The 141,259-nt window shown below is 39.3% G+C and overlaps 1 protein-coding gene and 1 pseudogene across 3 annotated transcripts; both read right to left on the bottom strand.

Annotated features, from left to right (window-relative positions):
- Window positions 1–10,560: 10,560 nt before the first annotated feature.
- Window positions 10,561–21,027, bottom strand: LOC132118935 (uncharacterized; annotated as a pseudogene).
- Window positions 21,028–34,359: 13,332 nt separating this feature from the next.
- On the bottom strand, window positions 34,360–115,850 carry LOC132119593 (contactin-associated protein-like 5). 3 transcript variants are annotated; one of them, XM_059529689.1, is made up of 24 exons: window positions 115,588–115,847; window positions 89,471–89,581; window positions 85,819–86,012; window positions 68,137–68,284; window positions 67,472–67,675; window positions 67,096–67,280; window positions 65,077–65,220; window positions 53,554–53,824; window positions 52,654–52,803; window positions 51,848–52,016; window positions 51,156–51,262; window positions 49,765–49,884; window positions 47,470–47,670; window positions 46,438–46,594; window positions 45,531–45,658; window positions 45,188–45,358; window positions 44,083–44,301; window positions 43,229–43,465; window positions 42,128–42,361; window positions 40,392–40,525; window positions 40,020–40,107; window positions 36,057–36,269; window positions 35,855–35,929; window positions 34,360–35,531 (listed from the first exon to the last, which is right to left on the bottom strand). In XM_059529689.1, the coding sequence occupies exons 1-24, from the start codon at window positions 115,664–115,666 to the stop codon at window positions 35,335–35,337; spliced, it is 3,936 nt and encodes a 1,311-aa protein (XP_059385672.1). In that variant the 5' UTR covers window positions 115,667–115,847; the 3' UTR covers window positions 34,360–35,334. The 3 variants fall into 3 exon arrangements, 2 of the variants coding, with proteins under 2 accessions (XP_059385672.1, XP_059385673.1); XM_059529690.1 differs by lacking the exon at window positions 115,588–115,847 and adding an exon at window positions 86,106–86,235 and having other exon boundaries at window positions 89,471–89,584; XR_009426172.1 differs by lacking the exons at window positions 34,360–35,531; window positions 35,855–35,929; window positions 36,057–36,269 and having other exon boundaries at window positions 40,392–40,521; window positions 115,588–115,850.
- Window positions 115,851–141,259: the final 25,409 nt, after the last annotated feature.

The following is a 141,259-nucleotide window of genomic DNA, read 5'->3' as shown; positions in this document are numbered from 1 at the left end:
GTTTGATGTGGAACAGTTTATGTGGAGTTGTATTATGAGAGAGATGGACTGAGCGAGTGTGATTACCTGCATCTGATACAGCATTCATTCTTCAGCTCAATCTCATATTCACAATAAAACATTAGTTTGAATTTCGCTGAGGAAAGCAATGTCTTTGTTGTACTATCCTTTCATCTGTTGAGGGTGATTTTTTGATTATAGCGCTGCTCAGTGCATTTGTTTCCTGTGTCTTACAAGCTGTAATTTAAAGTATTATTAAGTTATTAAAATAACTTCCATTTCGGTCTCTTTCAATATAAAAGTATTTACTGTTGATTAACTCATAAAAACAGTCTCTTATCGCCATCTAACGGCGGAACAATTTAACTAAAATCACCATCACGAACACGCACGTTTCCCCAGTAATAAATACTATTATTAAATACTACTATTATTTATATAGAATATTATTTCTTTAATAATATTTGATAAACAACAACAACAGCCATCATAAAAGTTACTAGGCAATTCAATTACGAAGTCAGCGCTCTGAAATACATCATTAAAATGACATAAAATATAACGTGATGAGATTCTGCCCTCAGCCAAAACTATTTGCTCCGGAACAAATAATAGATTAATAAGACCAAAGATTGCCAGTTGGATTTATCCAAAACAATATCATGTTTAACCACTATAGAGACATCGGAGCTAGCAGTGAATTCCAGAAGATCTGGCCAAGGTGAGGCTGCTCTCTGTGGGTTCATGAGTGCTGAACAGCCGCTGACGCCCTGAAGCCCACAGCTCCGAAAATGTTGAAGCAAATTTTTAAATAGACGTCATCTTTATTTCAAACTGCATATTTGAAGTCTAAACAAATACATTTTGGCCAAACAACTATCTTAAAACTACATTCAGTGACACAAAAACAGTATTCATTTTAAAATGTAATTTAATTAGGGGTGCCGCCATGACACTCACTGTGAGGAATTCTGCAAGCAGAGTAATACAAAGAGTGAAACCATTAGAGTTCTGATTAGTGATGGCAGCTTTTAAAACACTGCTTCATGAAGCTTCAAAACCTTTGCGAAACAATTGTTTAAAAAAAGTGAATCATTTTTCAAAGCAAATGGTTCAATTTATTCAAAGCTTCGAAATGGTTAGTTTCTCCCATGACTAGTTCTGATATTGCTTGCATTATCACACTCTTATCATCCAATCAGATTCAAGGACCAGAAAGAACTCTTGTATTAACGCAATATCACATTCGTAGCCATGAGATGTGTATCGCACACTGTCATTATATATGGCACTCCGCCTGCAGTGCTGACAGCCATATCTCACGGTTACTTACCGTATGTGATAAATATGACATTTCCCTCTCTTAACATTAATGGAGAGAATAACAACTTTGATATCAGCCATGTTCAGATCGAATTAGTGGGCTACCATAATTTTTATATATACAATTTGAAAGTAAATCCATATTGTTTTTAAATAAATAATAGACAATTTGATATAATTAATGAAAATAAAGTTTAATTAAAATATGAAAATAAATAAGTAAATAATACAAGGACATCAGTACAGTATTCCCTATTGCTATAATGAGTAGAAATATATATATATATATATATATATATTTCTACTACTATGTTTATTAAAAGGCTGCTTGGTGAAGAGAAACAGTACTGTGTCATAACGTAATAAGGATGTAACCACATATGTACATATATATATATATATATATATATATATATATATATATATATATATATATATATATATATATATATATATATATATCAGGAAAAAATATTTTTCATATAATATTTAGACATATTCATAATATTAGGTTTTTATTCCTTCAGTTTGGAATGTGTGGTTACATCCTTATTACGTTATGACACAGTACTGTTTCTCTTCACCAAGCAGCCTTTTAATAAACATCTTTAATTTTTATCCAGACGCACTGGGCCAAATAGACTTTACTCTCCCTGTTCATTGATTATGTTGTGCCTTTATGAAAGCACCATAAAAAATTTTTTAACTACATTTTTGAAATATAGAATGTGATACAGCTAGCTGGAGGCCAGAAGTGTATAGTGTCTGTTAATTAAGGATTTACATCAAACCAGATATTTGTTGTGGAGCCCGCAGTGCATTTAGTCTGTTGATTGCAATGTGTAAAAATCATGCTGTGCCCAGAGGCCAATTCTAGTGCAAATAAAGTATAAGGAAAGAAAATATAGAGCCTGTGTCCATAACAGTAGCCGTCTTAAATTATTCATGCTGAGTGGGAATAGTCGAACTTGTTAGACTTTGTTATTCAACGATAGGATCCATTGATTGACTAGCGTAGACACTCGGTACTCCTGCACGTTTTAGATCAATTTGTGTTTTTATGAGAAAGAAAGAAGGCTGAAAAGAGAGACAGACTGATAGAAACAGTGAGGTTCAGGACTGCAGGGAGTTATGGCAAAGGACTGAAAATCTATCATGGTGACAGTATACATGGAAAACGTCAATATGTGTCACACACAGAAAACCTTCCGGGTGGATAAAGGAAAGCGACAAGTGCAGAGCCGGGGATCTAAGTGCGGAAACGCAGGTGCAGCCATGCTTATCAGGTTTCTGGTTGTCCAAACATAGCCTAGTTAATTGTTGTGATTAATATTATTGATCCGGTGAGGGAAATTATGGTAGCCAACTCGTTCGACCTAAACGCGGCTGATAATCAAAGTTGCTTTTCTCTTCACTACAGTTTAGAGAGCGAAACTGAGTTCTGGCATAAATGGCTTCTCTTCAACATATGCTCCGGCATATGTGACTGAGAAGTGTTCTAGACATCTTCTACTTGTCAAATCGTCTACTTATTGTCCTCTTAACTAGCAGATTGAGAGGAGTACCATCATGGCAGGTGGTCTGAGCTGCTGGTTTCTGGTTTACTTACTTTCTCAAGTGGAGATTTTCAAATGCACCCAGACATTTTCATCGGAAGCAATTGCTGTAAAGAGGAAACAGGATTTCAGAACTGTATAATTGACATAATTATCTAAGTCGATTCTTTGTGCCAACACTATTTCTAGACATTGCTTCTTTTCTATGTCCCATTAGGCCAGATCTCTCTCTCCCCAAGATGAAGCCAACTGAATCTAAATGGGACACATGTTTTATTCAGGAGACAAGTGATATCATGGCTTGTGCCTCAGGGAAAAATGTGTGCCTGAGTGTTTTTGTTTGGTTTGGTGTTTGATTGGAAGTCACTAAAGTGAAATGACTTTACCTAGTGCTGGGCGATATATCTAACGATATGATCATGCACATCTAGTCAGTAAATCTGGTGCCGCTAAATCTGGTACGCAATATCGCGTTCATTATCGAAGGCGATTCATCTGGGATAATGAACACAATATTGTGTAGCTTGTCAGTGATCTACGGCTCTGTCTATTAAATGCCACTCCAATTATAAGCAGGTGATGGTGATTTAGCGGTAATCACGGAACCAGATTTACTGACTAGATGCGTATGATCATATCGTTAGATATATCGCCCAGCCCTATAACTTTACCTAGTGATTTTTTTTGGGAGCTCATTTTCTTAAGATTTAGGAACACAGTGGAAAGGAAATGCTTTCAAGGATATCTTAGTTAAGAATGGCATTAGATCCACAGCATGCCATGAACCTGTGACATGGGTAAATTAGTTGTTGTGAGTCTGAGATGCCAATGTTTAATTGCATCATTCATCAGTGTGACAGCAAGTTTTACTCAGTTTTGGGCAAATTTCTTTTGAGGAATTCCTGTAGTAGCATAATGCTAAAATATCCGTTTTGTGGACACAAATGAGATTATATTGCCTAAATATATTCTTATTTTTCTTCCCAATTTTTAACAGGCAGTTCCTACTCAAGACCCTCCAGTTGTTTTGTCATTTAAAAACACCACATTGAGATCTCATGGAAATTAAATTTCTGAGCATGGAAGTCCACATGAATGTCTTAGTTGATTCTAGCAATTCTAGTGAATCTTAACACTGGATTAATGTCTTTTTATACTCCCAATATTTTGAAACATTTCACAGTTGTTAGGCTTTTGCGAGAAGGTCAGCAAAATTTGATCATTTGGTAAAGTCCTTTACAAGTTTCTAGTTGATTTGTTTAAATTTTACATTATGCATTTGAAAATAAAAACAACTCTTTGAATGAGGTGTGTCCAAACTTTTGGTCTGTACTGTATATATATATATATATATATATATATATATATATATATATATATATATATATATATATATATATATATATATATATATATATATATATATATATATATATATATATATATATATATAAATTAATAATGTTATTCTGCAATAAGTAAATATGCTAATGCTCCTTTGTGATAAATAAACAAACAAATTAATTCATTAATTAAAAAAGACATGCTCCTCCACAATAAATACACACATAAAGTGAAATACTCCTCTCCATTTCCTTAAAAAAAAATTTTTTTTTTTCTTTTGTTTTCACAAGACAAACACAACAGATTTTTGTGGCAACATTTACACAGATGGAGTTACAGTATTTAAATGGTTTGTCTGCTTGTTGCATGCTGTATTTGTCCAATTAATCTTACGGATATTGTTAATTTACAATGCAAATAGGAATGTTAACTTGTGTGGAATGAAATCATGAAATCTCAAAATCTGACCACCTCGGATTAATAACCACCTGGCTAAAATACTGTATGAACAACTAGCTTTAATGGTTCTATTTCAGGGAATGTACTGAAACAAAAAGAAAAAAAGAAGCATCCACCAAATCCCTCAAATGTACATGTGACAAGTTAAACCAGAGTTATCAATTTCACATGTGAATGGTTTGCTTAGAACGATCTGACAGCACTGCTCCACCTAAAACATCCTATAACTTTGCTCCATTTAGAATTGGATAACTTCCCTGCACAATTACCTTGTCAAAAATGCCTATAAGGTAAAGTCTTCATTGCATCCAGGCCTTCTGAGGCACATAAAGGGACGACAGTGCACCAAATTCACAACCCTCCCCAAGGGGTCACACTGACAGTATCCCATTTCTCTTGCTGTACTCTCTGTCTACAAATCCTAGTAAGCTAAAAGCAGATAACTCGTTTCAGACAGAGCACAGTGTGAGAGCTCACCTGGCTTTGTGAGCCATCACACTGAATCCCACCTCAAATAAAAGAGGCATGGGAAAGTAACTTTATGCAGGAATTTTTGACATTGCAATGCTGTTAACAGAGCTTAACCTTTTCTGGGTTTAATTTGCTCAGGTGCCTGTTTAAATGTCATCGCTGGCCTCCTGATTGAAGACTCCCTGCCTTGCTGTATTTAGATGAAGTTATTAAACATCTCTAGTCTGCCATTTACATAATGTCTTGGTATATTAGCGGGTGTTAGGTTAGAGCTGTGAAGTGAAAAATGAAGATGAGCATATACAGACCTTTGCTTTTTTTTAACAAAGCTGTTGGATTCCATTTAAACACATTTACAGAAAATATCTTAATAATTTTTTTTTTAAGCCAATGCGTATACATGCACAACAACTTTTTCTATAGACTATTTCATATGGAGTCTCATTATGCAAAAGACAGGATGCACACATGAATAGCCCAACTGACATGCATGAAACCTAATTCACATGCAAAAAAAAAAATATATATATATTTATATATATATATATATATATATATATATATATATATATATACAGGACACTCTTTAGTCAATCAGATTTAGTCAATCAGTCTGTCAACCGACTGCTCATAACCTGCTGAGGACATCTGAAGCATGTGCACTGTGTGTGGCTACCTGGATGTTATGTCATCAGCATGAGACCAAAGTTCAAGTTCCTGTTTAGCAGAGGTATGTAAAGTTGATCATTTGTTTTCAGTTAACTGGCATAGTAAAGGTGTATTGTTTAATTTTTACATATTTACTTAAAACTTGAAAGTAAAATCAGTCATTTAGACACACTCCCTAACGTGACCAGTGTAAGCCAGCAGCTGCTATGGATACAGATAGTGCTGTCAAAAATGCAGCTGTTGTGTGTTAGCCACAATGTACCAAATATTGGCCAAAATGAAGAAGGATTTATGCTCATTTACCAGTTTTTGTGCAGCAACGCAAGGTACAGCGCTCTTCCGACAGTTACAGTGCTCGCAATTAGTAGCTTTATATAACGATGAATAAACCTCACGAGAACCCAGTGTTTATGAATAACGGAATGTTTGTACTTATCATTTGTGCAACAGGATAAATAGATATAGGTATAGTTCAATTAAAGATGAAAAGTCAAAACATCTTTGCTTCTCACGTGTCTTGCCATTGTAGCCCCACACGACATGCAGGAAAAAATTGTAGGCTAAATTGTGTGCACGATTTACTAATTCGTTCCCTCACTGTACTAAAACGTGCACACGATAACTATTGTGTTCCCTCGATTTACTATTGCGTTCACTCAAATCAAGGGAATGCAATAGTAATCGTGTGCACGTTTTAGTACAATGAGGGAACAAATTAGTAAATCGTGCGCACAATTTATTTATTTTTTCTTGCATGTCATGTGCAGGGGCTCCATACCATTTACGTTCAACTGCTGAGAGAAATTCATACAGGTTTAGAACAACTTGAGGGCGAGTAAATTATGACAAAATAATTTTTTTTTTAACTGAACTAGCCCTTTAAACATGTTCTTCACATACACAATATGTCTCAAGAATAATTTCTAACAGATACTGGTATGTCCTTTTTTGTGAAAACATTACATAAAATTGCATAATCTTCATTTTTGGATGAACTATTCCTTTAATGAGCTCATGCAGTTTCGGGATTCTGTCCTCTGCTGACATTTTCAAGCAATCTGATTAAGGTTGACCTGTGTTATGTTAACCTTTAGCATATTGCATTGTATGTTTGAGTGTCTGAACTGAATTTGGCCTTCCTGATGAGATGGGGAGAAAGAGCGAGAGAAACAACAGGGAAAGGCATGCCATTGATTTGCCATCCAACTCTGCTGCCGTAATCACCTGATTGTTCCAGACAAATATACAGGTGAATCGACAAGAATATCAAATTAGATCTCTCTCTCCCCTCTGGCCCGCTCCCAACAGAACACATTTCCCTCAGCCAAACACTGTGTAACCAGGGGTGGCGGTTCAAACCCTAGCCCAGTCAGGTACGTGTGCCACGAAAAATTATCCAAACTTAATTTCTCTATAATAATTTGTTATTATTCTTTTAAATCATAGGGTACTATAAATACTGTTTATTACCAATTATAAGAATTACAAAGAGTTTGCGAGTAAAACTTCGTAACGCCATTGGATCCTCAAGTTCTCAGCAAAACCTCTTAAGCCGGGCTCATGCTACAGGATTTTTGGCTGGGTTTTGCCGTCGCGGACAGATTTCCACAGTCTGCTACAAAATGCCTGGATCGTGACCAAATCGGTGCTTGTTGTGGTCGCTGAACCTCGTTAAGTATGAGCAGGTCAGCAGCTTGATTCGAACCTGTCTCGAGCTATCACACACTACAATATTTTCGAACCCGTTTGATATTATCGCCATGTGCACAGCAAATTTGAAAGTGTTAAATTAACACTCACAGTGTGAAAATTAACACTTTTTCGGGGTTTATATAGGTCCACACTAAATAGAGTTAAACTTACACTTCACATAGTGTTACTTTTTTAACACTTGCATAGAGTAAAAACAAAACTGTAAGCGTTTACCATTAACACCATTAGTGTTTTCCCTCCCCTACATTTACACCAAGTTAGTGTTGAAACTACACATTAACACTTTAAATAGTGTTGTTTTTTTACACTTCCACGGAGTAAAAACAACACTGTACGTGTTAACACCATTAGGGTTTTCCCCTCACCCTCATTTACACCAAGTTAGTGTTGAAACTACACTAGCTGTGTCAATATCTTACACTTATTTCCACACTAATGTGGTGTTCACACAAACCCTGATTAAGGTAATTAATTGTAATCTGTATCAGACTAAAAACACCTGTGTGCAGTCACGAAAAATAAGTCCACTGTATCAGTTTGAAATTTTATTTTTAACATCACAGATGTAACCATTACACCAACACAAAAGCAGGTACAATAAATTCACCATCATCTGACCCATATAAACATTGCAAATCAAAAGGCCTGTAGAACTTCAAGCTGCTGACTTCTACAAGTTCATCCAACTCACAGTATCTCTGTACTTTAAACACATGATGATGTTCTGAAAAATGTTCTGTGAAAAGTTTGTTGACAATAAAATACACAGTGCTGTCAATGTAAAGTATCTTTCGAATCTGACTGAAAACAGGAATTTCATCCTCAATTTCATTGCATACAATGAGGTCTTGTCTATATTCGGTCCCATCTATTTTGACCCAGTTCATGGAATGCATGTTTGTCTGTATGGGATTCTGTAGCATTCCTCCCAACATTTCACCATTGTCAACATCATTCCAACAGAATGTTTTCATTGGTCCACACTCAACTTGACTCAATGGTGTTGTTTCCCAAAGATAGCCTATTGACATCTGATGACTCTTTGCCAAAGATTTCGTGATGTTTTTGAAATTCTTTAGTGTATTCTTAAAAACTTTATGCTTGGCCTCGAACCTCATGCTCCACATGTGCACTAATGGTACAATTTTGCGAATACAAGATGGATAATGGACCATAAAATGGTGTTTGGGGAGCAAATTTTTGTGTGGATACAACTCTTTAAATAACTCATGGTGTTCAATTATTAAATACTTAAGGTGGACAGTCATACCTTTAGAAATACAAGGGGAAAACACCAGGTTTAGAATGTGAAGCAAGAGCAGGAGCAAATGCCAATTTTTATCACCCAAGGGTACAATATCACCAAACAGTAACGGAATGTTTTTGATGAGACAGAGTGCCTGGATGGAGTTGAGCCCTATGCTATTTCCACTGTGCTCTAGATTAACCTTTTGTAGGCCGTTTTTTTTCTCTCCAAATATCCATAATCAAACGAATATATTCTGGAGAGCAATTCACTCCGTGTAACAAATTTTTCTGAAAGATACTCAAACAGTAGTTTCATTTCAAATTGCACAACTCCTTCCAGGAGGTCATGCATCACATCTAGAGAGTAGTTGTGGCACACGTGAAGATACTGCAGACCATTGAGTGTTGAGTTTCTTTTGAGGCCATGTGTTGACTTGAGTTGAGGGTCAGATTCCAACTCACTGCAATGTTGTTCATAAATTGTACAATCACGCAAAATAACTCTACAATCATCCTCGTTGTAAACTAACTGGACATCAGCTTTTTCAGTCAAACATAGACAACAAAAGTAATGTCAACTAAACGATTCTGTGAACCCAAGGATTGAGTGCATCCCCAAGTTGTCTCCAGTTACTTGACATATTGTGCCATAAACTCTACTCGTTGATATAGGCAGTTCTATACCATGTGACTCTAGAATCTTTATGTCACGAATCAGTGGTTCCAAGATGGGGTCAAATCCATATTTCTTCACATCTTGTGCATGAAATAGAGCAGTCAAATGAATATTCATCAGTCTTGAATTCAGTTTTGGAGGTAGATTTCGAAGCACAAAATAAAGAGCACCAACCTTGTGTACCCCACGTTTAGAGCCAAGAGGGTTTGCGGTTTCAAATTCATCGTAGTACATCTGAATTTGTAAAGCATTTGGATGTTTTGAGAATAATGGATGACTCTGGTAGTAACTTCCATCACAAAAGTCCTCAACATGTGATTTCTGCCTTCCTGCAAATTCTGTCAGCAGTGTACATACATCTACATTTCGACACATAAATTTTAATGTTTCCAAAATTGGGACATACACATATGTTTCTTTAACTGGGACCTGATCATAACATCCAGTTTTTTTTATTTCTCCTAATGTCATATCTCATGCCAAGCACAATTTCAACAGGCTCCACGACACCCCATTTGTCAATGAAATAATTAGTTCTTTTAGTTTCGGTGTTAAACATGGAAAAGGGACTCTCAAAATGAACCAAACTATCTTCGACAGCTGATCTGATGGAGTTATTAAGAGGAATGACAGAAATCACATCTTGACGAGTTTGGTTATGCAGTTCGGTGGTGAGATCCTCAAAGTCTGAAACAACTGATGATACCAAGCTATTGGCTACTCCACTGCACTGTAATTTGGCCACAATTGAGGCACATATATCTGCCGTCTCTCTCCTGGAAAAGGTAACATTTTTCTCAATGAGCGCAACTTGGGGATCACTTTCTCCGGCAAACAAAGAACCTGACTGATTATTAACATTTTGAAATGACAGTTCACCAGATGGCAAATCAAAAGCTGAACTGGCATCAACAACATGAAAACTGTTCAAATGCTTTCGAAAACCAGAATATGAGCAAAACTGCCGACTACAGCCACTCTCTGCACATAACAACCTAAACTTTAACGAAGGATAGAAACTGTGTGTGACTCTTAGATGAGCTATCAAAGAGTGGCTGTTTGCATGCAGACTTTTACAGAGGAAACACTTCAACATTTAAACTAATTTAAAAGCTTTGCACGCAGTTCCCTTACTCTTGGAGAGTCACTTGAAAGACCAACATCTATGTTGTAAACTGTAGTCTGCAGGAAGGTAAAGAAGTTGACCAGGGATTCCTCGTAGGACAGGTTGAAGACATAGTGAACTTTAAAAAGTTCATCAAAGGCACTCAAGGAGCTGGATCCAGCGCAAGGGATGAGGCGCTTGTCCACAACGACGTAGAAGTGGTCGATCCTGCCCTTAATCCTTCCTGATCCCAGTAGGAATGGCTGGTGGCCCTCCCTCCCACTGAGATGGCCTTCAATACTGGTGCAGGACTGAAAAGAGCATAGACAAAAATTAGAAAAAAAATCTTTTTTTTTTTTACAATGTGAAATGATAAATGCATTATTAAAAAAAAAAAAAAAAACTATATAAAACACCTTAACCCAATACGTGCCAAACAAAACTAGTTTATATCATGCTTTGTGTATTATATTAAAAGGAAAATGTTATTAAAAGGAATTCAACAAAAAATAAATAAAATAAATAAATAAATAAATAAATAAAATCAAATAACGTGCTGATACACCCCCAGCCAAACCAAACTATGCGACTGACTTACTTCATTAGAACACAAACAAAGAGTTGTACATGGACATCTGAGAGCTGTAGGTCAATATAATGCAAGTGAACATGTGCAATCAGTTAAAAGGAACATTTTAGACATTTTGCCAGTGATTTTCAATCACTGTCCTGTGGACCCTTTGCTCTGCAAGTTGTATGTCTCCCCGATTCAGAACTTCACCTCATTATGTAACAGCTCCATGTAATAAACTAAAGGGTTAGTTCACCCAAAAATGAAAAACCTGTAATTTACAGAAAAGGTTGTTAACCACTGGTTATTCCAAACCTTTATACATCTTTGTACTACTGAACACAAGATATTTTGAAGTATTTAAACAGGACGCTTTGGGCAGCCATTAACCATCATAGTATTTTTTTCCCTACTATGCAAGTCAATTGCTCTCCAAAGCAGCCAGGAACAACCTGAGGGTGAGTAAAAGACCGAATTTTCTGTGTCAGGTCAGAGAGACAGAATGTGCAGAGGGTTGAGTCCCAAAGACCATGATTGAAAGCCATTGCATTTTAGGGTTTATAACCAAAATCATAATCAAATATTCACAATTCTGCAACAATATTTTTACCTTATGGAAATGCACAAGTCTGTCAACAGCCTCTGTTGGACTGATCTTAGTCTTCTTCCTCCCTGGAGCAGGAGGCAGGAGATGCAACAGCAGCAGGACAGATGACATGTCACTGTCCCAATCTGAATGAGTAGATGTTTATGGTGGGCAATTTAGGATAAAAGAAAAACAAACATTTAGTGCTCACAATAACAAGAATCCAGAGTAAATATGAAATTGACATCTTCACAAATTATGCCAACCATTTTCAGAACCTTGTCCACATGCTGCATTGAGAAGACACCGAATTTCTGCTGTTGATGTAAGAGACTGGGCTTCATTGATGATCTTTTGCTTGAATGCTGTCTCCCACCGCTCAAGAAACTTGTTGGAAGTTTCAGCATTGAAGAGCAGAGCAAAGTCCTGATAAATCTAAAGACAAAACATGTTACAAGATTTCTAAGAAATTACTTTAGTCTTTTACCACCAAAAATCGATAGTGTGCACATGTAAAGACTAAAACATCATGAATGTCCAAATGAGTCAAACATAGAAATTAAAGTATTTACTTGAATTCTTTCAAAATCTTTCACTGGCATGTACTGTACGAGCGAGAGTGATAAATTATGAACGAATGAGTCCAAGTAGCAATAATGTCAAAGAGTAACCTTAGCAACACTTAAAAAAGCAGACATATCTAAAACACTTAAAACAATCTTTGAAAAGGAGAATAAATGTTTTATTTACCAATCCTTTTACATCCAAATATCTTGGAAAGACATCAAGGACATCAGCTGATCTTTCAGGATTATGTACCAGTTCTTGTCTATGCTTGAAAGTTCCCTTCATCTTTTGCAAAACTTCGGCTTCATCAGCTGTATGGACAAGGAAAGAAATTGCCTCTCTGCATGCATCTCCTTCAAGTTGTTGCACATCATCGATCCTCCTTCGTCGACTTGGTCCTCCACTTTCAGTCATTTCCAAGTGAACACGTTTTGGGTTCTTCCTCGACAAAGTTTTAAGGCGCCAGGAGATGAACCCGGTTCCCTTTTCCGGATCGTAGAAATGCTCCTGTCAGAAAGCCAATAGAACACCAATAGAACACAAAATGTAAAATTTGAATATTACATTAGTCATAACATTTAAAAGATAAACTGCTATTACATGCCACAAAAAGGAGCATAAAACGTCATGTCCAACTAGATTGTGTTACAAATACATCAATACAAAAGATTCTTACATTGCCCTTTGTTGAAAATGGGTCTCTCAGGCTAGGAAAGAGAGAAATAATTCCCAAGGCATAGGTTTCCCTCTGTTTGCGGGTGGGGATCCTCCTTCAGTGTAAAAATATATATATATATATATATATAGATATAATGTTAAACTTAACCTTGTTTTCTACACCAAATGACACAGCTGTGTGTATTTCTTGCATCTGTGCATTGTAGTTTTACCCGTGAATTTCTGTCATGTGACTGACAACAATATTAACAAGCTGACGTCCGGTGCTGTGCTTTTAAGTTTTAGTTTTCTGGTATTCTTCAAGCACTTCCTCACCACCAGATTTTTTTTTCCAGTGCATCTTGGACAATCTGATTAAACATACCACAATACAGGTGAACACTTGGAAGACTACTAAAGGGTGAAAGTATTATTATATCGATAAGTTAACCATAAGGAAAAACATGCATACATACCCCTTTTGCCTTTTCAGAGTCTTTGTTAAAACTGTTGCTGGCCATTGTGGCTTGAATATGCACTGCTCTCTCTGTCTCTTCATGGTCAGTTGAAGAGAGTGAAAGAGTATCCGTGCATGTGCTGGGGGTTGACGATCTTGTGGGTGAAAACTCTTGAAAGAGAAAGGCAAAACAATTTTCATGTTTTTTCTAAAGACATTAAACCAAACAGGGCTTTGTCTAAATGTTCTTTACTTTTGCAGCAATAGTTTTGTATCAGAAATCCAATCAAAGGGTTACTTCAGCAAAATAACATTTGTCATTAATTACTCGGCCTCATGTCATTCCAAACCAGTTAGAACTTCATTTATCTTAAAGATATTTTTGATGAAACCACTGTGGTCACATGGACTATGTTAATGATATCTTTACTAACTTTATGGGCCTTGACAGTTGCAATTATGTTGCAGTCTATGAAGTAGAGCTTAGATCGGGCCCAACAAATCAAGCCCGACCCTACCCGAGCCCGAGCACGTTGTGTCCGAGCCCGGCCGACCCGACACGTTCACTGTAATTATGAGCCCGAGCCCGATTTAAACCTGACCATTTTTTAATATGTGGGCCGTTATAACCAGGGGCGGCGCCAGTGTTTTTTTTTTTTTACCGCAGGTGCTGCTGTGCTAGATCATTTATGCTACGGGGAAGCTGCACAGTTATATATATATATAGTTTTATATATATATGCGTGCCGCATTTAATGCACGAGTCAAAGCCAACACATATGTTGTCACATCCCACGACTAGTTTAAAATGTTTCCATACCTTGCTCAAAGTTAATTCTCCTGTTTTAATTTTATTCTTTACTTCTTCAAGCTCCATGTTGCACTTATTCTACTGAATAGTACAGCACGCACAGCAGGTGTGATGCGTCACGCATGCGAGACTGCGAGTGGACGAGACGCTGCGCATGACATGTGATGTGCTTTATCAAGGGCCTGACCCGACCCGGCCCGAGGACGGTGGCGGGAAATGTCGGCCCGGCCCGGCCCGGCCCGAGCTCGGACTCGGGCAGAGAATCTAAGCTCTACTATGGAGGGATCAGAAAGCTCAGTTAAGATTAAATGGAAGGAATGAGGGTGAGTAATTTACATTTTTGGGGTGAACTAACCCTTTAAAACAAAAATAGTAACAATAACTAGGGATACACACTTGTCAGTTCTCATTCGGTTATATCTAGCTGCATTTAACACCGTTAACCACCTGATCCTTTTTTCCACCTTTTCATGATTGGATATTAACCCAAACAAATGTGATAATATTCAAAAAACTGCTAAAGACTCCTGCAGCATCTGCTAAAGGTAAATGTGTTTATCTGACCCAAATGCATTTTATCCCCAGGATAATTACACTGGAGTACTAGAAAGACTATATAAAGTGTTACATACTTACCTTCACACAAACCAGCAGAAATATTTTCTTCCAGACATATTACTGTTAGGCATAAATGTGGACTGCCTTCAATCAATTCATGGAAGATGTCCTCTTCCACAGCTGTGTCTGTATCAAAGACCTCAAGAGCTGCAGTTCCTCTTCAGGAACTCGAGCTGCGTCGAAGCGCTTTGGGGAACGCGTTCAGCGTACGCGACTCTGAATATCGTGTGTAATCAGTCCAATGGAAGGGCGTGACGTCACCGACGTGGTGACGTAAGCGACCAGGAAGCTATAAAAGCACGTGCCACGCAGCTGGCGTCAGCTTCGCGTCTTTCAGCAAGCGCTCTGTGTGTGAATGTCATTTGTCCGTCTTGTGAGTCTTATTTACTGTTGTCTGTCCAGTTAAAAGAGCTCCTAGACATGCCAAAAAGCAAGGCGAAAGTTAAGCACTCAGATGGCGAATCCAAATCGCGTTATAGGCTGTGTGTGCCTCCCTGCCCGAGATATATAACGGGTGGGGATACACACAACCTGTGCGTGGTTTGCCTGGGTTCGAAGCACGCTGAGTCGGCTCTCGAGGGGGCCGACTGCCCGCACTGTGAGCGAATGTCGGTGCGACTGCTTCTTTCCCGGAGGGCCCTCTTCGAGGAGGGGGCCTTCGCCAGCGTTCCCCGCGGTGCTGGTCCCGCTTCTGCCGAGGCAGAACGGCGGCTGCACTCGTGGGGTTCGCAAGTCGATCTGGTAGAGGGAATGGAGACGGGCCAGTCCCTATCTCCTTCCACTTCTGCCAGATCCGGCACCCAATCCCTAGAGTCGGAAGCACGCACAGCGGTTCCTTCCACTCAGGGTGAGGGATCGACGCTCCGCCTCTCTTCCTCCGAGGAGGTCGATGTGGAGTCGCTCGATAGGGATTCGCCACCCCACTCGCTACAGTACGAGGTGGTTACTCGCGCGGTGGCCAAATTAAGTATCGATTGGCCCGCCAAAAAGTCTACCGAACCGCAGAGAAGCAAGCCGGATGAACGCTTCCTGCCCGCGAGTCAGCCACCTCCCAGCCGGGGCCTTCCATTCTTTCCCGACCTGCATGATGAGATCGCCAGGTCGTGGAAACGTCCATTCTCGGCCCGCCTCTACATCCCCTCGTCTGATTACTACGGAAATGTAGTGGGGATGGGAGAGCACGGTTATAGAGCGATGCCCCGGGTGGAACAGATTTAAGGGCGGTTATCAAAGCTAAGAAGTCCTCGGCCAAGAAACCCTGACGCCAATGGCCCGGGGTTTCAGAGGGCAGCCTCCGCTGGGGTAGAACGGTATACACCTCAGTCCACGGTGCCCGTCCCACCTCAGTGCCCTCTAGGGGTCGTTCTGCCAACCCTGCCAGTGCTCCAGGGCGCAGCGGCCCCGGGCGAGCATCGTTCTCAGTATCCTCCGCCCGTGCGCGTAGCGGGGCTGGGACGCTCGCCGCCCCTGCGGGGGTCTCTTACACCAGAGGTCAGTCTCGAGAGACTGATTCCCTTAGTAGATTATTTAGCAGCGTGGAAACTACTGCCATATGTATCTCGTTGGGTCCTGCATATAGTAGAAAAAGGCTACCGCATTCAGTTCGGCTCCGTGCCGCCTATATTCAACGGGGTCGTTCACACGATAGTGGGCCCCGGGCAGGGTCTGGTTATGGAACAGGAAGTGAAAACCCTATTAGAGAAGGGGGCCATCGAGGTGGTCCCTCCTCAGGACAGGGAGTCCGGATTTTACAGCCGGTATTTCATAGTTCCAAAGAAGGATGGGGGGCTATAGACTTGAGGGTCTTAAATCGTTCAGTTATGAGACTGAAGTTCAGAATGCTCACAATAAAGCATGTTGTAGCTCAGATCAGGTCCGAGGACTGGTTTGTCACGATAGATCTCAAAGACGCATATTTTCATATCTCCATCCTTCCTCAACACAGGAAGTTTCTGAGGTTCGCTTTCGGGGGCGAAGCCTACCAATATCGAGTACTTCCCTTTGGCCTCGCACTCTCACCCCGCACGTTCACAAAGTGTGTAGATGCGGCTCTGGCCCCCCTGCGCACGCAGGGCATCTGCATTCTCAATTATATCGACGATTGGTTGATTTTAGCTCAGTCAGAGCAGATTGCGGTTCGACATCGAGATGTCGTTCTCGCACATATGGGGGAGCTGGGTTTGAGACTGAACGCCAAGAAGAGTGTACTTTCTCCGGCTCAGAGAACCACCTATCTAGGCGTAGTATGGGATTCGACCGCGATGCAGGCACGATTGTCCCCTGCTCGTATCGAGTCGATCCTCATCTCAGTCAAGAGAGTCAGAGAAGGCCAGTCACTCACTGTCAAACAATTTCAGAGATTGTTGGGTCTGATGGCAGCTGCGTCCAACGTGATACCTCTTGGCCTGCTGTACATGAGACCCCTACAGTGGTGGCTCAAGACCAAGGGATTTTCCCCGAGGGGCAATCCGCTTCGCACTATCAAGGTCACGCGGCGCTGCCTCCGTGCCTTAGACATGTGGAAGAAACCTTGGTTCTTGAATCAGGGCCCGGTGCTGGGAGCTCCTTGTCGCCGTGTGACACTAGCGACGGACGCGTCCCTCACCGGCTGGGGTGCGGTCATGAGTGGCCACCCTGCCCGTGGTCTGTGGAGCGATCGCCATCTAATGTGGCATATCAATTGTCTAGAAATGCTAGCAGTTTATCGTGCACTGAAGCACTTCCTCCCAGACCTGAGAGGTCACCATGTGTTGGTGCGCACCGACAACACATCAGTGGTCTCTTACATCAACCACCAGGGCGGTCTGCGTTCGCGCCCTTTGTACAAGCTGGCGCACCAGATCCTGGTGTGGTCCCAGAACAAACTCCTCTCATTAAGAGCAGTATATATTCCTGGGAAGTTAAATATGGGAGCAGACATACTGTCGAGGCAGGGGCCGAGGCCCGGGGAATGGAGACTTCACCCACGGGTGGTAGATCAGATATGGAGAGTGTTTGGCAGGGCTCAAGTAGACCTTTTTGCGACTCAGGAGACGTCACAATGTCCCCTCTGGTTCTCTCTAGTTCATCCAGCTCCTCTGGGACTGGACGCTATGGTACAGACCTGGCCGAGGCTTCGTCTGTACGCTTTTCCCCCTATCGCTCTGCTTCCGGGAGTTCTGGCGAGAGTACGCCGGGACGGGGTCCGTCTGTTATTAGTAGCCCCGTTCTGGCCGGGCCGAGTATGGTTCTCAGATCTAGTCTCGCTCCTCGACGGCTCTCCGTGGGAGATACCGATCAGGACAGACCTACTCTCACAGGCGCAGGGCTCGATAATTCACCCTCGCCCGGAGTTGTGGAAGCTGTGGGTGTTGCCCCTGAGGGGGCACAACTGGTAGCAGCTGGTCTCTCAACTGAGGTTGTGGAGACCCTACTCCAATCCAGAGCTCCCTCTACGAGGAAACTGTACGCCCTGAAGTGGAAGCTTTTCACTTCATGGTGCAGAGACCGCCAGCTAGACCCAGCAAACTGCCCAGTTGGTACAGTTCTGGAGTTTCTACAGGCTAGGCTCTCTGCAGGGTTGACCCACTCTACTCTGAAGGTCTACGTGGCGGCCATTGCGGCCTACCACACCCTTCTCGACGGTCAGTCTCTGGGAAGACACCCCCTAGTTACACGTTTCCTCTGCGGTGCACTGAGGCTGAGACCTCCAGTACGGTCCCGTATTCCCCCGTGGGACTTGGTTGTGGTGTTAGAGGCTATGTGCAAACCCCCGTTTGAACCTATTCAAGATATCTCAGACAGACATCTCACACTTAAAACCTCTTTTCTGTTGGCTATTACCTCTCTGCGGAGAGTAGGAGATCTTCAGGCCCTCTCGGTGGCCCCTTCTTATCTTGAGTTTGCACCAGGCATGACTAAAGCGTTCATATACCCTCGAGCGGGATATGTTCCCAAGGTTCCCTCTGTTACACCACGACCTGTAGTGCTGCAGGCCTTCTGTCCTCCTCCCTTTCGGGAGCCCGACCAGGCGAAGCTAAACTGTATGTGTCCGGTTCGAGCACTGGACGCATACGTCCACAGAGCTGCCCTGTGGAGAAAAACTGACCAATTGCTTGTGTGCTACGGTCCCCCCAAGAGGGGTTCTCCTGCTTCTAAGCAGACTATTAGTCGTTGGATAGTCGAGGCTATCAACGTCACCTATGAGTCCTCTGGTCGTCCCCCGCTGTCGGGAGCCAAGGCTCACTCTACTCGGGGTATGGCGGCCTCTAAGGCCTTCTTAGCAGGTGTATCCATGCTGGACATCTGCAACGCTGCGGGGTGGTCCACGCCCTCTACATTTGTTAGGTTCTATGGCCTAGATATGCCAGTCACTCCAGGCGCTTCTGTCCTCCTGTCCTGAGCTGTGCTCTTCGGATACACACCAGGCAGGGGTTTGGTAGTCTGGCGGCGTTAGGACTCGTTCCCCAAAGCGCTTAGACGCAGCTCGAGTTCCTGAAGAGGAACGTCTCTAGGTTACGTATGTAACCCTAGTTCCTCGAGGGAACGAGACGCTGCGTCTCGGAGCCATACCCCCGGCACCCCTGCCGGCGCTTGCTGGTACTCGAAGCTGACGCCAGCTGCGTGGCACGTGCTTTTATAGCTTCCTGGTCGCTTACGTCACCACGTCGGTGACGTCACGCCCTTCCATTGGACTGATTACACACGATATTCAGAGTCGCGTATGCTGAACGCGTTCCCCAAAGCGCTTCGACGCAGCGTCTCGTTCCCTCGAGGAACTAGGGTTACATACGTAACCTAGAGACGTTCTTTCTAAAGCAAATTTGCTCTTAACTGAAAGGTAATTTTAACAATAGCATTAAAAATAAAAAGTATTTATTTATTATATATATATATATATATATATATATATACAGACTCACACACTAACTTTATAATTTCTCATTAGTTAACAGCATTTAATAAACTTAATGTTAATCTCAACATTTCCTAATCCATTACGAATATCAAAAGTTTTATCTGTTAACATGAATGCACCATTAACTAAAATGAACAGTTCTACTTATTAAACCTAAATTTAGTAATTGTTAGTTTGCACATTAATTATTGTTAACAAATGAGACCTATTGTGGTGTTAACATACACAAGCCCTGTGGGATTATACCTCAAGCATAGTTCTACGACTAAGTACATTTCTAAGTAGTAGCAAAAGATTCTTAGCTTACCTTCAGTGAGAAAGTCTTGGAACGTACTATCGCTGTTCAGTTTTACAAATTTCTTCACACCTTGATATTGAACTTTAACCAACATGACGAAAAACTGTTGGTAAAGAAAAATGCAAATGACTATTAATAAGAAAATCCAGCGAGCCGCTGTTGTAAGAGGATCCATCGGTCACCCCACAACAGTTTACGTTACATTAAAGTGAAATTGCAGCAAGTTGATTCGTATCTGCTATTGCAGATTAAGCGTCAATCACGTGTCTCAAATGAGCGAATTAGTTCACAATCAATCATACGCTGGCAGAAAATGCAAGTTCAGGAAAACGCTTCTAGCTTGATTATCTGATAATTTATATCCGCTTCCTTTTACTTTGAAGATGAGAGTAACAGCGATATACTGTAAATTCCTCGGACTATCCGAGGCTGTCCGTTCAAGGTCGTAAAAAAAAAAAAGAAAAAAAGCGCGCGTTACTGATTGCTGCTCACTTCAACAGTCAGACATTATTTGTCGAACAATGCACAGTTATACTAAAATATTGGAGACAAAAATGCATTAAAATGTCTTATTTTGGCAACACAAATAACGTGAACCCAAAGAAGGGGAATATGGATGCTGCGCTATTTGCGTTAATGAATAGATAACAGTAACCGTTAAGTTACACAAACCACAGAAATTAACTATCTACCCCAGATTCTAAAATATAAGAAAACGTACGTTTAAAATTGCTCACTTGCACAAACAATGCCATTCTTACCTCAATTTGCTAGCTAAAAAGTGGTACAACTAAATCGCCTTGAGATCCTGTCAGTGGTCTGTCGCGTTATGTTATCTGAAAATAAATTATGTTAGCACTCTGGCAATGTTGAGAAACGTACTCAAATTATTTTGAACGGTGAGAAACGTAAACAAAACATGATGAAAATTGGTCAATTTAAGAGGTTATTAAATATTATACCTGTTTGAACACTGTACTCTCCTCGTGGTCGTCCGCCATTAATCAAAAAGGAAATGATCTCCAAGGACCGGAAATTGAATCAACTCATCACCAGTGTCAATTATGTCAACTTGCTGTTATTACACTGACTCCGACCACTGATTAACACTGCAAGTGTTAATGCCATTCAGATCAACACCAGAATCAACACTTTTTAACTCTGATAAATTAACCCCATAAAAACAACACTAAACAACACTGGATATTTTGCTGTGTGATCAAATCAACTAACTAGAAATAAATAAAACAAATATTTTGTGTATGTAACACCATGTTTCATTGTGCTGTTTAATTACCTCCAACTCTTTTTGCAGTAGGCTACTACTGTGTGGCTTCCTTCAGTCTGTTCACCGCAGGGCCTGGTACGACCACACCAACTGCACCCCACTAAGGACGGCCCTGGTTTTGTAGTGTTTGCACCTTGTAAGTGTTGTGTTGTGTAGCATGCATGCAGCTATGATGATGACAGATGAGAACAAATCTTGTTGTATAGTGTGAGCAACACATTGATTCATTTAGTCTTTCAATCGTGTAGTGTGACCCCGGCTTTAACTTCACCCTGTCTCTGTCCATTCAGACTGACACGCTGCGCACAGCCTGGAGGAGCCAGATCTCCACTTTTTCGCAATGCAAGGATAAATAAATATCTGATGTTTGAATAGTAAAGCATTTTCTTTACTCAAACACTATGGTACAACCTTCATAATCACGGGAAGGAGGAGGCGGGAACCGGCGGACATTCAAATCAAAGTCTTATAATAAAATAAACACAAAACAGCGCAACAGCCCCTCGCAGACGACTGCAGCGCACAAACAAAAACCAAAACACAAAATAAAGCCCAGGCCTGTTCCTCTCTCGTCCTTCACTGTCGTTGCTCTTCTTTTGTATCCTCCCAATCTCCTCTATGGGACTTAAGACCGGTGAGTGGAGCAGGTGTCGCTCATTTCCAAATCACTCCAACGGCTTTGCTCCGTTCCCACTGCTCTCAGCCCCGCCCCACTCGTCACAAACTACATTTAAGAGCTACATTTAGCCAGTGGGTAAAGCAAGTAACACTTTACTGTGTTTTTGAAAAGAAAACTCCCATAAATCTCCTCTTGTAAGGTTGTTGACAAGACTAAAAATTCATAATAAGGACATTTGCAAATATCCTCATTCGAAAGTCTGAAAACTAATCACATTATAGTTTCACTAGCTCTGAACAAATCCCCATTTTGCCCCTGGGCTGTCACATATTTCCCTGCTAATTAGCTGAATAAGTTAATAGATGTGCTTCTTTTTACTAAAGCAAATGTCTCTTCAAAAGTATTTGAACTCTTGGCCAAAATAAAAACTACTTCTGAATTCCTTTTTTTCTCTTTAACATGTCCACACACTTTAGTGCACTTCAAATGACTGCTTCTTGTTATTGATCATTTAAAGACTTTTATAGGGTGATTTACTTGGTTGGTAGTAATATAATTAGAAGACCCTTGAATCTATATGTGGGTTTCCTTGGCATTTGGGTCTTTGCTTCATTATGTGAACTCAGCTATCTATCCAGGGATTTGGCATTAATATGATAATGTAATTGCTTTTTTTTTTCTTACCAAAGTCACTTTGGTGAATGTTTATATAAACATGAAATGTAAATACAAATTCTGTTTGCTCTTTTTAAAGGTTAAGCATGTTTTGCTATGATTCTTCTCATAATTTACTCATTACCTGATGTGGAAGTTGTATAATGGCTATGAATTTGGGCTGATCATGCAAACGTTTGATGTCCTTTCCACAAATCGGCATGACCTATGAACTGGAGAATAAATGAAGTACTATTCTTGCTCCATAGCCATTGCTACAGGTTGCTTTAGAAAGACTTTTACTGAAATTAGCGTATGTTCATTTGTGTGAAAAGCATCTGCTAGAGCAATAGCTTAATACTCTACAGAGCGTGTGTTTTAATGGAAAAGGTTGAGGGTTATTTGAAAATGCTGAATGAGGGTTTAATGGTATCATGAGAGGATACAGGCTGATTATGTGGTGTGCCATTTCAGTTATGAGTGTGGTTAGTTTTTCTCCATGCTACACATGTAAACACAAGCACATCGAATAAAAAATAATAATTTGAACTGAATTGATAGTAAATGACTGGATGTTCCTTAAATAGCTCTTGATATTATTATCACCTGTTTCTATAGCAAATTTAAAGATACAATCACATGTGAAAAGGAATATTACCCTCATTAAAAAAGTAAAGTGGTTCACCACAAATTAAAATTCTATAATTATTTTCTTGTCGTTTGACAAGCATGACGTTCTGTCATCCTAGGAACACATATTTTCAAGAATATTATAACTAAATATTATAACTAAGTTATAATAACTATTAAGCTCCAGAATAACAAATAAACAAACAAACAAATAAACCCTATTTTTTGTCTTGGTACAGCAGAATTAAATGGCTTCAAAGTAACCTGATGTTAACCTAATAAAAATACCTAATATAAAATAAACTATGTTTTGTCTTAATACAGTAGAATTGAACAGATTCAAATTCCTGATTACAGTAACTAAAATCACTGCTGGTAATGGTGTTAAGAAGTCCTGTACAAGAAGTCTGACATAAACATAAAACAGCCTGGCAAAACTATGTTGCTGGTCATTTAAAAATATCAGTGCTGCAGTTTCAGGTTCAAAGTACACCTTAATGGAGTTTCCATTTCCTGTAATACTTTAATTGTGTATTGATTTTATTTCCCCAGAGGCATAACCACGCTTTTGAAATGGCCTAAATTCCCAGAAACCCATTATGTCAAGTACAACCCTTAGAGACTCCCAATCAGCAGTTTACAGAGATGCGGATCAAAGATTAAGTGGCTGATTTTGAGTAATTCCTACAAATATTAACTTTAAGAAGTTAGGATTGCTTTTTATGCCATTGAGTTTTTATGAATGGTCCACACTGAACACATTGAGTACCTTCTTATGCTCTCGGAGGGAAAGGACATCTGATTATTCCATCCAATTGCTAATTCTTATTTTTTGTTAATAAACTAAGCCTAACTAGACTTTATTTCTCTGGGTGTGAAAGTGTGAACCTAGCATGTATTTTGTAAGTGGTTGTTAGGGCATTGCTATTTAATTTTTTTTATTTACCGGACGTTCTGGGAGGTTTCCTGGCCCAGGTCAATAAACCCCCCAAAAAGTTCTATGTTCTAAGTTGACTTACTTTTCAAATGTTTTAAAATTGATCTTCCCAGTATAATATGACTTAAAGACATTGTGGGCCATATCAGAGACAGTTTATAAGAGACATGTCACTTCCTCAATCCTCAATACAACTATATAAGGAAAACCCGTAATGGCAAAGATGGCGGTTGTATACACATGTCCTGCCCCTCCCGCTGGAAAGCCAATCATCTGCTTTTAACAGTCAAGCCGGGAAACATTTAAGCCTATCGTCTGGCTCTACTGACGTATGCGCACAGTTGAGGAACCCTAGCGCATGCGTAGTAAAGGTATAACCTGTGGGGGAAAAGGCGTTTTAAACCTTATTTTGGGGCAAAGTCATCAAAAATTTTCAGTGATTTTTAGCATATTTCACTGCTGTTTCTATAAATGCTGTTTTTTATGTCCCGGTGACCAGTGAAAGTGCAGTTCTGAATCTCTGCCCATTCATTTAGATAGGAGCTGGTCTTGTTATTCTGAAATAGCTGCCCGGAGGCGTTGCCAAGATGGCGGCCAAGTGGCACGACTTGCCTGAAAGGACTTTGGCCATATGCACCAGTTGCCCATCCATGGTCTGCAATATACTGTATATGGTAAGGATTTGCAATGCTAGAGTCATTGTATGTAAACAGGTCATGTGCCATGTTTTTCAGTGACACAGACATCACAGATACATTGTGAATATGCAAATAAGAACGTTAACACGGGGTTTAGGAATACAGTGTGAAACATTATTTTATCAAAGACTATAGAATGGGAGGAAAATGCAATGCTCAACATGGCCGCTCTATCAAAGGAAGCCCCACCTTTTGAGTAAAAGAGCCAATCGGTAATCAGTAAAGACATTGCATCACTGCAGCTGCCATTAGAATTTCAGTTTGCTATAGAAACAGTCAGTGTTCTGAGACGAATGCTTAGGACTGCACATGCACACTGGCTGGTCTAGCCTTAATGGCAAAAGAAACAACATTCATAAGACAGTTGTTGACAGATTTCATTGGTGATTTCAAATATAAAATTTAATTGTAAGCTTGGAAAACTGTTTTGGAGAATTTAATGTTTCCCCATTCAAAGAGGAGACTTGCATGCCTGAGAGAAGATTCAAAGATGGCCTACCGAGTGAAATTACTTGCCTTACAGGGATTTAGATTTTATGAATAATTAATTGTTAACCCCAGGCAAATTATGACCAGTGTAAACTGTAAAGCAATATAACCCAGGATTTGTTTACATGAGGTTTAGAATGACTCATGGTTAACTATTTTAAATGTGACAAGACCTTATGATATTCTGCTATGAACAAATGGCTGGATGCGATTTTCAGTTCCTTTTTATTGCTCTTTATAAGTAAACAGCACACTTCTTTTTAATCAGAGCACACCTCTCCATGCAATGTGAGGGATCATTCATGTCCATTGTTCAAACAGTGTGGAAGAGAAAAAAAAACACCTTTGCACATACACAACCTTCATCCTTTAAATTTCCTGAGGAGCTGACTGTTCTCATCACATGGATAAAAGCCTCTGCTTTTTCTGCTTTAAATGTCTAAATCTCTCTAATACGAGTCCCTGTGCTACATCTCTCAAACATTTATCTCTGCACCCAAACCTTTATATTTCATGACTCTTTGATCAAAAGAACACATTCAGAGTAGCAAACTTTTTTTCATAGCATAGCAGAAAATCCTCTCTTACTAACAATCCTTTCACGTTCCTTTGAATTATAACATTAAAATATGGCAATATCAAATGTTAATGTAGACTACAGTTTTTCTCAATCGATTTGACACTTTTCTCCAAATGTTACACATGCTTATTGTTACATTTCCCTCAGCATCTAGGGGTCAGAAAGAGCAGTAACAAATTATCTATCAACATTATTTTTTCTTTCATTTATTATAAGTAAATAGTAACATCAAAACTATAGGTGTTCTTTATTGATTATAAAAGATATTCGGCTATTGACGCACTCGGCTATTTTTTTACAAAAAAAATAAAAATAGAAAATAGTTAATGTGTCAAAAAAGTTGAGAAAAACTGTAACTGCATATACCATTCAGAATTTTTTTTTTTAATTGTAAGATTTTTGAAAGAAAATGTATACTTTAAAAGAAGTTAATACTTTTTACCAATCAAATTGAAAAAAAAAATGACAGTAACATTCATAATGTTACATTAGTAATCAAATATTTATTTTTCAAATAAATGCTGTTAACTAGTCATTAAAGAATCCCTGGATTTTTTTAAATCGTGTTTTCTACATAAATATTAAGCCACACAGTTCAAAATTTGTTTCAACATTCAAGATTTTCACATTTTTAAATCATGCAGTTCTACAGAATCTACGTCCATAAAAATGTATACATTTACCAAATGATTCACTGATTAACCATTAATATCAGTTAGATTAAACCAAAGACAAATGTATTAAACTGAACGAAAATGGAGGCAATTTAAATTTTGATTGTTACACCATTAAGAAAGTCAGTTACTTTAAATGAAATGTTTAAACAGATTAAGCACTTTGTGTTGTGTAAAGTATATTTTGCGATTTTGGGTTTTCTACTAATGCGATTGAAAACACACTGAAATGTTTGAAAAAAAGTGCTTTTTTGAGGATCTGTTATGAGAACTGTAAATGCTTTTGGCACTTGTAATTGTCATGTCAGTCAATGCATGTTCTATTAATGTGACAGCTTTGTTTTGTGGCTGGCAATGCATTCTGGGAACACCTCCAGCTGAGGAGCGTCTGGAAGTGTTGCTTTGTGTGAAAGCACTATTAGATCTCTCACTGATGGCTTTGTTCAATGGACTTTGAAGTACACATTTTTCCACCTCTAAGAGCACCAAGCTTTGTCCTGTTTACTGATCTCTTTTTCACTGGCATGAGCAGCATGTGACAGGTCAGAAAAAAACACTTGCCTCTGGTTTTTGAGGAAACCATCTAACCAAAGGAAGAGTTTCTTCTTCTTTTCTTGCAGCAGGAAATTTCATTTAAATCGAGCTGTTGATCTGTCTGGATGTTTATGCTAAAAAGCATACACTCTCTTGATGTTTTGGGCATTCATGTCTTCATGGATGTGTATTTTTGCCGCTTGTGCCTTTTAAGTGTGGTGCACATTTCAGGATGATAGCTTGTTGTCCTTTCAGGTTTTTAGTGAGTGATAAGAAGATCTAGTAGCAGATGCTTCAGCTAATTTGAAATCATGCCTAAAGTCTAATGAGTGAGTATAGCCACATGACTTTAATATCATACGTTAACATTCTGTGTGTAATATAATCTAAGGCTGCCCACTAATAGTCTACTATCTGTGGGTCGACCACAAGAGGATTGGTAGACCAACATTTTTTTTAGTCACAGAAAAAAAAACACAAAATTTTACAGAGGAATCTCAAGGTTCAGTCTGTGAACTAAAACTCAACATAAAGAAGGTCCTAGAACCAGGGCTTAATTTGTGCCGGAACAAGCCGGATCCGGCACCTCCAAAATCCCCCTCCTCCAGGGGCGGCGTTTCAGTATGGCAGACAGAGATCATATGTGCCGTGAAAAACTATCCAAAATTCATATCTCTATTATAATTCGCTATTATTATTTTAAGTCAAAGGGTTTTAGAAATATTTAACCAATGATAAGTATTTAAAGGAGCTTGTAAAACTTCGTAACGCCACTGGATCCTCAAGATCTCGCGAAACCTCGTCACTTCACCCCGCCTCCACTCAGATTGACGCGCGCACAGCCTGGAGGAAACAGATCATCGCTTATCCGCAAAGCAAGGGTAAACAAATAACTTTGAATAGTACAGCATTTCTTTACTCAAACACTATGTCTGTAAAGGCTATTGTTTTTGTGTGTTTGAAAACTGGAGAAGTAGTTTTTTTGCCATCTAGCCAATATACTTTTGTACGTTTAAAATATCCTGTGCATAAGTGCTTAATCATTTATATCATGAGAGTTTGGCCAAGTGTATTAAACAGCAAAAAAAACAAAAAAAAAAAACATAACAAAATAAACGTTATATCCTAACCTGCAAAAGGTGATAATGGCATATAATGCGCTGCACTTGTCTCAGATGCGGACAAGACACAGATCTCCTCATTCGCCGGCCAAAGACCTTGTTAACTCCATTTGACCTTTTTTTTCATATAGCCTGATGTTAATTGCAAGTGTCTGATACAACACCAACACTGACAGTGTTGTTTAATTATTGATTTGTTCCCCATATTCTTTCTTTTTCCCCTTGTATTTTAGTAGAGTGTGCCATAAAATTGTTTTATCAACACCCATCAGACATCATATTGTTTGTATTTGGTTGCTTAAACTCAATAAACTACGGAAAATAACTCTTATATAATACTCTCGAGGCAGCTTTATACGCACAAGCTTTGGATGTGACTGTGAGGGCACAAAATACAGCCTTTGGAGCGCGTGAGTACCAAATGGCTTAAAATTCTTAAAAAGGTGTGCAAATTATTATACATTTTTGTGACAATGCAACAATGACCCGATTAGTCAAGTGACAGTTCTGTCAGCTGTCCTGAAATGCGGGTGAGTCTTGTATCGCAGCGTGCAGGTCACTGAAACGCTGATGAGAAGCGCGTTCTGAGAGAGTTCTTGGATTCAAATGACTGATTTAATCTTAGACTTTGTGTGGATTTATTTTATTATTCAAACCTACAAGCTATGTTGAATAAATGCAGGAATTTCCCCCATTCTAATCTTGAAAGCTGCAAGATTTATTAAAACCATGCGACACATAGTCCCCCTCAGAAAAGTTTTTAGGCCTGGAAATTGTTGTTTTAACATCGCATGGCATTTCCATGTTATTCATGACCTTACAGGCCTGATAAAAGCAACTGATGCACTCTCTTAATCACTTAAACTGGTCCACCAATGTGATTGCGCGAGTGCTCCGTTACCTCTCCCTTCTGTAATCGCGTGCCGGATCCGTTGCCCCACTTTGTTCCGGTACCTCGCAATTTACAAATTAAGCACTGCCTAGAACCTATAAACACATAAGTCTAACAATGGGTAAAGCAGAAGAAATGTAATGTTTTGAATGGCCAAGTTATAGTCTTAAATTTTAACCCAACAAATATGTCAAAGGACAACCCAAAAGTTCACGTCACTTAGTTTAAACAGTGTTTTGGTCAACATTCCTCCAAGCCAATATGCATGTCCACAGTTACTAGAAATGTTTGGTTGCATTACATCACTTGCTCACTCATTTTTATTCTGGCTGAACTCATTTACAGCAGAAGATCCATTGGTGAACGTGATATAATGCTAAATTTCTCCAAATCTGTTCCAATGAAGAAATAAACGCATCTACATCTAAGATGCCTGAGGGTGAATACATTTTCAGCAAATTATCATTCATGTTTAAATTCATATTCCTTTAAAGAAGAGCTCCTTTCCTTTATCAGAAATGACAATGTGTTGCCATTGTAACCTTCCAGATGCTGATCTGTTTACCAGTATAAACATCTTATTTTAACCATGACTTTTGATGAGTAGAAGTTAATTTCTGTTTTAATGGAAAATGTGCGACAAATGATGTTGATTGAGCTTAACTTGAACCCAAAACACTCCTCACGATGCTGCCTGGCACAAACAATGGCAAACTCCACAATACAGCAGAATCCATTTGACCTCCCTGATGGTGCATTGCTCTCAGGCAGCAGCCTGATACTGTAGATCATGAATATTTACACCCTTAACTCTAAGCCCTAACAAACATGTATGATAAATATGCTTCCCTGCGCAGCAGAGGCTGGCGAAAACACATTGGGATGGCTTCATCTATGTACGCCTGCGGGGCCGATCAGCGGGAATGCCTGATGGGAAAAGATGTTGCCCGGTACATCCAGCCGTTTCAGAGACATGCTGAGCACAGAGCCTGTAGTTGTCAGCAACATAAAAAAAAAGCTCCAGTAACTCAACTGCACAGGCAGAGGCAATTTTGCAGTACATTTACACAATTATCCTGCTTGAGTAATCAATGACTCTTGTAGCAGGCAGAAAAAAAGCGATGGCCACCAGATGTAAATTGTGTGTGTGTGTGTGTGAGAACAGGTGTGACTGTACCCCTCTCTGCTACAGTGGAGCCTCATTTCCCACAGCCTGCCAAGTTTGCAAATTGAAGTATGCGGAGGCTCAGGTAATATTGCTGCAATTTGAGATTTACTAGCAGCCTTGAGAATACAAAACAGTGTCATGTGTTCAGACAACTGCACATGTGAATGTGTACCAAGGGAAAGTTACTCGTTGGCATGCATTCAATTAATTAATGCAGACACAGTGACACAAGTGATTAGTCCAAAATACATTTTGCAATAAACAAATGAAAAATAATAAAATACATACTGTTACATACTGTTAAATACATACATACAATATAAAATACTGTTTTCTATTTTAATATATTTAAAAAATGTATTTGTTCCTCTGATGGCAAAGTTGAATATTCAGCATCATTATTGCAGTCACCAGCTTCACATGATCTTTCAGAAATCATTATAATATAAAGGCTCAAGAAATATTGTAAACAACGCAAGTCCTTACTTTTAATTAAAGTCCTTGCTAAATTTGAATTTAGCATTTAATAAAAAAAAAATAATAATAATAAAATAAATAAATGTATAGTAAAAAATTTGACCTATATATTATAATAATATTATATTAAATATAATAATAATATTCTGTATATAAATCCAGACTTAGAATTCTGTTTCCAGTCTACAACCTCAATCAGTATAAATAAATAATAAAAATAACATCTCGTAGGTGAGTGATATTTTCCTGCAATGCCATTAAACCTTCCCTTGTTTAATGGCCACTCATTCAGGCCAATGCAGATGAAGCTGCCAACTTCAGCAATTAATCTAGTTAAAAACACACATGTATGCTTAAAGTTCCCGAGCTTCATGACCGCTGGCCAGAACTCATACCAGCCACTCCAAAGTCCACCAGTCCAGCTTATTTTTTAAAAAAAAATGCTGCCAGTTTCATGAAAAATTAATTATGAGGTTTATGCCAGCTTCTCCCCCTGGGATCATGTAGCAGATAACAGATGACACACTGGGTTAGAGTTCCCTCAGATCTCATCCCAAAGTAAATGGCAGCCAAGGTTAATTGGCTTCTCTGGCCTCCCCAGAGGCTGATCGTCATTATCAAAATTGTTTTGCTTTTGTTAAGTGCGGAGGGTGATGGGTTTAATCAAGGCATTAAATAAAAGAGATTTAGTCACAAGCAGTGATTTAGTCTCTGCTCCTGGCGTTCGAATGTCCACTGTGCATCCAATTAAAATCAATGCAAACTATAATTGTATTTTATAGTAATTGGGTAGTTCAAACATATTCAATCAACAGACTGGGACTTAAATTGTGCTGCCTAAAGCTTTCATCCACCTTCCCTATAATGGAAATGTGCTTTTGACATGATGCATCTGTGAATGCATTAAAAATGAATATGACATACAGTTGAAGTATTATAGGTTAATAGTAGAAATGTATTTAGGTGTAGGCATCCTGTCTGACTTTCAGCTTCTCCTCAAACCAAATATCCATGCCAAGAAGAAAGAGCAATTTATTTCCTTTTATCTCCCTTTCACTATCTTTTCCTTTTCTTCTTGCTTTAAGGGTTGAGGTGTTGATTAAAAACGCATTTGAAAACCCACTTTCTGGTTAAAGTGGCTGCATTTTTCTACCTGCTGCATTTTCAGAATTATACTTTTTTTTTTTTTTTTGATATCCACTCATTTTGGGGGGAATTGAATTTGGGCTCATCGATAACTCAATCTTCATAGCTTTTTTTTTTCCTCCATGCACTCTGTTTGTCTTTAATCTGGCTGAGAGAAAAAATAGCTGAACAATTTAGTCCTGTGAAACATTAGCCTAGAGATGCTTTATTCACATATCTCTCATGCTTTTGTAGCTTTATCTTTTTTGTAATAAACTTTTCTACATTTTAATGTAATCTAAAATATGAAATCAAAAATGGAATACTGAATAAAAATGTATCATATATTTATAATGTTTTTGAATAAAGTCTCTCACCAAGTCTACATTTATTTTATGAGAAATACAGCGATAACTAATATTTTACTGTATATTATACCAGTCTTCAGTGTCACAAACCTTCAGAAATAGTTATTTTTGGTCCTCAAATGATTCTTATTATCATCAAAGTTGAAAATAAATGCTACCGTGGTGAGCATGATTTATTTCCAAATAAATAAAGAAATAAAATATTTTGGCCAGTAGTGTAGATTCTTCAGAGTCACCCTTTACCTTGATAACATCATGAGGTGCATCATGGGATACTTTTCCAACAGTCCTGGAGTTTCCATGTATGCTTCACTTTGGCTGCTTTTTTGTTTTGAAGGTGCGATCATTGTGATTGTCAGACAATCAGGTGCATCCCATCTTTAGGGCTGTTATAAGGCTTTGTTTACAGCGTACCTGTTACAGCAGATGGCCAAGAGAAGTTGTTTCATTTCCACTGTATCCTAAGGGTTCTCAATTGATTAGCTTTCTCTTCTTCCTTCTTCATCTTGGCTTATATTACTACAGTGGCAGTACATTTGACACACAGGAAAGAGAAGGTCAAACAGACTGCATTGTAGAAAAGAGTACCCGGCACAACGCGCTCTATTGTACACTGCATATTTTGCCAGGTTGTATTACATGGATACAGGAAAAATAGCATGTTATGCACAGTAAACATACTGTATATGCTGCAGAAATAATAAGAGTAATATGGCAGTACACTAGGGCTCAACATTATAGATTGTCTGCTGGCCTGAGACCATTTTAAGAGAGTTTTGGGACAGCTGTCGGAAGTGTCATGCATTTGTCAGTGTTGTATTCTTTATACACGGACAGGATCATATCATTTAAAGGTTTGGGTTAAGTAGTAATTTATTTTTGACTCAAAATTAACAAAGTTATAAAGTTATCCTGAAATGTATCCTGATAAATATGTTTTTTTTTTACCCTCACAAAATATTAAGCAGCAACTGTTTTCAAAATGTTTCTTAAGCAGCAAATAATCATATAGAAATAGAAATAGAAAATGTAAATTATAATAATATTTCACTATATTGTTTTTTACTGAATTTTTGATTGATAAAAGTGACTTCTTTGAAAAATATTTTTTACAGACACCAATCTTCTGAACGGTTGTGGACATGCATCTTTATGCTTTGCAAGCTTAATTTAAATGACTTAATGTATGATGGCAGTAGCAGAATGAATTTGGAAGTGTACAAAATCATATTGGCTACCAATATTCAAGAAAATCATTAGAAAGCATTTCATATTGGATCAGGACAATGACCCAAAACACCCTGCCAGTTCATTCAAGGACTTTATCAGGGCAATGAAATGTAAAGTCTTAGATTGCCCAAATCAATCTCCAGATTTAAATCTGATTGAACATTAATTTCACCATCTGAAGAGGAGACTAAAGACAGAAACTCCCCAAAACAAGAAACTGTTAGAATTGGCTCTATTAAAGGCTAGGTAAAAGCATTTCAAAGCATAAAACCAAGAGTCTGGTGATGTCAATGGGTTGCAGACTCAACAGAGGACATGCAAGGGATCAAGGCAACTAAATATTAACTTTTAATCTTTTACATCTGCCTTAAATTCAACTGTTCCAATACTTATGGTCACATCAAATAGTGTGATGAACTCTGAAAGTGCTGTCTAAAAGTGCTGTCAAAAGACCTAATAATAAAATGTGACATTCTGTAGTTTTGTTGCATATTTATCTTTTAATCATATCTGCAAATGTCTTGACTCCACAGCAGAGAAAGCAATTTTGTCTTTACTGTTCTAATCCTTATGGAGGGCACTGTATGTAAAGTATTTCAAATATGTGTGTGTTGTTATTATTAGTTTGTAATTATACAAATTATATTCAATATACAATATACAATTATCAATTTAAATTAATTAAAATGTGAAGTTTATAATTTTATGTGTCGGAGCCAGTGAAAATGTTGGCCCGTCTCAGCAAACAGAAACAATCCTTACCATTGAGCCATGTTGAGTGCACATTGCCATACACACATTCATCTCTGCATAAATATACCAAAACCAGTTCAATAGTTCATCTGCACTCATAAGCTCTTAGAAAGCTCCATTTATTAAATATACTTATGAAACTTATGTACACCATTAATTTACAATAGTCATATATATATATATAAAAAACAGGAAATAAAACAGCCATAGAATTAATTCTCAATAGAAAGCAAGGTTTTTTTTTTTGTATAGTCAGGAGATATAATGCACTTCAACAAGTACGAGACTTTGTTCCCAGGGCATGCCGGGTTATGCTCATTTGTGAGACCGGCTCGATTACGGTGGGATAGAGAATTAAACTGCCTGAATCTGCCTGGCCCATGGGAATTGGGATACACACAAATGACTCATATTCCATCCCTCAGCCGCCGCTAATATATTCTTATAGTCCTTTGGTGGTTAATCCCAGCCTTTAGCGGCTCCTTGCACTAGTCAATAGTTTCAACATCAAATGCGGTGTTGTCGGATGCGGACGTCTTTAATCTTTTTTTTTTTTTTTTTTTAATGTTGAGCGATGATCGATCCTTTAAAAACAATGTCTGGGAAGGTCCGCCACCATGCCAGAAAACCATTCTCTCAGAACCCTCTCCAATGGGGTTTCAGTCCATTAGCTTAAGCCCACTCTATATGCGGTCTTTGAGACAGACAGGTTTAAGCAGGCACACTGGATAAAGACAATTCAGACTGATGCTTCAGCCCTCCTACTGTGCTGTTGCTTGGAAAGTGTGTGTGCTGTGCATGTATAACTTATTATTATGCCTGTAAAATAACAATATACAGCTCTGTCATCATCCACGAGGCGGGCACACACTTACTTTCACGCAAGCTTTACTCTCTTCATAGAAAATAAGAAAACAAACAAAAATTCTCTGTTGTAATTTTTTGTTTCTAGCCTGTTGAGTCATTGCTGGCCTCTGATTGGCTGCTCAGCTTGCAGTGTAGATAATACAGTGCGGTGGGATTGCTAGGCTACAGGCTGTTCAATTAAAGGCCAGGCACGACATGGTGAGGTCAGATGTAGTATTCTTTGCTGTGGTTGTTGGGTTTGTGCAGGTCCAGCGCAGTTCGGTATGGTGGATGCTCCATGCTGGGGTGGTGCGTCTTTCCGGTGATCACGGAGGGTGCTGGAGTCCGTCGGTGTTGATAGAGGAAGTGGATGATGATGGCCAGCACACAGAGGGTGATGAACACCACTGCAGCCACTACTCCTGTTTATCAGATAAATGAAGAAGTTGAACACATGCTAAATATTAAATAGTTATACTGATTCACTACTTAAAATATAGTTTGAATTAAATGTTGTGGGTTTGGATCTCATAAATGTATCTTGATAATAAATGGAAGATGTATTCATATTTCGATTGTTCTACAATGTAGTGCTGCAGTGGTATAAATGAGAACAGCATAAAATAAAACTTCTGATATAACTAAAGATGTATGAGGCTGTACAGTTTCATTTCTAAGGATGGTTTATTACTTGTCAGATCTTTGAAAAGTTTTTCCCAGAGCTCAATATCATGGGGATCTATACCTCCGATTAGTGCCAAGTCTGTTAGATCAGCCTTTTTAAGTGGGTCTTTGCCTTGGTCTGTTTTTGCCGAGTCATCTGCAAGCAGAGAATGATAAGGAGAGGAAGACAAAGAACTGGATTTTGTGATTCTTTTCAGCAGGCTGAAAAATAGTACTTTTTGAGTATCATTGTCGTGTGGAAACTATTAAAAAGGATAATTTACCTGTGTGTGTGTGTGTATTGCTCAAAGAGTTCAAGCTGGATATAGTCCCACAACTTGATGCTTCCAGACGGCCGATAACAGTAACAAACGGGCTTTGGCTGTTTTGCAGGGCTGCCTTCAGAGGGGTAGCCTGATTAAACTGCACAGAGGACAGGCAGCCAATAAACCCTCTTAATCCAGCCTGGACAACTTCCTTGTCAGTAATGTCACTACCTGAAACAGGAAAAAGAATTTAGCAACTGAACTTAAATGTGATGTTTGTCATATTTACTTTAAAATACATTTTCTCATCACAGGTTAATATGCACAGACAACAATACTACCATTCAAAAGTTTGGGATCAGTAAGATATTTAAAATGTTCAAGATTTTTTTTATTTTTTTATTTGAAATATAATTTTTTTTGTTACATTATAAAATACTTTCCTGTCATTTTTCCTGGCTGAATCAAAATATTTATTTATATAAAAAGAAAAAAGAAAAAAAATTGCATGATAGTCTAGACATAAATAATACATTCAGATGATCTCCTAAACCAAAACAAGTCTCTGTAGTGACATTGGCACAACAAACAGCATGAGTTTGGAGTGAAATTAGCTGTTTGTCTGACTAATGGGAAAAGAGGAGTGTAATTTGAGAACAATTACGCATTTCACCTTTAAATTAATTCAAAGTCACTGTTTAACCACTCGACAGCTTTTATTTTAAAAGAAGCAGACTGCAGAATCACACAAGTAACCTCTAATCTCTAATCACACAAGTAACCTCTAATTAAGAACCTTTTTAAAAAGCTTCATTATTATATTCCTCAAGTTCCTTTTTTTGTGTCCACAAAGCCTTTCTAAAACAGAATAAATCAGCACATTCAATGCTGGTTCCTTTTGCATCTGTAATGACTAATGAGTCTAAAAGGGGATTGTTGTAGTTCTGTGCTTTATTGCTAATTTGTCTTAAATGTTCTCTCGCCTCTATCAAAGTGCTTGGGTTCATGCCACTTTCAGACCCTCCTTATTCACCTTATTCCGCCCCGCCCACTTTTAATACTTCGCATTTCCGCATTTTGTCATCCGACTTCCGCTAAACTGATACAGCACGTCCGGTAACTAGTTCAGTAGTTGTAAGATTGTTTATAGCTAGCTGTAACTGTGGCGAAATGACAAAGAACGTTATGTTATAAAGTGGGAGCACGATGAAAACGTCTTACGGCGATCAAATGGTCTCAAATTGTCCCATCCATCGTCGCTGTTAACGTGGGTAATGTTAGACGAATGTTAGAGGTAACCTATATATTTAACTGCCCTGTCAGAATGAGTTGATGGAGCAGCAAGGAAAAATTATTTAAAAAAATGTACCAAGGCTTACCAGTATTTACATAGTGAGACAGTGGGTCGTGTACTGTTACACAGCGAGGGTTTTTTCCGTCTTTTTAAAATTGAACGTGCAACCAGCCAGTCGAGCAGTCTAAACCTCTCATGGTGCTGGTTAGTTTTGTGTGTGTGTGATGTTAACATACATGAAGTTATAAATGTTTAAAAGTATAATAACGTGTTTGATGACCATCATCAGACTAAGTATTTTGTCTAATAACTTAATTGTACAGTGGAGTAGGGTAAGTGAACATTTATCAATTCCACATTAGAAAAGGAGGAGGCTTGGAACTTGGATGTTTAAAACGCCTTATATCCAGGTATGCATAATTATTAGGCAGATTTATTTTACAGATAAAACAAGCCAAAAAAAGATTACATATCACTTAGAAAAGATTACATGCAAAATTAATAGTTAAGATTGATGTGGTTTTGAATTGGTAAATTATACCAAAAAATATGATCAGAAAATCAACTTGCCTCTTAATTCTGCACAGTGTATATGCAAAAGGTAAGGTAAATGTAAGGTTTGGTTGGTGTACATTAAGTCTAATCAATGAATAGTGTAGGTAAATGTCAAGTGTAATAACAATGAATGATTCTGAAATAAGACAACTGTGAAAGCTTTGAAATGTATTTTAGGTTTGCCGTGTTCTGTACAGGGCTGAGGGCCTTTAAGCTGCTCATCTGGGTTCCATCACAGCAAGTTATACTACATGTGCCACACAATGAGCAATTCTGTGCCAAGACTAGCTAGACTACAAACCTTTAATTTTAAGTGTATGCTTCCTCGTGTCAGATGAGTTTCAGGCAGGCGACCTGCTGCTTTCCACAAGATACTTGCAGCTTTGTAAATAAGCAGGAATGAGAATAATTAGGGTTAAGGATAGGATATTAGGTAATTGGGGTGGGATGTAGTGGATGTGGGTGAAGACTGTAACTATATTAAATAAGTTGTTTTAAATCAGTTGTGTAAAACAAGAGACAGACTGTGATTTATTTTCTAGAACATGGATAATTTAATATAAGTTGTATAAAATCATTTGTGATTTGTTGATCAGTGTTTGTTGTTTTCAGGAAGCAAGAGACACCTCCTACTGACCATCCTATAAAATTTCAACATTTAATGTCCATATGTAACAAACCAAAATGGAATTAACTTGCAAACTTGACATGACTTATTCCTTCAAATCAGAGATTAAAGATAAAAAAAGATCAAATTAAGATACATAAATAAAAACTATTTACAGCAGGTAACTTCTGGTGACATTTTAAAGGTTCATAAAAATATCTATTACAGCAGGTAACTTCTGGTGACTTTCAGCAAGATCAGGTGCATGTGGATCTGATCACCCTCACAGTTGTCCACTGCATCACTGGTGGTCATCGATACATCTGTGGAAATAATTAAACAATTTTACATTAGTACTTACAATATATCATGAGTATTAATATATGATGGGACCCGAACTTAGAACTGTGTGTGTGTGTGTGTGTGTGAGAGAGATGCATTAGAAACAAAACCAAAACTCTTAACTGTAGTGTTCAAACATTGGGTATCTGAATGAGAAATGTAGCTAGCTGGCCTGCTATCACCTGCAATCTCTGTAACAGGAATAATGTGAGCTATTGTAATGTACCATAATATCTTGTACTACCGTAAATATTAAATAAATAGGTGGACAATGGTAATCATGGAAAATTTGTTGTACTTCGTTAACTCCCTGTTACTGATCTTAAATGTATTCATAGAACGAACTTCATAAATCTAACGTGAGGCGAGCAAACACATAGCTAGTTAAGTAAAGGTTAGCTTACCCGAATCTGACAACCTTTTCATCCCCCAGCGTGACCTCTTTAACGGAACATCGTAGACGAGCCATTTCTCGGGGTAAGGGTGTTCGTCAGTCGCCTTCCCGTCCATGAAATGGTACGAACACACATAAGAGCGCTTGGGTGGGCGCTTCAAATTTAGCGCCTTCATCCATTTCCTCAGGTGCTTCTCTTCTTTAGGTGGTGGGTGTAAATTGTAAAGTGCATCACAACACTCCGACCGCTTCACAATGTGTTCGCTACATCGTTGGTGCAATTGTTTTTTTAAATACAATTGTTATGCAGCTCCTAACTGAGCATATAATACTTGATATATTTGCGTTCTGTTATCTAGTCACTAGCTTAGGTAAGTTACATCAGGTCCCTCAGCCGGAAGTAAGATGACAAAACGAGCGCAATGGCGGCACCGTTGTTGCCATGGAAAATAAGGTGAATTGGTTGTCTGGTAAAGAGAAACAGTCTCCTAGGCAACACTGAGAAACTCCATTTGGCTTTACTTGGCAATTTACCTGTGATGGTGCTGTCAAACGTGTGCCTTCCTAGACAGACAACCACTCTATCCTAACCTGCCTGGATTCAACACCTGACGCCACATCAGTGATTTGAATTGATTTGATTGATTAGACAGAAAAGTAGTAAAATACAAAGTTAAAAACCTGTTTCCATTGTGGTCCTTGATGTTAAACAGAAATAGAAATGTGTGAAATGGCACACAAGGAACACAAAGAAATAGAGTCCTCCTAAAAAGCCTGTCAGAAACTCACCTTGGATTCTCCCTAGAATCACTGACCTCGCCGGGGTGAGAGCAGAGCCAGGAGACAGGCTGTACTGCTGGGTTATTGTGTTGTCAATCTGGAAGGGGACAGATATAATGGCAGATAAATTGGAAAAGATTGATTCCAGTTACAGATTTGGATGGGTCACAGGAAATAAAACCTCTCACAACACTAAGACATGCTTTTAGAAATATAATTCATATGCTACATGACCTTTAAAATCAGAGCATAAAATCAAGCATAAAAATCATCTGTTCTCATTCCTGTAGAAAGTATTGTATAGGAGACCAAGTAAACCCCTTTAGAAATCAGATATTGCCCATTGTGTTTACATCTGTTGCTATGGAGACAAAGACTCACCTGGACAAACAGCTCCTGTCCCTTTCGATTGATTTTGACCCAGTGAAACCGTCCGTCTGCTAGACTGGATGACACTGGGCTGAACTTTTCTGTTCGTTTTTCTTTGTTCAACAAGTATCGTATTTGCAGGCTGCCTGGGAAATCAGAGTAAAAGCTATTGACTTAGAGTCAAAAGATATTTGTTTGATACAATGAATACAGAGTTGTATCATGACAAGAAGGAATAATGTTTTAAATTTGGAGGGATAAATAATGGGTTACAAAACAAACTCCAGCAGAGTGTTCAAAACCCCAGTGTGTGTGTGTGTATATATATATATATATATATATATATATTTTTTTTTTTTCTCACTTATTACCATGAAACTGCTTTAAAACAATGATAAGAATGCTTCTTGAGCAGCAAATCAGCGAGTGATTTCTGAAGGATGATGTGACTATGAAGACTGGACTAATGATGCTGAAAATTCACAAGAATGCCATCATAGGAACAAATTACATTTTAAAATATATTAAAATAATATATATAAAAAATATCCTTTACATGTCAAAACTGATGTGTATTGCTATCTGCTGTGCAAGACATTTTAGCCAGTCATGTGTTCCCTTGATAAGATGGTGACAAGTTCTTTTCCAATAATTGGAAAAAACTGAGGCGTAAAAGTACTGTTAATGGAGATGAGAGACAATGGTTTCAAGAGCCTTCAATTTAGATGCCATGAGCTCTTTAGGTAAAGGGTGTGGGTGTAACAGAGAGAAGAAAAAAAACTTATTTGCATATTATGCGCTTTAATAGATATGTGTGAAATTCAAGAATATTGAGGTGCCAGGTTGAAAGAGGGTATGCCAACAAGAAAGGCACAGGGTATGATAAAAAAAAAAAAAAAAAAAAAAAAAAAAAAACTTTCTTTCCTCAACTCTTTTGAGGATTAAAGGAAAAACTAATGTATTTGCAATCTGTAAAAACGTAATCTGCATAGCTAAAATTTTATGTCTGAAGCTCAAAGCAATACAGATATTGTATACATATTACCGTTCAGAAGTTTGGGCTCAGTATATTTATTTATTTATTTATTTTTAAAGAAATTAATAATTTAATAATCAGGGATGGGATGCTCTACATTAATCAAGAGTGGCAGATATATATTAGGGTGGTCATTTAACATGTTAATTAGATAAATTAATTATGGAGAAAAATAACACGTTAAAATTATTAACGCATTTAACGTACTTGCCCCGCCCCAGACCTATGTGGATCATCTGCCATTTCATACAGTCGATTGATGAGGCAGGGCAACAACTTACTGCGTGATGGAGCCTAGAGAATATCCCTAAAATTCAAGATATAGGGCAAAATGCCCCTGTTTGAGATTCTGTCTCATATTGACATGACATAGTTAAGAAATATCACATGAGCTGTAGGCTAAGTGCAGTGTTGTCTGTTTTGATCAATTTTGCCAACCAAAATATAAAGACAAATCATAACTGTTCATCCCCGAGCAACCCACAGTGGCATTTATATATTTGTTAATTTATTGTACTTATCCTAATGTCCCTCCAAACCTTCTAATATTGTGGATGCTATTTTCTATTCAGTGAAATAAGGTAAAGACTAAGCTGAAAAAGGGAAATAAATAAATTATTATTGTCCTTTTTGAAGCTTGATATGGGTTTGTAGCATGGTGAGCAAATTTTGACTATTCCACAAAGAAACAGAGTAACATATGACTTGGTACCGTTTGATGTTAGCACAACAGCCATATAGTGCTGGTCCAGAGTGTAAGCTGTCAGGATCAAGGCTGGCACATGATGCGTCGAGAATCCAAACGACACTTTCTCTTGAGATTTGGTAACTTCTGCATCATGGAAACCTGCCGGTGATCTTCTGGCTTCCTCGTTCAGTATTCCGGAAAATGGCTCCTGGAGAGTGTACAGGACTGAAGATCCACTTTCAAATGAAGCTGCTAGAGCTGTGATGGACACAGAGACACAATGCAGTCCCTGGTGAATTTAACTGAGAACATTATCATCATCTCTATGCAAATTCAGATAGCGTGCAAAGGCAATGAACTCTACATCTCATCTGTCATTATTAGAGCTATGAAAAACAACAACATTAGCATTGTTTCCTCCCCAACCACAGCTGAGACCATTGCAGAGAGGTGTCCTACTGATTCTTTATGTCTCTTCTCATTTTCTGCTCATCTATTCTAGTTAGAAGTAAACAGCCGTAGCTTGAACGGACCCTTTGCAACATTGTCGAAACAAAGCCATTGCATCACTAATCTGACTGACAGGCTGCGGGGATGGGTATGAGGCAGACGAATGGCTGCTGTAATTAAATTCCATTTGTCAGTTAAAGCTTTTCTGCCAAGGCCTGTCAGCCAAGCCTCAAGGAATTCAAGGTGAATACGCCATCAAGGGCATGTTGTCATCCACCGGCGGCCGAGCCTCCTGAACTAATAGAAAATGAAAAGTTGTCTAAAACAGATGAAATTGAGAAATTTCCATAGAATATATAGAGGGTTGACTTTTCATTGTGAGACTCATACCATATACAACAGCTCACGGCAAGTCATGACTTAAACGGATTAAAATCACCTCCTATAGAGTGCTGATTTAATATCTCTCTGTAGGCTTTGATCTAATTGTGTGACTTTACAGTGTAAATCCAATAAAAATACTTCAGCCATCAGGAATGCCAACATTATGGTATTTGAGAATTACAAGCATCTGAGGCGTGCTTAAGTCCAGAGTGCCTGTTTCTTTCAGCTTCTTTTGATTATTACAACAAAACCTATGAAAGCAAGCTCGCCCTGAGGCCATCATAACCTCACCTGTTCTGCAGTGTGGCCCGTCGAAGGCTGTCTGTGTGCAGTCGCAGGTGTAACTGCTCCTCTCTTCAACACATCTCCCTCCATTATGGCAGACGCTGTCGCTGGTGCAGTGACCTGGGCAGCCTGAATTCACCCCCGGGGTGGTCTTTGCACGTTCATACAGGTCAAGGGTCAACCCGTTAATGATGAGGGCACGTAAGCAGCCCAGAAAGCCCCTCTGCCTAGAAGCTGTTCCTCCTAATGGGGAGAGTACAGTAATTACTTGTCATAGGCAAATTATAAAGCCAAGGCCTTTTAAGTCTATAATGGTGTAATTCTTAGAAAAATGATTCCATTTTTGAGCTATGTGTGTCCCAACTACTGACATAATTAACTGGATTTTAGTATTATTATTTGATAGTTTTACTCTATTTAGTGTGTAGACAAAATGTTTTCACTGACTGCAAACTGCTTTGAAACCACAAAACCTATAGAACATGCCACATTTTTTTTTTAAATATGCAGTTTTTGCATTAATTTGAAACTGAATTAACTCTTTTTAGGACCTACAAGGAAGTACTATATATTTGCAAATACATTTTGCAGTTCACACACATCTATTTTTAGTTGCAAAAATGCAATAGAAACTCTTACACTGTCAAGACTTAGGTGTAATGATATTTTTGCACTGATCTTCAACCTTGTAATGTTTAGCAACAGCATGGTTCCTCACTAACAAATATGATCATGGATTCTTTCTATTAAAATGATCTCAATTTTCTCTGTTCCCTGGGGTATTCTTAGCTCCAGTTAAAGTACACTCAATGTCTTTTAATAATTATTAGTGACATTTGCTTGATTACATGTCTGCGCACCCACAAAGAGTTGACTGCTGAGCTGAAGCCGGTAGGGTCTCTCAGATGGTGCTTCTTTTAGCTTCAGTGGCAGAGAGTCAACCTGTAGAGAAGCTTCTTTCACATTTCGTTCAGCACGAATATAATGCCATTGACGATCATTCAGGGCTACAGGCGACTGAATGGTAATAATTACTGGTCCATCCCCTAGGTCAAAAGTCAAGTTCACTGTATAGGGAGCTGAGAAAGAAAAGAAGAAGGGGAAGAGGAAGATGAGGAAGAAAAAGAAGAAACATTAAGTTTATCCTCAAAAAAATTTGGTTTAAATCACATGACAATGAATTTCACAAAAAGTTCACTGAATGAAAGAGTCTTTAAGCACTTGCTGAAATCCCCATTTTCGGGTCAGACACACGCAATACCAGGATATTCAAGGATATATTATCTTTAAAATGAATGATTATGTAAATGTTTCTGTGTTGCTTTCCAATTAAAATATCAAATTAAAAAAATATTTATAGTAATTTTTATATTTAAAACTGTTCTTTTTCGTACGCAACTTTGCTTCATGTAAGTTTCTATATATAATTGTGATCATGGACCAGAAAACCAGTCTTAAGTTGAAATTTTTCAAAATTGAGATTTAAACATCATCTGAAAACTGTATAAATAAGATTTCCATTTATGTATGGTTTATTAGGATCGGACAATATTTTGCTGAGAGACAACTATTTGAAAATTTGGAATCTGAGGGTGCAAAAAAAAATCTAAATACTGAGAAAATCGCCTTTGAAGTTGTCCAAATTAATTCTTAACAATGCATATTACTAATCAAAAATTACATTTTGATGAATTTATGGTATGAATTTATGGTATGAAATTTACAAAATATCTTAATGGAACATGATCTTTACTTAATATAATTTAGATCATTTTGACACATACAATGTTTTTTGGCCATTGCTAAAAATGCACCCCAGTGATTTAATACTGGTTTTGTGGTCCAGGGTCACAATTTAGATATTTCTAGAAACAATAAATAAATAAAATAATGAAAACAAGTGTTTTTTTTTTGTTTTTGTTTTTTTTTCTTTTTTTGTCAAATAATATTTAAACAATGACTCACAACTAAGTTCCAGCCTTATGAAGTCTCTGACACCCTGATTCTCCAAGAAGACTCCTGAGAGGGAACTAGTTTTGAAAAAGAGTGAAATATCAACGCTCAGTTCAGCTTGCAGGGTGGGGAAATGCAGATAGGAGGATTCCTGGTAAAAAGATGCAGAGTTCCAGAAAAATCCTGCAGCAGAGGGACAGGCAATAAAGCACACATTGTGTTGAAAAACAAATTTTGCACTGAATTCGATAAAAAAGGGTCCATCTCTTCTGCATTTTGAAATATGAAAATATATTCAGCAGAGAGCCATATTACCCCCCTTTCCCCTTTTAAATGTGGTAAACAAAACACCCACGGTCGCCATAGCAACGCAGCGGTCCAATTTGGAGCTCAGCCTGTGAGTTTCTCCGGTTTGTGTCTCCAATGGCGATCTCACTAAGGGGTAAATGGTCTTTGTAAGACAGCACACCAGTATCATTCGCCCTGCAGGAGGAGAAAGAGAATGAGAAAATGTGCAAGAGAAGAGGTAATGAGCAAAAGGCTGAGAGAAAGTCTTTTTAATCTCTCTCTGAGGTAGAAGATTGCCCTCTAAGGAGTGTGTATGCTTCAGTTGTTGCTTAAAAAACACTAATACTTGCACCCTTTGGCGAGTATTTAGCTTTATCTGCAGTGTCTCGGCCACTTTAACAAAAAACTAATGAAGGGTTTTAAAGTGTGATTCCAATACCGAAATTTAATTGACTAAAACTCTTCAATCTGCCTAAGATTTCTTTCATTCTATCAGAAAATAACAATCGTATTACCTTACTAAGTAGGAAACACTGCTCAGTGAGTGGAACGTGTTTGGGAAACTGGGCTACTTTTAAAAGGATGCGGCAGTTTGACCCAAGGGTTAAATGTTTGACACATTAAATGTATTATATTTGACTGAAATGCTTGTATTGAAATAATGTATATTCTACCAATGATAAAACTGTGCTAAAAGTTAGGTATACTGAGAGATGAGTACTTAAAGGAAGCCTTTGAACTCCTGTGAGGTCCTTTTAAAAAAACAAACAAACTGGGTTGTCTATGATATTACTTTGTAGGATATTATATAGTGATTTTCAAGTTAAAACTGTGCATAACACATAGTAGTGGCTGCAAAATATGTATTTTTTTCATATTTGGGCTAGGGTCATTGGGCTATTTTTGACTGACCATTGGGCTAGTTTTGTTACACAGAACTGGCAACCATGATTCACTGTGAAATTAAGATTTACCAGGTGTCTTGGTCTGCATCGCAGTTGCAGAAATAATTCATGTCCCTGCAGTTGCCATCCAAACTACAAGAGCACTGCTGGACCCCGGGCAGAAATCCTCCCCAATATGTTCGTTTCACTCCGTCTCTATCCAGCCACCATGACAAAGGAGTTCCATCTGAAAATGGACAAAATGCCCCTAGGATAAGAATATTTTTTACTTATCTAGCAGTAAACAATTATGCAAAAAATGACAACACTGTTTGGAGTGTAATGTAATTTAGTCATGCATGATGACATCTGGTCTCCTGCCCCTGGTGGTCAGTAATGGGCTCTGAAACTCCTGTCAGTCAAGCAGTCATTCCTGCAATGTGCGTGAACAGACATCTGCTATCACAGCAGTGCATAGACCTGGCCAAGAGCTTAGCCGATGAAAAACGACAATCAGATATGCAACATGTCTAGTGCTGGAGGTTCGTTTGAGCAATGTTTGATCGAAGGGTGATCTTTTGCTCAAAGGCTTTATTGGATCTCATTCTGGCAAATCAAAATGAACCCAAAAAGTGAGCCAAGTGTTTGAGGATAAGTTGAATCCAACTCATTTAAATGCCTAAGCATATCAAGCCCACGAAGTCGAAAGTATTAAAGCAGTGTAAAAAAAAAGCATATGGAATAATTTAGCGTACCAGTGTATAATCTTTTTTTTTTTTAAGGCTTTATGCATACCTTTGCAATTCAAATTCTCTCATCACGTCCTATAACCATCCCTGCATGACAAGAATTTCATTCTAACAGCTTTTTAAGTGAACATCATCATTCACCACACATCATCGTCATGTCAAACTTGAGCCCCTTTAATATCTGTGGTAATAACCTACTGTTGTGAATCATTTAGCTGTGAGGTTTTTTGTTCCTTTGGAACATATTAGTCGAATATAGAGGATTAGAACTCCTGAGGTAACATAAATCACACACTTCATAAGAAAGACAACATTTTGGTGCTACAGTACACAAAAACAATAAGAGAGACTAGAGTAATAAAGCAAGACCAACCCCAGGTGTCAAAAAGCCGAGACGTTCTGCAACGATATAGCACTTCCTGTTGGCAGTGTTCCGAGGAGGTCACGAGCGAGCGGAGATGGTATGGTGAGATCGTGTAGTTGAAGATGAGAACAAAAGGGCTGCGTGGAGTGGATCCTCGAATGTCAATGATCCTCATGTGATCGTGCCCCACTACGGTCCAAACTTTATCTTCTGTGCAAGAAACACACACACACAAAAACACAGCATGCTTGAAAAACTAGTACAGACTGAAATCCCCATTGACTCGTGTATCAACCCTCTCAAGCCTGCACTCAATCGACCGCATGTGTTCGCGAATGAAAATGAGAGATTAACAGAGTGATGGAGTCGTATGCAAATACCTGAAGAATATTAAGCAGAGAACAGAAGGTCACTCATTCAGGAGGGTGTGAAATGATGAGAGTATGGTAGTCTACGCTAGTACCTTTCCCTATGCAAATTGAAATTGCTGTGTGTGATGTCCAAAGGTGCTGGTCTGCAGTGTCTTGCAGAATTAGCATGGCTAATAGCTCCTGTAATTGAGGTCAGTTTCAAATGATTTTCTTGCCAGTGCTTGTTGGCATTGTCTGAGAGAAAAGGTTTATTTGTATTGGGTCTCTGGATCTTTTAATGCATTCACCATGACAAAGCTAACTTTGCAATCTGACTAAAGCTCAATGAAAGCTTACTTTGTAAAATAAAGCCAGCTTAGCTGTGCCAACGTGCAGCAGGTGGTCACAGTGCATGACAGTTTCCCAGTGCTTACTTTTCTCAGCTTGGCTTGCAGCTCCAATAACCTCATAGCCAAAGCCTGCTGCCGAAGAAAATAAGAAAAATGAAGCTATCAGTCTCAGCTAGTATGCACTGCCAGTCTCTGCAGGGAGACATGCTCCCTGACTTTTTTCTTCTTTCACCTGCGCTCATCCCTGCTGCTTACATAATGGGGCATGAACTTCCCTGCGTGATGATATAATGTATTACAGTCTTATCTTAGAGACAAATCAGCCCAGCATCTGATTCAACGGAGAGTCATGCCATAGGCCAAAAAACCCAAGGTAGGTGAAATTGGTGATGAAACCTCACAGGAGATGTGAGAAAACACATTGTTTCTGATGATAGAAGATGCTTGCCCCCACATGTCTTGGTGAGGTGGTAAACCATTTTTTGTTTTTTTTGATTTAGTACAATCAATTTATAAAAAGCTCACTTCCCAAAAATATTAGTAATTTATTACAGAAAAAGACTGTAAAAATGCTACAGTAACTGTTAATTGGTTTACTGTAAATTAGCCTTATCATATACATTGATTTAATTTTTCTAAAATACTGTCAAATGTATTATTTTTCTAGGTAAAACCTACATATGACCATATATTCACATTAAAAGTATGCGTGACATCACATATGATTATATTTGTTTTTGAATAGCTTTGTTTCTTTTTCCTATTTATGTTATCAGTAGTACTTTACTCTGTTTTATATTTGCAGTTTTTTAAATAATGTTAATTGCATTATTTTTGTGTTGTTCAGTTATGTATGACCCAGTTCACAGTCTATGTATGAATACTGGCCATCTCTTATGGACTGGCCAATTACAATCTGATTCAATGTGGCTTTCTATTGTGCCACCTGTATTATTGTGGTAGTTTTCAGTACATTTTAAGGTAAAAGCTGATTTTGATTCAGTAGTTCAGTAGTTTGGTATATTAACATTATATTACTTTTTTTTTTTTTACCACAAATATAACATTTATGTTAACCACAACCAAACCACTTGAGTGCACACTGTCTATCAATCGTGGCAGGAGTAATTGCTTAAATTCTGATGAAATGATGGAAAAATAATAATCCGTCATATATCATGAAAAAAACAACAACAACAAATAATGCTATCAGCAAGCTCAAATAATTCCCATCCGGTCTTGGGATAATACAAACATAGTACAATACATCAAAACCCTAGCAATCAGGGATGTTTGTGTGGAGCCTGAGCAAAAAAATCTGCCTCACCGGAGACTCCCTGAGAGGAAGGTTGGCCAACCCTGATCCAACCTGCTGAACTAGACTGCTGCATGAGATGCTGAACTCACTTAATGAGATGTGTGATTTCTCCAGGCAGTCCCCCACACATGCTGAGGTCACACCTGTCCATGCACTGAATCAGGTTTGTAAATGAGAAGTGCTGAGCTTTGAGCTTCATCATTCAATAATGTGAAAGATGATGAACATCAGTTTATAATACGTCTAGAAACGTGCCAAGCGGAGTATGCATAATTGAGTGAGTCACCTGCCATGGTGCAGTTGACTTGAGTGTGCTCCAGAGGTCCGTTCCCATCAAGGTCGATTGTAAACACACTAGACGGGCTTCCTGTTTTCCTGAAGGCCTCACAGGATCGCTCATATATTGCTAAAAAAAATGATGAATCATAGAAATGATGAAAATAAATCTGCTGCTGTTTTTATGTTGTGTTTAATCACAGAACGCTTGCATTTTGGCACATCAGCATGCTTGGCACAGTGATAGTGAGCCTGTAGGAGGTAAATACAAAAGTGAAATCAAGAACATTTTGTTGCCTTAAAGTTTAAAGTGTAATCATATAAGATACATTATATATGTCAACATTTGATTATTCAGCTGTATCATTTAGACAGAGCATTCTGCCTGAATTCCATTGATAGCAGATATCTGATAAATCGGTCACACATAAAGACACATGCAAACAAGTCTCTGTTCATTTACATTTATTAAATTAATATTCCTAACAATGGCATAACCAGTGGCATAATCATTTAGCAAACAGAGGTAATTATTGTTTACTTGGGACCTGTTCGTCTTGACAAAGACGTCCTCTGTGTGGTAAAGTGAGCTAATTTGCTGCATGTGTTGTTTTGCTGACAGTGAATCAAACAGCAGGACTTGCAAAATGGAAACATCTTATTTCTCTGTCTTTTAATGCAATAAGACTAACAGATGGCATTGTCATGCCTCTCTCTCCTCCAGAGAACATGTACAGTCATGAGCGTATGTTAAAACGGTGCAATGTGGCAGCAGATTAGAACATATTGATCCAACAAATTTGATTACAGCAAGGAACCTTAAAAATGTATCTGCCAAAAATAATTACAGCTTACTCAAAATACTATCATTGACACAGATTCCAAAATTAAATGGATAAATTAGTGAGTAGATGGTTTCAAATCATCTTTACAAGACATGTAGACTTGCAGCTGTCAAGTGATACATTATGTACACTCTAATTAATATAAAATATTTTAAGATAAAATGTAAGAAACATTGGGCTAATCAAATAAGTATAATTAAAAAGAATGAATACTGTTTATATGAATTATAAAAAAAAAAGAAAAAAAAAGAAAGAAAATTGGGGAAAGACCGACCTCACTAACTTTACTGAAACATTTAATTGAAGTCAAAGTCAATTAAAGATCTGATTGTTAAGTAGGCTACTTTCTCCCACACAATGTAGGAACATGTAGATGACAATTAGCCAATTTTTTTAATAATTAATTTTAGTAAATAGAAAATTATAACTTTGACAATGCATATCTGAAATAAACCTAAGTACTGTACATATATTATTATCAAAACGCTGCAAAAATCCAGCTCACATCTGAGTAATCATGAAGGCATAGGTTGTTTTGGGGCTTTGCATAACTCACAGTTGTGGCAGGTGGCCCCTGTGTATCCTGTTCCAGAACAGTCACAGTAAAACTGGTCCCATGACTGGATGCATTGACCACCATGTTCGCACAGAATGGGCAAACACCTGTTGGGATAAACATATTCAAACGCAGTTATATTATTATATGTAGCATATCCTGCATGTTTGTGTTTCAGACATGAACAAATACCTAAAAACCACACAGATTATTGAGGAGAGGTTCTATTATTGTTCTCTTTTCTGAGTATAAGGGGTTTAAGATAATTATCACCAGACAAATGCAGAAAAAAACTGAAACTATGTTTAGAGATTATGAGTCTGCCAACATGGAATCCACAGAATTGGAATTGTCATCATTCGTCAAGTTTTACACATCCCCTGCTCCTTTCATGTTTATTAAATATTTTGACTGATTTAATTATACTTCAAGCTTAAATTAATGTGAGTGTATCACTTTGTTTGAACTTTGTTTAACCCATTTCTATTCCATTAACATTCCAAAGAACTCCACAGATTTTCCTCCAAAAGGCTAAGAAAGTCTGCCAAATCCATCTGGGCCTGGTTATATGCCAAATTACATATTTGATCGCTACATATTGCAAGACATAGATAGTGAATCACAAAAAAAAAAAAAAAAAAATGAAATTAGAAAACTGTGTGAACATAAGCAAATCAATTGGGAAAGCTGACCTGTCTTGTATGTTGCAAACATCAAAGCTAATCTGGCTATAGTTGCTCAGGCTTTCCTGAATCTGAAGTACGTCGACTGGATGGTTGTTGATGACCAGGAGACGAAGGCAGCCCTGATATCCTCTGTTGGGGGTTTCACAGTTGAAATCACTCTGGAATAAAGGGCAGCCTAAAATAATGGAAAATCCCAATTTACTGTCTTTTAAATCAAAAACAACATCCACAACTAATACCAAGTTGCACAAAGAAAAATCTCTGTTCTGAGAAATTCATGCAAAGCAGCTTATAAAATCTCAGCAGGACTATATTGTCCCCGAAGTAAGCAAAATGAGAGATTTAGAGGTCTTAGTTAAGACATTGGATGCTTGAGTCAAAGATTTCAATAACAGCTTTAAAGAAAATGCATTTATCCTCTACAGTAATTGAATGTGGTTAGAGCTGCCTGAATGAACTAAACAGAAAAAAAAAAATCCTTTGAGGAAAAAAGAAGGGGATTTGGGAATAACAGCTATGCATGTGCAATATATGGACCCTGAGAATGCACACTGCTTGTCAAGCTTGTTTTTATTCAGGAATATGAGGAACGTTCAGTTGATGGAGGTTATTAATAAGGTAGAAGAAAATTGTACCTTGCATTTAGGAAAATGTTTTGGGTAATAACCACTTTTTGCCTGCAGTTCAGTAGTTCAGAACTGAGCGTTGTAGATGACAGATCAAAATAAGTTACTATCCCTGCATTTTAATATAGCCAGAAATTATTTCCCAGAATCAGGATAAACTAGCTATTTCAGTTTTTAATGCTATACCTCCGATGAAGATGGTTGTTCTTTGCATGTTCTGAATAAGCCCACTTATTTCCATAGTGACGGGCTCCTGGTTGTTGACTGTTAAAGACACATTGTGACCCTTGACCTCGATGGCTATGGAATGCCACTGCCCATCACTCAAATTTTCACCTAAAAAAAACAAACAAAAGAAAAAACAGTAGAAGCATAACAAGGAACGAAGCTGGGGTGAATGAATCATTTAAGAATGTGCATCTACAATTATTCAATTAACAATCTAAAAAAATGTATTCACAAGTTAGCTATCACTCCTATGAAATAAGTTGTATTACCCCCCCCCCCCCCCCCCCTTTGAATTCTGTATTTTTCTTTCTTCCAAATTCCATTTTTCTGTTTTAAATTAGTAGCTAAATTCAACTTCTTTTTCCCATTATTTTTTTTTTCTGGACTCTAAAATAATGGTTAAATTAAATGTTAGTAATCAAAAAGCCTATCTAATTAACTGAATTCATAAAAACAATTTAACATTTTACAGAATAATAGGGCCCTATGAAATGCTTTTTTTTTTCTCTCTCTCTCTCAGAAATTCTGTTGAGTAGCTAAATTATTTTGGTAATCAAATAAAGGCAAAAAAACCATTAAAACATTAATGCATTTGTTAATAAAAAACAACAAAATGCTGCAAAACAGAGGTTTACTGTTATCATTTTAAAAAAGGAGCAAAGTATTTTTAAAATCGAGTTTTAATAAAAATAATAGTAATAAAGTTTCCATGTGTATCTAGAAATGATGAAATGCTCCTGAAGTGTCTCTGAGAACATCTCTGGAGAAGTTCATGTGTTTGATTTTGTGTAGCGGATTCCACAATTCTGTCCATGTTTTCCACATCATGGAAATCACAGGAATTTTTATACATCTTACCGCTGAACACCTGTGCCGAGTTTTGTGTCCCTCCAGAGAGTGAGAGGAGTAGCCTAGCCTGGCTGAGCTGCAGAAGCAGGTTAATGGGGTCCGGATCAAGAGACAGTGGGACTGAGAACAGCAGCCCTTGCTTATTCCATGTGCGGAACTCCAGTCGTACAGAGAGACTCTCCATACTGTAATCTGCAGGGAGCATCAGGAAGCTGCCAGTGGAACTGAGGAATGTCACAGCAACTGAGGAAGACTCCGAGCATGAGAATGTCACGTTGCCCTTTGCAAGGAAGAAGGAAGGAAGAATATAATAAAAAAAGCATGAATATGTGGAGAGGAGAATTAATTACCCAAGGATAATAAAAAACTAATTGTAGTGTAAGAAAGGTAAAAGGGAGGATGAACTAATTTTTATGTTGAGCATTGGCACTTGGTGCACAGTAGATGAATTACTGAAGCAATGGATGTGTGCAGGTAGACAGGTTAAAAACTCACAAAAAAGAAAAAAAGTCATTTTTCTTTTACCTTAGCAAACAGCTGAACACTCTTTAGATCAGCATTTTTCAAACAGGGTCTGCAGACCCTTGGGGTCTGTCTCAAATAGTCTGAAGTTTTGCAGAATAACTAATGAACAAAAATCTAATTGCAAACAATATGATAGAGTGCAACTCTTCTTCCAGAGGCCCTTTTTTAATTTAAGATTTGATTAAAATCAAATGTAAGACTTTTTAAGACCTGCACATACAACCCGTATTCCGGAAAAGTTGGGACGTTTTTTAAATTTTAATAAAATGAAAACTAAAAGACTTTCAAATCACATGAGCCAATATTTTATTCACAACATAACATAGCAAATGTTTAAACTGAGAAAGTTTACAATTTTATGCACAAAATGAGCTCATTTCAATTTTGATTTCTGCTACAGGTCTCAAAATAGTTGGGACGGGGCATGTTTACCATGGTGTAGCATCTCCTTTTCTTTTCAAAACAGTTTGAAGACGTCTGGGCATTGAGGCTATGAGTTGCTGGAGTTTTGCTGTTGGAATTTGGTCCCATTCTTGCCTTATATAGATTTCCAGCTGCTGAAGAATTCGTGGTCGTCTTTGACGTATTTTTCGTTTAATGATGCGCAAAAAGTTCTCTATAGGTGAAAGATCTGGACTGCAGGCAGGCCAGGTTAGCACCCGGACTCTTCTGCGACGAAGCCATGCTGTTGTTATAGCTGCAGTATGTGGTTTTGCATTGTCCTGCTGAAATAAACAAGGCCTTCCCTGAAATAGACGTTGTTTGGAGGGAAGCATATGTTGCTCTAAAACGTACTCGGTTACTAAACGTAACCTCGGTTCTCTCTAGAAGAGCGAACGAGTACTGCGTCTTAGCTAAGACGCTACGGGAAAAGTCTCTTTTCACGAAATACTGAAGCAAAAAATTATCCTTAATTTTGTATTTTTGTAAAGCGCATTTGCAGCAGTACACAGCCATAGGCGAGACGGCTCGTTCGCTCATTGGCTTGTTCTGCGGCAACTGCACAGCCTATCGAGCGCGGGCTGATGCAACATCAGACCAATAAGGGCGCTTCGCGCCCTTCTTGCCACTTCCCGCCGAAACGGGTGTGGCCCAACCTATAAAAGGAGCTCGAAAAGGCTGACTCACCTGATTTATTTCATCGCCGAAGCGAACCAGAGTGAATCGTACGCACGGCAGAGAACGCAGTACTCGTTCGCTCTTCTAGAGAGAACCGAGGTTACGTTTAGTAACCGAGTACGTTCTCTTACGAGAGCTCTCTCGTACTGCGTCTTAGCTAAGACGCTACGGGAACCCGATGTAAAACGCCGTGCGCGCAGGGATCACACACCGATAAACCTGAAGCAACGCCCAGGATTTACAGTGCACAGTCACCTGAGGGACTCACAGAGAGTCCGGGACAGAAAAAAGGGGGAAAAACCCTCCGTCCCATATCTAGCAGCATCCGTAGATGCGGCAATATGACATCACACAGCCGAGGCAAGGCCTGACCAATGTGGCAATGCGGGTCTTACGCAATACTGCCCATATAACAGTCGGCAGCGCCTAGCGCTCATGAATTCAGAATTCCCCTCAGGGCCCTGATTCTTCTATACCGACAGCAGCCTTTGCTTGCAAGGCGGGAACCTCCAGGTTATAGAACCTGATAAATGTAGACGGCGAGGCCCAACCCGCCGCCATACATATATCCTGCAAGGAGATCCCAGTAGACCACGCCCACGACGAGGCGACGCCTCTTGTGGAGTGTGCTCTGACGCCCAACGGGCACTGAAGGCCCCTGGAAGCGTAAGCTAACGCTATGGCGTCAACTATCCATCTGGATAGAGTCTGTCTCGAAACAGCCATTCCTTTGGAACGTCCACCGAACGAGACAAATAGCTGCTCCGTCTGCCGAGAGGCAGCAGAGCGAGACACATAAGCTCTTAAAACCCTGACAGGGCAAAGAAGACTCGAGTCTCCATCCTCCCCTGACACCGGCAGGGCAGACAGGGCAATAACCTGAGCCCGAAACGGTGTGTTGAGGGATTTCGGCACATAACCGTGCCTAGGTTTGAGTATGACCCTTGAGTCATTGGGCCCAAACTCCAAGCACGACTGGCTCACCGAGAGCGCGTGCAAATCACCCACACGCTTCACAGAAGCGAGAGCCAACAAGAATACTGTCTTGAACGACAGATGCTGAAGGCTAACCGATTGGATAGGCTCAAAAGGGGGACCCTTCAAGGCCTCCAAAACCGCCGCGAGGTCCCACATAGGGACTGACGGATGTCTGGGAGGATTCAGCCTCCTAGCTCCTCTGAGGAACCGGATGACTAAATCGTTCCTTCCTATTGACTGACCGTACGCCGTTTCAGAAAACGCCGCGATGGCCGCCACATAAACTTTGAGCGTGGATGGGGCTCTGCCCTTATCCAACAGCTCCTGTAGGAAGGAGAGGACCTCCGTCACCTCACAACTAAGGGGTGAATAACCTCGAGCTGTGCACCAGCTGGAGAACACCGACCACTTCGAGGCATACAGACGTCGTGTAGACGGAGCTCTAGCCTGAGTGATGGTATTTAGCACTCCCCCTGCGAGATCAGCGGGTAACCGTTGAGTGCCCATACATGGAGGGACCACAACTCCGGTCCAGGGTGCCAAATCGAGCCCCTGGCCTGCGAGAGGAGATCTCTCCTCAACGGTACCGGCCATGGGGCGACATCTGCTAATTGCATCAAATCTGGGAACCATGGATGGTTCTTCCAAAGAGGTGCCACAAGCAGTATTGAACATCTCGTTTCTCTCACCCGTTCTATCACCTGCGGAAGGAGGGAGACGGGAGGGAACGCATAAAGCGGGCAGCACGGCCATTTCCGTGACAGCGCGCTTTCGTTCTTGGAAAAGAATGTGGGGCAGTGAGCGTTTCCGTGGGACGCAAAGAGGTCCACCTCCGCCATGCCAAATCTCTCCCACAACAGCCGAACTGTTTGCGGGTGTAGAGACCATTCTCCCGTAGGGACATTGCCTCTGGACAGCCTGTCTGGACCCAGATTCTGCAGTCCAGGCACATGCACCGCTCTCAGCGAGCGCACGTTGCGTTGAGCCCAAATCAGGAGGCGTTCCGTCAGCCTGTACAGGTTTCGGGACCCGAGACCGCCCTGGCGATTTATGTAGGACACCACGGACATGTTGTCCGAACGGACTACGACGTGGTGATCCTTGATATGGGGACAAAAGCGCGTCAGCGCATTCTCCACTGCCAGCATTTCTAGGCAGTTGATATGATGGAGCTTTTCCCGTTCTGACCATAGGCCAAAGGACGGTCTGCCTTCGAGCAGCGCTCCCCATCCCGAAGTGGAGGCGTCCGTCGACACCATTTTCACACTCGGGGAAGTCCCCAGGCTTACACCTGATCGGTACCAGCCGTTCGCTGTCCAAGGTGCTAGAGCCGCAACACAGCTCTGATCGACCTTGAAATGCAGCCGGCCAGACGCCCACGCTCTGCGCGGCACTCGAGCCTTCAGCCAGAACTGCAGGGGGCGCATGCGGAGCAGGCCCAGCCGCAGAACCGGAGATGCTGAGGCCATGAAACCCAGCATCTTTTGACAGCGTTTGAGCGACACAGTCGCGCCACAGCGGAAAGAACTCGCTGCACGCTGAATGCCCATCACGCGCTGTGGTGACAGCCGCGCCGTCATGGAACACGAGTTCAGAACTATACCCAGAAACAGGATCGTCTGACTGGGGTTCAGCGAACTCTTCACCCAATTGACACTGAGGCCGAGCTTCTCGAGGTGATCGAGTAAAACGGCTCTGTGGTCCATGAGCTCCGCTCATGATCGGGCCAGAACCAGCCAGTCGTCCAAATAATTCAGCACTCGTGTGCCTCTGAGTCTAAGAGGAGCGAGCGCTGCATCCATGCACCTCGTAAGCGTACGAGGAGCTACGGACAAGCCGAATGGCAGGACTGCAAACTGGTATGCCTGGCCCTCGAAGGCGAATCTCAAATATCGCCTGTGGTTTGACGCTATCTGTATTTGAAAATACGCGTCCTTCAGATCTATTGACATGAACCAGTCCCCTCTGCGAATCTGCGCGAGGAGCTTCCTGGTCGTGAACATTTTGAAACTGTGTTTCATCAATGCCTGTTCAGCTGTCTTAGATCCAGTATGGGCCGGAGACCCCCGTCTCTCTTGGGCACCAGAAAGTATCTGCTGTACAGCCCCCCCTCGCTTTGAGACACAGGCTCTACAGCCCCTTTGCTCAACAGATTTGATATTTCGGCCCGAAGTATGTGTGCTACTTCTGTTTTGACCGTAGTTTCGACGCGCGCTGAAAAGCACGGTGGGCGTCGAGAAAACTGTAGCGAGTAGCCTCTCTTTATAATGCCTAGCACCCAATCCGAAACCCCTGGAAGCACTGACCATGCATCTGCATGAATGGCTAAGGGCTGGATGCGAAACGCGCTCTGTTGACTGGGCAACGGCGGCGCTCGAGTGTGCTGCGCATCTGAGGCGGGGAGCGCGCTGATCACAGCGGGCAGATCGCTCTTCCTCGACCCCGTTCCGGCGCTTAACCGACTGGAGGGAGGCTGAGCGGGTCCCGTGGGACTCGATATATCTGCGAGTAACCGTGGGCTGCATGTGTGCACTTTTACCACTTTCAACTCGCTGTCTGCCTGTGCAGAATGTACGTGCACGGGTCTCATTTTTACAGAAGCCCCGCGCCGTATGTGACATAGTGTATGTGGGCACTGGGAAGTGGGCACGTTTACTATGCGGCGCGCTCGACCGATCTGTGTCGATCTTATGTGCGCTAGCCCTGTGTGCAGGGCTGTGCTTACATGTGGAGATGGGCACTGGGTAGTGGGCATCGTCACTGCATTTATAGCACCATCGGCCGTGGCCGGACGAGCATGCACGGGTTTCGTTTTTACAGAAACCACATGACGTGTGTGACATAGTAATTGTGGGCACTGAGGGGTGGGCACGCTTACTATGCAGTGTGCGCGACCGACTTGAGTCGACATTATGGGCGCAGGCCCTGTGTGCAGGGCTATGCTTACATGTGGAGATGGGCACTGAGGAGTGGGCATCGTCACTACATTTATAGCACCATCGGCCGTGGCCGGACGAACGTGCACGGGTTTCGTTTTTACAGAAACCACATGACGCGTGTGACATAGTGATTGTGGGCACTGAGGAGTGGGCACGTCTACTATGTAGTGCGCGTGATCGACTTGAGTCGCTTTTATAGGCGCGAGCCCTGTGTGAAGGGCTGTGCTTATATGCGGAGATGGGCACTGAGCAGTGGGCATCGTCACTACATTTATAGCACCATCGGCCGTGGCCGGGACACCAGAAATTACACCTTTTTCGGGAAATATCTGGGTAGCCGTGATAACGGTTTTCGTGTGCAGGCAAGCGGGCAACCGTACAGGCTTGCGCATTGCAAACAACGCTGAAACAGTCACAATCTCTGGAAACTGAAACAGCGGCGCGCTTCGGTGACAGCCCGGCCGCAGCGGAACTCGTACACCGGCGCTTCGATGAAGCAGCCATCGTGTGTAGTGCCGACGCAGCGTCATGCAGCATGCGTAGATGGCTTTCCCAGGATGGCTTCGGGGCTCCCGGCCTCACCGTAATCCTCTGCCGCGGTCCCCGCGGCGCGGGGCGACGGCCAGTAGAGCGAGAACGGGGGTCTCGAGCTGCGTTGCTGAAGCTGTTGTGATAACGGCTTTTGTGTGCAGGCAAGCGGGCAACTGTGCAGGCTTGCGCATTGCAGAAAACGCTGAGACAGTCACAATTCCTGGAACTGAAACAGCGGCGCGCTTGGGTGAGAGCTCGGCCACAGCGGAACTCGTACACCTGCGCTTCGATGAAGCAGCCATCGTTAGTAGTGCCGACGCAGCGTCACACAGGAGGCTTTAGATGGCAACACCGCTTTTGCCGCCGTCCAGCAGAGGGCGGACAAAGGTGCGTCGCTATCGCCTGTTCCACCAGCGGAAGTGAGTGGTAGTTCCTGTTTTTAGCATCATCAGTGTGGAGAATGCTAGTGAGACAGACGAACGAGTTCGTGCTGAATATGGAGCGTTCCAAGCCTTCGCCACCTCTTCGTGAAGCTCAGGAAGAAATGAGGCGGGCTTTGAGAAGTACGCTCGTCCGAAAGGGAAATACCATCCAGCCGGGAACGAGAGGGGGGGGCGCTGGTGCAAACCACTCGCGGCCGAGACACATCGCGGCCAACACGAGCATTCGCCCCGGCTCCTTCTCGATGTCAGCTCGTCTGCTGGGCTTCTGAGCAGAAGGCGCGAGATCCTCGGAGCTCGCCCAGCCATCACTGCCCGAAGCCAGCAGAGAGCGCGTGTCCTCTTCCCCCGACGCGGCCCTGAGATCGACTTCCTCGGGCGACGCGCCGGCAAACAGCGGGCGCTGCCCACCGGGAAGCGATGCAGGGGGGGGCCGGTGAAGCAGGGCGAACCGGCGAGCTCGGTTGAGCTGAAGACGGTTCCGGAATCCGCTGGAAGCGATGCTTTTACGGCGCCTCAGCGCAGCGGAGAACGCAGGCTCAGAGAAAAAGGCCAGGCGAGTCCTCAGAGTCACCATGGCAACAGCTCGCAGTGGGGGCATCCGCCGTCAGCGAGCGCGAGCGCTGCATGATCTTCACCCAGGCAGGAGACACAGATGACGTACCGGTCTCCCTCGCTGAGTGGGGCTCTGACGAGCCGCAGGAAGGCATCTTAAAAAAGACGCGAGCTCTTATACGAGTGTGTGTCGCAGGGCGAACACACACACACACATAAAGAACAGCTTGTATATAACAGGATTGAAAGGATATAGGCGCCGGATAGCGCAGCAGGGACGGCAATGGAAGGCGGCGATGCCAGCAGCTTCAGAATGGCTCGTCCTGCTGATGTGCTTTCTCAGACGGCGCTTGCTTCCTCCGTGATCCAGCGATGCGTGAGCTTCGCTGAAGAGATGAAAAATCAGGTGAGTCAGCCTTTTCGAGCTCCTTTTATAGGTTGGGCCACACCCGTTTCGGCGGGAAGTGGCAAGAAGGGCGCGAAGCGCCCTTATTGGTCTGATGTTGCATCAGCCCGCGCTCGATAGGCTGTGCAGTTGCCGCAGAACAAGCCAATGAGCGAACGAGCCGTCTCGCCTATGGCTGTGTACTGCTGCAAATGCGCTTTACAAAAATACAAAATTAAGGATAATTTTTTGCTTCAGTATTTCGTGAAAAGAGACTTTTCCCGTAGCGTCTTAGCTAAGACGCAGTACGAGAGAGCTCTCGTAAGAGAACCTTTATATACCTTTCAGCATTCACAGAGCCTTCCAAAACATGCAAGCTGCCCATACCGTATGCACTTATGCACCCCCATACCATCAGAGATGCTGGCTTTTGAACTGAACGCTGATAACATGCTGGAAGGTCTCCCTCCTCTTTAGCCCGGAGGACACGGCGTCCGTGATTTCCAACAAGAATGTCAAATTTGGACTCGTCTGACCATAAAACACTATTCCACTTTGAAATAGTCCATTTTAAATGAGCCTTGGCCCACAGGACACGACGGCGCTTCTGGACCATGTTCACATATGGCTTCCTTTTTGCATGATAGAGCTTTAGTTGGCATCTGCTGATGGCACGGCGGATTGTGTTTACCGACAGTGGTTTCTGAAAGTATTCCTGGGCCCATTTAGTAATGTCATTGACACAATCATGCCGATGAGTGATGCAGTGTCGTCTGAGAGCCCGAAGACCACGGGCATCCAATAAAGGTCTCCGGCCTTGTCCCTTACGCACAGAGATTTCTCCAGTTTCTCTGAATCTTTTGATGATGTTATGCACTGTAGATGATGAGATTTGCAAAGCCTTTGCAATTTGACGTTGAGGAACATTGTTTTTAAAGTTTTCCACAATTTTTTACGCAGTCTTTCACAGATTGGAGAGCCTCTGCCCATCTTTACTTCTGAGAGACTCTGCTTCTCTAAGACAAAGCTTTTATAGCTAATCATGTTACAGACCTGATATCAATTAACTTAATCACTAGATGTTCTCCCAGCTGAATCTTTTCAAAACTGCTTGCTTTGTAGCCATTTGTTGCCCCCGTGCCAACTTTTTTTGAGACCTGTAGCAGGCATAAAATTTTAAATGAGCTAATTAAGTGGATAAAAGTGTAAAATTTCTCAGTTTAAACATTTGCTACGTTATCTATGTTCTATTGTGAATAAAATATTGGCTCATGTGATTTGAAATTCCTTTAGTTTTCATTTTATTAAAATTTAAAAAACGTCCCAACTTTTCCGGAATTCGGGTTGTATATAACAATATTGTATGTTCATTCAAAACAAACCCAATCAATCTAAAAACAAATAATCAGATTAAATCCTAGATTAATTTACTTAACCAAACAAACCGGCACTCATTTAACTGCTTAATAGGGTAACTGCAAGTTAAAAATATATAAATATGTATTGAAGTTGTTTTTTGTATTAATATATCAATACATGTGAAATAAAGGCTGAACAATATTGTATTTTGCTCAAATAACAATAAAGTGTTTAAAAATTTAAAAAGTTTATTAACAGATTGTGAATATTGCATGTGGTAAGTAATCGTGTTAGTCTTTATGCATTATGCATAATACAGAATAAAATATCACCTTTTGATATTGAACAATTACACTAGGCTGAATATTGATTCCTGTTTTCCTCCAAATTGTATTACCTCTTAAATGATAATTAAGCCATTTGGTGTACCATTTAAGATATAAAAAAAAAAAAAAATATATATATATATATATATGTATTGCGATATTAAAGTTGATCAAAATTAATTTAAGGGTTTCAGAACCCAAAGGAAAATAGATTTTTATAAAGTAATCAAGTCTGAGGAGCCCTTTTATACAGTGGACATGAAAATAAGAGAACGACCTATAATTTTCAAAATTTCAAGGTCAATGCTTGCGGTGTGTTCACACCAAATGAGAAGCGAATATGCCCATTGTTTCCCTCACTCTAGATTACTCGCGGGATGTTATTCACATCACTAGTGCTATGTTCTTGTTCAGACAAGCAAAAAACATCCTGCGAGTATCACCATGGTGAGGATAAATATGATCGCTGCTTTGTATCTGTTGTGGGAGTCCAAAAATGCCGGAAAGCCAAACTCAGACATGTCTGGGTTCACAGCACCATACAGAGGCACACACTCAGTGAAATTGTATCATACAATTTTGGGGTGCCGCAAACAGCTACAATGTGCTCCTTCATTTTCTGATTCAACCAGATGTGCCAATAAACTGTGAAGTAAATTTTATTTTGGATCTGATGGGAAACATTTTGTTCAGCATCAAACTGAGGAAAGACTGAAGCCCAAGTCCGTAAATAAGTCAGTGAAAGATGGAGGAGGAAGTGTCATGGTTTGGGGATGTTTTCTGCAGCAGGAGTTGAGCCTCTTATATAGCACATGGCAGGGTGAATGCAAATGTTTATCAGAACCTCCTTCAGCAACATGCAATTCTTTCCCTGAGAGCATCTCTCAATCAGCATGTAATTTATAATGCAAGACAATGCCCATGTCACACTGCAAAACGGGTAAAGCAGATCCTTGAAGCTAAGAACATTAAAATAATGAAATGGCCAGTCCAGAGTTCTTATCTAAACCCGACTGAAAATTTAATTCCACAAAGTCATGGCTAAGAAACAAACCATGGGAGAGAGTGGAAGAAATGTGGAACAAGATCATATTAGCGCAGTGTGAGAAACTAGTGATATCCTGCAGCCGCAGATGTGCTGAAGTCATTCTAAGCAAAGACCTTTACACATCCTACTAATTTCTGACAGCTGTAACTTTAATGCTACAATTGTTACAGTTCTCTAATTTTGATCTCTGTGTTTTTCACAAAATAATGTTTTATTTTTATGCCTTGGATATTTTGTCAAACATGTTAGTAGAACAGTGGTATACTTACAGCTAATATTCCTTCGAATTTTGAGTGATGAAGATTAGCAATATTTCAGAAAAAAATCTAGTATTTATAAATTGTTCTCTAGTTTTGATCTCTACTCAATACCTCTCAACAATTTAATGTTGAAACATTTGATTGTGTATACGAATGCAGTGGTCCTGTGTATAATTTAACTATATTGTTTTGAGGACCTTTGAGAAGTTGAAGTTCTCAAATCATTTTGAAAGTAAGTAAAGGTCTTTGCTTAGAAGGACTTCAGCACATCTGCGGCTGCAGGATATCACTAGTTTTCTACATGAAGAATATTGCATAAAGTTGCTACAGTTTTAATCTACCTTTTCTGCCTTTTAATCACAATTAATAATCATAACTATAATATCCTGCAGCTCTAAATTATATTTTACTGCAACAGCTTCTTGTATAAATAATAAATGACAATAGCACTGAATGAACATTATTTAGTCAGTGATGTGTGGAGCACCTTAATCTATGCATGGACTTCACCATGTATTCTAGTGCAAAAAGCTAGTAAGATCTTTATTTTAAAATGCCTCTGAAAGGAGGTAGGAAAAGACAAAATCAAGATCACTATGTGACACTGCTCTTCTTTTCCTGTATGTGTTTTTCCTGTGTATTAGACCAGCAAGAGAGAGCGAGAGAGAAATTGACAAAAGGAGAGACTTCACAGTATGTTAATTAAGGAAAGAGAGTTATTTTATGGTGCGATACACACAACTACAGAAAAACACAGAGCTACTGTAATTTGCCAAGTGACACTGTTGTAAATTGCTTTAGATATAAAGGCCTATTGTGTGAATAAAGTTATTTAAATGACACAAAACAAAAAAAGTCAACAAAGCTCCACTTTTGTGGCCTCCCATTACTTAGTGAGGTTTTTGTGGTCTCCAATAGTGAGGTTTCAACTCACAACCTTTACAGAGAGTGAGATTTGATGGCCTTCAAACTCGTTGTTGCCTTTTGATTCTCACAACGGATTCTCACAACGGATGTTGAAAAGCGATATTTACAGTTACAAAGCAGTTGTAAAAGTTCATGCTTACCACTGTATAGATCTGCGGTTTCCGTCTTTTCGCCATGTCTATAACATTGACGCCATTGTAGTTGAGGTTTTCTATGCAGCCATGGAAATTTTCATGGAGAAACGTCCCAGGCTTACCAGGCAAAGGGATTCCTCCAAAACTGAGCTTGAATAAGGACACACAAACACAGAAACACACACAAACACACAAAACGACCACATATCCCAGAGATCAGTAAAGATACTGTTTTCATGGCAAAGAATAGTTTTGAGGGCTACTTTGTGGTCGATAATTTGACTGCTGTATTTCCAGAGTGTATATTTAGTTGGGCTTTGATAGTGGTGAAAGTGCACTTTTGCTTGTTATTTTCAGTCCTGCACCTTGATAATAATGGTACAAAGTATCAAATAGGCACTCACAATCTCCATGAGAAAATTATATACCTTGCTGCCCTTGTCAAGATTGGAAGCTCTTTATAAAAAAAAACAAGGAAAGAAAAATAGAGAGAGGGGAAGTGGTAAATATTTCAGCTGTTTGTAACGAGGTTAATCTATAATAAATGGTATCAATTTTCATTCAGTGTGGAACCCATTAATCATTTAAGCATGAATGAGTAAAAAATACAAAAACAGGGGATGTGCACTCTCATGTTTGAAATAATTACTTATACACACAAAAGAATAAATGGGGGGGGGGGGGGGGGGGGTGGACGATAGGGTGGAGGTTAAAGAAATGAAGAACTGAAGGTGAAAAGGACAGACAAATGCGTAACTAAAAATAAACATATGAGAAAAACAATGATAGCGATCCAAGTATCTACACTACTCAATAGATTTTTTTTTAAAGAAACATCACTGCTTTATACATATATGTTATTTAAATTTTCTGTTTCAAATGAATGCTGTTCTACTGAACTATCTATTAATTGTAGCATCCTATATATGTGCTTTAGGAAGTTATAATATGAAGCTATATTGTTTTGATAATGTTAGCATAATGTTAGCTCTAGAGGATGATACAAGTTTGTTAAAATGGTAGGAGTGAGGAAATTTGAGCCGAAGGTCCTGGGTTAAGTTGAGCCAGTGGCTCATACCTTTTTATGATTATAAAGTATTATTTTACTTCAACATAATCAGTGGCACAAACCCTCTACCTAGGTTCAATTTCCCCCTCGCATGGGGCAAGTTGAGCCGAGAGACAAACTGAAAGTAGTTTGTTTTAGATCCAAAGTGATCTTATTCCTAAGGATGCACCACATCCTGAAATTTATGTACATATTTAAGTTGGACACATTACTCTCATGTGCTCACTTTAAACACACTGTAAAAGTAAAAACTGGTGCAACTCTCCCCACTATAAGTACGTTTCTTGAGCAGCAAATCAGCATATTAGAATGATTTCTGACACTGAACACTGGAGTAATGATGTTGAAAATTCAGCTTTACCACCACAGGAATACATTTTTTCATTTTAAGTTGTAATGTTTTTGCACAATATCACTGTTTTTTCAAGCATAAGTGATGTTTAAAAAAAAAACATGAAATCAAATCTTAACAACATCAAACTTTTAAATGGTACTGTGTTTCAAAGGGTCTGTTTGTTTGGTTGTGCTGAAATTCCTGGAATCACTGACTCACTTTGTTCTCCATGGAACTTCATTTCAGGCATTCATAAGTTTGCAGTGACAGTGACTGAATAAAAGGTTTTGAAACATGGTTTCAGATAACAAGGTAGCAGGATATCTTTTTGCATGTCACAGTAATAGATCTTATTCTTTTCTTCTTATTGTTTTGTTCTGTTATGAAAAGAAGAAGTTCTTTTTAAATATTTAGTTGTGTCAGTGTCCGTTATGTATTAGGGAAAACGTCTCGGTTACGTATGGTAACCGTCGTTCCTTGGTGGAGGGAACGGAGAAGTCGAGAGGGACCGACTGAAAGGGAACGTCCTGGTTAGGTATGGTAACCCTCATTATTACATCTATAAATTACAAAATGAAAATAATTATTTTCAGATTTACAATAATTTAAATTAAGATCTCACCTCATAATCTATCTCCAGTGTGTCCTCTTGTCCCGGACTGCGGAAGTGTTGTGTGTGTCCATCCACTGTGAAGTTGACATGTTTGTTAAAGCGCTCGATTTGAACAGAGTGCCAGTGGTGGTCATCCAGCAGACTTCCTAGCATGACAGAAGATGAACGACTGGTAGACTGATGCTTGGCATCATCTGTACAGGGACAGCAAAAGAGATAATAGGAACCTAGACTTTGGAACTTAAAGCAAAAAATTCAGCCAGGCATCTAAACTCGCTATGCCTCAGGTACTTTTCTTTAATCTCTAATTTTACTTTCTGGTCCATCAAGACATTTGTGCATGAGTGTGAATAAAATAATAGAAGCTAGCTTCTCTTTTTCTTACCTAAATTGATATGTAAAATGAGTCTTCCTCTATGAAGCTCCAGAGTGAGGAAATCTCCTCTCTGTCCCTCTCCATGAACCAGAACTCCTTCTGCCTGATGGCTCCTGAATCTCAGGGAAATCACATCTTTCACTGTGCTGGTGGACTTCTGATTGAACCGGTAGAGTAAGGCACTGCGGCCGTCGAAGTCAGCCACGTCTGACTCTGAGGAGGACAGCAAAAGGAGATCAAATAGAATGTGAGAAGACCCTTCGCTCTCTGCACTTTCTTTGACCTCCCAAGATATGTGCACTCTGATACTTCCTGTTGTTTTGAAAATTAAGCTGTACGGAATGTTTGAATGCAGCTCACTTCTTCAGCTCTTAAATATGGTATAAAACATCTTAATAGAAACTGATGGACAATGAAATGGCATTTTTGACATGCTTCTTAATAGCGTGTGTGCCAGGTTTTACTTGCATTGTCGGAAGGATAGTAGATCACCTTAAAACACATAGGATGGGGCTAAATAAACATACTGCATATTGTCTTAATGAGAATCAAAACATGCAGAATGTTTTGTGTGACGGTGAGGGTTAGGGGTGTGGGATAGAAAATGTCATTAGCTCAGTAAAAAAGCAGTAACATTTGATGGAGAATTTCAGTTCATGTAAGGTATCACTCACTGTATGTGCATCCATAGACCTCTAGCCGTAGACCCATTCCTTCTTTGGGACTTCCCCCAAGGGGCAAAAGACGCATATATCGAGTTCTGATTGAGTGAGGGAGTTTGTGTTGGACCACTGTGTCTGTGTCACTGTTTCCTATAAATGTCTGTAAATATATGCACAGGCACACTGGTCAGGTAGTACTAAATAGATACTGTTAATACTGAAATAATACCTTTTTAGGTAAACTACCATTGAAAAGTTTGGGGTTGGTAAGTTGTTTTTGAAAGCTATTACTGAAGTCTTCAGCATCACATGATCCTTCAGAAATCATTCTAATATGATGTCCTGCTCAGGAAATCCTGCACTGCTTCATATTTCATGGAAATAGTGATGCATTTATTGAAATAGAATTCTTTCTTAACATTATAAATGTATTTACTGTCACTTTTGATCACTTTAATGCATTCTTGACAAATAACTGTATGAATTAATTTCTCAAAAACATCTTGACCCCAAGCTTTTGAACGGTAGGGTTCCAAAATTGACATGCATAAAAGACAAGAATACATTTCAATTATGCCAAAAAAGTTGTTTACCAAAATTCTTGTAAAACAGTACAGTAAAACAAATGTGTTTTCAACATGACTCAGTGACAGTTTATTAAAGGCTCTTGAACAAAAGAGCTGCCATGCTAACCAGGCCCTGCAGACACCATTTAGCATACAATGCTTTGTACGATGCAAACATTATATTAGCACAAATGATCCACTCTGAGTTTGGTTCTTTGCTCCCCAGTGATGATAAAATTAGACTAAATGATTTCTCTTATGACTTCTGACCTTCTCAGTCTTTCATATGTGTGCTGATTCATCTCTTCTGGGGTGTTTTGTTTTGTCATTTTTATTAAAGGATCCTCGAAAACAAATCACTCCCCGAGCTTTTAGGGGGGAAGTTGCCAAATGATTTTTGGAAGATAGCGGCCAGTCTGTTTGTCTTTCAAAGAGCTAATGCATGTCGACAGCATACAAACTGGAATAAACTAATTTCCTTCATCTTGTATGCATCATTAAAATTAATAAAGGATCAAGGGTGTGATGAAACAATGGGAAAATATCAGAAAACCTATCTCTTTTTTTTTCTGAAGGAGAGAGTGACTGGAATGTTTGGTCAATGCCAAGTGAAGACCTTGCTCACAGACTGTGAGCATGAATAAACCTCTGACTAAGTGTTGACAAGATTACAGCATGTCTAAGACGTGGTGTAAATGAACAGAATATCATTAAATATCATGTGAACTGACCTATTCAATGATCTACTTATTAAAATACACAAATAAAAATAATGGCATAATTGTGCCAGAAAGATGAAAAGAGTCAAGAGTAGCTGATATAAACATAATCACACACACACACACACACACACACACACACACACACACACACACACATTAGGGGTACGTCATTCTCTGTATTCTCTGAACATTTCTTCTTAATCCCTAATTAGAAGCTAGTACAAAGTGACTGGTTTTAATCTTTGTGGACTGTTGTCTTCGAGGCTCTTGAACTTGATATTAATAATTAATTTAGTGAGAAAACAGCTGTGGAAAAACAAAAATCACAAAAAAAAATGGAGAGGAAATTGAAAATAAGCTAGGATAATGAAATTATTTTATAATGTAAAAGTACAACCATTCGCTGAATTATTACAGCCAGCAATCAGAACAAAACAAATGTTTTTAGAAAACACTAAAAAGAGGGAATTATTAGAATTCTGGTTAGTTTCTTTAAATCTTACACTGATTTTCTGCCATGATGATTATTCTTCAGAGAAAAGGCTTTAAAATTTCACCGTTCATAGAATCTCAGCAATCTCTCAAAAAGCTAGTCTTATACTCCCTTACTAACTTTTATGCAATTTTGGATGCTGGAAGATTGTGTCTGAATGACCTACATACAGTATATGTTTTATATGGATGACCTTCAGATATTAACTTCTTTAGTATCATCTCATTTGTGTTCAAAAATTTACACGGGAGACTAAGCATGAAAAAACAGTGCAACACAAAAATTCTATCCATAATTCAACAATGCTCTATGTTTTATTCAGAGAAGGGAATATACACTTCCAGCAAAATCGCAGTGGACGATGACAGGAAAACTTAATTTGTAAGTGATTCACCATCTCAACTTAAGGATGAAGGGCTAGTTGTTTTATCCTTGCACTGAACAATAGGCTTAGTTTTCTGTCTTCATTTAGCATAGATAAAGACAGAGGAAGAAAGAGAGAGAAGACAGGTAAAATAGCTTCTCAAAGATGGTCATTATGAGACACACAAAGTAGTGGTCTATGCAGCACTCTGTAAATATCACTTATTGAAAATTAAATGAAATTCTTAAGCCTTGAATTAAGCTATGAACAATAAAGATGGTATATAAGAACTATATTTAACTTTAAATTTTGATCTCAATCTATCATAAATTTGAAACCTGCAAAATATAGGCCAACTACACATCCCAGGTCTTCTGGACATATCAGCATCTCCCAAAATGTTTTATATTCAGCTGAAAATACAAGGTATGTAAAAATCTACCAACCTAACAATCTCCATTTAATATTAAGTTCAACTTAAAAATGGCAAGATATTGTTAACATGTATGTCACAGGCCGGTTCCTGGTCCCCACTAAATGTACCACCTCGAGGAGTTTACCCAGAGACACCACAGACGGACAACCAAGTAAGTATAAAAGTTCAATTTTATTAAGTTAAGACCCTAAATACTAAAACACAAGTTGAAGGAGTTCCAACTCCGTTTCTTCGGTTCAGCAGCAGTGGGGGCTTTTGGCACGATGGTCTCAACCCAACGGATAACCCACTCAATCCTTCCACAGGGCAGATAGCAGCACAGATAGAACTTCAGGATCTCCACTCAGCAATTCCCTTCCAAACTTTCGATGTTAAGAAATGATTCCTCCTCAGGACAGCCAAAGACTAATACCTGCACAACAATGACAAACGAGCAACACAGCAGTTCCTCTCTAAACCAGCTGGACAACAGATAATGTGACATACTGTATTAAGGGACTTTCACACAACAGCTTATCTGCAGATGATGACAACCGAATATGACACATACAAAAGGTAGGAGACCTCACCCAGCGGTTTCCTTTCAGAGTACGCCAGCAGATAGTGGGCCGTTCAATGGTAAGATGGTTTCACTCAGCCGTTCCTCTTCGAAGCGGATGGCAGGTAAGGTGAAAGTCTATAATGAGGAGCCATCACACAACAGCTTATCTCGGGAGTATAACAGCAGAATGTGGAACTGACAATGGTAGGATACTTCACCCAGTTGGCCGGCTCAACGTCAGATAATCCATAGCCACAATGTGTAAGGGGGCCTTAGGGCACAAGAAAACCAGAGGGGCCTGCACTTCTCTCCGGGCCACGAAGAGCATACAGCGAGGGCATCCCTGGATGAACAAGTTCACTGACGCCTCCATCCCAGACCAGTAGAAGCACCTCCGCAACAGGGATACAGTCCTCTCCTGCCCTTGGTGTCCCAACTGGACATGATAAGCTTGTAGCAGCGGCTGGATTTGACCTTCCGGGACTACCACCTGGAGCACAGCTTCATGGGTTCCCGGATCCTGGATGGAGCGACAAACCACTCCATCCTTTAAGCAGAGCCGCTCCCATTGTCCGAGAAGTTTCTTCACTACCCGTGTCGGAGTCCGTCTTTCGGCCGCTCCAAGAGAAACTCCCTGCTCCAGGCAGGCCCGGACCACCACCAAGTCACCGTCCTCCTTTTGCCGCTCCTTCCATCGCTGCGGATCCCAGCCCCAACTAACAGGAGCTTCCTCCGGGTGAAACCCAGGTGCCTCTACCACTCTTACCATCAATTCCTCCACCTGCTCAGCCGGGCGCCTCAGCAGGGGTCCATCGTTATCAGGCACCGGGAGTCTGGACAGTACGTCAGCATTAGTATGCTCTCGGCCTGGTCGATACTGTAGCTGGTAGTTGTAGTTTGCCAGCTGATCTACCCACCGCTGCTCGACTGCCCCCAATTTGGCCGTATGTAAGTGTACTAATGGGTTGTTATCTGTGACCACAAGTACCTGGGCTCCCCACAGGTAATCTTTAAACGTTCTCACACATCGCCCACTTCATAGCCAGCAGCTCGATCTTAAAGGAACTGTAGTTGGAATCATTCCGCTCCGCCGGATGGAGGCTCCTGCTCGAATAAGCGATAACCCGTTCCCTTCCCTGTTGTCGTTGGGCCAGCACTGCTCCCAGCCCGGTACTACTAGCATCTGTATAGAGGATAAAAGGTTGGGTGAAATCGGCATAGGCCAGAATGGGGGCCTGTAATAACTCCCGTTTAAGCCTTTGAAAGGCTGTTTCACAGGTGGAATCCCAAGTGACAGGGGGAGACTCTCGGCCACGAGGGCGGCCCGAGCATGCAAGGAGTTGGTTCAATGGTTTGGCAGTCTTAGAGAAATCCTTTATAAAACGCCGATAGTACCCCACAAAACCCAGAAAGGAGCTTACTTGCCACACCGTCTTGGGTGGTTCCCACCCCTGGACGACCGCCACCTTGTCCGGGTCCACAGAAACTCCAGCAGCGCTCACACAGTGGCCCAGGAATCTCACCTCCTTTCGGAACAATTGGTACTTGTCTGGTTGTAACTTCAGACCATACTTTTTCAGCGCTCGGAACGCCTGTTCCAGATGCCGCAAATTTGAGGCAAAATCTGGGGAATAAACGATCACATCCTCCAAATACACCAATGCGAAATCCATCAACTGACCACCCAGACACCGCTGCATCAACCGCTGGAATGTAGCCGGGGCATTACAAAGTCCGAACGGCATCTGGTCCCATTCAAAGAGCCCAAAGGGGGTAGTGAACGCAGTCTTCTCCTGGTCCCCCTCCTCCACCCGTACCTTCCGCACCCTCACAGAAACATGGCCTCGACGGGCAACCGCAAGTCCTCGAGCCACTTCCAAACTCTGACAGTCCCAATGAAGCTCCACCAGGACCCAATCCTCTGGTCCGTACGACCGAACGGGTAAACGTGCCCAAACAACAGCTTCGCTCCTTGCTGGGACAGAAAGGGCATATCAACAGGCCACCCGGCCAGTATCATCCTGATCCCCCTGGGAACCGGCCATCTGGATCCTACGACAATCTGCATACGATCCTCTCCCATTCTCTCCTTTCCGCCATCGGAGTGGTTCGAGCTGGTCTGACATGAAACACTTCTTCCCAGCAATCTGTAAGAACATTCATGCCCAGAAGCGCTCGATGTACCCCCAGACAATGGTCTCGAACAACCACAACCCCTTTTTGTGGTACAGTAATTCCATGAAACTTAAAATCAGTTACCAAGTATCCAACATAGGGGATATCCAGGCCATTCGCCCCTCTCAGAATGAGCCACGGGGCTTCCATTCCCTGCAGTTGACAGGCATCAGAGAGCTCTTGGGACAAGCTTTCGGAAAACAAGGTAACTTGGGAGCCAGTATCCACCAGGCACCGGAACTCGACGCCATATACTTGGACCTCCACAGTCGGGCAATGCCCCACCAAACCGTCTCTAGGAACAAACAACGAAGAAGGGTCCGTCGATGGGGTCCCGACCACCTGACCCACAGTGGCTGGTAACTCTAAAAAACCCCTTGCAAACCACGGCGCTGACCACACTGGCGGCTTATGTGCCCAGGCTCTCCGCAGCTGTTACATATTGGCCGTCCCTGTTCTTCCCACTGAAACCTCGAACCAGTTGGCCTGGCAGGACGTCGTCCCAGCTCTCGACCTCCATCAGAATAGGAACGTTCCCGGGGCAAGGTCGGGGGGTGGGGCCGCCCCCTACGCAGCTCCTCCAAGAGCGTTCTAGACAACTCCGTCATTTGCTCTTTAACATCCTTCATAAGTTCCGTCCGCAAGGTCTGTTTCCAATCGGAGACTTCCAAAGATGTAGGGGCACAACTCCCACTAGTGGCCATACACACTGAGGGATCAACCGTCTCTGCATGATCCGACTCCAGGGCCAAGGCCTCTTGCCGCAGTCCTTCGAACATCAGCCCAGGGTCCCGGCGAAGCTGTACGCGTAAACTCTGCCGGATGGGCCCCTCACGGAGACCCAGAAGGAACTGATCTCGCAACAAGGTCTCTTCTTCCCCCAGGCCATGATCACGTCGCCCCTTCAACCTAGCAAACTGCTCTTATAGTCGCAAGGTAAAGGCCCACCGGGGTCCTTGTTTACAATTAAAGAACTGAGCTCTCAGGACAGCCACCAGAGTGGTATCACCGTATTGCCCGGCCAGGAAATCGAAGATTGCTTGGGTGGTACCTCGGGTTGCTTCGGGTGCGGCTTGTACTTCCCTCTTGGCCTCGCCTTCAAGTGAATTCAGCACAAACTAGGTTTTCTGCGAAGCACTCAACCCCTGTAGTCCCGCCAGGTACTCCACCTGGGCCTTCCACTCTGCCAAACTCCACTCTGATCCTGGTCCTCCATACTTCTGGGCCCAAGGGGCGCCCACAAAAACAGGCATAACCGGACGCCGGACTGCCGGCAAGTCTTCATCTGCCATCGTGGGTCTCTGGTCGCTCAACTCGAGGCGGAACCCTGCCGACTACGCCAAGTTGTCACAGGCCGGTTCCTGGTCCCCACTAAATGTACCACCTCGAGGAGTTTACCCAGAGACACCACAGACGGACAACCAAGTAAGTATAAAAGTTAAATTTTATTAAGTTAAGACCCTAAATACTAAAACACAAGTTCAGCAGCAGTGGGGGCTTTTGGCACGATGGATGTTGAACTTTCGATGTTAAGTAATGATTCCTCCTCAGGACAGCCAACGACTAATACCTATACAACAATGACAAATGAGCAACACAGCAGTTCCTCTCTAAACCAGCTGGACAAAAAGTAATGTGACAGACTGTATTAAGGGACTTTCACACAACAGCATATCTGCAGAGGATGACAACTGAATATGAAACATACAAAAGGTAGGATACCTCACCCAGCGGTTTCCTTTCAGAGGACACCAGCAGATAGTGGGCCATTCAATGGTAAGATGGTTTCACTCAGCGGTTCCTCTTCGAAGCGGATGGCAGGTAAGGTGACAGTCTATAATGAGGAGCCTCCACACAACAGCTTGTCTCCGGAGTATAACAGCAGAATATGGAACAGACAATGGTAGGATACTTCACCCAGTGGTTTCTTATCCCAGAGTGTGCCAGCAGATGGTAGGACATGCAGTGTTCGGATGGTTTCGCTCAGCGACTTCTCTTCAAAGCGGACGGCAGATAGGTGACAGTCCATAATGAAGAGCTTCCACACAACAGCTTATCTCCAGAGTATAGCAGCAGAATATGGACAGACAATGGTAAAATACTTCACCCAGCGATCTCTCTTCCAGAGTGTGCCAGCAAATAGTAGGACATTCAGTGGTGAGATGGTTTCACTCAGCGGCTTCTCTTCGAAGTGGACGGCAGATAATATGACAGTACATAATGTGGAGTTTTCACGCAACAGCTTATCCCCAGAGTATATCAACAGAATATGGAACAGACACTGGTAGAATACTTCACCCAGCGGTTTCTTTTCCAGAGCGGGCAACGACAGACCAACAGCTTCTCCTCCAAGAGGGCAGCGGCAGACTAGGGAACAACTTGTAACAAGAGACTTTTTCACAGCAGCTTATCTTCAGGATATAATAGCGGAACTTAGAACAGACAATGATCAAATCGCCTCCTTCCACGGCCTCTCTTCACAGAATGACAACAGTTTATGGAACAGACTGTAGTACGAGATCTTCACACACAGCGGCTTCCCTTCAGATCAGACAGCAGAATTATCCACCCACACTCTTGCATACAATTAATCACCTCAAAGAATCTCACGTGTTCACTTCACACTAGGCACTGCAGTCCGCAACAAACTCACAGTGAATACAGCTCTTGCTCACGGTCGCCGCTGGCATCTTCTACCATCTAAAGCTTAAATCTCCAACACTGTGAGGAATATTACAAAGAGATTTCAATCCATGTCTTTAACTAATTTAGAAACGCTATCCACTGGCAATTGTATCCACAAATATCAAAGACAAAGGGACTTCATATAAGAATATCCAAGAGACACTTAACTGCTGTATAGATGATAAGGGTGTTCAGCCGCTCTCCAATCCTCTGCGTCCCAATCGCTGCTGACTTCCCTCCCATTGCACAGCTGAAACTCATCCCTTCAATACATCGCGGCATCCAGACAACATACATGGGAGGAAACCCCGGAACCGGCCCGGTGTCACACCAAAACAGCCCCCACCCGGAAACATTTCCCGGGATAATAATTCCTCCCTGCCTGTCATCCCGTGACATGTACATTTTATATGGGTTTAACTAAATTGTTGTCTGGCAACTTCTTTGCTTTTTATTTGCCAACATGATGGTATTTAAATGCCCCGAGCTAAAGTGAGGGGAAGCTAATCAATATAGCATAACACTATGAAGCTCTTTCAGTCCAAAATAGAGCCAATACACAGATGGCAAGTACTGATTTTTTAAATTGTAATCATTATTATTTTGCATTTTAAAGGTACAGCTGACATTTTGTGTCATTTCTAAAGTTCAAGAGGGAGGTCAAATAACTTTGAGCTATCGACCCTTTTTTGAAAGCAGAAGTTCACATTGTTTTTATGCATGATCCTGGTCGAGTCATACTTCTTCATTTAGCACTTGAACACTATATATATAAATATATATACATATATATATATGTATATATGTATAGTCCTTTGAATATAAAAATAGAGTAAGAAACATGTTGCAGCCAAAGCCCTTTCAGTGAAAAATTCTTCACAATAGTAAGACAATCTGATTAAGCCTTTAGCAGCTTTAGCTCAACATAATCAGTATTTTCTATGGTCACCTCCAGCTCTGTGGAAATACAAAGACATGTTGGACCACACCTAAAGAGTAACCAAAGAAATTTAGAACCAGACAGAGACAGATCAGCATTCAAGAATGGCATGGACAAAATATCTTTAAACATGTTTCTGAACTGATTTAACTTTTTAGAGTGGTTTAATAGAATCTGTCACAATGTGACCAATCCTCCTTGCCACATTAGCTGCTGTTAGTGGCTTGCGCTAAAACTCCTCCCAGTCATTGCCAATGATTTTAAATGGACACCAAAATCTTATTATGTGGGATAGAAAGTGGGTGGTTTACAAAGCAAAGGCATCAAAGCTCTTAATGTAAAAAAGAAAAATTATTATAGGCTTTGGAGATCAGCGTTAAAGTACAAAACACAACCCCGCTGCTCTGACCTTTTCATGCTCCTGAAGATTAAATTTGCAATCAAACCTTAAATGCTTGTTTTAATTGTGAAAAAACAACTTGAAAATATCAATAAATACATTAATATTTTAATACCACCACAACAACCACCCGGGATTACATTATGGATTTAGATTATACAGACATTTCTTTCCAAACCACTGCACACATATTTATTTGCTGAGAAAATGTGCATTATTCAAGTAAAATATTACTCACATGTTACTTAGAAGCTCATCCTGGATGTCAGGTATTGCTATTACAGGAAACTGATGGCCGAGCTTTATCGTACAAGATAAGGGACTTTCATATATTGCCACACCATTTTGGAACAGTATTATTTTAGTGAAAATTTGTAGGTTAATCTGCTTTACCAGTTCAAGCACATGAAAGAGATAAGAGAGAGTTCTGAAATGAAATATATTGATTTCGTGTGAATGTGTACACGTTTAGGTTTGTGCAAGTTGGAGGCTTTACACCTGGTGGATCACTTGAACATGAACCAGCAGTGGATAGAAGCAGAAGAAATCGATTTCAGAGATGTCGCAATAAGCCCAAACTAAAGAAAAGACAACTAGAGTAAATGGGGGGCACTTCAGTAATCCAAACAATAACTGAGATCCTTCTGTCCATCTTGAGACCTGGATTTGCCACCATCAGGTCTGAGGGATTTGATTAAAAGAATTCAAGAGTTTTAAATTATAAAAATCTTTGGAGTTTTAGCAATTATCAGTTGTAATTTTCTAATCTTTTTTAAACTTTTTTTTTTTTTTAAATGACAGGTTTTGCATTTTATACAAAATGACAACAAGTTGACCTCTGTATTCCTCTTGGGGGGAAATAGAGCATTTCTTCTAATAATGAACTAGAAAATCTTTTTCATTTGATGAATTTCTAAATAATGCACAACCCCAAGGAGCAGGAGCCATCAGCTGGTCATAAATCAAAACACAATCATTCGGAAAGAAAGAAATAGCTTCTTTTATGACTCCCTGCTTTAACTTTCTCCACTATTTTTTTTTTATGATTAGCCTGCAATTTAGTCCAAATAACTCCAATATAAATCATTAAGACCATAGTTATAATCCTTTCTGGTGAAACCATTTTCTGGTATAATACAATCAGTTAAATTTATGTCTGAGGTGCAACACGTATCCTACATGACATAAAACTTTCATAAAGTGTGTGAGATCCTGGTAAGATTAGGTTTTTGTGAGTGTGTGTGAAACTTGAATAACAGACGTGCTATAGAATCCCTGCAAAATATGTACTATTTCTTTTGTACATATAGAAAGTATTAATATAATTTATTGTTTAATAATTTCAGAAATATCATATTTAGTCAAACGCATGTGTTTATCATTAAAATTATTGTTTAACAAAAGCATGTACAGTATACATTCACTAACTTTTTATGTCAATCTGAGTGAAGATGAGTTTGAGCTTGTAGCTTCAAGCTTTTCCAAAGAAGCGTCATTAAAACTGGACTCCTTCACTGCTGCTTTGTTTTTTCACATCAGCTTTGATTTCTAGAGAGTCTGCTTAATAAAAACATCTACTTGTATAACTCCAGCAGTGGGTAACCCAATGCAAACATTCTACTGCCATTCTTTATTGAGAAGACAATTCATTATGAACATTCGATCTCTGTAGCTCAAAGAAGCTCACAGCTGCACTTTTTAAAGAAACATTGATCTAAAATATAGATTTGAAGTAATTCAAATCTATATACAAAAATCTAAATTTTTCTTGTTTTCATACAGGAAGACTGCATGTTCTTGCTACTTTTGGAGATTTATCTATTTTTATTGAATATCCCTTAGATTACCCATTTATCGTATTTGATGTCTGCTGGAATGAATCTTCCTTTGTCTTGTTCCTTTTATCTTGTTCCTCCGTAGCTAACAATCATATCGCAGTATATTTATCCTATGATTACTAGCATATTTCTGTATTATTTTCATTCATGAGTCACTTTGGATAAGTGTTAACAAGCTAAAAAAAAAAAAAAAAAAAAAAAAAAAAATTATATATATATATATATATATATATATATATATATATATATATATATAATATAGCTGGTATAATTATGATAAGTTCCTCATTGTTTGCATCTTGCTCATCTACAACAGCTGCACATCTTTTACAGGAATGGACAATTTTGTTCCTAGAGGACCACTGTCCTGCAGAGTTTATGCTGCCTCCCAGTGCACCTGGGAAACTTGCACTCTGAGTTGGGGATTCATTATTACAACATCATTATGACAAGTGGGGAACATAACATGGAGCTTCCATTACTATTGTATTACAACTGGACTGTAAAATGTAAATGAGACATTAATATTTCGTACTAAGTACGTTAATAATTATTTTACTATGCTGTAGTAAAATAAAAATAAAAAAGCTTTTGTTTTGGCAGAAAACTGCAGAGAGAAGAGAGACCTTAAATGCTCTGTGACAACCGGTTTACAAAAGCATGTCTCATTACAAAATGAATTAAATGTAATCCTGTAATACTCTGAATATATATAATATATATATATTCAGACAGAATAGTTCTAATTCACTCTAAACAGTGCCAGTCTGAGATACTGAACACCACATCATCAGGAATAATGGGAAATACTGTATTATTTTGCTTATATTAATTAGCATATATCATTATTATATATAATTATAATTGCTGAAATGTTTCAAAGCCCCTTACAACGTCACAACTCTTGTATCATCTATTCTGAGTTCCCCGCTTGGAAATATGACTCATACAGTCAATCACTGTTTGGAACTCATAATTACAATATTTCTAAGTCTACTTGAAGGGCACATAATCTCCATCACTACTCGAACAAACATGTCTGCAATCTTTAAATAATCTATACGACTCTACAAGACATTGACCCTCTAGGACTGAAATTGCCCATACATTTTTGTCCACTGTTTTTGCACACATAAAATAGAAAAAAGAAGAGAAAACAAAGAATGTTAAACCAAAATGCACACATTTTATAGCATTTTTGAGACAAAGGGCTGCAGTTGTATCTGAAGCTGTTCATATCAGCCTGCAAACATATGTAGTGATGCCTTGCCAGAAGAAAAACAACCAAACTAGGTCTGCATGCACCGGGACAATGAGGCAGTAAATTGTGTTCCACAATATTGGACTGGAACATATCAGGTATTGCCTCTGCACCGGACTGAATCGTATTATCTTGTGTGCCCAAACATACAGTGCGTCAGCCAGAGTGGTGTTTACTTCTCCTGGATGCTGCTGTGCACAGGATATGGCCATCAAACAGTCACTTCAGTCTCTCTTGCCTGAACATGTCCATTAAAACAGGGAGAAGCTGGAGTGTAATATCTTGGCCGTTGTCTCATGTGTGTGCACTTTAAGACTGAGGAGGATACGGAATATAGATATGGAGTGGATGTAGCTTCCTGTATTGTCATGCTGCTTCATGTCATGCCTCATTACACTGACACTACAGCAGTGGCAAAGATATCAGCAGTGTGTTCTAAAACACACATCCATGTCCTTGAAGGTTTTCCACATTCTGTCATAAAGAACATACACAATGGGTCTCCTTCCCTAACTGTGTGTATGTATTTTCACTCGAAAATGTCATGCTGAAGTAATGATTCAGAAATAAGTATACTGATATGTATTCTAAATTTACAACAGAATCTGGAGCCACATGTGTGCAAGACTCCCGGTGGCCTTGGAAACATGGATTTCTTATTTAAATATACTATGAATTAAAAAAAAACAAAATACTCTACAGTAAGTCAAGCTAGTTTCTGAGTAACAAAAGGCATGCGGAATTATAGCTTGGTTTAGAAGAGAATGCATAAAAAAATAATTAGTGTTTATTGTGCTTCAATTGCTTTTTAAAGTAATGTACAGGAAAAGTACACTGCCATTCAAATATTTGGTGTTGGCAAGATTTTATTTGATGCATCCTTTCTGAGTAAAAGTATTAGCTTCTTCTTAAAACTCTTACTGACGGGTATGCGCTTCTTCATTCAGAATAAACCAGATTAACATTAGAGCGAGGGTGTGCACACACCTGTTTTGTCAGAAATCTTTTTTGTACACATAAGCAAATAATAAAATGATTAGTGAATGAAACTCACTGTCTCCTGTTATTTGCTTGGATAATGGTTCTCAGTTTCTTTCTTCTCTCTTACATGCACACAGGAGCGCAAATATCAAGGTGCAGATATAAATTAAAACAAAGAAAAGGTGCGAAAAGTACTGTACAGACATTGAAAAAAGGGGGAGACAGAGGGAGGTTGTGGTTGATGGTGGCTAATGTAGGATTTAATTGTCAAAGCGCACCACTTTCATGCTGTGGTGAGAGTAAACTGCTTTGTGCCAGCAGGAGTAAAAACCTCAGCTGTACTCCAGGCCAGAAATCTCCCACACAGATGGTGGGAAAGAGAGAAGGGGTTATCTGTTCCACAAAAACTCCATGATTAAAAAAAAAAAAAAAAAAACCTGTGGATGGAAAAAGAAATGTTCAGCAGCCCTTCTGAAAGGCTGACTGAACCATGACAAATTTGCCTCTCTGCAGCATCACCGCTGTATTTTCCTGTTCTCTTTCACCATTAGCCTCAACCCTACAGTGCCTATAGATTAGGGTTGTCAAAAACTACCGAATTCGGTAGCAGTCGGTCCTGAAATTTTACAAATATGACGATACCAGAATTTTCCCATTCATACCTGTTGAGTGCATGAACACAATGGCCAATCAGAGGTGTGTAACAATCCACTCAACAATGCAAAAAATGCTGGTATTGTCCCATTTTTAAAGTTTCAATACTGAAGTCAGTACTTTTGACTACTTTCTCTCTCTCTCTCTCTCTCTCTCTCTATACATTCTATATATACTCTCTCTCTCTCTCTCTCTATATTTTTTTTTTTTTTGCATTTGTTACTTCTTGTCTATTAGATCCATACATACACACAAAACTACTGACATATTACCAATCCAAAAATATTAACACAAATGCACAGCCAGAATGGTTTCATTAATATAAAAAGTACCAGAATCACACCATTTAGATTTAAACTGACCCATATGTTTACCATAATTAATGGCTAGTAGCTGGTGGAAGGGGCGGAGCTAGGGGGTGGAAACCATGGAAATAATCACGGCCACCCAACTGGCCACCCGATCGTAATTGCGATCTATTATAAATAATAATAATAGTTCATGGCAAAACGATTACGTTTGGACTGCGAAACTATCGTGACTAATCACTTAGTCAAATGCGCTATCGCGAGAGTTTCCGTAGCGCACGTTTCTTTCCAATATTTGTAAAAAGTCAAGGACTGAGAGAGACGAGGAGTGAAGCTTCGCTTTTGTGCCTGGTTCAACTCGTGTTTGAGTACACAAACACATCTTTTCAGGTGAATTACGCTGCTTTTTCTTCTGTGTGGGCGTATTCAAGTGTATTCAGTGAAACATTAGAATCTGAATAGCGCGTTCAGCGCTGGGGCAGAGTCACATTAGATATAATGAAGGGAGACGTGAAAAACGTTGTTTTCATATGGGTTACTTTATCACAGAATATTTGTTTTTGGCAGCACTTGTTTAGTTTAAAAGTAGACATGTCAGGCTTTCTATAGATATCTCTCTCATGTCTCTTCATTGAGTATTCACGGAGTTACAGTTCATTTTAATGACGTGTTTGTAAATGAAGATCAGTGCAGACAAAGGCTGCAGACAGCACACCTTGTTTGTTATCTTTACTTTATAAGTACACAAAGTTTTGTTGTTATTATGTCTGTATACAAAAAAAGTAGACCCTTTACAGATTCGATTGATGTATTGCTCCTGTCTGTACGATTAAAACTGAAAGTGTAATTTAAGTGCTTTTTGGCTCAAAGTTCAAATATACGCGTTAATCGACTCCAGAGGGTTAAAGTCAGATAAATTATTATTTTAGTTCCGTTCAACTATTTGTGTCTGAAGTTTTATCATTGTCCTGTGTAACAAACAGGTAACGTAGGGAGCAGTTAACTTAGCTAGCTTCATATTAGCTGACTCGGATGCTCAAAACTATGTTTATTTATCTCTGAATATATAAATGTATGTTTTAATCATGAAACATTTAATGTGATTCAACATACCAATATAATTACTGGCTTCTAAGTCGATTTTATATACAGTTACATTACTTTTCTATGTAAACACGCTAACGTTAAATGGATGTGAATAACCGTTGCGCTCTCATCATATTTTACAAGTTTGCTGAATTTTCATAGTTTGCACTTGAAATAAAATTCACTTCAGTAAATAATTTCTTGTCATTTTTAAACTTTTCATTATCATTGGGAGATATGTATTTTGTTTTCAAAGTGAATTTCCTAAGTTTTATTTTATTAAATAACTTGTGGGTGAATAAGATTATGACGCTCAGAATTTTGGTAAACTTTAATTAAAAAAAAGCCATTGTAGGCTAGCTATTGTACATTATACATCATTGTGATTTGGGCACATACAATACTTGTAAAAGGTTGGATAAATGCCGTGTTTGTTTGCAAAATTATGTTTTTTGTGCCACCCCAAAGTAAGTACTGGCCCCTGCCTGGCCACCCCTATGAAGAATTCCTGGCTCCGCCACTGGCTGGTGGGCAGTAGTTATGAGAAGACCCTTATCTAATTGGTAGCGTGTTTTGGTTCAGGCAAAGTGTTTGACTGTATTCTGGTTTTAAACAGATGGCATCGGATTCTGTCTGTCTGGCTGTCTGACTCACTGGCATCTGCTCCAGCTGGCATGGCAACTTATATTGGCACAGACTGGCACCTCTGTGAGATGGCTTTCTCCTCTGCATGGGTAAACAAGCAATATTCAAGTTCCTACTGCCAGTGTATGCCCAACAGCTCAGCTTCTCCTTTCGCTTGTGTCCTTTTGGCCACACCAAAGCTCACACCATCTCTGTTGGTGACAGACTTTTATATTTCAAGATTAAAAGAAACCTGCTGGTTAGACTGGAGGCTGCATGGAATCTTTAAAAAAAATATATATTTATATGTTGAATTTCGGCCAACCAACTCTCTTATTTATCTTAGAATTCACATACAGTATCACTCTTACATGTTTCTACAGGGTGTTCTTCCTCCTGCTCAATTTACTATTAAGTCATCCCAGTGGGCAATAATCATCTTATGAATTAATAATCTAAAATAATTAAGCAAATTAGCAAGATGTCCTTCAGGAAAATTAATGCTTAGGTCACTGTGTCACCAGTATTGTCACAGTGGACTCTGGATGCTTAAGAATTCATTTATAATTTATACTCCCTCCCATTAGTTTATTAGGATTTGGTGTTTTTTTTACACAATTTTAAACAGGAAAGACCTTACAAAGCAACCTTAGAATAAACAGGAAAACAAAACTGATTGTGAAATTTTTTTCAATTTGCAATTCCCATTTTAGTCAGAACGATAATCAAATCTACTCAAAATAAGATAATGGAATGGTGTGCAAGACAGAGATCAGGTCCATTTACATTTCTTCTCTGTGTTGAAGAGAGGAAAATCCCTTCACAGAAACCAAGCCACTGGAGAACTGCAGGATTAATTATCATAGTCTAATGAATCATTTGTATGTGCCGCATGCACTGACAGGTCTTAAGTGACCCGAAGTGTGTTTTATTGATCCCAGACAGGGAGAATAATTTATCAACATATTCCAAACAAAATTCCATCACCGAACGCAGTTCATCAAAATGCCTCGTTCCTCATTGCATTTTGTATCAATGCCACATGCACCATTCAGATCCTTGTAATTTTAATCAAAGTACAGGCTGGAATATTTGACCATTGCAGGTGAACCATGAACTGCTTAGTATATTTAAATACTATAATTATAAATACCATAATTGCATATAAATAATACCAAATTAACATATTGGATAATATACTTTCTGTAGCTTTGGATACAAAGCATATGCTAAATATGGTCTCCAACATTTTGTTGTTTCTTCCTAATCTGTAACATTTCTGTGCAAACATAAAAAAGGACCTAACTCAGTCTCAGGAGTGACTCTTGATGCTCTGAAGGTTGGCACGAAGTGTGCTAAAACTGTTTGCAGTTTTCATATATAAAATGAAAACAATGATAGTATTCTCTGTAGTGCCATTTGGACAATTTGAGTTATTACAGGGCCTGTTTATGTGTGTGTGTGAGGTTTTATCTGCCAGTCTCTTCCATTTAGTTATGGTTTTTATTTCTCACTTGTGCAATATTTTCCTATCATTTGTGTCCCATAATTCAAACAATGTGTAATTATGTCTTGGCAATCACTCAAAATGCATATGTTCCAGAAATTAGCTAGACTCACCCAAATCACATCCTCTTGTCTATATGGTCTCCATGTTCGTCCAGAGTCACTGTACTGTAGCTGGTACCGAGTCACCCAGTCAGAGCTGCCCCACCGACCCTGGGTTGCAATGGATGTGACCTTCAACCTGTCCCGTAGGTCTACCTGTAGCCAAGGTTGTTGGTCGTCTGCATTCGGAGACCATCCCCCACCACCTATGGGAACAGATGAAGAGCCAGTGCCTTATAAAAATACAGAGGGATGAAACAGAACAGGGGCGTAATTCTCCCTACAATTCAAGCACTCACTAAGATTTTATACTCTTGTTCATCATGCTGACAGGACTGAAGCTTAGTGGTCAGAGTAAAAAGAAGAATTAAATTTGTTCTAGCAGTTTTGTGGCTCAGCATCTCTCTTTTTGAAATCACCAATCCATTCCTAGAGGACAGCAGACAGACCTCAGTGCAGTATAATATTACAGCTTTAAAAAGGCAATTTAGAAATTATACAGCACATTTCTACACTTGTATGTCTTATTGTATTTTTCCCTGCATCTCTTGTTCAGAACAGAGTGAAAATACAGAATTCTTGGACATATTTGTCCAACCACACAGACCTAGTGAGTACCCATGCACCTCATTTTCTTTTTATTTCACCAGAATTCAGCAAACAGTTCCTGCAGGAAGGATTATGCTGGCAGACAGGACAATCTATAAATCGAGCAAGGGGTACTTTAAAGGAGCTGTGTTTGATTTCTGCAAATGGCTTGATAGCAAAGAAATGACATGTACCTTGGAACAACGATAAAGAACACTGCCTACGTTTTTCAAATGCATAAATTTGCTTTTGGTTTCTTAAATAATTTCTGGGGCAAATGTAGGACCATTTCCCCCCATGTGTTTTGTCTTGTGTTATATCAAATAATATAGTTAAGCAATAATCACATGATCAATATCATTGTGAACTGTGAAATGTCATAATATATAATTGTTTATTGAACTAAATAATAAAATCAGCAAGTTTTGAGTTACAATTTAGAAACAATGTTTTGGCAAATTAAAATTTCCTAAATGAAACCACAGGGTCTCTGAACACATAGTGGTTACATTAATAAATAAATCTTTATCCAGATCAGAGGACTATTAATTATTTTTATCTAAATTATGACAGTTTCTGACGGGAAAAAAACATACTAATATTATAACCACATCAGAAAACATTATAAAACAATTCTTAAAATGTATTTCATTTATTTAAAAAAATAATAATAACAACAACAACATCATAACATTACATATGCAATTGTACAAGCAGTGTTAATGCATGTAAGCCAACTCTGAACTGCATTAAACAAGCTGTTCTAAATGCTACTTCAGATGTAGCTTCTGTGCCACCTCTGAAGTGAAAAGGTGGATCTGAGTGCAAAGTTGATACAGATTTAATTTTACTGGTAACGGTGTCTTATTATAATTTTTTTATAATTTAATTTAGCATGCAACTAAATAAGCTTATAAAGTAAAGATAAAAAGGTAAAAATATTGACTTCTATAGTAAAAAAGTTCATTTTTATGACTGATGTGAACTAACCAACGCACAGAAAATGAAGTACATGAAAAGCTTTGGTAGTCAGCTGTTCATGACAGACATAAACCAGTGAAGGTACCAGAAACACATTCTGTGAAATATCGTCTAGCTATCGTTATCGACAAAATTCCAGCAAATCCTGTTTTTCAAGAGGACATCAAGCTGGGGTGGAAAAAAAGAGGTTAAAGTATGACAGGGTTGCTTCGGGGCAAGTCAGAACAAGATGGTCAGATAATAAATTCTTCATCAGTGCTGTTCAGTGACTGGGTACATATCGTCTGTGAAGATTTTCGCGAAAGGTTAGGGCGAATACTCTGAGCTCATTAGATTCCAGTGCAGGCTCCATGACGAGGCAGATTAAACAGAATTTATTTTTAGCATTTATCAAAAAAAATAACAAAATAAATAAAAAAACATAAAATCTACAAATTCAAATAAAAAGCACAGACATAAATTAAAATTTACAGATCTTGTATTCTAATGACCATCAGAGACAGATCATGAATAGATGAATAGATCTAAAAGTAATGACATTTGGTGTCTGTACATTTTTGGATCAGGATGGCAGTGACAGGGAAACGGACTGACTGTCTATGTCTCGCAGCAAAAGGAAACCTGCTGTTACTAAGCAAGAAATATGAGAAAAAGAAATGCCTTGAGGGTAACAGGGACAAGCCAACATATCATAGCCCCATTTATTACTGCAAGAAGATACCGTTGATCCAAACAGTTACAAATCCACTACAAAGTTTGGTAGTGTGATCATTTGCGAGCGCCACCAAATATCATAGGGAAGTTCTTGGAGTATGTTTGGACCACGAGGTCAAACATCTTACAGTGCACAAAACAAAGCTCTTTGAGGCATAAGCTGGTGTTTATGACATGTCTGTGCTTAAATGCTCAATTGGCTGGGGAGTTTTCTCAAGTGCTTCTACAGACTGTAATCAGCTGCTGATTGGAAGGTTGCATTAATCAAACTGCTCTCCACCTCCCTGAAGTAAAACCACAACAGATTTTCTTAGACATTTCTCTTGTTATACCCCATTCTTTGCCAAAGATCAGTCTGGCACAATTGTTTGTCTGTGAGTGTTTTAGAATCATTAAGCAAATCAAGAGCAGCCATTATACTCCTTCTGGATGTGATTACTGATGGTTTCTGGGGCTGCTGTTGTTCAGGAAATATGCACCCACTGGCATTTCTGATTTAAATGGATTAAACCAGAAATAGTGAAAAATGGTCATCATTAACTCACCTTCCAAACCTGTTTAGTTTTTCTTTATTAATAGGCAAATTATTATATTTTATGTTCCACAGTAGAAAAAAAAGGCAATACAGGTTTTTCAAGAACATGATAGTGAGCAAATGATGACAAAATGTTGATAATTCACGTTAGAACAATATCTTAGCATAAACCTTCTAAATAACAAAATTGACCAGGACTGTGTTTGCCAAAAGCATTGTAAGCATAAGTAGACTGAAGGGATCACTGGTGCCAGTGATTTTTATGATCTACTTAGGCATGCAATGCTTTTGGCTGCCCTGGAAAATCATAGCTGTTGGATAAAAAATTGCAAACTTAACAAGGATTTGAGTATTAACACCAAGCATTAAGGAAGCAAAATTACCCTGGACAAATTACATTTGATTACTAAAACTTTGAACTTCTTTCGATTCAATCACCTTACTTTGAGTCTGTATTTACATTTTGAGTAGTTGTTGCATTTTGTCATTAGAGATTTATGTTTGTCTCTGTCTTGTCACACTTGAGAAATTATTTTTTAAATCTTAAAATGTTGCTTCAGGCAGAGCTAATCACCAGAGCTTTCCACATCATTACTGTCATGGACACCAGCAGTCTGATGCATCTCCTCCAATGAAAGTATAAAGTTTTCTATTACTTTTTTTGCAGTGTTTGTGTAAGCTAAATCGCATTAAGTTAGGTATTCATAGAAAAGCTTTACATCAACACTTTCTTCTGACAAGGACAAATTTCCCTTCTGCTTAATTCTCTAGTCACATAAACACAGACAACTATGGATGTTATTTGGTACAAAGAGGGCAGGAGAACAACAAGACAGGAGCACATACCTTCTCTTCTGTTGAGTTTAGCATAGTGTGGTGACCTTCTGTCAGAGAATTTTGATGAGTTCTGGAAGGATGCTGGGGGTAGTGATATCATCAGTGGCTCTTCGCAGTAATCTGGAGAAAAAATATAATCAAAAGTTAAGTTACAACCCAAAAACTTTGGTTCTTCATTTGAAATGCAAAAGAGCTATTTAAGTGTTTATTCAGTCTTATGTAAATATTATTAAGATTTTTTTTTCAATATGATCATATGATTTTAATACATGCACTAAATATTATGCAAATATAGCTATTCCTGGCACCTGGGGATGCGGCGCTTAATCAAGGGTCTCACCTCATTTGTGGTTTTGAAAGTGGAAGAGAGTGGTGGTTTTTCAATCCCCCCACCGACAATTCATGCTGCTGGACCTAACATTATACCACAACTGCCTCTCAACTTCTTTCATTTGTTTGTTTTACTGAATAAAAATTACTAGAAAAAAGCTCATTAATGGGGTTCAAATGTGAAATTAAACAACCTTATCTCTCTTTTAATTGTATTGGCAGAGTCTTACATTGCAGGGTGACATAAAGAAGCTGTCACATGTAGTCTGCCTTTCACCCGCCTGCATTGTCAGTGCCAGTCAGTCATTGACCCGAGTCTGTTCTTATGTTTAAATTTTTTTGAAAATGTCTGAAATGTCAGGAATTTTACACTCCTCCAAGATCTTGAGTTATATAATAGGATTCAAAATCAAAGTGGGGGAAAGGTTTAGATGTAAGAAATGTTGTAATTGGGTACACTATGTTACAGTACCAGTTGAATCAGACAGTTCATTCAAATCTTGTCAGCAGTAGTAATTTTAGTTTTATGAGTTTTTGCTCAGTGTGGTAGGCAAGAATACCCATTTGCTAAAGATCAAGGCCCTGTTCAGTTTGGATGAAACAGACTGAAAAAATGCATTTCTATGGCCTTCAGTTGTAAAGCAAGGAATGCACAACCAATTACGAACCGCTTTTCATACGTCACCCATGTATGGACATGATACGGCTAACCATGCAACCAACCATCGAGCACACAAACTGCTTTTAAACGGACAAATACGTTTAAACTAAACGTCATGGAAGGTCATGTGAGACCACACCAGATGTAAGAATACTGCACCTAAAAGCTAAATAACATGCCATAATTTACTTTTTCTAATGGCCTTTTCCATGGAAACACACAGATCAAAAGGACTCTAATGAACCACAACTCGACAGCCCAAACACATTAGTCTAGAGCCTCCAAAAAATATGCATGTATCTTCAGAATAACAAAACAATGAACAGCAGGTTAGGGAGCCATTAGCTGTGTCCAGAAGGCATTTTAAAGCTCTCTCTCGTTTCAACAGCGTAAGCACTTTGCAGCACTCTCGATGGACCAGGGTGAAAAATAGCCTATATCCTTATTTAGAGGCCCTTTGTATTTGTGGCAACATTTTGCCTGACAATCACTCATTTGACATTGAATTGTCTACTCCCCGTTTGACACTCTCTATGGCCATTTCTCCATATCCTTTGTTCTCTCCTCAGTCTCGCTCATCTTTCTGTTCACCCAATCTTCAATTTCTGTTTTTCCTCCTCCTCTCTCTACATCTCATAACATATACACTCCCACCTTATCTTCAACTTAATGAGAAAAGAGAGAAGTCTCGCCATTGTGAGGGGGCTCACATGCATTATTGTCACCATAAGGGAGCTATAATCTGAGTCAGCAGTGCTCTCCGCTGCATCAGAGAGATCAACTGCGGCATCACCCTTTCACTCTCAGCAAAGCAAATGATACGCAACATCCCCCTCAGATTTACTCCTACAGTAACAAGTAGCATTTTAAGAAAGTTCACTGAAGAAAGTGATGAAGTGTCCTACTAAATGTTCTGCCAAGTTCATCTGATGTTGATTTGTTTGCAATGAAAATACAACCTGAAATTACAAATGATATGCCTGACATTTATGTGACACCCTCAAGGGTATGACATCATTTGATGGGTACAACCAAATATATCACAATGAGGACCTTATAAATTTCACTGAAGTGCAAATTTCGGAATTTTTGCATGTCCTTAAAGTAATCAAGCCCTTCCTGCATGGGAAAATTAATAAACAGGCAGTGTCAGAATTATAAACCCACTGGAGGTCTTGTCGACTCCAGTGATATTTCTAACATGATTGTTTCACCTGAAGATGTTACAGATGATAAGGGCACATGAAATTGGACTAATGTTTAATTACCATAAGCATAGACTAGGAATGGATCTTTTCACACTAATAATCCCACTCAAGATTTAGAAACATTACATCTGGAGGCAACAAACGAACAAGGGCTAAGAATAGTACATGATACACTACAAAAACTGATCCTGCTGGCTTTCTTCAGTTGCTTGTTGACCCATTTTGAAAGAATCTGACAATCACTACAAAAGCTGAATGAATTTTCTTTGAAATTATATACATATTTTACAGATCCTGTCATATGTATTTAATTTTATACTAAATGTAAACTAAATTCCTGTCAAAACTCTTCTTCCCAAAAAGGCATCAAATCGTCTGTTAGAATAAACATAGACAAAACATTTCTATCCATTTTTTTGTACCATTTTATCAACACAAACCTATTCATAGGCACGATATTGACAGATCACTTCAAAACATACGTGGGAAGAGTCTGCCACTGGTTGGCATAAGCTGTTTCAAGAACTTTTCTCTAATTGCATGTTATTGATCTTATTCCAAACAATTCTGCAAAACATTTGTTTCATTTTTTATAAAAAAATATGTGACCTCGTAATTCTTAATTTAAATGTAATGACTTAATCTTTTACAGAAGCAACATACTTTTCTCTGCTGCATATAGAAAAAAAAAGATCTGTTGCTACTTCAGTTTCATCACAGCTTTAATAAATGAATTCTCTTAAAGTTATCTCAGATGTGCTAAATCCTGTTCTTGAAGATCTACCTTTAGAGCTCAGTTCCAACCTTTCTCCAGCACACTTTGCAGTAATTATTAAGTGAAGTGAAAGTGAAATATGGCCAAGTATGGTGACCCATACTCAGAATTCGTGCTCTACTTTTAACCCATCCAAAGTGCACACACACAGCAGTGAACACACACAGCAGTGAACACACACACACCGTGAACACACACCCGGAGCAGTGGGCAGCCATTTATGCTGTGGCACCCGGGGAGCAGTTGGGGGTTCGGTGCCTTGCTCAAGGGCACCTAAGTTGTGGTATTGAAGGTGGAGAGAGCACTGTACATGCACTCCCCCCACCTACAATTCCTGCCAGCCCGAGACTCGAACTCACAACCCTTCGGTTGGGAGTCCGACTCACTAACAATTAGGCCACGACTTCCCTAAAAGTATTTAGTGTTTTTGAATATCTCATTTAGCAGATTCAAGTGTATTTGATTAGGGTTTGAACTGAACTTTGTGGGACGGGATGGTAGATGTCCAGGAACAGAATTGGAAATTGGATTTAGCTCAAGGCCAAATAACTCATCTCACTTATGAATATCCTGAACAGTCATTACAGACAATTTGATTACTAAGCATTCAATGGATTTAGTTCAAGTGTCACCAATTCATGCAATTAAACACTGCTAACTACTTATACTAAAAAGAACAATGGAATATTTTTCTTCAAAAAAAAAAAAAACAATAAATAAATACATAATTATTATTATGGTAAGTTCACCACTGTTGGTGGTTTCATAAGTAGCTGGAGCCCTTTCACCTCATAAGCCAATCGAAATTTGTGCTTTTATCCTTTATAAAAATATTTTATGGCCCTTCATGGATAAAACAACAAAAGGACCTCTCTTCAAGCCTCTTCATCTACAGCAGGAGCATCTCATTGACCTTTCAACATTTTTAAAAAAATCACCACATCTACAATTTCACATCGTTCTCACTCCCCTTAGGCCATACACACAGACGCACTCTCTCTCTCTCTCTCTCTCTCACACACACACACACACACACACACACACACACACACACACACACACACACACACACACACACACACACACACACACACACACACACAAACAAATTCACATTGTTCTCACTCACTTTTGGCCCCACACACAGACATACACACACACACACATCCTAACATAACAATGACAGACCACAGAACCAGAAGAGTAAAGTGTTTGGCTAGCATGGGCAATTTTTCCAACATGAAATAACCCCTATGCAGCAGCATTTTGAATTAGCTGAATGACAGACATTATGTGGAATTTTTGGCATAAGAAAGGTGGGTTCAGATTCATTCTGATCTGCCTGAGAGTGCATTCACATGGTCATTGTTCAAAAGGTCAGGCATTACTACTGTGCTGCCTCACTGTGGCATGGGCAGAAGTGCTTTAATCATGAGGTTACGGGGACATAGAAAAGAGAGAAAGAGAGTGGGAATGGCAGAGAGAAACGAGAGGAAGAATTTAAGGGAATGCTGATAAAAAGGCTGTGAAGAAAGACTATGAAGAAAGGATTGGCAGGAAACTTGGGTAAGCTTGCTTGCTGCCATTGGAACATGGAGGTGTAATCGTTGGAATGCAAGCAATAAGAGAGGAGTAAGAAAAATATTATGCATATAATTTTATTTAGTTGTTTATTTTGGAAATGCTGAAGTAAATTATATCTGCATGTATCTTTCAGCAACCCTTCTTTGTAATCACACAGACTGTTTTATTGAGTTGTAAAGCTTTTTGGGAAGCCAAATTCTCCAAAAGTGGGACGAAACTGCACTATTGAGTTGAATCGCGCAGCGCAAATCACTTGAGAGCAGATCTGTTTATGTGCATGGCTCACTGAACAGCGCAGAGATCTGACAATTTACTTGTGCAACCTACAGACACCGCAAACTAAAAAATGAGCTGTGTTGTACTAAAACTGGAAGACTTTACAAAACAAATCTGCTGTCCCGAAGGTCGCACAGTCCCACTCACACTCACAGCAGTACTGCGTCAATGAAACACTTCGGTCTGCTTTTTAGATTAAAAAAAAAAATAATAATAAAATTATATTACAGTACTTCAATAATGTATTATTATTACAGTGGCCCCATCTTTTAAGAAAAAAATCATATAAGAGAGCTTGATTTCAAAAGATAAAAAATATGGATATGGTTTAAATGGACAGAAAAAGTAATTAGACTGTTTTTGAAAAAAAATAGAACATATTCATAGTTGATTTTATGCATCCATCAAAAATCACTTTGGGAGCATTCAGTCAAAATCCACTGCAAAAATTGCTTTTGTGAAAAGCTTTTATACATCACTTGAATATTAATTTGTCACTCTATGCAAATGTGTACATTTTTAATCGTGTTTTAAGTGAACCAACACTTTTTGGGTCTACTGTTTTATATTCTATAATATATAAAATAATGAATTCAAAGGTTGACATGGCACTTCATGTAAAAAACGATGCTGACCCCTGTACAGAGTAATGACAGGTGAGTTCCCTTTCGAGAGTACTCTCGTACTGCGTAAACTAGCTTACGCTATGGGAAAAGGTCCCCTTTTCTCGAGAATATGAAGCCAAAAATTATCCTTAATTTTTAAATAATGTAAAACGCAGTGCTGCAGCACAGCAGACCCAAGCGAAGCGGCTTGCGCGCTTATTGGCTGTGCTGCGGCAACTGCAGCAACCTATGGTGAGGCGGCGGAGAGGAACGAACCAATGGGGGCGCTTCGCGCCCATTGGACGTCAGAGCGCGCCAAAATAGGCGTGGCTGGAACTATATAAGCCACCGCTTCACCATAGGGATCAGATTTCATCTCCTTCAGCGATCTCACCTGCACTTCGCTGTCTTCTCTGGAGAAGCCTCTACACGCCGTCGAACAGCCTCTCAGCGGGATAGCACTGCAACGCAGATCTGAGGACGGCGGCTCGTGCTTCATCTCGACGCCGCCTTCAGCACTCGCTTCCTGCTGCGCCATCCGGCGTGACTATATCCTTTACAAAGCTAGTGTGTTTGCCGCTGCATCACACTTTTTTCTCCAGAATTCGAGGCGTTGTTTCAAATGCCTCGGGCCTGCGCTTCCTGCCGAGGCCCTCTGCCCAGCGAGGACCGCCACATCATCTGTGTCTCCTGCCTTGGCCGCGAGCATGCTGAGAGCGCACTCTCCAAGGCGGCTGCCCTGAGTGCGACAACATGGCTATATCGACCCTGCGGGCTCGATTAGCTAAAACCAGCCACGATGCTCCACCCGCTCCGCCTCTTCTCTCTCAAGTGCCGCGTAAGAAACGCCGCGATCAGAGAATGCCTGAGCACACTGCTACACGCGAGCTCACGCCGGAACACTCCCCGCGTGCCTCGCCCGCTCTCTCTCCTTCGCCTGTCCTCTTCGTGGACGAGCAGCGCCAGTCCCTGCTCACCAGCGCCCCCATCTCCTTCGGAGCGCCTGAGGCGGAAGAGGACAGACACGACAGCCTTTCTCTCGCCGCGTCCAGTAGTGAGGAATGGTCGGGCTCCATTGCGGACCCCCCCCCCCTACAGCACCCAGCTGCACCGGACAACGCGCTGATATCGACGCGGAGCTTACTCGCGTGCTTACAAGGGCTGTCAGCGACCTTCAGCTCGACTGGTCTCCTCCAGACGAGCCCGCTAAAAGCAGGCTGGACGAATGGTTCTTGCAGGGGCGCCCTTCGGCCCCTCCGCAAAGAAACGCCCCCTTCTTACCGGAAGTTCACGATGAACTCACGAAGTCGTGGAAAGCCCCATTCTCCGCACGCTTGAAGACTTCTGTCTCGTCAGCGCTCTCCTCTGTCGACGGCGCCCGAGACCACGGTTACGAGAGCCTCCCCCCTCTCGAGGAGGCTATTGCTGCACACCTCTGCCCGCCCTCAGCTGCAGGATGGCGGTCGAAGCCTGTGCATCCATCCAAGCCGTGCCGCACCACCTCAGCTCTCGCTGGCCGAGCTTACACCTCCGCTGGTCAAGCTGCTTCGGCTCTACACACCATGGCTGTGCTGCAGGTTTTTCAGGCCAGACTTCTCCGTAACCTGGACGAGTCTGCCCCAGATACCTATGACTTTAAAGATCTCCGCAGCGCTACTGATCTAGCCCTGCGTGCGACAAAGACCACAGCACAAGCGATCGGCCGAAGCATGGCAAGCCTTGCTGTTTTAGAGCGACACCTCTGGCTCACGCTCACGGAGATGAAAGACGCCGACAAATCCGCCTTTCTTGACTCTCCTATCTCGCCTTCCGGCCTCTTTGGCCAGTCGGTTAAGGGTTTCGCTGAACGCTTCACTGAGGCTCAGAAAACGTCACAGGCAATGAGACACTTCCTGCCGAAACGCTCTAGCTCTGCTGCGGGACGCCGTAGAAATGCGCCGCCCCCTCAGACCTCGAAGCCATCGCAGCCAGACTTACAGTCTCGCCCAGCGACCAAAACCCAGCACCGCTCTCGCTCTACGAGCCCAAACCGCCAGAGAGACGGGGACCTCGGCCCAGGATTGTGCTGAACCCCGAGCCTCCGAAGCCCTCCTGACCTTCGGGCTGAAAAGACCGTGGTTAAGTCCCGCTGCGGCCGGACCACCACACAAGAAACCTCACATGCTTCCTCCAATCCCCTCACTAAAGGCGGTTGGAGATGTCTATACTGCAGTAAACGAGCCTGTTACAATGCACGCACGCCTGCACACAAACGCCGTTTTCACGGCGACCTCAATAAAGCACAAAAAGAGCTTTTTCTATGTAGGCAGTGTGCCCACTACACAGTACGCACCCCTACATGTATACACACTCCCCCAAGTGTCACAAAGACACACTCGGGTCTCCTTTCATGCCCACCTTCCCGCTCGCGCCGGAGGTGCTCTAAATGTAGCGCGCGTGCCCACTTCTCAGTGCGCAACCCTACAAATAAGCGCTGTCACCACAGTGTCACAAGCACAGCATACTCGAGCTACTGGTCCCCTCATATCAGGCGGCCAGTGCCCGAAGCACATTCAACCCATAGCCGCACGAGCCGCTGCATGGCAGGCCATCCCCGGCATATCAAATTGGGTTTTGAATATAATAAAATGAGGTTACTCACTCCAGTTCGCTCGCAGACCGCCGCGCTTTCGCGCCGTGGTCGAAACGAAAGTGAAAAGCGAAATGACACACGTCCTTCGCGCCGAACTGATAAACCTTCTTGCAAAAGGGGCGATAGAAACTGTCCCCCCTGCGCAGCGCGAGTCAGGCTTTTACAGCCGCTACTTCCTCGTACCAAAAAAGGATGGCGGTCTCAGACCCATCCTAGATCTCAGACGTTTGAACAAAGCGCTTATGACGCGATCGTTCAAAATGTTAACTACCAAACAAATACTCGCGCAAATTCGCCCGAGGGATTGGTTTTTCTCAGTGGATCTGAAAGACGCTTACTTTCACATTCAAATAGCACCCCATCACAGGCCATTCTTGAGATTCGCCTTCGAGGGGCAGACTTATCAGTACATGGTTCTTCCATTCGGCCTCTCCGTAGCGCCCCGTACGTTTACACGGTGCATGGATGCCGCTCTCGCACCCCTGAGAATGCGGGGAGTGCGAGTATTGAACTACCTCGACGACTGGCTAGTTTTAGCCCATTCCGAGGAACTACTGACGACACACAGATCCTGGATCCTCAGCCATTTAGAATGCCTGGGTCTCACGATCAACACTGTCAAGAGCGCTCTGTCTCCCAGCCAGAGGATTTCCTTTTTGGGGATAGACATAGACTCTGTGACATGTACAGCGCGTCTGAAGTCACAGCGCGCTCTCACTATTCAGCATCTAGCCGTGTCGTTCAAAGCCGGGTCTCTTTACCCGCTCAAACGATTTCAGGAAATGCTAGGTCTGATGGCATCAGCCTCTGCGGTTCTCAAACTGGGCCTGCTGCGCATGCGCCCACTACAGCGCTGACTGAGAGACCGTGTTCCAGCGCGCGCCTGGATTTCCGGCCGCGCGCGCATCAGGGTGACCCACGGCTGCATCACAGCTCTGGCCCCTTGGAAAATAGCCAACTGGTATCAGTTAGGCGTAAGCACGGGCGCTGTCTCGAAATGGAAAGTAGTCTCGACAGATGCATCCAACCTCGGTTGGGGCGCCCTGTACGAGGGCAGGTCTGCCTCCGGCCTCTGGTCGAGCCCGGAGCGACTGTTACACATAAACTGTCTGGAGATGATAGCGGTCGAACTATCCCTGAAAGCTTTCCTCCCATTTTTAAAGGGCCACCACGTTCTGGTCAGATCAGACAGCATGTCAGTGGTGGCCTACATAAATCGCCAGGGTGGTGTCAGGTCAGAAACCTTGCACACCCTGACCGAACGTCTTCTGACATGGGCACATTACAATCTGCGCTCGCTAAAGGCAGCGCATGTACCTGGCATCCTGAACCGGGGCCCGGACATGCTTTCCAGGGCGAATGTTCCCCCTGGGGAGTGGTCTCTTCACCCACAAACGGTTCAGTTGATGTGGAGCATCTTCGGCAGGGCAGAGGTCGACCTCTTCCCCCCAGAAGACAACGCTCATTGCCCAATATATTTTTCAAAGAGCAGGGACGCGCTGGCCCTCGATTGGCCCAGACGCCCGCTTTATGCCTTCCCACCGGTCGCGATGCTACCGCAGGTCATCGATCGGGTCAGGAAGAGCAGATGTGCTATGCTGCTAGTAGCCCCACTCTGGACGACCCAACCTTGGTTCTCCGAGCTGATGCAGCTGTCCAGTACAGCCCCATGGCCAATACCGCTGCGGAAAGATCTCCTCACGCAGCTGAAGGGCGCGCTCTGGCATCCCCACCCCGAACTTTGGGCCCTTCATGTAGGGCCCCTCAACGGGTACCCGGGAACCTCCCTGAGGGAGTGTTAAAGACCATTACGGAAGCCAGAGCGCCCTCAACCAGGCGCCTGTACGCGCAGAAATGGTCAGTGTTCTCCACCTGGTGCGGGACACGGAACCTAGACCCTCACTTATGTGACGTGACGGAGATACTCTCCTTCCTACAGGAGCGTTTAGATGCGGGCAGATCCCCGTCTACGCTCAAAGTGTATGTGGCAGCCATTGCAGCTTCTCATGCTCCGGTGGCCGGCCTATCACTGGGAAAAAACGAACTGGTCATTCGTTTCCTTAAGGGAGCTCGTCGGATGAACCCTCCCCGACCCCCTTCAATCCCTTCCTGGGACCTGTCTACGGTCCTAGAGGCCTTAAAGGGCCCCCCTTTTGAACCGCTTCAGTCTGTCGATATGAAGCTTCTTTCGTTCAAAACCGCTTTTCTACTGGCTCTGGCCTCAGTCAAGCGAGTGGGGGATTTACATGCGCTATCTGTAAGCGCTGACTGTCTCGAGTTTGGGCCTAATGACTCCAGAGTCATTCTCAGACCAAGACACGGCTATGTCCCCAAGGTGCTCTCAACACCGTTCAGAGCGCAGGTCATCTCGCTGTCAGCCCTTTCCTCGCAAAGCGACGAAAGCAACGCGAGCTTCATCTGCCCCGTCAGGGCTCTCAAAACCTATATTGCGCGCTCCGCCTTATTCAGGAGGTCGGACCAGCTCTTCATATGCTTTGGTGGGCGCACCCGAGGTCTCGCCACCACGAAGCAAAGCCTATCGCGATGGATAGTAGACACTATCTCGCTGGCTTACAAATCTAAAGGCCTTCACTGCCCGTTCGGCATCAGAGCCCATTCCACCCGAGGTATGGCCTCGTCATGGGCGTGGTCCTGCGGGATACCACTGGATGATATCTGTGCGGCGGCAGGCTGGGCCTCTCCGTCCACATTTATTAGATTCTATAATCTGCAAGTCCCTGCCCTGCAGGCCAGGGTACTTTCTATATAGACGTGCTAAGCCTTATCACGTCCCCCTTTTTTCGTTCCCTATATAAAGCTCACTAAGGTTGGCTGTTGGGACTGGGATTTCTCCTGCTATAAAGCCCCGGGCTCTCGCCTTGGGCTGTGACAGGTCGAAGTTCCCGATCACGCACGGCGTTTTACATTGTGTTCCCATAGCGTAAGCTAGCTTACGCAGTATGAGAGTACTCTCGAAAGGGAACGTACTCGGTTACTAGCGTAACCTCGGTTCCCTGAGATGAGGGAACGAGTACTGCGTAACCTGCCGTGCTATGTGCTCGGACCGGGTGATCGCTTCAGTCGATTTAAAACCGGATCCCTATGGTGAAGCGGTGGCTTATATAGTTCCAGCCACGCCTATTTTGGCGCGCTCTGACGTCCAATGGGCGCGAAGCGCCCCCATTGGTTCGTTCCTCTCCGCCGCCTCACCATAGGTTGCTGCAGTTGCCGCAGCACAGCCAATAAGCGCGCGAGCCGCTTCGCTTGGGTCTGCTGTGCTGCAGCACTGCGTTTTACATTATTTAAAAATTAAGGATAATATTTGGCTTCATATTCTCGAGAAAAGGGGACCTTTTCCCATAGCGTAAGCTAGCTTACGCAGTACTCGTTCCCTCATCTCAGGGAACCGAGGTTACGCTAGTAACCGAGTACGTTTTTAACAGATGTAAACAATGCTGTATAGAGGGAAAGATTAAAAAGAGAGGAAATTATTATGATTATCACGGAGAGGACAGGATGTGCTTAACACCCAGAGCAACCAGGTCTAATGAACGTACATCACATCAGAGAGTTGTTTAGCCCGCATCGCTCTAAGCTATTTATAGCCTGCGGGATCGATCACCCATCTGATGGGCCGCCACGATAGCGCTGATTAAGGTGGGAGATTAATGACAGATTAATGGGTTTCCTCAGTGTTTCCGCTAGCCATTGTCTGAATCATCTCCCAGCAGAATGACGGCAGTACTTGCAGTGTAAATAGGAGCTTTGATAAGATTGCCTGACAAATAACTTTGTTTGCCACTTTAGCTTTCGTGATCTGATGTATGATATATTTTTTGGAGATTCAAACCACAGAAAAGGAATCTTAAATCTCCTTTCAAAAATATCCAGAGAGTAGTGGGCAAACGGCCATAAACCATTTTCAACATTTTAACACTTTTAAATGTCTCACTAGTTTAATCTAATGTTCCTGCAGTGAGAAAAATAGAATGTTTTAAAGTACAAAAATTTCACGTGGTCTCTCAACTACTTTCAATTACATTGCACAGAAATTATTAAACAATCTGAAAAATGCTATTTAAAGTTTTACTTGGAATTTCGCATGTCACACCATATGCCAGTTCAAACAACCTTTTTATGACAATAGATTCTTAAGACATAATGGCATTTTTTTTAAGTGATTTTAAACAAATAAATAATTATTAATTTAATGACATCACTGCTGAAAGCTAGAAACATATTATTGGCGTGTGCATGTTTTTTTTTTCTTTCTCAGATGTGTCATTTGGCAGGCAATGTATTTGTTTGCATTCATCCGATGCTGAGCTGTGGCCTTAATTTCCCCTCATGAAAACTCGGGAGGATTTTGTTTGTCCTTCACTTTGCTTTAATCTCTGTAAATCACTGCCTGCCTTCTTTGATCTTCATTTGTGTGTGAGAGGAAGGATCCTCTTGATATGTGTGTGTGACTTAAAGGGCCCTTTCGACAAACTCCCCCACCCAGCCGGATCCTTAGAATAACTCATCAACCATGTTTCTTTGAGATCAGTACAGAGCTGGACTGAAAGCAGAAAGAGCCTTGTAACCTCATGTAGCTCAGCAGGGCTTGATAGTGAAAGTGTTTCACTTGCATTTGTGACCAAAATAGATGTGTGTTAACTCTAAAATGTATTTAGGAGCACATTTGTGAATAAAAAAGTCAATGTGGGCCCCTAAAAAGTCTCAAAAACATCAACTAGGGTATGGCAATGAAAAAAAATGGCTGGGAAGACCAGGGTATAGTGACTACCATACTCTACCAGTTCCAAGGCAGTTCACAATCAATGAATATACCCCGCTTTTATGCTAATAAATTGCTTATGATCTGTTGATAAATTGGATAAATAAAAAAGGTTTATTTCATGGTGTTTATATTGTTGTAGATGGTTGTAAGAGTGCTTATTCTATCTTCCTCATTTTTTTGAAAAAGCAGCCAGCAATTAATTGTAAAGCATAAAATCTTCAAAATAAGAGTATTTTTTTTGTATTTCAGAATTATTTGTATTTATTATTTTTACAGCTTCTGTTTTGGCCAACCATTGCATAGAAGAACAGACTAAGATTATCAGTTTATACAGTAGGGGTATAAATAATTATACAATTATTAGATATAGTTTGAATTTGTATTACGCACATAAAGGTTTTTTTTTTTTTTTTTTTTTAACCAAGGAAAACAAAAAGTCCTTAAAAACCAAACATTAAATTGTCTAATATACCTAATTACTGCATAGGCTCAGCAATATGTTTTAAAAGCAAAAAGCCTGTAAAAACAAAAGACATTATGAGAATCCCTGAGATGCAGCCACACAGAGTGAACATTCAGAAGCAGTGCTGTACTTTTTTTTTTAAGAAACTAAACAATAGTATACAACAATTTTGAAGAATCCACACGGAATATACCATGAGCCATTATCTGAGACAGTCCATGACACAAGACACATCTCTTTATGCAGTCAGTAAGCCCACCTTGCTTCAGTGATCCTCTGCATGTTCACAAAACCTATGTGCCTATTAGGACAACACAGATGTAACTTTGACGTTATTGACAGTGAAGAGCAATTTAAGTGACTGTGAAGATTTTTGTACTTGTATTCTTTGAAAAAAAAAAAAACTGTGATACCGCATGTAAACACCGCCAACTTATAATGAGCAAACAGTGAGCAGTTTATGCTGACTCTACTTATGTAACGTAGGCTCAAAATGCATGCACACACAATCTAATTACACAAATTAAATTCTCTTATCCATTAGTGCATTATTGGGTGTCAAAGTTTGAGAAAATGCTGTGACATAACTTTAAGTAATCTTGAAATTTTAACCGAGTATAGTCAGTTTGACTATACTTCCTCTAAAATCAAGAGGTAATCCAGTCATCAAGCGGGACGGAGCCCTTAGCATGCCTGCCTTACATACTGTGTAATTAATGCTTAACTTTTAATATCTGGAGGCTGAGCTCTACACATTGTTAAGGACGAATACTGTCCTAACATGAGATGAGTGTGTACTAGTGATGATAACTAGTGCAGATATTGTTCAGGAATATGAAATCTCAAGATTAGCCAGTCCTATTACATGGTAATTAAATAAATTACAAATATTATTGGAGTATGTTTTACAAGAAAATGCCATTTCAGTCTTTCTACTTTTAAAATTTCCTGTTTAATTCAATGTTACTTGCCATTCACCCATTTTTTTCTCAGTGTACTAAAACAATGCACACAAAATGATTAATGATACTAATACTTTTAATAATTTGTGTTTACTTTCCACAAGAAATAAAAAATGTAAATATGAGGATACATTCAAATCAAAGTCACTGCACTTCATTTTTTTTTTTTTTTTACATGAAATGCATTCTTAGTTTTACAGTATTTATTGTGAATTTGAGCCATGTCTGGGCTGTCCTGCAGACAACAATGATTAAACCCACAGCTTTAGGGTCAGCAGAAAACAATCAGAGTTATCTCTTGGCAAGCTGAATTTTGATTATTTCAGACATCAGTGCCACTCACAAACAAATTCTTACACAGGGCATTTTGTGATTATTTATGCCCATCTGCTGGTGGCATTTCAAACCTTCAGAGCTTTGGATTTGTGTGGTTCATTTAATTTACATTTAACATCCATGCTTAAAGTAAAGTACATAAAGATTGCGCCTTTCTTAATTCGACAGCTCTACTCTGATTTGAAAGGCTTTTCTGGAGATTTTCTTAGGCCTGCCTTATGCACACCAGCACATAAAGCTGGGTCTGTTGGAGAATAAAACATAGACCCTGGAATTAAGGGTGAAAGACATTTTTTAATTGAATACCTTATGGAGGATAAGAGGAGTATAACCTCTGTCCGGTCCCGAAGGATTCATTGCTGTCTGTGTCTGTTGTCTGTGTGCATGTGCTCTTCATCACTTTATAGAATGTGCTCATATATTTTACATTTAAGTTTTACTGAGTGAAAACGGTCTCCTGAAGCAAATGCATTTGTGTAAGAAAAATATTTAAAACTTTATATGAATAGCAACACCCAATAACTGTCACTATGGCCTCATGTACACTGCAGGTCTTGATGCCCAATTCTGATTTGTTGCCTATATGTGATTGTTTGGGCTGTCCGTTTACACATTCTTTCAATTGTGACCCAACATTGCACATGCATTCTTGTCATTTACCGGCTCAACGTGCATCCTCCTGAGAATAATGTGACCTGTGCTGACAAAACGAGTCACAATGTGATAAAAATGTGAAGAAAAAAAAATAAAAATAAAAAAATAAATAAAATAAAATAAATTTATCCATTAAAAGACCTTCAGAATTATTTATGATTTGTTGGAATCTGACAAAAAAATGACTGAGCCATGCCCGTTTGGATTTGATAGAATGAAGTCCTCCGTCTTTTCTTATTATTAATTACTATATTAATAATCACACAGTAAAGCTATTTTTTTTACTTGTTTAATCTTTGCTATTATAAATAAGAACAGAAACAAAAAAACAAATAATGCATTACCTTCAAACTACAGCATTCATGTACGAAAAACAAATAATCAAATGAAAAACAACTTAAACGTGTTCATTACAAATAAATTGATTGTTAATACTACAAAAGCGAGCAATTCCCTCTTTTCTTTTATTGTTAGATTAACATTATTATACATGATACAGATGTCCTATACTGTAATGCACGGATGTACTATAATGTTACACATCAGTTGTCTTCCCCCAACAGTTCCCCAAGCGTTCATTTAAGACAGAACAGATTATATTTGTGTGAATACTGAAATACTGTAATTCTGTATATGTGTATTTATCGGGATCGCGTGCGCCGTCAAAAGCTGTGTTATATGTACACACTTTGGATGACAGTCAGCGCCAGAAGCGAGCGGAGAAAAGGTAATCATCTCCGAAAATGTCTAAATAAAGATAATTTTAGATGTCTAATTTTTTTTACTATTTGAAATGTTTCTAATTTGGTTTTAAGAGTCCCAAACAAGAGGTTTTTGAATTTGGACTAAAAAAATCTTTATTTACCGTTTTACTGAATTGCTAAAACACATTTCTTGAAACCATCACTCATTTTCTCAGAAACTTAAACACAAATTCAAATACTCAAACTAAATTCCCGAAACTTCTCTTCTGACTCTTCCATTTTAGTCAAACAATCACTGCAAAACCATTTCATTTGCACTCACAATCAAATGGTGCTCTCCGATCACACACACAATAAAGTCAATAAAATAAACACTACAGAGCATTCACTAGCCACTAAAGAGAAAAATGGAGAACAAAGCATGCAGAACATTACAGGAAAAAAGAGTATATTGTATTGCGTAAACAATTTAGCAGTTCTGTAAAAAAGTATAGTAATTGCAACAGATTAAGTTGAATATATTGTATTGGCCTACTGTATGTGCTGCAAGAATATATTGTGCTGAATATTGAATAGTACCGAATGTTTGTATATATTCAGCACTTTGATTCTGAAAAAAATACTGCAGTCCAACTGCAAAGGCTAAAAAGGTAAAATATTGTAAAACTCTAAATGAATAGCATGTTACAGTACATTCAAATACTGTAAGTTGTGCAATTGTAAAATCAGGGTTAAGGAGAGATTCAGTCTCAGCATCATGTCTTTGTGCTTGAGTCCAGCCTGAGGACTTTGTCCACATCACAAGTAATGTTGTGTTTTTTGCTAGACAAAGAGAAAAACCCCTCTGGTCTGACAGAGCCAGCCTTGATTATACTCTCAAAGACTTACTCTTTCTCTCCTCATCCTCCAGTTCTTACTCTTCCTCCTCTCCTTCTCAGATTGTTTCCATTAATTGTTTGAATCATCATTCAGTCATCTGTGCCACTTTTGCAGCTTGTGTTTAACATTTTGCAGCACAAATGCATTACAGTGTGATAAGTATTTAAGTGAATGAGAATGTGTTTTGCAAAAAGATTGCATGAGATTTGCAAATAGAGTAGAGAACAAAACAATACATATTAAAGGCTATGAAAACAAACAAAGTGAAAGTCAGCCTTTATATTATGTGCATAAAAGGGTTAAATTCACAAAACTAAAAATTAATGGTTTTAGGCTATTTTGATTACTCCCTTATAGTCACTTTACAGTCAGTGCAATCATAAAAAATACACTAGACTTACTTGTAGGTTTAAAATTCTATGTCACATTTATTGTCCAACTACATATATTTTAGTGAAATGTATATTTTAATCAGAATTATTGCACTTCTATTTAATTGAGCTGTGTCTGTGAAGTCACTTCTGACAGAAAAAAAAAATATATTTCCATGACTTTCTAACATCTACAGATGGAGAATATACCTGTGAAATGTAAGTTATGCACATCTCAAACACATTAAACAGTGTGAGTAGCCTAGTGTCTCTGTCAGCAGCACATGCAGACTTTCTGTCAGAGCATATGATGGGCCGAGCTGCTTAAACTAATATGCAAAACTAAACTATAAACTACGTCTTACCAATTTTTAAAGGCTTTAATATGAAGCTTGTCACATATTTAGAACAAATTGGATTAGGCACAGGAGCTCAGTCTGTGTTTTCCGCAATATTTTCAGATGAGCTTGTATCAAACTACTGTACATCGATATACTAAATGGTATTGTCTCATATTGAATCGCTTATAAATAAAATATTGATGTATCGTATAAACTTGATATGCCACACAGGCCTACATGCAAGGTCAAAAACCACTTTAATTTTCTTATATATTTAATTTCACTTTACAGGGCTTCTGACTGCAACCAAAATGGTCATATTTGCAACCAAAAATATTAATTTGCAAGATGAGTTTTTGCTGAGATCGCAAAAGTCTGAAATAAAAGTGCAGAGAAGCAGTTTCTATTTCATGCGTAAATTGAACAAACTACAAAATGTAAAGCTGTCAGCTGTCTGTACATTAACAATATATTGTTAACAATTTGTTTATAATCAACAATAACATGGCTTCTTGTTGTCAAATTCTTTAGTTTATGCTGTTCTGTTAAAGGTGACCTATGCCTCTTTCTACAATATGTAATACAAATCTCAGTTATATCCAGAATGTGTCTGTGAAGTTTCAACTCAAAATACCCACGCAGATCAATCATTATATCATTATGAAAATGCCGACTTCGAGAGGAAGCAGAAACAAGCTGTTTTTGTGCATGTATCTTTAAATGCAAATTAGCTGTTGCTCCACACCCCATTTTCCAGGATAGAGCTGTTCCTTTACAGCTCGTACATCAGATCCTCTGATAGAAAAAACATCTGTTTAGTTTTGATTATCATGTCTATCACGCTGAAATCATGTGTTTTAAAGTCACATTAGTTTAAACTTCTGATATAGTGTTTTCTGAGCGCAAATACTCGAAGCACATACACAAAAACATCTTTTCATGTCTTATTGTGTTCAAACTGTCAAAAACACAAAAGTTTATGTTAAAAACACAAGAGTTACAAAAACAGTCTGTTATGTCTGTGAAGGTAAACAGCTGGGAAAGAAATTGCATTTCTATATTAGATCTGTGTGGCAGCAGCATAATATACAGTAAATAATAATAATAAATAATACTTGTCTCCTCTGAGTCTGGGACTCTAAATAGTGTTTTGTGCTCATCTGTGCAGCTCACAATAGAACATTTAACATGCTTTGCTCAACCTTTTGCCATGGTGCTAGAAAAAGCACCGTGAGTGGAATGTGCAGATAAAGGGGCGGTGACATTATAATAAGATCCCTTTGCCACATCACAAAGGGAGCAGAGTCTGACCCACTTGTTTTTTTATTCAGACACTTGCAGAAAAAGGCATACCAAAACCTTTTTTTGGGTTAATCTTTTTCACATTTCCTGGGTTGATAGATGCACCGAGGTCCCAATCATAGCACTTAAAACCAGAAAAAGTCAGATTTTCATGATATGTCACCTTTAATTCATGATTTTCAAGTGCAGAAAGTGCTAAATAATCAGAGTATTATTATTAGTAATTACAGCTTTGTGCTTTGTGACATTTTAATAAACAAAGTATCCACTTTAAAATTCTGCCAAATTCTTAACAAAATTTAAAACAATAAATACATTTTTTGGTGCTCTTAAATGCATCATGAATGATGGCTTAAGCAACTCATTTCAAGCGGCATATGAACCCATCATATCTTTCTCTTTACTACTATAGTACGAAATAAATGACATGAATGGACATCAAAGGGTATATTATAAGATAAAGTACATCTACTGTAATGTCTCAGATAATCATTCAGTGTTTCAAACTGCAGAAAACATGTAGCTAATACTTGTAAACAATGCCTCTGAATAACTTTTGGTGTCCATAAGCTCAGTAGGCGACTAGAAAAAAGTAACTATAAATAGGAACGTTTTGCTTAATTTATGTTGCATATTCATATTTTTCCTTTACCATATTGTCTACATGATAAGAAAGAATGCAAGGCAGGGCTCCAGACTGCAAACATTTTTTCTGCCGGTGTGACTAATTTGTGCGACCACTGCGTTGCCCAACTTATAAGCTCTGCCATTTCTGTTGCATTTGAGAAACAGCAAACGAAAGCTAAACTAAACCGAGCCACATTTCAGCTGCGCAGAGCGGACCATTTATCAGCGCAGATAAATGGCAGGACATATGACAACATTTATAGCATACATTGATTTGGAGCCCAAACTACACTCAATGGCCAAGTGATGCTGACATAATTATTGTTCACGATATTGGCACAGATTCTGTGTAATAAACTATTCTATGACTGTATGTAGTTCTCAAGTTAGAAACAACTTTAGTTCCCACTTTAAGTGAACCTTAGTTCCCAGGACATCTACAAGATGGATTAAAATGCTGATAAAGACACAAAATATCACTGAGATTGGAGAAGCAGTCATCAGTGAAATGACAGGAACACAGCAAAGGGTTATGATTTAACTGCTGTGGTATCTTAGTAATGATGAATTTTAACCACTGCTTCTTCACAGCCTCATCCTTTGGAAATAAAAATAAACTGAATTCACTTTCACAGCGCAGAGCACAGTGTATTCTTGACATAACGTTACCCACATGAACGAGCTACAGCATTTTAAGTTTGTTTTCCCGGCATGTGTATGTAGAGCAACGGCGGGCATTATGCAAATGAAAGAATTTGTGACGTGTGAAATTCACGGAATGGGATTCAAATTTAAAACAATGTTTCAGAGTCGACTCTTTCGTTTGAGAGACAATATCTTGATTTACGATGCACTTTCAGCTTACAACTTTGCAGACTGTTTACATTCACATGCAGCTGAATTACGCACTGCATGAAATGTAATTTCCAAAATTCCATAATAGGGGCACATTAAGAAGATTTTCATGAATCTGGCCTGATTTTAAACAGCCAACAGAGAAACATGACTTGATCGATTAAATACTGTCAAAAATGTAATGCCATAAAGTTCGTCAGCTCTGCCCCGCTACTAATAAATAAAATAGCTTCACTGCTGAAAAGCTACATGATTTAAAATCCAGCTTCAGCATTTGGAGTGACGCCCAAAAATGATTATAAATATAGCAAGACGTCCCTCCAGCATTTCATGAATGTGGTGAAAACCAACATAAAACAGCTCCATAAATAAACACCCACAAGTCACATGTAACACTCAGTAGAAAAGACTGTTAACACATGACTCAGAAGCTCACAGACAGAGCATAATTTAGGCTGACTTGACTGCCTAAGTTCCTTAATCTACATCAACAGCTGTAAGCCTATGTAAGCATGCTTCCTGTTTCTTATCGAAATGTAAACCATATGGAAGTGCATTCTGTGCAGGCAAATAAACAATTCTGCTTCTCTACCAGTGTAATGATAACATGCATTTGCATGAAATACATGAAAATGTAGCAAATGGCTAAAGAAACCTCACTGCCATACAGCTGACTGTGATTTGATTTTTCTGTGGTAGGATGCTAGAAAGACATTGTCACATTACAAATCGAAAGTGCTGCCTATAATTATTGCTGCTATATTTACAGAAATCTGAAAGGGTGTAAAACGACATAAACCTATTTCTGCCTCCCATTTTGAGTCTAAAGTTTTTTTAAAGCATTCTCCCTGTATAATCAACTGCATTTACTCCAGGGGTTTGCCTGATTGTTCACATAGCCCTGATCTCACATTTGCTCTCTATTTCAGAGCACTTTTTCCAAAATGTAACTTATTTAAAGGAAAGTTATTTTCTCCTGGCAAGGGTCCATGAGTTCAATCACTCACAGACCTGTTCATGGGCGCTGAAGTCTGTGAGAGACCGATTGAAAACTGCAGAGGGCTTTTGTTCTCAGCAGGGAGCGAGTTAAATGCCACTTCTCTGACTTACAGAAGCTGCAGCACCTCTGCCTTACATGGGCGGTGCTGACTGCTCGTCGACAGCAACCTTCCACATTCCTCCAACAAAACACTTCCAACATTGTCACAGTCATGAACTACTCTTACTGCACACCAAAAACCACACCAATCACATTTAAACGCTTGACTTAACCCTCACTACTCTTGACTAATTCCTCTACTGCACCCCAACACACTTGCACAGTTAATTGCAGGCGTTTTCAAACTGAGGTCCTCCAGACCCCAGGAGAACATTTAAGACAAATATACTGTAAAATTTTAGCATTGCTGTCTATGATTAAAGTTCTAGCAATTGCAGATCTATAATTGATGTTGGCTTGGTGAAGCTCTCTGTGGTTAGTTTTTGAGGAAACAGGGAATTCAAGGTGAATATCGAGGTTGGCTATAACTAGCAGCAGTTCTTGTTGTTTGGACAGAATTATTTTCCTTCCAGAATCCTTTCTGGTTTCTATTATTCACTTTGGGTTTCACCCACTATTCTTTTTCGAGCCTGTCCTCCAACAAAAAACGACCATATAGGTCGTTTGTGCAAGCACCTTATTACGACCTATATTTACGTTTTAAAGTTAAGCGGCCTCTAGCGGGCGTAAAAATAATGACAGTATCGCGTTGAGTCTGTCGTCATGAAATGACGTAGAACGTCATTACAAATCAAAACGCACGTTTATTTAAATGCAATGTGAGGACTTTTTACACCGATCTCACAGTAATTTGTACGTATTTTACTAGGTGGCTTATTCGTTCGAATGACCACACCTAAACCCATCCCTAAACCTAACCCTCACAGAAATCATGCTAAATTATGATTTATTGAGCATATACATTTTACGTGCACGTCAGTTCTCTGGGATCGAACCCATGATAGCATGATTGCATATCAAGGTATAACGCAATAAACTATCAACTGAGCTACACGAAACGCAAATCACAGTGCAAATAAAAGAGTACAAAACATTAATATGAAAACGACCTTTTGCCGATAGGGGCGCAATTGTAGTATACGCTCTGATGGGTCCTATTTCAGGGATTTGGACAAACGACCTATACGAGCGTATTGGTTGGAGGACAGGTTGTCTTTTTCGCTAATGAAGTCTTGACCAGCTTTGTGTACACATAATCATAAATAATGTTGTTCTTCTTTGTTGTTAAAATACCAAACAATTGGGCTGTTAAGGTTACAGATGCTCCTGCTATGTGTGCTTTCATGATTTGCCCTTGTTGCAAGTCTGACAAGTCACCCACTTCACCCACAGCATGTGCTAAACACTGCTGAACACAACACAACCTATATACAACCTTATATACAACCTAGAAAACAGACAATAAACAGAAAAATAAATGATAATCACAACATAATTATTTTTTTTCTTATTTCTTCTTTTTTTTTTTTTGACTATACTATAGCCTACAGAAATTGTATTAATCCTTATAACACAGGGTGTTCACATTATTTTGGCCAACTCCTGTATATCTAACAGTATACTGCATGATCTTTGATAGTTTTTATTTTTTTTTTTGCCTTTGGCTTTGGTACAGTGAGAATGTACAACCCATTTAATTTAGCTAACAATATCTGACCTTACTCACACAGTATAAATAGGTCTGTACTCGAAAATATTTCCATAATTGTTTATACCAGTGGTTCCCAAACTTTTCCATTCCACGACCCACCTAGACAAGTGTAATCTATTTCATGACCCACCACAATATTTGAGGAAAAAAAAAGGTTGATATTACTTTAAGCCTAATCTTACTTAAAAGTTTGATGACAGAAATGAAGTATTTAAGAAAAAAAACCTTTTTATTTTAGAGTAGGCCTACACCTGAAAAAAATCACTATTAATATTTAAGTTTTAATTTTTGTTTACAGACTTTAGAATATGTAGTGTCCATAAAAACGTTAAACAGGCTCACTCCAGTGAACTGTAATCTGCGCTGCTGTGTTTTGTTGCAGAAAATGCATTCACGATCCTTCGTGTGTGTCGGTGAGAACGGAGCACAATCCAACACTTTTTTTAGAAAAAGCATAAGAAGCAAAGCAGAACTATCTAAAACTGTTTGGAGATTAAAATAATTGTGAAATAGGTAAAAAATAATAATAAACATGTGTCTCGTTTTAAATAAACAAACAAAAAAAAAAACTGGATGACATTAAGTTCAGGCAGAAATTTATTTTAGCAATGGTTAAATTAATGTTCAGCAATATCTTCAAAAGATTTCTGAACTTTGGCAAATTTTTCTCTAAAAAGAGATGATACGTCAAGGAGTATTGCATTATTTTTTTGTGCATTTTGTTATGTGGAAATGTTTAAATCTTGTAGTGTTACAATTAACCCTGCGTTTGTGCACTGCTCACCCTGTACATGTGAAATGCTTTTTACAAACCGTTTCCCGAACGAAAAAAGTGCACAGAGCTCAAACGGACGATAGAAATGAATGAACATGGCCTACCTGAAACCGTTTTCGTAACATTTGTTTTCTGGTGTATGCAATCTCATGCGGAATATAGTGTATTGAAGTGAGCAAGTTTTTCTCTTTTAATAATGCGGACCGATTGAACCTTTTAATGACATTGCTCTGAGACCTTCACTGTTATTACAACTCGTGCGCGCCCGCGCTTCAAAACACGCAAAGCACGCGGACTTAATTGCAATTCGAAAATCACACTAAGGATATTGCAGTCCTTATTAATGTTGGTGGGCTATATCATTGTGACGAGTGGGTTCCCGGTTCCCGCCTCCTCCTTCCCGTGATTGAGAAGTTTTTAATGTGTTAGACTGGTGCCGAAGCCTGGGAGGAAGGAGGGACGCGGTGCCGAAGATCCCTCGGCACTGAGGTGAATCCGCAGTGCCATCGAGCAGGGCGAAGGAGGATGCTCGAGGCGGTGGGCTGGAGTGAGTTGCCGGGGAGACGGACGCTCCTCTTTTGTATCCTTCCGATCTCCTCCGTGGTTCTCGAGACTGGTGAGTCGAGCAGGTGTCGCTCAATTCCAATCACTCCACCGGCCTCGCACCGTTCCCACTCGTCACTTTCGTGCAGCCCTAGACTGAACTGTGTGTGTGTGTGTCATTGAAACGCAAATTTAGCTGCAGCCAAGTGACTTTGTGCGACCCACCTTGTTCCATTCTGTGACCCACAAGTGGGTCGCGACCCACAGTTTGAAAACCCCTGGTTTATACTTTAAGGCAGCCCCACGCAAGGGAATCAAAATAATTTGTAGTATTTGGAATGAAGAACGTTTGAAAATATCTGCTTTAGTGCACTCCAAAACTCTCTCTCACCAAAAAAAAACCAAAAAAAAAACCACCACTTTCCAGGCTACTGCAACTTTTAAAACACTCACACACAAATTAAATACACCTACTGCTCTACAGCACCTTCAGTAAACTTTCAGTGCAAAACACATCTTGGTTTTACTATATTAGTGAGGATTTATCATAAACTCAATAGTTATCATACTGAGGTGAAGATATATGCTAAACCTAGATACTGACTCTTTAGCCTAATCTAAAGATGTTTGGCCAAGTGTTTTTCCAAGTGAGGGCTATCTCATATATTGCAAAGTTGGTTTCTGATAGCTTTCTATGTTAGTGTGGGCATAAAAAAATTAAATAAAGCAAATAATACATAAGAAATAATGTCCCCACAGATGTAGCAAAAATCTGTACACATCTCATAATATAGGTTTCAAGGTCTTCTCATTTTTACATTTTAATTTAGACATTGTAGAGATATTCCTAGTATGCGCGGTTTGCTAGTCTTCCCAAGTTAGGTGATTTCACGTTTAACTATTCTTGGCAGGACGAAGACAACACCTGACCCACACACACTTCATCCTTTCGAGCGAGTATCTTAGGCTGTTCGATCGGGGCAGATCTTCAGCATTTCATTCCTCTTAGTACTCCTCCTATCTTTCGCACTTGCTTCCAAACAGATTAAATTAAATGGTAAATGGTAAAAAATCGGAGCGTGACTTTTCAAGAGACGTCTTTCTGCTCGTGCATGCCTTCTTGTGAGAGTGCTCGCGAGAGAGATCATGGATGAAAGACGAGCACGTATCACAATCTTTTTTATGGTGGCAAAATAGTAATTTTCTCTTTTTTTTTCTTTTGACGCGATAATTTCTGTATCTTTATTTAAGAACCGACTCTTGCCTCGCCAAAGGGTGAACGACATTTCTATGTGAGCGTAGACCACCTTTGTTCAAATGTACTAATACCAAATGTAAAATAAGCAAACATAAAATTATACACAATTTTAGCAAAGAGGGGACTTAAACTGCAGATTTCAGTGAAAACATTAAAATCGTGATCCCCACAATGTCGAGTCACTTTAAAAAGCCACAGTGGTCTTAGGGAAGTTATCTACTGTAACGTTACTGCTATACAAAACTCATAACATAAATACATAACAGACACTATGAATGTTTCTTCATTAACAGGACTACTTAATAAATGAACGACACTGCAATTTTCGTATAGCCTACTGGCTGCTTACAAACTGCCTTTTAAATGTTTTTAATTACGCGAGCAGTCTGGCTGGATTTCTTAAAATCTCTCATGTTTGGACGTGTTTAGATGAGGTTTAATACAACGACAAGTTAACACTTGTATTTCACATAATAAATACATTAACTTACAGTTACTCGCCGATAAAACCGAAGTTAACGCGCTTAACGTCGTGAGGAGGAACATTCCGATGCTGTTGTGGAACCTCATGTTTGGAAAAGTACTCCGCTCCGCACTTCTGGGGCACCTTAAAACCGTTAAGGAAAAAAAGTGTTAAATCTCGTGAAGGTAGCGCTCTGACTCCCACCACAATGAGCTGCAGCCACGAATGAGCGCGCGCCTCCCGCCGTTTCCTCACATCCCTGTGAAGGACTGATCCAACACTTGCTCTCTCTCTCTCTCTCTCTCTCTCTCTCTCTGTGGGTCAGTGCTTATCTCAGTCATTCGCTCTTTGGAAACTGTATGCTTCAGAATACAAGTGGCTCTCGATTTCAGGACCACGGAGAGCTCCACTTTTTTTTCCTTGTTATGATTTTCAAACCAAGAAGCCTCAATAAGTTTGAGAAAAAGTTTAGAAAAAAAAACTGTTCTGAAATGTTAATAAAAAACTGTTAAAATGTACTGAATTGCAGTTTTTAACATTTAATTCTACTTCATACAGGCTGGTGATTAATTGCAATTATTTTGTTCCAAATGTTATTTTTCACCTATGTTTCGGGTCTTTATACAAATATAGACATGATAATATGTATGATAATAAAAAGATAGATAACCCCTCACAAAAAGTTAATCATTATACTGTATTAGGAGCTATGACAACGTGCATATTGTTGATTTAGGTAACGTGCCTCAAGTAGATTCCTAATGGAACCCTGATACATGCGTTAGCTTCGTTCATTCCGTCTGAATAGTTCCCACTCTATAAATTGCAAATTTAATAACTTATAAAGTACTAGGTCGTCCCATATCGCAAAGTTAATAAAACAGCGATATGACATTGTATGACATGTTGCTGTGTATCCGCTGAGTTGTGCACGAGGCCTTGAAAGCGGAAATGCCGTCACATTCCAGAAGTTGACAATGGAAAAGAATTACGGTTTCCAGAAAGGAACGGGTTTGATTCAGTTGCTGAATGTAATAGGGACTTTGGTGATACATCGTGGTATTTTGAAGCCACGAGAACATTTTGTCGAGATAACGGCGACATTTTTTTTGCGATATACGGTATTTAGAAAAAATTAAGAAAAAAAAAAAAAAAAAAAAAGAAAACATTTTTTGTTTCAGGCTACTTCAACCTTAAAAACACTCAGATACTAATCAAACACACTGCTCTACTGGACCTTCAATATTCTTTCAGTGTACACCAAACGCACGTTGGTTTCATTAGGCTATATAAGTAAGGACTTAACTCAATGGTTTTCATACTGAAATATATAAGATAAATACTTGAAGATATATGCTAAAATGCTAAACCTAAACACTGACCCTAAACCTAACCCTCACTCAAACCTGATTAGTGGGTTTAAACCAAAAGATGTTTGGCTAAGTGTTTTTCCAAGTGAGGACAATCTCAAAAATTACAAAGTTTGTTTCTGACAGCTTTCTATATTAGTTAGGGCATAAAAAACAAATAAAGTAAATAAATAATAAGCAAATAATGTCCCCACAAATGTAGCAAAAACCTATACATATCTCATAATATAGTTTTCACCACGTTCTTTTTTTTTTCTTTCTAATATAGTGGGGATTTTCCATGCCTTTTATGCTTTTTCTATTGTACACATAATAATGATATTATCTGCCCTCATATACACACTTCTCATTTTTACATTCACGGTATACGGTATTTAAGTATTTTCTAAAAAAAAATTATTGGGATGGAATATATATCATATCATAATATCGTATATCATAGTATTTCACAATATTACTATTTTACTGCATTTTTTATGTTTTCATTTTTATTTTTAAATAAATGCACCCTTAATTACATTAAAACATGTAATTACTCTAAACTTTGCCTTGAAACATTTTCATTTTATGGCTCAGATCATAATGGTCACTTTGTATGGCCAGTGTTGGGCAGGTGCTGATAGATGTTTGCATTAATATTGAGAGTTCCTTCATGCCAGAGAGTGAATTGAAATCACCATGACATATTGATACACCAGGGGAGTACTGTGTGTGTGTGATGAGAAGATATGAGTTTCAGACTGAGTAAATATCTGAAGGAAATGTTTGTTTGATCCTTTCCAGAGTAAAGAATGGCAAGAATGAGAACACAACTTTCTAATACACTGTCTTTTTCTCACGCATGCTGTCTGCGTGTCTCATTAAAACAAGTCTGACCTACTGATCTCCCGCTGTGAAGCTTGAGTTAAGGGCGATTTCTCTGTGTGGGAGAAATGCCATGAGACACCCACTCCATGCTGGAGTTCAATTCACTTCAATATTGCAGAAACAGAAGTAAGGAAATGAAGTAGATAAAATCTGATGACACATGAAAGGCCCATTTCATGTCTTTATTATATGTCTATCTTTTGTTTATATTGCTTTTTAAAATGACCACTTTTCTCCAGTTGGATATAGTTACACCCACAGACCACTCATTTTCACTAACCGTCTGATATTGCACACATGAACTGCTCATAGTCATAAGTCTGACTACATGAGTACTGATTTTCAAGCGCTAACTGATTCAAGATTAGATGTACAGATGAAGAACCATGCAGTAGGATCTGCTAATGAAGAAGTTTGGTTTGGCTGACAGCTTGTGGTGACAGTATCTTTAGAAGAGTCTATGAATAAGTACGATTTGAATTACAATGATTGAGTCTATAAATATGCAACTGTCTGACCTTTCAATCCATATGCACTCTTGATAAAACTTGTGTATTGCGTCTAATCAAAAGTGAATATCCTACAATTCAAAGAAGAAAGCAGAGAGGAGATCAAAGGCACATCACATCAAAGAGATGAATTGAATATGTCACACGGTTGATGGCAGCACTTCTGACTTGACTACGGGGAAAAAAGTTATAAACATTCTGTAAATAAGCCATGAGAAAGTTATACATTTTAAATAAATATTAGAACTGGCAACAATATTCAAGGACAATTTAGTTAAAAAAAAATTTGCAATTATATATCTGTAATTTCATGTGGTGTAAAATAATGTGTATTTGAACTGTCATATTCACCCTGATGATCCCTCTATTATCTACCACAAGTTAACAGCTGGTGTGGAGGCGGAATTCGTTTAACTTTACATAATCTCTACCTGCAAAAAGGTCTTCAGTTTCCTATAAGGCAAAGTAAGTGTGAACTTCTCAAGGCTCTGTAGAATGAACTGACGGGCACCGGGTAAGACTTGCCTCCCAAGGGACTTCGGGGTAATTTAGAGTAAATGAAGAGAAATGAAGCGTAACCTTTAAGATGCAAACAATCTCTCCTCTCTTTTATTTTTTTGAATAATCTTCCTTTTCATCTCCTTTGCCCTTCATTCAATGGCGGACACGGGAATAATTTCCACTGATGAAGAAAAGCAAGAACTCTGCCACCCTCCACCTCTCAGGTTGATTTTCAGATGGCTTGATGTGACAAGGCAACTGATGATTTACACAATCTCTGTTCTATCATCTTATTCATGTGTAAATGTACACACATGCATGTGTAATTTTACAAAATGAGAAGTGTATATATACTACAGTTTCAATTAATACTTTTATTCAGCAAGGATGCATAAAGTTGATTAAAAGTGACTGTAAATTGTGTTTAAAAAATATAATCACAAACGATTACTATTTACTACAAAAGATGACTATTTCAAATAAATGCTGGTATTTTGAACTTTCTAAGAATCATGAAAAACAGAAATATTAGAAAATATTAAGCAGCACAACTGTGTTCAGTGTTGATACGAAATGTTTCTTGAGCGCAGAATCAGCTTAATAAGATGATTTCTGGAGGATCATGTGACACTGAAGACTGGAGTAATGGCTGCTGAAAACTTATCTTTGCAATCATGGGAATAATTTACATTTAATCATTTACAAAATTACAACAGTAATTTTAAATTGTAATATTTCACAATAATAATATAAACACTTTACAGTCAAGGTTGAAGTTAAATTAACTGAATTTTAATTTTAAAAGAAATTGTGATGCTTTAGTGTTTAGTTTAACATTTACACCAACAAGACCTTTTAAAACACTGAGACACAATAAGTGTAGAGGACTGCAGTATTGTACAAGTACTTACATAAAGTTCAAAATTAAGGAGAAAGTATGTAAATTGAACTAGGCACAAAAATATGTTTTAAGATATGATAGATCTATAGATTATGTTACACACTGTCTCTTAAGCTATGGCCTTGACACATTGCTGACTGCTATAAAAGAAAAAGGTAAATGTTTGATTGGTTAACCTAACCTAATTCACTTTAGCACCTTCTAGTAGACACTTGTCAGAAGTATGTGTGTAAGATTCCATTATATTATAGCAGATGCTATGCCTGATAGTTTGAAACATCTATACCTTGCATTTTGCAACACTGTGCTTTTTGTGGCAATGCTCAATAGTACAAGTTAATGTGTTTTTGTAATATTTTGACAAGATTTTATAAATGATTTAAGATGTAGTTGTTTCCTTGGGTGAAACTGATTTGGAAATTTTTGACATTTTTCTGCTATCTTTGACCTCACAGCTCAGGACTTTGAATGCTCTTACAACCGTGATGTAAATTTTCCACTGCTCCAGAGAGATTAGTTACATGAAAGCTCATGATGGGGAAAAGATGGCACATTTCAGATCATGAACTACCATTGAATAATAGCCATTGAATATATTTCCCTAGGTATTATAGACCTCGTGTGAAGCTTTTCCAAACTCAGCTTGATTCTTTTCACTGTCAGTCAATTTGAGGAACTTTGAAAATGATAATGAGCATACAGTGCTACTTGAAAGTTTGTGAACCCTTTAGACTATTCTTTATTTCTGCACAAATATAACCCAAAACATCAGTGTTTTCAATCAGTGTGATGACTATCGGATGTCATTGCCTGTTCTGTTTTATTTAAAGAACAAGGATCTATCAAAGTCTGAACATGTTTGTGGAAGAGAATCATGACATGAACAAAGGAGATCATTGAGGGCTTCATAAAAATAGTTTTTGTTAATCTTCACACTGGAAAAGTTTACAAAACCATCTCTAAAAACCCACAGTCAGACTGATTGTGTACAAATGGAGGAAGTTCAATACCACTATTACCCTCCCCAGGAGTATTCGACTGTATTCCAGCTTAAAAACCTTATCATATATATCCTATATATAAAACATGATTTTGGTAATATCATGGTTTGGGTCTGTTGGGTCAATGCATTCTGAATTATGCAAATTCAAAAGGAAAATGTCAGGATATCTGGCAGAGAAACTGAATCTGAATCATCTCAGCAAGACAATGACCCCAAGCACACAAGTCGTTCTACCAAAGAATGGTTAAATAAGAACAAATGTAATGTTTTGGAATGGCCAAGTCAAAGTCCGAACCTTAATTCAATTGAAATTTTGTGGAATGACCTGAAGCAATAGGAGGAAACCACCAACATCACATAGTTGAAGTGGTTCTCAATGATCAATGACTCATGATATGTAACACTGGATCATTTTTCTCAATTATAGTATATATTTTTGTCTCCTTTGTTTGACTGGATTCTATTTGACTACGTTCCAAACTTATGTCAAAGTCTGATGATGTTTTGGGTAATATTTGTGCAGAAATATTGAAAATTCAAGCAGCACTTTTAACCTTTACATCAAACAGAGTAAAAGCTGAAATTCCCAGAGAGAGAATTTGGTATTCAACAGAACTTAAATATTATGCAGACCAGGGAAGTAGCCATCATTTCAGAAGTGAGGGGGACAGGAATGAGATTTTCAGACATTTTTCAGGATTCTCTGATGAACAGAAAGATCCAAAGATCAGAATTTATCTGAAATTAAAAGCTGTTATAACATACTATACCATTCAAAAGCTATAATTTTATTTTTTTGAAAACGAGATTATAGAAATTAATACTTTTATTTAGAAAGGATGCTTTAAATTCATCAAAAGTGATGATAAAGACATTTAGAATGTTACAAAATATTTATATTTCAGATAAATGCTGTTCTTCTGAACTTTCTATTTATCACATAAAAAAACAGTGAACCGGTTGAATCAGTTCACCAAATCGAACTGAATCGTTTGAAACGGTTCACGTCTCCAATACGCATTAATCCACAAATGACTTAAGCTGTTAACTTTTTTAATGTGACTAACACTCCCTCTGAGTCAGAATAAACCAATATCCCGGAGTAATTCATGTACTCAACCGTACACTGACTGAACTGCTGTGAAGACTGAACTGAAGATGAACACGGAGCCGAGCCAGATGATGAACGAACACGCCCACTGCTGGAGCAGTTCTCGTTCTCGAGTCAAGAACCGGTTGCATCGGTTTTCGAATCACCAGTACACTGAACCGAAAACCGTTTCTTTCGGACTCGTCCGATTTGAGAACCGATGAACTGATGATACTCCGCATGCGTGTAATTTAAGTATTTTGTTAAACATCGGAAAGTGTGATAAAATAACTATATTTTATTTTGCTGTTTTTTTTTTTAAGATGAATAGATAATGTATAGGCCAAAAGGGTTTTCAGGGCAGTTGGACAATAATTAAAACTCTATGTTTAATAGGAATAAGGGATGATTTATTAAATATCTGTACTGTATTTATAGTAATAAGATGACACCTTCACAAATTGAGTTTGTAGTAAACAGAACATGAACACGAGTAGAGCAGCTGATGATACTGAACTGCAGCACATGCTGGTTAGAGCGATTCTCGTTCTCGAGTCAAGAACCGGTTGCATATATCTCTGTCTACAACATTATCTTTTAAAATGATATTTTTCTGAAAATGGTACTTTCGCCCCTGCTCTCCCCTACTGACGAGATGCGCATTAACGATCGTCCGATCATGATCGGAGCAGCCCTAGAAGTATGTTGTGTGTGCTAAACTTTAAAGTGGGAACTAAGTACTGTCTTTATGATATTAATTTCACACCGGTTCCTGCTCTATTCCACCTGCTTTATTATTATTTAATTCTCCCTCAACCCCCTTGCAATATGTAGGATGTGTCTGCATAATATTTAAGTTCTGTTGCATACCAAATTCTCTCTCTGGGAGTTTCAGCTGTTACTCTGTTTGATGTAAAGGTTATCTTGACGGAGCAGCAGACATTTTCAACGCCTCCATGCAAGTCTCAATGTGTTTCCATCGCGCCTTCATGCAGAGCATCGTCTGGTCTGCATATTATTAAACTCCTTTACCGTTTGAAACTTAGCTTGAACTAATGAAAGCCTGCAAAACAGGTGCATTCTAATGGCATATTTCATATGCTATTTCCACGGAGATATAAAAGCAAACATTTATAGTATAATGATGAACTCTGATTTCTTATTTTGTTTGTATCTAATACCAGCACCAGTACAACTAGACTCAGTAAGTACTCAGTTAAGTAAATCAACAAGCCTTGCACAAACCATTCAACTACCTCTGCAAAATGTCTCAGACATAACTAGAAAATATAGAATGTTTGCTAACTTAGTAATGCTCTTATAATTGCCAAATGATGCCTTAAAATACTAAATGCAAGATCAATAGGCATTTTTAGTCATCATGTCAACAGTTTTAAAGGGATAGCTCACCCCAAAATGAAAATTCTTTCTTCATCGACTCATCCTCATGTCGCTTCAGACCTACTATTATAAATAATGGTTCTTTGTTGGGATCTATGGCTCCATGAAGAACTTTACGATTCACAGAACCATTCCATTGCACAAAAGGTCTTCATGTAAAAAAAAAAATATATATTTATTTTTTATTCTTTAATTATTCAAATTAGTTCTTATTAGTCATTTAAACTATGAAAAAAAATCATTTTAAGAAGTGTTTACTGAAAGATTCATTGGGAAACCCAAAATGGTTATTTTATGGCATTGCTGCAAAAAACTCCTTCTTTAAACATTTATTTAAAATGTTCATAGCCGAACTGTAGCTTTCTACTTCTGCCGATTTGCATTTAGGCTTCAAAATCCAGAAGTAAATATTCTGAAGAACTGCTGTCATTCCTAAAATGATAATCAGTGTGGTTCAGTGTTGTTTTAGACACCATTGACTTTGATATATGGATAAAAAAAATTATTAATTATTTTTTCTAAATATCTTATTTTGTGTTCTGCATAAAAACATGTTTGGAATAACATGAGAGTGAGTAAATGATCAAGCTGTCAACAGTTTTAAACTATTCCTTTAAGACTATTATCTATGCATTACATAGATACATAATTGAATGCAAACACATGCACAAATATGACCTTCAGAGCTAATGTTTTAGATGTTAGCCTTTAGAAAAGAGTTGAAGCGAATGAAAAATAAATAAGACCGACAAATCAATGATGATACTCATTCAATTATTTATCCAGTGTACTATTTCTACATTTGTGTCTTTTGGGTCTTTTTGCATCCATGGGCTTTCTTCTCATTAAAAATTGATGGGCCAAGAATATATATTTTTTCCATATTTTCATTATCTGCAATCTTTAACAAGTGTATTGATCCGTTCCACTTCCTTTCCTACCTGCCCAGGCGAACTGCGTGTGGTATCAGGTGTCTGGACAAGGAGCCCAGGTAACGCCAAATTAGACAGTAAAACCTCCACAAACTTCACGTTTTTGCATTCAGATCCAGAAAATGATCCTATCGTGTAATCCTCCCTCCAGTTGGTCTCTGCAGGGTGTGTGTTTTCTTAATGACGGTGGAGACATGGATTTAGCTCACCTGCGACGCTCGCTGTGAAACAGATGTTTAGAGGAGGCTTGTCTTTCAAAGGAAGAACAATAAGTTGGTTTGAATGTGCTGGAATATAAGGATATAGAAAGAAAGAACAAGAGCTGCGTCAATCAGCAGTGATAAGCCAATAAACCACTCATCTCCTGAGAGCACAGACTTACTCATTCTTGGGTGATCATACATACGTGTATAATTAAGTGTGTGTGTGAGAGAGATAGAGAAAGAGGCGGTGTTGAGTGGGTGAGGGAACATGTGCTTGGCTGAGTGATTTAGACACTTTCAGACTATAAGAAACATGACAGCATTTTCTCGTCCTGTCATAGGCTTTTCTATGTGTGTGTGTGTGTCTTATACCCTCAGCTGCCATGAGTTACTCTCTCTCTTCTTGAGCATGGAGCCTTGGGGTCAGTCTGTAATCTACAGCTATAGAGTTTCTTCCAGAAGATGAAAGAAAGTCAATATGGAGTCAAAGATATACAGCCATCGCTAATGGAGTCAGGCAAAGAAAATGGCAGATATATACACGGATGCTAATGTGGCAGATGATCGAGAGTGAACACTGCCCTGTTGAAAAGACTCGGATATGAGTTTTGGATGATACATTTAGAAGGTGCTACTTCAAACATATTTAACTTGGTGAACTTTCCCACAAAAGGGTTGACATTTCTTTCTTGCTTTCTTTTTCTTTTAAAAGGTAAATCAACTATGATTTTTTCCTCTCACCAATATTTTACATGGATATTGTTACATGTGAGAAATATATATATTTTTTTTGCCTCCGATTTGGACCATTTTCAGACATGGGTCTAAATCCGATATGTATCTGATATCTTTGCCATTTGACCTGCTATGTCTAAATACTCATATCTGATTCTTCTCTTATTCATGAATGTTTCTTGTCATTGTTACTGACTACTCGTTCTTGTTCTCGTTCCTGAGTTTATATTTAAACTTTTATTACATATGAGATGTTATTATTTAATTTTTTGCCTCCGATTTGGACCGTTTTCAGACGTGGTTCTAAATCCGATATGTATCTGATATCTTTGCCATTTGACCTGCTGTGTCTAAATACTCATATCTGATTCTTTTATTCATGAATGTTTCTTGTCGTTGTTACTTGTTCTCGTTTTTGTTCTTGAGTTTATCTTTAAACTCACTTTGACTGCTGCTTCACTATGATGTTTTACTGACCCTTTTAGCGTGTTTCTAAGAACAAGGACAAGAGCTGCATCTGAAATGCTGTCTGGGAAAGTACTAAATTGAATAAAGTCATTGTCAGTTGACTTTAAATGTCCGTTGAATTGCTTCAGTGCCATTCACAACTCCTTTCCTTTGGCCTTATAAGAGAGTAAACTGTTCATTTATTTACATCTGTTCATCATAGAATAGATACAAAACGACCAAAAACTACACAAAACACTTAAATTATTCTAACATTCCGATGCATACAGTTTGCTATAAGACGAGTATTAAAGCTGAAGGAGAAAAGAATAAAAGGATGTAAAGAAGAATAGATGTGTGATGCAGACTTTAAAATGCACTATATGTGAAAGCATCCTGAAATTTTAATATAAATATAAAAATATTCAATCTAAGAATCAGGCTTTACAGTGTAAATGTGGCCTAGGTTGATCTTTAAAACGGTGAACAACATATAAACCCAAAGTTTTAATTTTTAAACCATTGTTTAGTAGTGTGATCCACCAGCTAAACTTAATAAGTCCATACTCATTAATACCTTAATTCCCAATCCAATAGATTTCTGGGGTTTTATGCTTTATACTCCAGCATGAACAGTTCAACCCCGTACCACCCCACCCCTCTCTTTCTTTCTCTCCATCTTTCTACCACTCACAGATCATCAGCTTCCTGAAAGTAACACCTTTGGAATCAGCCAGGAGCAAACAAACAGCACACTGACAAATCCCCCTGCTCTCCCCACATCCCGTAATGCCATCTGTTAGACAGCATCTCCACAGTGATTAGGTCAGCCCTTGCTACCTCTTATGCCTTAGGAGTGCTAACTGGATTTCTGCCAAGCAGTTTGGAGTTTCTTCGAGACAGGTAAGAGACAAAACTGTACTTCTTCCAGAAGAGCCAGAGGACATGCTGCCCTCTCTCTCCCAAGGGTTTTGGCCCTGTTTTTGAGACCCAGAGCAGAACAAGAGAGTCTATGTTTTCTTTAACCATCAGTATCAGCTCTGTTCTTTCCAGTGATGCAGTTCTGCAGCAATTATTAGTACAACACATCAATAACTTTTAATAAGTACAGGCAAACAACATACCAAGAAATCTCTCCATATTATATATATATTTTTTGCATATGGGTTTGGGTAGTATGGTATGCATGACCCTTCTAGACTTTTTACAGTACCATGTTTTTATAACAGGTTTGCAAATCAATCTGATTCGCAGGCTTGCTGTTTGATTCTGTTTTCAAGATTGATTTTATTTGTATATATTTGTATTTATATATTTATATGCACTATCATTTGAAAATTTGGGGTTTGTAAGATAAAAAAAAAAAAAAGACCCGGTTACACTTTTTAATTTTAAGGTGTCCTTGTTACAGTGTAATTATACATTTAAGTACTGAGTAATGTTAATTAACTACATGTACTTATATGGTTAGGGTTAGGACTTAGGGTTACTTGCATGAAATTAAGCATAATAATTTGTAATTATAATAGTAAGTACAAGTAACGTGTAACAAGGACACCTTAAAATAAAGTGTTACCGAAGACACTTAAACAGCATTATACTTTTTTATTTTTTTTTTATTTTTCTAAATTGTATTACATTATTATTATTTATTTTAAATGGAAACAAATGTCTTTACTGTCATGTTATTTATTTAATGCCCCCCTTCTTAAAATATTAATTTCCTTAATAAATTAATAAATAAATAAATGAATAAATACAGACACACAGACAGACAGACAAATAAATAAATAAATAAATGTCCTAACCATGTTCTTAAAGTGTCAAACATCTTTGTTATGAAATTATTTTATTAACTTCAAAGTCATGTGATATTCATGTTCATCAATACTATTAAATGTAACTGTTGGTACTGCCTCCATCTTCGGGCACTCAACTCTCTGTGAAGTGAGGTAGCATGATTGATCTGTTGTGGTAGTGTGATGCATCTAGGCTACATTTTTACCATTATTTAAACAGGTTAAAGCATTTGTGTTGCAGTTTGAATGTAGTTTTTGGAGTAATGCAGAAAAAAACATGTTGCAGGGCATGAACACACACATTAGGATATGTGCTCTCATGAATACTTTAGAGCTAGGTTTCAAGGTTGTGTTTGTGTGGCTGCTTTGGGAATCTTTCCATACATCTGTTTCTTTGTGGCTTTTGAGCTTCTGTTGATCAATATCAAACACTGCTGTATCAATGACAAATGCAGTGAGACCGACCACAAAACTTCGACATAAAAGCGAATCAAAAGATGCTAAAATAGCAAAAGCAAAAGCAAAAGGGAGTTGGATAAATAAAGAGGGTTATAATGGAGCATTGTTTGAAAATCTTTCTTTCTTTCTTTCTTTGCTATTAACCCCAAAACCTAAATCTGTGATCAGTTGCTCAATATTTACATTATTAACCTGTATGAGCCTGTATGTATATATTTTTTCTCTTTCACTCTATAGAAAGAAGAATATCATAATGGTTTGGAATGAGTAAATGATGACAGAAATGTATTTTATTATGATTGAACAGACACTAGTAGTTTGTTTGATTCAGGAAGTGAAACAGAACAATTAACACTTGTAGAAAATGTATCCATGGTTACAACAGCAAGAACAATGGATGAGAATATTTAAGCCTAACCGGACCGCAGTGAAACGTTTGTGCGAGTGTGTCCATGAAAAGAGCACTTTTCAGGGTACTACTTCTCATATGTGAAAGTGGGTATGTATTAGATAGCGATCGGTCATATAATAAGTTAGGGGTGCCTTTGACAGTGGAGAGAGCTTCACATACCTCACCGCAGAGATAAAAACTCCATTAAATCCTAAGGGAGGACACATTTCTCAACTAATTTGATCTGAGAACAAATGTCAGATGAGAAGCCAATACTGCGGTGGTCGACCACAACTGAGTGGGCATCAGCTTTCACACAAACCCAGATCTGAGTTAGAACCCACTGGCAAGAGAAACATGGGTGAATCCTTGATATTTAGACTGACCTCCTGTTTTGCTAGACTACTGTTTTGCTGATCCTTGGATATCTGGAATGATTTATGCCTCTGGATGGCTTACATTCCATCTCAAAGTTACTGACAGACTTGGATCATTTTTTTTTTGACTCAAGCCATCTCTTCTCCCTCTTTTGTAAATTAATAATGTCAGTATACCAGAAGCTGTAAAACATTTGCTTATTTTGTTCAGCATTTGATCTCCTGTAAAGGTTTATGCATTAAGGTCGCACATATTTGCCACATCTCCATCAGTGCACCAACTGGTTTGAGAGAGAATCAAAGAGAATTACTTCACCTCTATGCTCTTGCAAGACACAAATTGCCCATCTGCCTGTCTGAGCTTTCAGCACAAGGCAAAAACCTCATCTTCATACAGACATCATTCTCCCTTTGTTTGTCAGGAAGCACCTGTTTGCTCTTCAAACAGGTGAAAACAGCTTGAAAAGAAAGTTGTCTTCAAGGACAACCCTGAATATTGTCCAAAATTTCTCTCCAGCTGTAATATAATCAAAGGTAGGAAACCTAATAATAGCACCTGACATTTTAAGTGTTTTTTAAAGGGACGGATATATCTGAATCAGTTATTCAGATATGAAACATTTGCATCTATTCAGAATCCATATTAGTTCCTTTGACTCTCTGACTTTATTTTTTGAAGGAAATGTATAGAAAAGATTATTAAATTTGCTCCAGCCAAATGGAGACTTTCAGACTCGCATTCAAATGATAGATGGAGAGAGATATTTACCATTTTCTTTGAACATACAGAGACTGAAACAGGCTGATGAACTGATTAGTGCTTCCCGTCTTAATATACATATTTATTCTGTCTCTTTTATTAGATTTTCCATGCCCATGATGGTTTGAAGTTCTTGTAAATGGAGTTTCAAACTCTACCAGTATCTCTGATGAGATTTACAGATTAGGATGACGCTGAGCAGAATTTTCATCAGAGAGGAAGAAAGAAAAACCAATGATGGACAGCCAGCGATAGCAGGATAAAGTGATCGAGGGGGTGGGGGATGTGATGAAAGGTGGGAACAAGTGCTGAGTGGTTTTGAGAGATTTTTTGAATTATAGCTGAACACACCTCTTCCTGCAAAACCCTCATAAGCTCCGATAAATGGTTTGCTGATGTTCACACACAGCTGGGCTCATTAGCAAGGTGTCTAGAGAGATGAGCTGGGCAGAGTGAGCAAGAGACTGAAAAACTGAGACAGATAGACATACCTGAAGCAAACAAGGAAAGAATGTTGAAGAGAGAGAGAGAGAGAGAGAGAGAGAGAGAGAGAGCGAAAAGCAGTGCTTTTGACATCAAAGCGAACCAAGGAAGAAAAGGCAGACTTTTGTGCTTTCATCAATGTCATAGAAGTTCAGCTAAAGACTCAAGACCTTTCACATAGCACTGCTGTCTCATGCATGATACACTACGGTGGACACATGCTCTGCTGTGCAGCTCTCATGGTGTTCTGCAGGTCAGGTAATGTACTTGAGAACCTTGGGAATGAAATGCCCTTGAGATTTTCCAGCAAAGTGAGAATCACTTTTTAAAAATCCCATGCCATGCCACTATCCTTTTTTGGCCTTGAGCAAATCGCTTAGCCACTATATGCCTCCAGGAGGCAAATAATCAGAGACTGCGAAGATCTCTTGTAGCATTTATTCACATGGCTGAGTCTGTTGTAGGTGTGATGGAGGACAGGAAAAATCATATAAGTCATCTCTGAATGGTATTTTGACATTGGTCGGCGCTTGGCAGCCACTTACAGTGGCATTCTTTCATCTCTACTCGGGCAGTTCTGTTCCAGTTCGCAATTTGCAATTCATAACATCAGGGACGAGACTCCCAGAAGGATCAAAGAGCCTCATGATATCACAGTGTGTCATGCATTCAAGTCCTGTGAAGCTGTATGATGGCTTTGAGTGAGGAACAGACAGAAAATATTACACATACTGTACATTCAGATACGCTGCATTAAGGTACATTTGACTGATTAACATAAATGATTAGTGGTTATGATAATTAACCAATTAAATTTGACATGATTCAGTAGTTCACTTGATTCATTGTAATGATTTAGTTGCATAATTTGAGGTCATTTTGTACCTCATCCGAATATTTTTGAAGAAAAATCTAATTTAAATTTTTTGAGTGAAGTTTTGCTTTAAGAATTTTTAGTGCAACTGTTGTGTCAGTTTGACAAGATGGGTCCAGCATGACCTTTTTTGCACCATGTGTGACACATTTTTATATCTAATCGGCAGCTGGTGCACAGTAATGTACATCGAAAAATCAACACTCTCATTATGTTAATGTTTAATGTGATTCCATCCACATGTCATTAAACAGCACTACTTGCTGGGATCAGCATTCCCAAATTGTCTTTTTAAGCCTCGGTGATTAGGAGCAGGGATTTAAACACAGACTTCCTACTGAAACACAGAGTTCTTTACCATTTCCACTACATCCCCCCCTGCTAGATCACATCCCAAAGGGTTTGGTGAGGGAAAGGGGAGCATTATTTACATTGTTACTGCATCTTCCTGGAATGGTTTATGAATAATGAAGTCTCTAAGCACCCTGATCATTTGTCATACTCACTGCTTACTGATATGCATTTAATAGACAGTCAATACAAGATCATGCATTCCTACAATAATGCTTAATCAAGGGAGCCTGGGCCTGTTCGACAAAACCTGATGAGGTTCTGTGTCTTTGACAAGGTTTCCTAACAAGTGATGCATCAATAGCTTGATTGATCAGTGTTTTACTTGATATTTTAATCAATTACTTTTTCTAGGCATCCTCAATTTCTTCAATTTCATTAAGAATGGGTGTTTAGCTTCATTGTTTACTTTAATTATAAGTTTAAATCACATGGCACTTGCAGTCAGTGCAGTATGTATTTTGCTGGCTCATCATTTGAAAATAGACTGAACTTCTGGGAAGTCCTCATTATGTTTGTCATTTTATAAAACCATTTGATACACAATATCGGATTTTAACTGTAAATGCAGAATCAAAACCAATAATGAGGGTCATTCTGGGTTGCCAGAGCCAAACACAAAACATTAGATCATTCGATCAGTGTTCAGCCCATGTAAGTTCTCTCTTTTTTTTTTTTTGAGCTGTGGAGCTCTTTATTTATTCTTCCATTTGCTCTTTTTCAAGAACATTTCCTGCTCATAACTAATTTCCTCTGACAATACTTCACTTCATGCACCACCATCTTTTCTCTACTAAAAATGTAATCAAACATGGAAAGGAATTTTTAATTTGTACTAAATGATGACCATGTTTTGTGGCCTGTTCAAGGTTCAGTCCACTTTCAAAAGTTTTTTTGTGCTTGTACAGTTCACATAATTAAATTCAAATGAGGTAAAGCCATAGGATTCCTTAATTTATTTTATTTTTTTGTCACAATTGTAGGGTAACAGACCCAAACCAGACAAATTAAAGATTTGATCGGGAACATGGTTGAAACACAAGGAGCCGAATTCCACAGAAAGGCAGGATGTTGTAAATCAATTCCTAGCACCACAAGTCAGACGCAATTCCACTAACTAGCAGCTTGGAAAAAAGAACAATTCCAATATCCGGAGAGGATATTGTCAAATTTGGGGCGAGTAATCAAGATTGATGGTCAAAGATATGCACAGCATGACCATCACATGTAAATCCATGATAGTAATCACGATCACAAGCTCTTTGGATTTACTTCCCCCGACCTAGAAGAAAATTAATCAGACTGAAATTCCTTTAAGGGGACCTTTTAACCTCTGGTCTCCACAGAACATCCTTTTATAGATGTAGATGCACCAAAATGACCTCAAAAAGACTTATAAATGAATCAACGTGATCTCATGAGAATACGTGTGTATTTTTACGTTAAATGTGGTTCTACCACACTTACATTTAGTTATGTTTTCATGCACATAAAAACGTACAACTTTGAGGTATTTATACCAGTAAAACATACAAATACTTAACGTGTTAGCAGCTAAAAAAAACTTAAATATTCTAACGTAAAGTGTAAATATATGAATTCCCATGTATTAATATTAAAATCGTGGTTTTAATGATTTAAATCTGTTGTATTTAATTGTCATATCAATACATGTTTTTATTGAATTTATTGAAAGCAGTTTACTCATCTACTTAATAGGAAATAACATTTCTGTGCATGCTGCAAACTCATTTCGGGGGATTACATAATGTTAAACGAGACTACACTTTGAAACCTTAAAATGAATACAATTTATGTAATTGTTTAACCATTTTTTAATATTTTGCTGTGGGATTTTCTCCTATCCAATGACTGAAAATACAACCATAGATACACAAAAGCACAGCATAAAATTCACATCCATTTTATTTGTTTGCTGTACTCCATATCTTTAGAATCCAGATGTTTGCAGGGAACATATCCAAATTCAGCCCTTTATCAATCGATCTTTATCTTCTTCATTCTCAGCAACAGCGACCGTCACAGTCAAAGCCCGCGCTCGTTATGATGATTCGAATTTGAAAATAGCGCCAGTGCAACACCCTCGAGAAACGTTCCGACATGGTTTACGGCACTGATATCTAACGCTCACGATAATGAGTTCCAGTCGCAGTCCTCTCTGGAGGTAATAGTTTTTATAGGGTACAGAGCAGAATTTAATTTATTAATCCGTGAAATTATGAACCTGTCTTCTCTCCGTGAAGGTGCACTGGCGCAGTACTGATTTCAAATGTCTATCAACTGAAACACGGCATGTCGTGTGTCGTCACAGATTGCGACATGCCGTGTTTCAGTTGATAGACATTTGAAATCAGTACTGCGCCAGTGCACCTTCACGGAGAGAAGACAGGTTCATAATTTCACGGATTAATAAATTAAATTCTGCTCTGTACCCTATAAAAACTATTACCTCCAGAGAGGACTGCGACTGGAACTCATTATCGTTTGAACTACTTTTGGTTCCACTTTTGATATTTTCGCAAACAATAAATGATTAACGTTACGTTTGTTTGTCTGTTATTCTTTTATTTATAACAGTAACGTTATGTAGTTTTAAGAAATGGTTATGGCTAGGTTTAGGGGTAGGTGTAGGATTAACGTTAGTGGCTCAAAATAACGTTTTAATGTTGTATTTTTACTAAAAATGTCATTTTCCTACACATTTCTGTCCATTATGTTTTATTCTTTTAACATTCTGTATAAAATGGGTAGGTTTAGGTTCGGGTGGGGTTTAGGGATCTTACATTTATCAAAAAAATTATAAAAAGGGAAAATATACATAAGTATTAAACAAATTAATCAGATACGCATTGAAAAGCAGCTTCTTGAGCAAATTTCTATGGATAACTGACTGGTCAGAGAACACGTTCTATCTGTACGTATTTGAGGTTGTTTTTACGTAAATTTAGATACGTATCGAACCTGTAATTACGTCCAGATAATTCGTAAATGACACTGTAAATACGTAAAGGCACATACCTATTGGACAGTTTTAATTTACGTCTAAATATTTACGTTTTGATTGTGAGATCAGGCTGGATTATCAGTCCATTGCTTAACTGCACTGGTGTGTCTAATATAATTGTAACCTAACTGAGGAACTCAATGTGAGGATTAATTAAGAGATTGATGGTTTTTCATGTCTATGCAATTTCACGTATTGCTGTAAACTTGGGACATTTTCATTCTTAAACTCATTCTTCCCTAACTTTCTATCTTCTTGCAACAAGTGTGAATGTGACAGTGCATGTGCTTATGTGTAAGATTAGTTTATATGTCTTAGATTTATCTAATAAAGCCTTATTCATCTTGAAAAGAGAAGTATCATGTGTTTTGTGCTTACAAGTTAATGTCTTAAACTGCCGATCTTGTTAATGTGCTAATTAGTAGTATTTTCACTATACTTTGGATATTAATATACATTGCAGAGTTGATGTTATACGGCTCGTTCAATGAATCACTGGCAGTCTCAGTGATCAGCCGTAAAACAGTTATTCTCTCCAAAAATTCCCTTTAAAATCTTAAATGATTCCCTTTGAGCTAAATTGACCTGTTTCCCTTACACAACACATATTTATTGATTTATTTATTGTAAAGGTGTAAAATAAAAGTTAACATGATCGTTTTGTGTTGGCACTATGAGTCATTTTTGTTGGAGACTCAAACCAGACTGGTGGATTTTTGGTTTACAGCATGATTTGCATGGTGCCGGATCAAGAGAGTACATACTGAAATTGCGGGCAGTTGTAGCAATGCTCTCTTCCATCCTCAATACCACGACTGAGGTGGGACCCTTGAGCAAGGCACCAAACCCCCAACTGCTTTCTGGGCGCCGCAGCAACAATGTCTGCCCACTGCTCTGGGTGTGTATTCACTTGGATATAATTTTGGATGTAATTTTTTTTTCTTTTCTTTTTTTCATTGGATAGAATCATCAAAACCACTATTCTGGTTAATGCGGAGCTGTCTTAATGTCAACCTCATGTATTTAGGGATAAGATTTTATGCATATGACCCCATGTCATCGAGGTTAAAAACTCATTAGAGGAAATGTCCACCTTAGCAGACTGTTTTGTTTCTACCATACTGCCCTTTGCTCCACGGGCAAGCAGCCACCATAAGGACTTACCTGTCAGTCAGGACCAGACAGGCAGAGCTGCATTGCCTCTAGAGAGGGAAACTAAATGAGCCTTCTATAAACAGCGTGACCTGTCAGGGCAGTATGACATACACCAACCCCCCCACCCTGAACCCACAACACCAGGCGTTCATATTCAGAGCCTTGGTGTCAAGCTTTAATCCGTGCCTTAGGCCTGTGTGTGATCTTGACAGACACGAGAGGCATGTGACTTATTTTCTGCATGTGTAAGAGGGAGGAATCATGTGAAATGATGTGAGAGATTTTGATCAGAAATAAAAATAAATAAATACCACAGGGCAGGCAAAGACTAGTTTGACAACATCTGCATCTTCTGATGATAAGACTATTTCTGTCGGTCTATATTAACTGAGGGTGATGGTAGTGATGACAGCATTGAATAGCTATTTTAACTGTTACAAAATCTAGTGGGTTGCACTCCTGTCCACTGCCTACATAGGCTACTGCCATCCAAAGCTCCATCCTAACTGAAATAGAATCGATTTGAAACACTCTCCACAGGCAGCAGTCAGAAGTGTGAATTTGTATCCTTAAAATGGTGGTAGTTCTTTAGCTTTTGATTGATAGTGTTAATTTATGGCAGAGTCCGCACTGCTATCCAAATGTTTGAGGTCAGTATGATTTATATTTATATATTTATATTTGGAATTAGCATGTTCAAGGCCCAGAAAGGTATAAGGACATTGTTAAAATACTCCATGTGACATTAGTGGACCTAAAAATTTATACTTTGTGTTAGTGGACGCACATTCACAGGAGTACAATGACGCATGTGTGTGATGCTGCTAACACAGAAGCCCGTGTTCTGACGTGGAACCTGGATTTGCTTTGCCTTGTTCGCAAACATTGGAATGCACTCTCATGTGTTGTGGTACTCTCATGAACACAACAACATGGAAAAAAAAGAAATTGTTGAATAAATTCATTATTTTGTTTTCTTTGCACACAAAAAGTATTCTTGTAGCTTCACAACATTACGATTAAATCATTGATGTCACATGGACTATTTTAATGGTGTACTTACTAGCTTTCTGAGCCTTGAACATGGTAGTTACGCAGTGCAGGGTCATAAAGCTCTTGGATTACATAAAAAATTTGTATTCTGAAGATGAATGAAGGTCTTATGGGTTTGGAACGACATGAGGGTGAGTAATGAATGACAGAAGTGTTATTTTTTGGGTGAACTAATCATTTTATTCCACAAAGATGCAATAATTTGCAGCAAAAGTGACAGTAAAGACATTTATGTATCAAAGATTTAATCAAAGATCTTAAAGTTCTCTTCATTAAAGAATCCTGAATAATAATAATAATAATGAATAATATATGTATAATGGGTTTCACAAAAATATTAAGCAGCACAACTATTTTCAGTATTGATAATATCAATAAATATTTATTGAGCAGCAAATCAGCATATCAGATTTCTGAAGGATCATGTGACACTGACGACTGAAGGATGATGCTGAAAATTTAGCTTTGACATCATAGGTGTAAATTATATTTGTAAAATATTAAAAAACAGCATTTTTTAGCATTTTTTTTCACAATCCTACATTAAAGAAATATTTCTCACTTTCTTACATCTCTCCATCACCGCCATCTCTTTGGAGGAGATTCTCATCAAATACTCTCTCTCATTCCAGCAAGTTTTTTATGGCACTGGTGAGAAGTACTTACCCTGAAGGACTCCAGCCCTCGAAATTTAGATGGAGAATTTTCCCTCCCCTTTCTTCGCCGCCTTTTTACACAAATGGAGACTGCGGACAGGGTATTATTGAAGTGGATTTTTTTTCTCTGCATTGCACTTTGGTACACTCTCAAGATGTAGTTGAAAAAAAAAGGCCATCTCCTGCCCTTAAGATCAGGTAATTCCAGTCTGAGTAATCCTATTGGGGAATTTGTTGAGGAAAAAGATGCAACAACATGTACATAAGTATAAAACTACAACATACTTTGTATGCTTGAGTTTATGTGTGGGTGTGATGGAGTGGAGGGAAAGAGAAATTGAAATTGTGAGAGGAGGATTATATTGTATAATTGGAAGTATTCATTTGGACAAGTAGGTATCCTACTGTGCATTTCATGTATTAAACATACCTCCCCGCTGCTTTACCTGAATAGTGGCCACACACACAGATACTTTTCTACCTCATATTTTGACTGTGGAAAGGTGGGTGAAATGGGAGAATTCGTAACGAGGGCAGTGGTTATTGCAATTTTATTCAGACTCCACACATGGATCATGAACACAATTCAATTTAGAGTTAGAATAATATCAGACCATGTAATCAGTGTTGATATAAATACCTTTTATAGCAGTTATGGTGATTTGTTGTTGTAAAAAAAAAATGATGGGTGGTGTTAGCGCAGTGGATAAGACACATGTCTTTGGTGTGAGAGACCCGGGTTCGAATCCACTGTGAGGTACCAATGTGTCCCTGAGCAAGACACTTAACCCCTAGTTGCTCCAGAGGCATGCGACCTCTGACATATATAGCAATTGTAAGTCGCTTTGGATAAAAGCGTCAGATAAATGTAATGATTACATATTTTCCTTTGTTATACTAATGGTAATCTTGGTTTCAAAACCTAGTGCTGCTGTACTGTCGAGCTGCTGTACCCTCCAGTACCTTCTTTTGCCTAAATTCAGGCAGGATCTGCATGTTCTTTTAACAGGCAGTCCCAGAATATACTGTGCTGAGCTAAGCGCAATTAACTAGGACAATGGATAAAATCAAATACTCTGTCAGTTTAGGCCAGTTTTAGGAATCAGCTACTGCTCAACTGGTTCTTGAACTTAACTAACACAAGACCCATGTTTATCAGTATACTCTTGTTGAGCTTTGAACCTACTAAATAAGTCTTTCCATTATTAGAATTTCTACTGAACTGATAGCAAACTACTTTTAACACACCATCTACAGCTTCACCTCTCGACCCCATTAACATTGTCTTGTTAAATGCACCTAGGGACTGGTAAGTTCATGTTTTTGTAAACACGTTAATTTTTTGAGTTGGATGCTGAAAAGATAAAGAGTTAGGCAACCCTAATTAGCATTTTTAATATTATAAATCTTAAAAAATGCTTTTGTTCACCATGTCAAAGTCAGTGGTGAAACCAACATTAAATTATTTAATTTAGCAGACAATTACTTTGCTGATGTGACAAATATTAGATTAAGGTATGCCTTGTTGTCTCCCTACCCACAAGATGCTGGAAACATTCCTCAAATAGATTTTTCATATTGACATGTCAGCATCACACAGTTGCTGCACATCCATGGTGCACATTTCCTGTTCCACGACATCCCAAAAGGTGCTCTATTGGATTGAAATCTGATGACTGTGGAGGCCATTTGAATATGGTGAACTCATGTTCAAGAAACCAGTTTGAGATGATTTCCAGACTATTCAGAGGTTTGGAGACCCTGTGCGAATTGTGGCGAATATACCCAGCTGGTTTTCTGCTGCTTTAGCCTGTTTGCTTCAAGGTTCAATGTGTTGTGTGTTCAGATGTGCTATTCTACATAACTTGGTTATAACATTTTGAATCTCAGCAGATCTTGACATTGTCTATATGGGTAAGTGCACTGAATTGCTGCTATGTGTTTGGTTGATTAAATATTTGTGGCAATGAGCAGTTGAACAAGTGTAGTGTTGAGGTGTTTCCTAATCTTTTGGCAAGGTCAGTTAGTCGGATTAATCCTGAGAAACTGATGGCATTCATGATTTAAAAATGTAAAATATTATTCATCATTTTACGCAAAGGGGCTCACTAGGTTTCAGAACAAACCCATAGAGATGCATTATCACTGACGCAGCACAGATAGTTCTAGTTTCAGTGAACTTTGAAGAAATCAAAATGAGTAAGTGTGTGTATTTGCAGGCTTGAGTGATGTGAGACTTGAAGTCTTTAGTCTTTCAAACATTCCATTCTATCGACTGTCATCCATTTGTGTGTGTGTGTATATGTGAGAGAGTTGTGTGTGTGTGTGAGAGCTAGAGAGAGAGATTAAAAATGTGTGCTCACAAGAATGGGAAGAGACCGATGGCTTGGGCGTCTAACCAATAATGTTTACTGGAACACTCCGAGTCATTAGCACAATTCCTCTGTCACTGCGGCGACTCTCAGGCTACAAGGTCCGGCTGCTCGGAAACCAAATTTTACAGCCCGTATCAAGTTAACGGCCAATTTGTCTCCAAGCTCAAAGCGCTCTTTAATTTCTCTGTCTGTCTCATGACTTCCCTCTCTCACTCAGAAACATGACCTAACCTCTTACAACACATAGAAAAGCCTCCAGTTAATTGCAAAGCCAGATTTCTTCTCAGTTTTAACAGTTGCACACAGCAGATTGTCATTCGGCTTTCAAAAAGCATGACTCAACTCTCTCTTGTACTTTATCATAATATTCCTCCCATGCATTTTTTGGAGTCAAAACTCTCCTCCTTTTAAACCACGGCGACAGGTGTTCGTGGGTGGACTACAATTGTTTCACTACAGAATAGATGGTGATGATGGGATGAGAACAACAAAGTGTGACCATTTGCATCTTTTCATAGCACTCCCAAATTCCCTAATCATCTGATAGCCCATCCATTACTTAAATACATGAGTTTCACAGCTGTCTCTGAGCTATGTTATTGTGGTTAATTTACGCTTATGTGTTTTATTGCTTGTGGATGAGATCCAAGAGTGTTTTGTTTTTTTTTGGCATCTGTCAAACTACTTTGACTGGCCATTTTACAGAGAATTAATCACAGAATGCATTTAATAGGACAAAAAAAAGATGCTCAGTAATAATTCATGTGTTTGGCTTGATTTGTTGAATTTCATGAAAAAAATAATTCAGTATTCAGAAAAGTATTGTAGGTATGATTCTTTTTGGGTCTTCTTGAAATGTCTGCAACATAATTTGGTTAAAATTCCTCAATAAATGTTAAAATGGTTGACAGCGTACAACTGGCTCAGGGCAGAAATATGCTAATATGGGACAGTCCTTCAGCGGTCTTGTGCAGGGTACTTTATATACTTCATATACTTATATATTATGATAGTTAAAAAATGTTAGCCTGAATGCACTCTAAGTCGATTTGAATAAAAGCGTCCCCTAAATGCATAAATTTATTTTTTTATTTTTTGCACTTCAGCAAGTCATTGACATACCCCGCCCCCTCAGTCTTTGAAGCATTTCCTACATTACTTATTTTATTTTTTTATTCTTCAGTCATTTAATTTAAATGTGTATTTCAAATTTTTCCTGCCCTTTTTAATAACCCTAAAAAATTAAAATAAAGAAAACGAGTCATAAAGTGTACAATAAAGCACAATCAAATCCTTATATTACAATCACAATGCACTTGAATCAATTTAAAGGTGTTATCTGCCGATTGTCCTGCAGTTGACAGCATTAATCTGTCTTCTTATGATGCACTTAGGGCTTTACAATTACTTCAGAGCACTTGTAGATCTACGATGATTTTCAAGTGCTACTTAAAGGAAGTCATGGCCTAATGGTTAGAGAGTCAGACTCCCAATCGAAAGGTTGTGAGTTTGAGTCCCGGGCCGGCAGGAATTGTGGGTGGGGGGAGTGCATGTACAGTTCTCTCTCCACCTTCAATACCACGACTTAGGTGCCCTTGAGCAAGGCATTGAACCTCCAACTGCTCCCTGGGCGCCGCAGCATAAATGGCTGCCCACTGCTCTGGGTGTGTGCTCACTGCTCTGTTTGTGTGCACTTTGGATGGGTTAAATGCAGAGCACAAATTTTGAGTATGGGTCACCATACTTGGCTGAATGTCACTTCACTTTCACTTTTTAAGTTACGATGCTTTTGGGAAACAGATCGTAATATTAAGATCAGTAGTACGTTCGTTTTTATGAACTTCTTAGGCTTACGAAGCTTTTGGGAAACTTAGCTCTGTGTAGTAAATTCTGCTCCATATGAAAGCACTTGAAAATACCACATTTAAGGTTAAATGGCTATGTCGATTAGCATTCCATTATTATATACTTTATTATGAAGCA

This window comes from Carassius carassius, chromosome 38 (genome assembly GCF_963082965.1).
Source record: "Carassius carassius chromosome 38, fCarCar2.1, whole genome shotgun sequence".
Classification (NCBI taxonomy): domain Eukaryota; kingdom Metazoa; phylum Chordata; class Actinopteri; order Cypriniformes; family Cyprinidae; genus Carassius; species Carassius carassius.
This window is presented reverse-complemented; position numbering and strand designations above follow the sequence as displayed.

Bases quoted from the DNA above. Each gene is read 5' to 3' on its own strand.
- LOC132119593 (XM_059529689.1), bottom strand. From the start codon at position 115,666: ATGAGGTTCCACAACAGCATCGGAATGTTCCTCCTCACGACGTTAAGC. The intron at 43,466-44,082 runs GTGCGCAGACAT...TCTCCCCATTAG, and splicing joins CAGCAGTCAACTCTTTGTGG to GAGGAACAGCTTCTAGGCAG. The intron at 36,270-40,019 runs GTGAGTTTCTGA...TTCCTGTTTCAG, and splicing joins GATTCTAGGGAGAATCCAAG to GTAGTGACATTACTGACAAG.